Source organism: Corapipo altera, unplaced genomic scaffold (assembly GCF_003945725.1).
Source record: "Corapipo altera isolate COAL_440 unplaced genomic scaffold, ASM394572v1 53, whole genome shotgun sequence".
Lineage (NCBI taxonomy): Eukaryota > Metazoa > Chordata > Aves > Passeriformes > Pipridae > Corapipo > Corapipo altera.
Window position 1 is genome coordinate 8,519,628 of NW_020884900.1, and position 144,179 is coordinate 8,663,806.

Sequence of the window (144,179 nt, forward strand, 5' to 3'; positions counted from 1 at the left end):
AGCTGTACAGATGCTGCGTGTCAAGATACAAATCACTGTACACTTCAGCATCTTAGCATCATTGGCAACACCATTTTTCCTTCAAACAAACATACCTTCTTCTACTGTTCTGCAACTCTGTAGTTAAGCTTTGTGCTCAGTAGACTTGCTTTTGTAAACAGTAGCAAGACACACTATTATTCAGAAAGTCTCATCTAGTTCAGATAAATTAAAAAATTGGCCTCAGGACACTGCACTTTCATGTTGAATGGTGCTCAGTGCCTTTGCAGTTAAGCAATTATGTTCATTATTATGAACAATAATTAAATAATACATTTTAAGTATCATATATACAAGTACTATTGATTGAGATAATGGACTTAACAAAGTTGGTACAGCCTCAGATTTACTATTTCAGATATGTTAAAAACATTCTCTGTTTGTGAATATATCATGTTATTAGCTGATTCACAAACTTCACTGCCACATCATTCATTTTGCCTTTTAACAGCAAAATGGTTACTTAAATGCAGAAGTCAAGAAAACCCAATTCTGCATAGCAAAAATATGACTTTATATATGTATATAAGTATCTACAAAACTTTTAAAGGTAAAATTTACTTTTGAATATGTGTTCCATGAATTGAAAACTGGAACAACATTTTTCCATTTAAAATTATGTTCAAATAAGATTGAGATTTGTTCTTTTTTTGTTGTTTTTCTGTTTTGGTTAGCAAAACTGAAGTCAATTAAAAATAAATATAATAAAAATCCCTTAAATCTGAAAGATTTCCATACTACCTATAAACTCTAATAATAGTTGCATTCTCTTAGGAGGAATAACTGGGAAATTGATTGTATAGTGGCAGCTTAACACTTCGGTTTGCAATATTTCTATGCATCCAAGAGACAGAAATGACTATGCCACTCTATTCCAGGTTGTAGTTAGATTTTGTAGTGAAATATGCCTGTTAAGAGCAAGTCCCAACTCAGCTATGTCATTTTTAGCTCAATACAGAACCGCTCAGGCTAAAATTCTCTTTTCTTGGACTGTTCTTGCAAAGAAAAAGAAAATGGGATGTTTATGTTAAAGCTCTGTGGCTATTATGGGAATGAAATTGAGACAGAAATCCTCTGCTCATGAAACAAGTACACTGTTAACAGTGGATGGGTTTCTTAGTGATTCTCCCCCCCTAAAAAAAGGATCATCAACAACACTGGAAGTCACCCCTTGACTACAGCAGGGTAAAGACTGGTGTCTAGTTCCCAGCTGCAATATTGTTTTGGTAAAATAAAAGCTTTTGCACTACTGTCAGGAAGCAGCAAGGGCAGATGCTCTGACAGGGAATAGGGAGCCAAGGGCAATGCCACAACCAGCAGGGCAGAGTCCTGGCTGTCCTAGTGAGGAAGCAGGGCAGGACCAGAGCTAACAGCTGATATTAGAGATATCAGCTGATATTAGAGATTCAGACCATTAGAGAAGTTTGTGGTGGTGAGGCAGGTCCAAGGTCAAGCTGTCAGTCCATCTGCAGGTCAGATCAGACCCAGTAGGTGTAACTGGGGTCATGATCTCTGAGGATGTCCACAGTGACAAAGTGAGGCCAAGGCCATCAGCCCATGGGTGGAGTTTAGGAGCAATGGGGCCCATGGCCAGGCTGGAGACTGATACTCCCTCTGATCTCACTCAGGCACGGACTGAGGAATCTCCAGAGGCTGTGGGCAGGGGTTGGGGGAGACCCTCACTGAAGCTGTTGAGGGCCTTCAGGGTCTATTAAAGCTGTGAGGGCCCTGACAACTACAGTGTAGAGTATTGTCTATTGGCCCACCAACTCACGCCATGTGGGCCATTCAAAACTCATTAGAGCTGCCAAGAATTTTACCTTGTGATGTTCAAAGAACTTTGTAGAGATGAAACTGTCATCTCAGAGTTGTCATGTTCTCTGAGAAAAGTCTTAAAGCACAATTTCATCATTCCTGTATATTATTTAAATCTAACATACTACTTCTATTCAAACCCAAGTTATTTTGCCAGTGAAAGAGTGGAAAATGCAAATTGCTAACCTGTAGAGATGGATGTATAATTCTGCATATGCCCAGAACTCAAAATTGAAGAAAATCATCCCAGAGGTATCTTCTTAGTAGTTTCACCAAAAAAACCCAAAAAATAAAAATACAGTCTTAACTTTGTCTGAAACTTTTTACTAATTTCATATAGAACAAGCTTCCTGACGGACATATATGGGCACTTATCTGAAGATAATGCTTAGTCTTACTGCAGAAGTGTGTAAATTTTATGCTATTCATAAAGTCTCAGTTTGGACCCATTTTAAGGTTATTCACCAAAGGAAAATAAGAGTATATAAGAGGTTTTCTGCTTAAAGTGAATTTTTAATGCAGTTCATATTGGCTTATTTTGTGTAAATAAATAAGAATTGAGAAATCTAAGGCTAGGTAGAGGTCAGATTTTGTCATTTAGTATCTGTTCCTAAATGGCCTCTCCTTGCAAATAGTACCTCATACAGAATGCACAAAACCAAAAGTTTTAGTCAATTAAGTTTGTTTAAATGGCATTACGGAGGATAAGCCCAAATTGTTTCAAAAAATGTTATTCTGGTGTTCAGAGACCTTGTACTTAGGCAGTCAGCCAGAATCTATCACCATGGATTCACAACAATCAAGACCTTGACAAGTTTTATGTCTAAAGAAAACGAGTTAGTCAATTAATGGTTAAAGACTTCAAAACATCTTTTTGTTAGTATGACACTGATTCAAAAGATAAAAGACCACGCAAATCTTTTCAATAGTTTTCTGTTCTTTTCTCCAGATCTTCTGAGGAGGAGGAATGACCAAAAAAAAAAAAATCCAGCCACAAATCCTGCTAGAATGCATAATAGTTAACTAGTAGCCAATCGTTTAGAGTAACTCTTCCATTAGCAGTTGGTACATTTCCTCTAAAACAGAAAGAAACTTTCAATAGATTTTACAGTTTCAGACTTCAGTCTTTAATTGGATGTGGCCATTTAATTTTGAATGAAATAGTTTTTCTTTTATTGCATTCTGATACATGCCAGCTTTGACAGAGAAAGCAAGCAGCATAATGCTCATATGGCACATTAAGAGCCAAACTCTGTTGTGGCTTTGCACTTCAGAGACCCTAAATTCTGTAAAATTTGTTCATTAAAAGGCTTGACTACAGCAGTCTCAGTGTTAGAGGTAATGCAATAATTGAAGGAGGCACAATTGCTTTTTCCAAAACCTATTTTTGAACTCTATGAAGGGAGAAAATAACAAATTGTCTGCCCCTATTTCTTTTCATATTCTTTAGCTAGCTGCACTTATTGCAGGAGCTCCTCAATGAAATTCTGTGCCCTGGTAATACAGAAAATCTACATCATCACAGAGATTTCGCTCATCATGAAATCTAAGATATCTTTTAGGAATCTATATTTCTTCAGAAAACACATGGTTCTGATTCCTAAAGCTACTCAGAACTCACTGCTCTAAGTGCCATTCAGCACACTCTAAATATTATAGTGAGGCTCATAATGGACATAATGCAAGTACATGCATGCACACTGCCTTGTAGATTTTCTTTGCTTGCAACTTTGACCCTCCTCAGCAGCCATTTGGATGCCTTCTAGAACAGTCAAGGACTTAGGATGTGGCAATTCCTGGGAATCTCTTAAAGCAAATGTCTTCCCAGTACATGCCTCCCCAACTCTGCTGACATGAGCAAGTTCTTTCATGAACATAAATTGTTTGCTGGAGGAAAATTCAGTGGGTTTTTTTAGTGGCCTAAATTTGGGAAATTATCCTTATTAGGATTAGTGTTCAAACAGAAAAATGCTAACACATCACTGGACTCAGTTTTCACTGAAATTCTGCAATCCAATGAAGTTCTCATAAGGAGTTCTTGCTTCCAAAATACCAGTTTTCTTGGTACCCAACAGTTCCAGCTATTTTGATGACCTGGAATAAACAATTTAGATATTCAAATGCACTGACTGCATCTGCAGACTTGCCTTAGCTTTAAGAATATTCTATGTAGAAGTATGAGATAAAAAAAGAAAAGCCAGAGAAATAATATATTCTCTTGTGTGAGTTTCAGTATCAGTCTTGAGAATTCTTTGGCCTAAAGCTGACCAGGATCCTTCCACTGTAGACCAATTTTTTTCTTTTAATTATTATTTTCAGGTTAGTTTGCTTCCTTTAACAGTGAACAGACCTGCAGATAAAGCAATTCTCCAGTGGCAAAATATTGCACAGGTTTTCCTTTCTTCCAGTCAGAGAATCAACTTCTGTCCCTTAATTGCATCCATTTGAAAAATTTTAAACTCATCTTTTTTTTCTGTCCAATTTCAATAATTGTCATACTTGAAGGCACCTGCAGAGAAGACTGATGAACCATCTTCCAGCAACCATCAAATTTCTGAACATATAAATTGTTTATTCAGGGCTCAGACACAAAGATCAAATAGTTTCTTCACTCATACCATGGTAGCAGCTTTATCAGTAAGGTAGACACGTATGCATTACACGGTGCCACCATTTTCAGAAAAACAACCGCAAAGCATCAACCAGGATTCATTAGTTCTATTTAAACAGATTCCTCAAACATGACAGAGTCAAAGGAGTGGTTGAGATCAGCAATGATAAGGTTGAGTGCCTGTGGACCAGAATCAGGGGGAAGACCAACAAGGCCGACATCATCATAGGTGTCTGTTACAGACCGCCCAACCAGGATGACGAAGGGGATGAAATATTCTACAAGCAGCTGGCGGATGTCTCGTAATCATCAGCCCTTGTCCTTGTGGGTGACTTTAACCTGCCGGATATCTGCTGGGAGCTCAATACTGCAGAGAAGAGGCAGTCTAGGAAATTCCTGGAGTGTATAGAGGACAATTTCCTCCATCAACTGGTAAATGAACCTACCAGGGGTAAGGCCCCGCTAGACCTGCTGTTTACAAACAGAGAGGGGCTGACGGGAGATGTAGTGGTTGGAGGCCGCCTGGGAAATAGTGACCATGAAATAATAGAATTTTCAATACTCAGAGATTCTAGGAGAAACAACAATAAAACCTCTACGCTGGATTTCCGGAGGGCAGATTTTGACCTATTCAGAAGTCTAGTCCAGAGCATACCCTGGGAAACAACCCTTAAAAACAAGGGGGTCCAGGAGGGATGGACGTGCTTCAAGCAAGAAGTTTTGAGTGCACAGGAACAGGCCGTACCAGTGTGCCGAAAGGCAAGCCGGCGGGGAAGACAACCAGCTTGGTTAAACTGGGAGATTCTGAAGGAAATCAGGGATAAAAAGAGAACTTACCGACTGTGGAAGAAAGGGCTGGCTACTTACGAAGAATTCAGGAAGACAGCTAGATCATGCAGAAAGAAAATCAGGGATACAAAAGCGCAATTTGAAGTTAAATTAGCCACTTCTGTTAGGGATAACAAAAAGTCCTTCTATAAATACATTAATAACAAAAGGAGGAGCAAAGAAAACCTTCATTCTTTGAGGGACTTGGAGGGAAACATAGTTAATAGAGATGAGGAGAAGGCTGAGGTACTTAACACTTACTTTGCCTCAGTTTTTACCAGTAGGACAGGTGGCCCTCAAGGCAACCGGCCTCTGGAGCTGGTAGACAGAGATAGGAAACCAAATAGCCCCCTTGTATTCCAGGAGGAAATTGTTAGTGACTTACTGAGTCATCTGGATCCTCACAAGTCTATGGGACCAGATGGGATCCATCCTAGGGTAATGAGGGAGCTGGCAGAAGAGCTTGCCAAGCCGCTCTCCATCATCTTCCAACAATCCTGGCTCACTGGGGAGGTCCCATATGACTGGAAGTTGGCAAATATCACCCCAATCCATAAAAAAGGCTGCAAGGCTGACCCTGGTAACTACAGGCCTGTCAGCCTGACCTCGGTGCCTGGCAGAGTTATGGAGCAGATCATCCTGTGTGAAATCACACAGCAGCTACAGGATGGACAAGGGATCAGACCCAGCCAACATGGGTTTAGGAAGGGCAGATCCTGTTTGACCAACCTGATCTCCTTTTACGATCAGGTGACCCACCTGGTGGATGAGGGAAAGGCTGTGGATGTGGTCTATCTGGACTTCAGCAAAGCCTTTGACACTGTCTCCCATAGCATACTCCTGGAAAAGCTGGCAGCCCACGGCTTGGACAGGGGCACTCTGTGCTGGGTCAGGAACTGGCTCAAGGGCCGGGCCCAGAGAGTGCTGGTGAACGGAGCTGCATCCAATTGGCGACCGGTCACCAGTGGTGTTCCCCGGGGGTCAGTGCTGGGCCCAGTCCTTTTTAACATCTTTATCGATGATTTAGATGAGGGGATTGAGTCCATCATCAGCAAATTTGCTGATGACACCAAATTGGAAGGGAGTGTCGACCTGCCGGAAGGCAGGAGGGCCCTGCAGAGGGATCTGGATAGACTGGAGAGATGGGCTGACTCCAATGGAATGAAGTTCAACAAGGCCAAGTGCCGGGTCCTGCACTTTGGCCACAACAACCCCCTGCAGTGCTATAGGCTGGGCACAGAGTGGCTAGAGAGCAGCCAGGCGGAAAGGGACCTGGGGGTGCTGATCGACAGGAGGCTGAACATGAGCCAGCAGTGTGCTCAGGTGGCCAAGAAGGCCAATGGCATCCTGGCCTGCATCAAGAACAGTGTGGCCAGCAGGAGCAGGGAAGTGATCCTTCCCCTGTACTCTGCATTGGTGAGGCCACACCTGGAGTATTGTGTTCAGCTCTGGGCCCCTCAGTTCAGGAAGGATATTGAGGTGCTGGAGCGGGTCCAAAGAAGAGCAACGAGGCTGGTGAAAGGACTAGAGCACAAGTCCTATGAGGAGAGGCTGAGAGAGCTGGGGTTGTTCAGTCTGGAGAAGAGAAGGCTTAGAGGCGACCTCATCACTCTCTTCAACTACCTGAAGGGAGGTTATAGCCAGGTGGGGGTTGGTCTCTTCTCCCAGGCAACCAACAATAGGACAAGGGGACATGGGCTCAAGCTCTGCCAGGGGAGGTTTAGGTTAGATGTTAGGAAGAAATTCTTTACAGAGAGGGTTATCAGGCATTGGAACGGCCTACCCAGAGAGGTGGTGGATTCACCATCCCTGGAGGTTTTTAAAAAGAGATTGGACGTGGCCCTTAGTGCCATGATATAGTAATTGGAGTTGGATCAGGGGTTGGACTTGATGATCTTGGAGGTCTTTTCCAACCCAATCTATACTATGATACTATGATACTAGAGTGCAGACTGGGGACAATTTGTATGGGAACTAAGAAATTACATATCCTTAGTACTTTTGTCGTTGTTAATATGAACAGTGGTTACTAAAGTTCATGGAGATGACTTCAGCTGTTCAGGTTAAAGGTGTCTTTTTCCACAAACCTACTATCAGCCTGGCTGATAGCCTCTGCACCTCATAGTGCTAGCAAGGGATTTTCTACTGTGCATAAATTACACTAAATTAACCATCACTGGCAGGTGGGTGGTAAAATTATATATTTTTACTGAAGCCAGCAGTTGGGATTTTCAAGGGCATTCTTTTTTTTCGTTTCAACAGGAATATCAGTGAAAGAATGTGCACCCTGAAAAATTCTGCCTTTGTATTTTCTTCTTGGCTGGAAACCAAATTGCTGTCAAAAGGTGCAGCTCATCAAGAGAGGGAGCCTTTGTTTTGTTTAATTTCAAAGTTATAAAACATAAAACTGTGAAACTGTGGTAATAAAATTTCAGCCAACTTAAGCAGGGATGCAATATATTACCAAATGTTTTCTGAAGCAATGAAGATTCAAAGTGTGGCTTCCTCTTTTTGCATTTTCTTTTTGTAACAGCAATTAAATTATTCTTTGTGAAAAATAAACTTAGGCATCCATTTATTTTCAAGGATATGTTTTCATTAATTCAGGTCTAGAGCTATTTAGAAAACAGGAGAAAATATTTATCACTGTTTTCATTTGATTAGTTGAAATGTTGCTGGCAAAATCAACATTTTAACATGTAAAACCTTTTCATTAATTTTATGAATGTCAACAGGGACTGGTTCGGCAAAAAGGCAGGGATAGAAGATCTATGCCCAGCAGCCACAATCTACTGGAAAATTAAATTGACTTGGTAAATCTGTCCCCAAACTACCAGATAGAATTAAGTTGCAAGCATTAGAGTTGTCTCCTCTTTCCAAATCCAAAGTATGAGCTTTCCTGAAAGAATCTCATTTGCAGAATGCTTTGCGCATCAACCATTAAAAACAAACAAACAAATGAGAAAAAAGGCCTGGCTTTTCTAAATGTCTCATGTTGGCTGACCAGAAAAGCCAGGTCATGAATAATTTGTAAAAAATTTTGACCATCGTCATTGCTGCAACACATTTGGAAATCTTTGGATATTCTAGGCCTGTATATATGTATACATGTACATGAGTATAGTTCCTCTTGTGGTTCCCACTTCTTCATCTGCCAGCTGAAACATTTTGAGGTGAGAGGGGAGTTTTGCCAAGGGGAAAAGGTTCACAAGTCTACTGTGAAGTTCACATTCACATTTGACCACATTATAACACAGCAGAATTCACATGTAAACTAACTTGAGATGTTTCCATGAAATCCACTGAGAACCAACTTGGGGGGATTTAGAAAAAAAAAAAAGGAGTAGAAAGAACTAAAAAAATTGCATTCTATTGCAATAAGACACCCAACTTAGCTAATTATTTATGCATGCTCTTCAAAGTTAGAAGAACTCATTAAAATTGAGCACATGAACCAAGACTTAATCAACTGTAGTTATCAAATTCAGATACCGGTAAGCCACAAGCTCTGAAGGGTCCCAATTCACTGATAAATGCAATATTTTTGAAATCTGTACAATAAAAATAGCAGTATCATTTAATGCAAAATGTGAAAAAATTATTACAACATAGTCACTCTCACTCCCAAGCTGAGAGTTTGGCCCTGGTCCTCCTCTCACTGAGACTATGAGCATACATCTGATTTACATGGTGTAAGTGTGCCTTTTTGTACACAAAATTTTAGCACATAGCAATCTCTGATGGCTGATTGCCACCCTCCCTCTCTCCTTCATCCTTTATAACTGGGTTTATAATAAAAACGTTGACACAGCCTTAACTATGGTAACATTAGCATTTGCCATTATAATTAACAGATTCTTCTTTTTTCTTTGTGATTTACGTGCATATTTTCTTCCCAGTGCAGTAATCACAGATGGTATAGCTTGTAACATATACTATCCCTAAACAACAACTACATTCTTTTTAGAGTATGTCTCTGATAAATTTTATTTCAATGTAAAAGGTAATAGGCAGAAAATGTAGTTTGCTTACAAGTTTCCTTTATGGTTGTTTGACTGTCACTTTTCTGCAGATTTATGATAATCATTCTTGCAACAAAAACGTTTACTTCACTGTCTAAATAATAAGGTAATTTGTTACAGCTAATTACTCAAGTGCTTCCTTAATCTCAATTAAAAGATTCAGGCTGATTTTCTACATTTCTGCAGCAGTATGTTCCAGAATATCTTGTTAATGTATTCCCAATCACATATTTGTTAAGGAATGCATGGTCCATGCAAAACTGAAATGCTAAAATACATAGCTGCAATCTTAAACAATGATTTATTGTGACATGGGATGTGGGACATTTCCACAGCTTTTGTGATTGCAGTAATGAAGCTGTAAACCAAATAGCATGAAATGAAGCAAGGCCTTACAATTTAATCAGCTCGTAAACAGATCTACTGCATCAAGCAAATGACATTATTATCCATCCGAAGTAAATCATGCTAATCTCAGGAGATAAAATCAACATCATTAATGGTCACATGTCATATTCATCAACACTAAACCATCCCTTTTGACAGATTAATCCTAACTACAGCTCCCACGATGTATGGTAATAGGGCTTGTAGCATACATTTCATTCAGCAGTAAGGCTAACCAGCACTCTTAGTCTGCTATTACAAATAATTTTTTTATTGATTTACATATTTTAAAATGCATTTAAGGTGAGGTACCATTAAAAATCTTGTCACTATCACATATTTCTTCCTCACATTCTCAGCCTGTATTAATAGAAACTAGAAACTAAACATTGTATGCCATATAAATACTTTCTTTAACACACCGTTAGTGGTAATTAAAGATTTCTGCCTATGTTTTTCCCTCAGCTATGAAAATATTCCTTCTTTTTAATAGGGTTTAAAGAACTATTGATACTATTATTCTAATATCTCATTTGTAGTGTAGCAGAGCATAGTGCCCCTGGTCGTGGATCAGGGCTCAATTGAGCCAGGTAGGATCCTGAAGACTATATTATCCATTATCTCATCATTAATGCAGCATCAAAAAACCTCAAAGATGCATTTATGATATTCACTCTTCACTGCAGCTTATCGTGTCCTGCAGACTGGTTGTATATTTCTGCTCTGACTCTGGCTTCTGCGTATTGCCTATTTGTTCCAAACGCAAAATATATTTATTTATCATGGAACTGACCCTGTATGAATGCTTTTGAAAAGTGTCCACTATTCAAAGTGTCACTTTCCCTGAACAGGCACTGAATTATATTGACAGGCACATTATCAAGGGCTGCTGACTGACAGAATGAATGACTGTGGCTACATGCCGCATTGCCAGTCATTGACTGAGTGGGTGCAAAAATTATCTACAACCTTTGGAGATCTAAAGGACTCTGAACTAAGGCTAGAAAAGAAGATATATGCAAGTGATTTACTTGGAGAGCATTTATCAACTTAGTACAAACATCTCAACTATTACTCAAACTACTTCACTAATGCAGTAATTCATTAATGGTTTATTCTCTCTCCTGAAACTATTTTTTACAACATTCCTTTTATGCAATTATTAATGTTATGTTATTTAATATGTGTTTATGTTTCACCAGGGAAATGGTTGGGGTAATAATTTTAAAAGCAACCACTGCCTCCTGCATTTGTTTTTAAGCCAGTGTTGGTTAAGATGCATCTTAGTAAGATTATACAGGCAAGACAAAAACAATACTAGAGATGGCCTGTGGCTGACACATAGTAACCAGTAAGTCTGGTTAAGAGAGAAGGCAGAATGCTTCCTGCCTGTGCTGGAGCTTCAGGAAAACACTAAACTAACCACAAAAGCATTTAATTTACTTGCCAAAATAATTTATTAGCCAGACTCATTTTTGATTGACATAATGGCAGCTTGAAGAAGTAGACCACAAAATTCTACTTTTTGTAAAAATCACATCTATTGACTAGGGAAAAAAGAAGGGTAATAAAATTTTTCAATAAGTGCATTAATTTCAAAACCTCAAAGTACTAATGTCAAATTTACTGGAATCCACTGACCTTTAAGGAGCTTTTAAAGATTTTATGACTTAGATTGTCACATTACTTACCAAGAATACTTAAGAAACTGTTTTTCCTATCTAAGGTTTTTAATGTTGAGATTGTGAAGACTTTCTCTTTTCTGTCACTGTCCTTTTTACTCTCAGTGCTCCCATACTTCAAGCTCAACATAACAAGTTACTTAATCTTTGACAGGCTGCAGACATCTGTGGTGCTCATCAGGGATGGTGGTTAGAGGACTAAAAGAATCACTGATGAGGAAGAACAAAAAACTCCACCTTCCTCATAGGATTTTTGTGCTACTGCATAACATCTTAGTGAGAGCACAGTGTTGTTGAGCTACTACCCCTCCAAAACCATGTCCTAGTACCTCCTAGACATGTCTACTCCTACAAAGGTTTACTAGGTAAAGCCAAGATGAAAGCAAACTGTCTTTTAAGGGGTATGGTTTAGGTGAACAAAAGAAACAAACCAGCTTCTCAAGAAATACAAACAAAACTGGCAACAGGACTTCCTGGTAGTATAAGTGGTATATAAAGTAAAGTTTTGCCAGCACAGCTATGGTGCAATAAATGAAGAATAAAAATAGTCCCTGATATAGCTATCAGACAAAAATTTTCCTGTGTAGACCAAGTCCTAGGAAGAAACATCACTTGAACAAAAATAACTAGTGTCTAAAAATAAAAAGGGTGGATTGCCTCACTTTTATCTGCAAGAAACGGAGGAACAAGACCATACAGTGGGCAAAAGACAGCAGGAATGTCTGCAATAGCTCATTTATGTGCATGTTAAGAGTATGGATTAGGACAACCATTAAAAGGATAAGGACAGTCCCACGGGGCTAATAGATAGCTAAGAGTAAAATCTATTATTTTTATTCCCAATATTTTGTCCTCCCAGTTTAGTAACTGTATGAAAAAACCTTCTTTGAGAATTTTGTATAATATTTAGCAGCAGGACTCACATAGTACCATGTGTAGTACTACAATACCACATCATCTTAAGTTTTTTTAACAGACTTCATTAAAAATACCATTAGCTAATGATACAATTAGAGAGAACTTTTTCATCCATTTGTTTCATCTCTGAAACACAGCTGTAATAGCAAGATGTGCTTGGTTTTTAATAAGTCCTGATAATATTCTATCAGTTTAAAGGGCTACACACTGAACTTACACAGATAACTGGTTTAGTCTAAAAATGATAAAACATGTCAGGACATAAAGATCATTTCATTCCTTGAAAAGAAGCCATGACTTAAAATATTGTGCTTTGGTTGTATGCGCAAGATTCCTATAATCAGTCATCCAAAATAAACTACACTATTTAGGAATTGACTAGAAAGCAAACAAGTTAAAAACCTGTTTTAAAAACCCATTAAAAAAGGTTAGGAACAGAAAACATCTTCATTTTTATGTATATGTTGTTTCCTGGTTTAATTTCAGTGCGATTTAAGTAAATCTATTAAGCAACAACAAAGTTTTCATGCTAGTAACATTGCCAGTTACAAGCTAATACTATTACCTGAAGATATGCACAACTTATTACTTATTATTAGTTGAGAATAAAAGCCAACTAGAAGATGTGGGGTATCTACCAGTGACCGGTAGAGAAGGATGGATTCTCCTGCGTGTAAATGTATGCTGAAGGACATTCAAAGTAACAGAAAATGGAGTTAGCATTTTACTACCATGATGCACTGGTGACAATGTTGGCGGAATATGCAGCACTGGATATGTAGGCCCCAATTTCTCTCCAGTGTTTGAACTCGGCTCAGGTTTGTAATAGGTAGTGAAAAAAATAATCATTACTTGCTCATTAACCAGCATAGAATAAGTTATTGGTTATTACATTGTTTGAAATCTAGAACACTTTTAATAGTCAATGTAAAGGATGCAGGTTGAAGCATTAGTTAGAATATATGAAGAATTTATATTATTATAAAAAAAATCACTAAGAAGCCCTGGGAGTAACATAAGCTAGATATGCAGAGCTCAATATATAATGCCATTAATACATTGAAACATACACCCTTCTCCCAGTGGAATATGCCTCAAACATGTAATTAGTGGCATGGTAGCATTAGTTCAACAAAGATATCAAGGCAAGAGAGACCTTATGAACATCACAGCAAAAAACTCCTGACAGCTGATTTTCCTTTTGGCCATTTGGTATGTAAAGTATAGTAAGTTTATGCACTTATGCAATGAAAAATTGGTTCTTTCTTTATGATCCACATAATTTCTTCAAATCACCTTTTCATAAGTAATCTACACTGCCACTGTTGGGTCACATAGATGAAAACCCTAACTTTGTAGCTGACACCTTCATTTTCATCCCAACTGACGGTAGAGCTTCTAATTTAGAGAGACAGAAGTATGTTATGCACAGTAACAAGAGGAGCAGTACCAGATCAGAACTTAGATCTAAGGAAATGAGAAAACACCTTTTTTATACTTGCTGTATATACAAAATACATGTAGCTCATGAGTGACAAAAGTAGCCTCTCTCATTTTCCCATTTGCAAGCTTAACAGTGATATAAGCATGGACTTCAACACACAGTCTTTCAGGTTTAATCTTCTCACACTGAAAGAGAGAAATCCAGACTGAAGAGTAAAGAAAATACATCCTTTGTTAAACCTGTATTATAAAAACATAAAACAATAAAAAAGTTTATTGCACTCTTGACTTTAAAGTCTCCTTTCAAAGTTTTCTTTCTCCTACAATATAGTCAGAGATAAATCATGCAAGCACAGGGATCCTTTCGGTTAATTTAAGGCTCAGTAAAGATAACACAAGATAGAAATAACTCAGGTTTTTGTAGTGTTATCCAACTTTTGCAATAAGGTGAATTACTTTTGATTTTTTATTTTAGAAAAGGCCTATCTGTGCTCCTTGGTTTTTTTCCTTTTTTTTCCTTCATTCTGAATGCCAGAGGAAAAAAAAAATCAGTTTATTATTGAATCTTCATACACAAAGAAGATTATGAAAGCACATGCATGATGACCCATTTCTGAGCTGTCGACAGTGGAGCTGGAAAACTCTGGAAACACTTTTTTAGTACCGCTTGGATTATAAAAGGGTCTTGAATACACAAACTGATTGGCTTCAATGGATTAGCAATAGCTATCTTAAAAACACTTTTGAGCTTATAGGGACATTCCCTAGCTCTTCATTTTAATGTGAAATTCTACTCTGAAAAACAACCATCAAAGCAATGCCTTTGTCATCAAACAAGTTTTATTTATGTGTGTGATATATGCTCCTCTTAGCAGCTCAGTTAACTTTTGGTTTTATATAATACTCAGAGGGAACTTGAGCGTTCTGGCTCTGCATTCTTAACCGAATCCCAGTGGGAAGATCAGATAGCATCTGGCCTTTATGAATCAACATAGGGTTGCTGCTGGGAAGGAAAGGGTAGTGCTTTGTTCCTGTTTGCTTTTGAACAATCATAGCATACCTAGCGACCAGAATCAGTTCCTCCTGTCTTCCCCTGCAGCAGGTAATGCACTGGCATTGCCTTTTCAGTCTTTCACCCAGTCTAGTGAACTAGGCAAACACAAAAGCCTTGGTTCATTAAGAGACATCTCAACTCTTGGGAGTCCCTGGGAAACACGGTCTGAGCCACCAGTGTTAATTCATCATGAAGTTCCTGGAGTAGTACATCTCCTCCATACCCCTTCCCATCTCCTGCCATGGAGGTGTTCCACTTCTATGGGACCATCTAGCCTATGACCCAACCACAACCAGCTCAGTCTGACTTGCAGATGTTAGTGCATTCAACTTTGTTTGGGATATAAGTCCTTCCCTTGTAAATGGAAAATATTTTGACTAAAAGCTGTCAAATTACAGCAAGTAGTGAAGTCCACAAGGCTTTTTTCAATGTCATTTTGTAGAGGGAAAGAAAAAAGCCTTTAAGGAGAGCATATAAGTCATGGGATTGGGTTTCCAGAGGGCTTTTTGGGATCCTTTTAGACCAAGAGTTTTCTAACATGGTCAGAGCAAGGGCTGTGTGAAACAGTAATTTTGACTGTCATGCTATTTTTCAGTTCCAGCTTTCATCACTTTGTGCCTTTTGGGTCTAGCTTTGCCTCCACTTAAGTGGTTGTCAATGTAGAATAAATCACATGAAGACTACTTAGGGCCATGCTCTTCGCCCAGCCCACATAATAGAGGAAGGAACTAAATCCTCAGAAATAAAGGGATATACTCTCCTACTCAGTATGGCTATTGAAATGCTGGAGAACTAACTGTTACTCTGAAGATGAGAAATAATTGTTTTCTCTAACATGTACTCGATTCAAATTTAAGAGGAATCATAGCCCTCTGCTGCTTTTTTAGAAAATCAGGAAAAAATCTGCAGTGTCTTTTGAGCACAATGCATGAATAGAAGAGAGCAATAAAGAATGTATTGCACAATGCATGAGTAGCTGCAGTACAAATTAATATATTGTGATGGGTTTAGGAGGCAGAGGGGTGTCCAGAGCTGGACCTGGAACAGTCAAGCCAGTGATTCATGGCTTTCAGTAGTGAGGCCAATGATTCTTGAATTCCAGCCTTTGCAACCATGCCTTGCCATTCATTCTTTTTCAGATGCAAAATATTGCAGACATTCTTTCTCTAAGGGAAATATGCTAAAGGAAACTGGGACTAGCTAACAAACTGGAAACTTAAGCACTCCTTTACATTTTAGGACAGGAGATAAATCAATCGGGATCTTGATGTACATTTTTAAAGAAAAAAAAAAGAGTGGCCTGAATCTGACTTACTCTTGCATAGGAAGCTTGTGTAAGTGTGAAGACTCTAGAGAGGAGCTGGCTTCATAGTAGGAAAAGCTTTTTTTGTTACTATTAGCAGCCTGAGGTGTGCTGATCATTTTATTCCTGGTATTTTGCCATCTCTTAACAAGCATTGCCACAAAATGACTCATGAGAAGGGGTTTTTGAATGGAGTTCAGTCATTTTGGCACAGATTGCAACTCTGATCATAGGGAAACCATTTACTTTTCCAATTACGTGGTCAAGGCACAACTGTAAGTACTGCAGAGTTTTCTCTTCCCATGTTAACCTATCAGGACCAGCCAACTAATAAACAGAAGAAAGTGAGTGTTTGGTGAACTTTATAGTCATAAACTGTACACAAAAGTCTTCAGGCCATCAATTTCTCTTCATTATTTGTGTATTGCTCTTGAAGACTCTTCTTGGAATCAGTTTTCAGAAATGTATTTCAACAGCATACTACACATATAAATATTGTAATTCCTCTTTTTTGATAGTTAGCTTTAGAAGCAACTGACCTGTCAGCTCCTACCCTTCATCTGGTGAGGGTTTAAGTCAACTCTCTAGTGGAAAACAATCTGATGTAAAGTTGGGCTAGACCTTTGCTAGACAAATCTTATTAAAACAGAAACCTTAAACAAACGCAAGGCTTTGTCACCTACACACTTGTTCTGCATATCTAATCCACACAATGGTTTGTTGACCATAAACTATTTGCCCCTGTGGGAACCAAGAGTGATCTCCTTCACACTTCTTAACTTCAAAATATTGCTTTCATCCCCTCTTTCCCTCTTCATTCCTCTCTTCCTCTGATCGCAGAAATCCTCTCAGTTACTGTAACTCAACACTGGAAAACATTCCAGCATTTCACAGATCCTCACATCCGTTACTGTTTACAGGACAGTATCGCACAGCCAGGCAGTACTGGGCTGATCCCTGAGTCATTGAAGTCAGAGATTCTGTCACAGACAATAATAAACAAACAAATTTTGTGGGATATTTTGTATTACATCCAGGTGTATTTTTTTGTTAAAGGTATTTTTCACTTAATCTAAATAACAGGACATCAGTATCCAATGGGTATATTCTTTCTAACTTTGCTCAGCATAAAAAGCTTTTTCATTTACTATACTTTTGGTTCAAGTGCACAAAATGAACTGGGGCAATTAAAAACAGGCAAATAATGTACCTGATGATTTACCATATTTTATTTACATTATTATATAGCTATTTGATGTAATATTGTCTGCTCCCGTCACTCTCTGCAATGTGTTTGATGATTCAGGGAATAAATAAAACCCGGGGTTAGCAAATAAATGAGAGCAGAATTGGCAGCACACCAAGTCTGCTTTATTTGACTGAGAGAGAGATGTGTTACATGGCCTGTTTGTTTAAATTACACTGAGAGCTGAGATACACCAGGTGTTGTAGTTCATGGAACAGAGCCCTTAAAATGTTTGCAAAAACCAGATTTCTGTTTACTGGTTTGCCAGAATACAAAACCAGAAGGTTTACACTGAGAAGTTGAAAGAACAGGACTCTGTGCTACCATTTTGCTATTATTTTTATTAATTAAATTTACAGAAATGTCTCATATATACTGACTATCCAATCTCCGTGTGTCTGTCTCTACATTGGAATATGTAGTATACAAAATTATGTAAAACTATTCTAATGACTTATCTTAATGACTCTGAAATACCATAAGACATTCTGAAACATCATAATACAAATCAAGCTGTGCTATCTTTATTCAGCTAAACTCCCCTTAAGTTCAGTATTTGGGAGCTAGGTCTGAGAGATTTAATTTTTTAGAGTTTTTCCCCCCACTACCTCTTCCATCAGAGACAGCCAGATAGAGTGGGTTAAAATCAAGGAGATCCTGAGCCGTTCTTTCAGGATGGGCATGGAAGTAGTGTCACAAAGAGACCTTAGTAATAAACTACACTTAAAAATTGTTCATTTTCCTTAGGATCATACTAAGGATGCATTCAGGTATTCACAGCAGAGGTGGCTGGGCCTCTAGCTTTGTGCTGCCCTCCACAGCATCCTGCAAAGCAAGCAGAGTGGGCACATGAGTGATCCTCACCCACTTCATTGGAAAGTCAGCCAAGGCAGTTCAACCTACCATAGAAGACTGTTAGAAGTAATCCACTCAGTCTTGCAGTGCTGTGGGGCCAATAACCTTTGGCAAGGGAAGAGGTTAAACCAGCAGGAGTTTTGTCTTAAGCTAGGAAAGCAGTTTCTGCAGTGAACATCAGACCACAGCCTGAATCAAGTTCAAAATTTGAACAGAGAGAGAGAGAGGTGGGGGGGGAAGAAAAAATGGGGAAGGGAGGAAGAGGACAAGGAGGACAGGAGGAGAGAGAAGCAGAGAGAGAGAGTACTCATTCCCCCTTTAACTCTATGATCTCTTACCAGCACTCTGAGCAAACCATATCTATCAACAAAATAAAGGCTAATGCATGTGAGGCTTCTTTAAGTCTCACCCAGTCATTTTTTTGTTTTAGAGATTTTCTTCCCCACCTTGAATAGAAAAAGATTACTTTTTAAAAACCAACTGCAGCAGCAGTGACATGAGTTATCTTCCAACAAAAGTATATGGTTTCAGATTCAGTTATCTCTGAGACTGCCTTTTTCTGTATCTTTTAGTGGTTATAACTTACAACTGCCTGGAGTGCTTTTACTGTCCGATTCAAACATCTTGATGGACAAAACATTCCTACTGACTCTCTCTGGAACCCTCTCTCTTGAAGCCTGCCAAAGCCTGAGTTTCAGCATGCACAGAACATACTGCAAGTAAAGTCTGCTTAATCTCACTTTGCATTTAGCAAGAAGATATTGGGATAGTCCCAGAGAAATACTGAGATTTGTGTTGATTTAATGAAGAAGATAATAATGCCATGCTTACATGGAATCATGTACTTCTGTATGGTGGTTAGTGTGGCTGAGTTAGGACAAATAAAGAAAGAAGATCCCTAGGATAAATTCATAATTCCAGCAAAGTTGGAGGTAAAACTCCAACTGACTGTAGTGGGACCAGCATTTTGCCTCTGCTTTTTTGGTTCTGTAGTTTATCCATTAATATATGTGATCAGTTCCCAGTCTGTTGAAGAGACAGAGATTACTGCTGTACAAAAAAATACAAAGAAATACACACTTTCTTCAAAAGTTTCTTGACAAGAAAGCCAAGAATCCCCTCACTTTCCCATTAGTATGAGCACAAATATCAGAACACAGGATGAATTATATGTATAAAAACAAACTGCTTATCTCACTGCTGAAGTTTTTTAAAACCAATTTTAATGGTCTTGTGAGCAAAACAGATTCAATAGGTCTGATCTGCCAATACATTACTCCATTTGTATGTCAGTACAACTCCATTGATTTTTGTGCTATTATGGCTGTGTAAAAATGAAATAACACAGTGTTGAATCAAACCTATTCAAAGACTGATTGATGGTCCTGTTCAGAAATCAGATAAATTAAGAAAAGCAAAATGTGTTGGGAGGAGATGATGTTCCAGATATGCTGTAGTGGGAGGAAGGATCACACACTACAAAAAAAAGGTGGTTTCTATGATAGAACACGTTTCACAGTGGAGAAATGATGTGAAATGTCAGGACAATATATGGTTTGTTTAAAAACCTCATCACTGTCTAAAAATAGCCTCTCACTTATGTTTTTCCTCTTTGAGAACTATACTGATCCCCAATTCTGCATCTCTATTTCTTCACAGAATAAAGTTTGCTAAGTACGGGTTGCAGAGACAGGAAGATTTGTAGCTTTGGGACTTGGGACAAAATCTAATTTTAGTAGGCTCTATGTTTCTGCTTATAGTGGTGAGGCAGAATATCAAATGAGCTGTTTAGCCATGATAACACGTTTGCACTGGTTACAATGTTCATTTTCATAATTCTTTAAATAACCGGCTTTCACCCTAACATGAAAGCAAGCCTTATTCCATTAAGCCCTCAGTTCACCCAAGTTACTAAAAAATGGGACCTCAGTATATTATGAAGTTTAGTTCACATTAGCCAGCTGCTTGGTTAGGGTAATTTAAACCAAAACAAGAGTATTGCTTTTCTCTAAATAGAAGTTGTAGGCCACAATATGTTGTGGGCTTGAACTGTGTTATATCACTTTAGGACATAGGTCTCAAATGTGAGAGAAAAGTGTGTGATAAAATAAGACCAACATTGGTTTTGACCTAGTTTGAACAAAGGTGCAGAAAAATCAATGAGCCTAAATGCTTTGTTAGCCTTTTACTACAACATTACATATTACATGCAAATAATGGCACAAATTTAAAGTTACTATTCACGTCAAGTGATTTCTTTGAATCTATATTTTATATTTTACAGATCTTGAACAGTAACATTTTTCTTTTTAGTGCAAAGTTGCTCAAGGTTCACTGGAGACTCTTTTAAATTGCTGCTTTCAGAGAAATAACAATGTAAAATGACATTATGATGTATAGCACCCTTCTGAAGACTTGAACCAGTGCAGCAGCAAGTCACTAAAACCTCTGGGAATGAAGCAATCTCCAGGGCACTATTGTCCAGTTGTCCTAACTAGATCATTTTTAATTAGTTGCAATTAATTTCACTTGACAGCACACTGAAATATCAAATTAGAAAGCACAGAAAAATACACTGGAATTTGGAAATTATCATTGTTGGATAGCTTCTCTATTACAGAAGAGAACTGGATCTGATTATTACCTTCCTTAATCTATATAATTTTCATTAATTTGTTTCTACAATAAAGATAAGACATGCAAGACATGCAATGATGTTGCTAAAGTAGTGATAGAGCTTTAGCACTTAGCCAGCCGACATGCATCAGGCTAACAAGTAGTCCATAGGCATTTTCTATTGAAGAAATCAGTATCTATCAATTCTAACAGTTGCCTGTGTTATGGCTAAAATGGTTTAGGATTGTGGATACAACAAGGTACAAATTATCTACATTTTTGTCCCATCCTGTCCCAATAGGTTGGTCATTCCTGCAGGGAACTCAAAAGATCCAAGCAGAGGCACAATCCTTATCAGCAGATTTCTAGAGAAACTGAGATTTATCCTTCTGTGGAGATATATTAGAAATCCCACATTTGTCAGTGCTAGAGGAATCCAATCTGAGGAATTTTGCTATCAAGACATGAAACATGGCTACCCAAGAATCCAGGCAATGGTACCCTTGCAGCAGTCAGGTTATCCCTGACTGCCCTGGAATAAGCAACCTGTAGCAAATTCAGCATGGCTTTGGGGTGAGGAACTGCTGGATCTTCTTTCTGATCAGTGCAGTCAGAGCACTAGAGAGTTCACACAGAGGTCTGCTGTATCCTAAGGCTAGAAGAAATGCATACCAGAGAAGTGGCTGTCTTTCCTTCCATGTCCCCTTAGCACCGTCAGTTGGCACCAGATTGCCTTAGAGATACAGATAGAAGTGCTATAGATCATACATATCACAGCACAGATAAGCCACTGAATTAGAATACTGAATTATGCTGTTAAGTGTTTTGATTTTATAGATATTGTCAGGCCATATCTATGACAAATTAAAATGCTACATCATCTAATCTTGACACTATTAGAGGAAAAATATATCTAAGAGGTCAAATGGGGCCAAATTTTCAGTAAAGTTATTTTAATGACAAGATATACCTCTACAATTCAAAGTGCAAACTAAACCTTCTCAAGTGAACTTAATAAGAATGAAAGAAGCTAAATCATCATCCGTAGGAACTGAAATCCTAGACTGACAACACAATAGACAGGGGAAGACACAGTGCTCACTGTTCTGTGTGCCAGTGTCCTTCTATCACAGCCAAAAGGGGAAAAGTCTTCCAAGGAGCTTGTGTGGGCCCGTTCAGTCCTTACTGATTACACTGAACTTGCCTGAAGGAGAATAGGTAGTACCGTGAGGTATTTGTTCCCTTCTCTGCCAGCTCCTCTGCACATGAACTAAAATAACTAACTTGCTTCACAAACCAGTTTCCAGATGACAGCTACTTATATAGTCAAAAGAGTTACCGTCAACAGATGTAGTGTAACTTGGTCTTTGTGCAGTTTCCTCTCTTACAAATACAATATTATTCCATCTCTCTGTGATCATTTTGCAATTTCACATATTTTTACTCATCAGATTTTCACAATTTGGAAATTTGATCATGAAGACAATTGAGTTAGGGGGATTGGGAGCTGCCTGAAATAATAATACATTTCTGAGCATCTTGTGATAACTGGGTCAATCAGACATATTTTTTCAGGAAAATACAGCTGGAGGAGCAGTTACAGTTTCATCTCCGTTTACCAAAAAATGCAAACTAGGAATCTGTGTAATTCTCAGAAAGAAACTTGTACTCCCTCAAGCAAGGTCTCTTTCATTGAATCATGTTTGTATACCAAGAAATTGTTTAGTTAGTCTTACAAAATCAAGTGTCGTGTGTTCACTCATTCTTTTCCCCCGGAGCTGAAGATGGTTGGTTTCCCCCGGAGCCAAGCCCAAACCACCACATCAAGAAACCTACTAATTATCAAATTGTTTCATGTTGGCAAATATGATAGCTAAAAATACAAAAATATTTCTATGAAGATCAAGGTCTTATTATATCCCGCATCTATTCAAAACACTTTACTTTCTCCACTGAAAATGTCTATATTTGTGTTACAAGGCCAAAAAGTTTTGAATGATTGAATAAAAGTTAGGTCATGCACTTTTACATTTTTTTTTCAAAGCAACTTGATCATTCAGTCTTATTTAGAGCCACGAAAGATCAAGTTCATTTTATTGCAGCATCCTGCTTCTCCACCTGCAATCAGAGATCCACTAGGCCAGCTTGCAGTGAGCAGTCTCCTGGGACCTTATGCTAGGAATGGGCCAGACTTAAAAATGATGCAGTAAAAATCAAAAGCACAAGTGAAGCGTCAGTACAAAAGTCCCATAAAAAGCTAGGGTTTGATCTAGAATAAAATTCTGGTATTTTGGTACCGTGTCTAGAGTCCTCATTACCAGACAAATTGATCTTTAATGAGGAAGTAGACAGAATTGGACTGGGCTCCTTTTTACAGCACAACCTATATAATTTCTGCTGTGTCAAAGCGTCAGAAGTGATTTAATTTCTTTCTTTCTTTCTTTTTTTTAATTCTTTCAAGGTCCTTTTTCCTTAGAGGGACAGAATCTTCCTGTGGCTGAGAACCAGTGCAAACTGCCACAGGACTGAGGACTATCTTATACATTCACAGCAAGACAGATGGGAAAAACCCCAACAGAACTATTTCTTTTTAGTAATATACATGTTTTTCTTATCACACACTGAATTGCCCCAAATTACTGATGTTGGTAGAAAAGATAAGTTAACCTGCCTGTACTTCAGCATGCTGGCTAGTGCATGGGTTTATTTTTCTGTATTTTCTTTTTTTTTCTCCTTCTTTTTACTTACTTGGCTTAATTAACAAGATTCAAAATAATAGCATGACCTTTGACACTGTTCCATGATTCACTATATTCAAGAGCATCTATTTTTGTTTGTATAATATCACAGCATAAATGGTGTCATCTTCTAACAGAGTGTGACAGGAGCTTAATTCCTGGTGCCTATGAATCAGGTCAGGAGCTCTGTCGATGACAGTGAGTTAGAGATTTACAGTAGACCAGACAAACTATAAAAACCTATGGTAGGGATTATGAGTTATCAAGATGTGCTGAGCTGGCACATGCTGCTAAGTCTGCGGTCAGCATTATCCAGAGGGAAGCTACAGTGCCACAGCTGCACAGCACTCTATTACTACCAGTTAGCATCAGAGCCAGTATCAGCAATGCGAAGACTTTAAAAAGGTTTGAAGGCAGGAGGATAAAGAAGGGAAATCGGGAGGAAAATGCATGACAAACAGTAACATCTCCAGGACTGCCAACTCGTAAATCCAAAGGTTGCTAGCAAACAAACTGTACGTTCAGCACTTTAACAAAACCACTCAAGGAAATAACATCAACATCAAATTGAAAGCTTTCTATTCCCTTGTTCTGGCAGGAAGCGTGAGGAAAGCAATAACTGCGGGAGGCTGCAGTTTTTCATGCAGTGAATTCTTTGTTCATTGCACATATCATCAACTGATTATTTGCAATGGAGGAATGGGCCAGGTAGGAAAAGGGCTTCCTGTTCTGTCATGCTTTTCCTCAAACTCTAGTAATTCCTTTCTTGATTTTTAATATATATATAAACACATTGCTTATGGCTCTAGCTCAAAATTGACTAGATATCCAAAACAAGAGTCAGTTCAAGAACTGAGATACATTTAACAATGATTTGCCGTGCTTCCAGCAGTTCTCAGCCTTCCTCACGGCAATATGGAGGGCCTTAAAAAGGTCTTATATGTTCAAGTTATTTCACTTTTCATTTAGGTTTCCCTTTTCATTTAGATGTTTTAGAAAATCATGGCCACCATGACAACTTTTAGGTTTCCCTGGTTGATCTCTTCTGCACAGATTTTAGAATAGAATGAGAAATTTCAATGGCCTGTGCAGGAAAGTTGATAACACTGAAAGAGGTACAGAAAGTCAGAAGAACATACTGTTTTTGCCAGATGAAAATATCATACTTCTTTAGAACAGAGAGAGCATTTGCCCTGTCAGCAATCATCATCAGGAACATCCCCCCATCTGCACAAATTCCGTTTTATCTCCATTAAGGTTGGTCCAACTTGCCTTTTAGCCTACCAAGTGATCTGGTTCTACAAGAAAGAAGAGATTAAACCTTCCGGTGTGATAGGAAGGACAGCTGAGTGCCATCTGCACATTAGTAAGTGCACTTATGGTCTCAAATGTTCTCACATACATATCAAATAAATGAGCTGCACAGAATGCCACCCTGTAGAGTTTCCTATAACAAAGAGCCTACTAAAAAAATCCTCCCATAACAGTCTTTAAGATTTATGGGAAGGAAAAGAATTGACTCAGCAAAGATCAACCATACTATTCCTATCAGATACCCAGGCAAGCCAAGAACATCTTGTAATTAATTGTACAAAAAGCAGTTGAAAGATACAACCATTATGCATTTTGGTTTGAAATGAACAAAGTATACATGGCTTCCTGAAATAATTAAATTAACTGCATGCACTTGTGCCTTGCAGCAAAATCCCTTCTTCTTCAATTTCTGAGTTTGATTTCTGTCAGGCTTACCACAAGATTAATAGGAGGCAGCTGTACCAGCTGTACCATTGTAGAAGATGGATTTTTGACTGTATATTCTGATCACCTGCTAAAGGTAACCCATGCCTTATCCTTCTATAGAAAAGTGCTGAAAACTTGATTAATAAACCACTGCCTTTTTTACAGCCACAATGGGTAATTACTATCTTTCTCTCTTAGAAAAAAGGTAACTGATAGGTATCTCCAAATAATGTATGTGAGAATTAAAAAACACCCAACAACTTTGATATATATATATATCTCATAAAAACACTCCCACCTTCTCAGAATCTGCCCATTAAATTTTAATATTATCTGCAAAGCACACAGAGGGTTACCTACCACATGGAAAAGTGGGCTAACTGCACGTCTATAAGCAAGATGCACGCTGACCTGCCAGCAGTGATTTCAGTATCCAGAAATTTATTGGTAGAAGGCAGCCATATAGCAAATGGTTTTATTTATCCCTTTCCAAATTTTTCAACATGTAGGAGCTCCTTGAACTTAAAATAGCTACTAAACTAAAGGCTATGTCAAACGTGGGCACTCGACAAACAGATTTTTTTCCCCCCAGTTTAAACAGTGATGCTACTATGAACATACTGGTCCGTGGCCAAGTCAGCACTTGCACTGAAAAGCAAGGTTAGTGATCACAGATGATCATTACTGGCTATGAACAGATAACAGGTTACTATTTTTAGATTGAGTGATACCATAAGAACTGTAGTACTTTCCTTGAGACAGCCGAAGCAGAAAAAGTTTAGTAAGCCATATTTCTGTTAGAATTTCCTGTTTTCAAGCTCCAAATGAATGTTGGACAGATGTTTTCTCATGCAAAACAAGTCCTCATTCTAGGATACAATGAATCCTGTAATATGAATGTGATTTTTAAAAAATTTAATTAACTGATTGATGTTGGTGACATAGAAGGTATTATACTACATGACAGAAAAGCGGACTAACTCATCAACAGCACAATGAATGTATGACACTTCAGATGCCAAAAATGGCTGTATGTAAATGAAATAAAATGATTTTTCATGAAACAAAAGATTTTTTAAAACCATACTTACCCAAGTCATTGCAGTTGGTATAGCTGAAGGAAGAGATTTTTAAATCCATGTGGCACCGCATGGGTGGGAAAGTGGAAGCAAGTGGATTTTAAGACCAGGCACTTCAAAACCGACTAAGAAATAGCAGTGGACTCAATACAGGAGATGTAAGAATTTAATTTGAAGGCTTTACTATGCCATCCATGCAAATCATATCAGACCCTAAAATTATAATGGACATACTGTTTTTCAGCCTTGGGACATGGGTGTAACTGGATCATGAAGTGCAGGCTTTAAGAGCAGCCACTCAGTTTGGTTTCTGCTCACTGTGCAATGTACAACCTGCACCCCACATCCCCTTCATGCCTTTTGTGCCTGAAGAACCACAGAGGCTATGCAGCACTGATGCATCCTTCTGACCAGAGCACAAACAATAAGAATGATTTTTGTGCAGCTGTTGTGGGCTTGGAATGGTAGATGGATGACAAAGGAGACTGAATTGTAGAAGGAGCAAGGGTATAAAGGTATAACCAAGAGGCTAGCATCATAGGGGCAGAGGAATTTATTCCTACAATTCACATCCTGGGAACTAAGCCTAACATTGGGTCTCATCTCTTCCTCTGTCAGCAGCTGTCTGTGAAACTCTTAGATGAAGTTTGTGTCTAATTCCTTTCTAATGACTAATACAGAGAGAGGTCAGTAGTCCTTCTTTGACAGCCACTTGGCAATTTAAATGCTAGGAGTCTGTACATGGATCTAATAATCTAAGATCCTTTGCAGATAAGCAAGCAGTTATGCTCTAAGTATTGCTTGTTTTAAATCTGGAACAATAAAGTAATATTTTAATAGTTCTGTGTGTCAATCAAGATTTAGGTAACAAGAACCAAACTAGCCACACAGCCTTATTTTGGTTCCTTTCTCTTGTACACCATGAAGCATCCTATTTATTCCATAAAATTACTGAACCACTCACAGCACAGAGCGGATGCTGTGTCCAGGTCAGTGCAGTCAATGAACCTGGTGTGTGACAAGATTCTTCCTTCATGTCTTCCACTAGTTAAATGTGAGAAAAAGCAGCTATGGCTAACACCACTGAATGCCACCGCTAAGAATTGGAACTTATCTTTCTTCAGTCAAAGAATTTTTTTATGATGCTTAACAAGCCACTTTAAGACTTTAGAGTGATGAACATGAAACACTGGCCAGTTCAGACTGTATTTGGTATTGACTGGTTTCACTTTGAACTTTAGATCCTTTTTGTAAAAAGCTAAAGACTGAGGGAAATCAAAGCTGTAGATGTCTCAACATGGACACCTTGGAAAATTCTAAAAAAAAAAATTAAAAAATTAGAAAGGTGAAAAAGATAACTCAGTGACAGTTTTGAAGTAGTCTGTGGCCATACAGTGAATTTTACAGTAAATGTAGAATTGTAAGAGCTAAACAAATATCTTTTTTTATTATATCTTTGGATTCAACAAGAATCCAAAGGAAATATCAGTAAGGACTAACCACAACATTTATGGTTGTTGGGGGAGAAGGTCATTTTAGATGCTCTGTTTCCTGATTTAGAAAAACATCTCCTTGCAAGATCACCCCTAGAGAAGTATACAAAAGTCCTAAGGAGGTAGGAGCTACCAAGGAACCTTCTGTATTCTGTTCTGGCACTTGTTGATTCAAGATCTTAAGTTGGTTTAGTAGTAGTCACTTAATGGTTACACTTGGCCTTGCAAAGATATCACTGTTTGTTGAAGGTATCTGTGTAAGGTGAGAGTGGAATCAAGGTTGACAGTGATAATGTGTGTTACCCACCAAGCTCTGGGATGAAGGCAATTACCAACTTCTCATGGGGCAGATGTTTGGTGATTCTGAGCTGCAGCATCCCAATGAGATATGGCAAGCTCACACAAACAGCAGCTACATCTGGCTGCCAAGATGGGAAAGGTTTGCAGAGAGGAGCAGAGCAGGCTTGGCCTCTGTGTTTTGGGCTCTACAGTAAGGCATTGCTAATCTAACTGCACACCAGCAGAGTTTCTGACCTGCCTGTCAGCCAAAGGGGAAACAGAAACACAGGCAGAAGCCAGTGTAAATAGAGTTGCCAAGAAAGATGGGAGGAGAAATATGAGATCAGCCTACTTTGTACCTGGAAGTGGTATACTTTTATATTTCCCTACAATAGTTCTCTGGCAGGCAGAGACAGTTCAGCAGCTTCCAAACACAAAGACGCCAGACCCTGAGTTCAGAACTCAAGCTGAGGAAACCCAGGTTTAACTAGAACTTAAATGAGAGATGTAAATCACAAATTCAACCAGGCAGAAGTAGCAGCACTTGCAATTTGCCTAAAATTGGCTTTGAAATAAATGTCTTATGGTACTGCACAGACCCACACACCAGTGCTGGTAGAGGTTTTTCTAAGACTGCTGTCCAAACTCTCTTGTGATCATTACAGGTGATCTGTAAAGACATTCCTTTAAAACTGCTAATCTAATTAAATTCACTAATATCTATACCTACTGCTAATGCTTAATGTTTCATAATCATATATCCAATACATATGATATACACAAACAGCAACATAAGGCCTGCCATGTAGTTAGAGAAGTGTCAAAACTTTTTGCTTCAAATAAGTGTGGGAAAAAATGACAATCTGGATTATTTCCTTGTCATCTCATTTGCAGGACGAGTGTTAGGCACACTGTATTTGCTACAATTTGCAGGGCTGTACTTTACTTATAAAGAGACATTTTCCATCTGCCATTCAACAAACATCAATTTCTCGCTCTTTTTTTATAATCTATTTATCAAAAGATACTGTAGAGTCTTATTTTCTTCTCTGTATTGCTATATTCCCTATGCACTGGGATTTTTAAAACAGACTGTGTTTTCTCTTGCAATATGAGATACAAAAAGAAAAAGATATTCACTTTGGCTCATCTGCTATGTCAATCACAACTGCTTGCAAAGGATTGCTTTATGACCACTACTTTAGTGGTTTTGAAAGCTTTATAAAATGTTTATGCTATATAAGCATGCTTTTGGATAGCCTGTCAGTCAATATTCTAGAGCTTTGAAAGGGTTTTAATATAGTACATGCTGATTATATATCTAGAGCTTTACATTATATAATTACAAACAGCTTTGCTTCAAATGGATACAGGCTTCCTTCACCCCAGAAGCACAGCCAACTCCAGTTGGAAATACCAGCAGATAGTTTTCAATTGGAAAGGACATTACAAAACCATTTCAGTCAAAATATGAAATTGCAGCAGGAGAAAGAGTCTCTGTTGAAACCATTTGGAAAATCCAAGTGGGCACAGTGCTACATCTCCAGACTGGAACACACACAGCCTTGTCAAAATACTCAGCTGGTGTAAGTCACTGTCACTCCACTGCTTTCAAAATAACAATGCTGATTCACATCAGATGGTGAATCAGCCAGCTCTTTCTCAGCTTAGGATAATTAGAAGGTTGATACCTCCAGCAGCACAGACATCCCTCTCTACTATTGGGGCACAGGTCCAGGGAGAGGCACAAGGCTCCTCCTTCAGTTTTCCTCCTGATGTCTGTCATGCAAATATTGATTCACTGCTCAATTCATGAAAGTCTGACAAGATCGTAAATTTTGCTGATATGACAGGGTGGTTTAATTGCATCAAGCATTTGGGGTTTTTTGTGTTGCTGTTTTTGTTTGTTTGTTTGTTTTGTTTTGTTTTATTTTTTAATAAGCTACACAAAGAGTAGTGGTACGTTGTCTAAAAAAGTTTAAAATCTCATAGTTGTTGCTTAAGGCTAAAGGTACAACTTCTTCCTCTTCTCTCTAAAGAGGAGGAGGTAGGCAAAAAATTCAATAGTTTTATCAGAGGCAAGCAAAATTTATTATACGAGAAGACCCTGAGAGGCTTGGAATTGTAGATGGTATTGATATATGCCTTCCAGGAGCTTAACTAAAATGTTATTTTGTATCTGCCATAAAACATAAGAAAATATTGATGGCTTTTTTTAAACTTCATGTCAGCAGGGTATAATCAGAAAAGGAGAGGATGAAATAAAACACAGATCTTTCTTCCTTGCTGAAGGGAACTTGCATACCTTTATTTTTAGAGCTGAAATCGAATGTAATGCTTATTTGGTTAACTGGGCTTCAGCTTGTGGTTTAGTTTAAGCATTTTTTGCTTGCTTTAGTCTTACAGGGATTGTCTGTGGGACTGTAATGTCTTTTGAAGGGACAAATTGGTGAGCACAACTATTACTGGGTGACATCAAAGAGCATTAATCTTTTGTTCTATAGCAAGGCCAAGACCACATTAGTGCATTTCACCCAGTCATTATTAAGACTGTAGCCCAAGGGTGTAATAAATGTTTTATGGCATGCAAACCAAGGTAATGGAATGCAAATTCCATAATACATCCATACATTTATTTTCTAATAGAGTAAAGGATGACGTATTTCATCTAAGAAGAGCTCCTGAATGACAGCACAAGTTCAGAAATTCAGAACTGAAGATAAATATAGCCCTTACTTGGTTTGGGACAGCTATTTCTATGAGACAAGACAGAAGAGAAGTCTGCCCTGTTAGAAATTACCTAGTAAAAAAGCTTTAAGAGCAAACATTTTCATCTTGTTCTTTAAGGTAAATCTCTTTCTGGGAAGGTAGATGCGGTTATCTTACATTTTTATTTCTAATTACATTCCCCTCTTTGAATACTAATGGATTATTTTGCTTACGTTTGCCTTAGAAATATATGGGAACATTAATGCATGAGATTTTAAAGGTATCAGGGCAGTCATTTTCCCAGCACAACTTAAGTTATGCTTTATTATATTGTATTGAGAATCTGAGGGATTAAGAATTCTTCCTGAGGTACAACACTTTAAGTAACCTAAATAAAAATATAAATATATGTCAGTGTTCTTGCTACTTTAACCTGTCAAACTACACTGCCAAGGTTCCAGAAGCCACAGTGCGGGTTGACTGGATTAGTGTGTGAAGCCTCTGTAAGCCATTTTATCTGCCCCTAAGAAATGTTTTCATTTCATTCTTACCTTATTTCCTGATGATGCACAGTGGTTTTGATCCCACCTAATAGACAGCTTCATGTTCATTCATTGCTGTGTTTCTCAGATAGAAATATAGTAACTGAAAGAGTAAATTGTATTACAGAGTGTAGCCCAAGTACACACTCAGGACTGATAAGTAAGTTCTAAGACTATAAAAAGCCTCATAACTAACTAAGGAGAACGGACAGGGAGAGGTTCTCCGTGACAGCTGCACACCAAAATCTGGATGTTGCACAGCCAGAATGCATGACAGGAAAACAAATCTGTTTGAATTCTGTTCTTTCAATCCTTATTCTCCAGGGTAATATCTTCCTCATGTCATTCATAAGGCAAAAGGTTTGTCTTTTTGGAGTAAAAGTTAATGACAAAGACATCAAAGTGTTCTAGGCCCCCCTCACAAAATTTTTCACTGAAGCAAGTTGTCTCGATGACCCTGGATCCTCTGCAGGATTCGGTTCCGAGTCACATTCCTGGCTGAAAGCATTTTGAGTCTGATTCAAAACATACAGGAATTATTGGAAAGATTCCCACTGACTCCACTGGTCTTTGGATCAGGCCTTTTATAGAAGTATAATATTTAATATAGCCCTACTTGTGTTTTCTATCTTTGAGTGAAAGTTTATAAAGAGAATAACTCAAAAGGGACAAGTTCATCCCCACTATCACCGGAGTTACCCATAGCTGCACCTTGGAGCCTCACTCTGTATATGGAAGCACTCCCTTTATGTGTCAGTGCTCCTGATAGCTAGGGCATGCAAGCACTACTTCTGTGGTGACTGAGGATTTCCAGGTGAGGGGAAACCTTCTGCCAAAGGGAAAGAGAACATCAGTTTAAACAGATCCTTGAGTAACACTGGTAGGTACTGAGAAAGCACAATTAGTTCCTGCTGCGGTTGGCAGAATCTCACTGAGGTGGTAGTGCCCCTTAGTTAGGCTTCATGGCCCAGAAGTTCTATTAGGGAGCGATGAAAACAAAGGCAGGCAAAACCATACAGAAAATATTCTGAACAAAACAGACCATTGCACTTAATTTCAATAGAACAACAAAAGAAAAACCTGCTGTTCACAAGCACAGTCTGGGGTGTTGCTGAAATACGATTCTTTTAGCACACTAGGCAGTTAGACCTTTACTCTGCAGCAGAGAAGGAAGCCAAAATGAGGAAGAAAAGGCATAAGCTGTGGTATGTATCTCTTACCTCATAGAGACAAATATGCTCCCAGAAGAAGACATGCAGTTGTTCTTAACTTTGGGAAGTGCAAGAAAGAAAGATTTCTTTGCACAGAGATTTAATATACCAGACCCACTAGTTGCCAACTATGATAACAATCTCTGAAATAGCCCAGCATTAATTTGATGTTTCTTTAAAATGTTAATAAATGTTAAAGCCCACCCAGATTATGTCTGTGCCCTATCTCCTAGGGAAAAATCTCAGGCTACAAGATTACCTAGAACACCTGACTGAAGTCCTTGCTTACTGTGCTCCCAGGATTCAGGGACCCTCTTGCAGGCTAGGATTAAAGTATGATGGGTCTTACAGCACTGTACCATGGAACTTTCATCGAGCATCAGGGCTACAGAAAATTTTTATCTGCAGGGTCCTCTATGACTTGGCATGCCTAACTCCTCCTTATATTTCACTCATAAGAATTATAAAATTATGCAGAGTAACAACCTAATATTCTAAGCTTAAAAATATTGATATAGATGCTGTAGTTTATGTAACTGAGCAACTTCTTTGACTTTATTTTCCCTGAGAACAAGATCAGAATCTTCAGGCTTAGACACATTTATCAGTATTAGTAATCTAGGTTTGGCTAGTAAATTAAATAACTTCAGTAACAAAAAAGCTAAAAGCTGTAATGAATAAACCCCTAAAAAATAAAAATCAATATTCACCTGGCATTTAATATCCAAATTGAAAAATTAAAAGAGTCTTTGTCATGATGTAAGCACTCACTACTGCAACATAGGATTTATTGAATATCTGATAAGGAGTGAGAACCTTTGAAGGCAGCTGTTAGAAAGCACTTAAATTTACTGCTCACTTTTGCAAGACTTTTTGAAATAATTGTTGTAAAACATGATGCTCACTTAGCAGTTATAAACCTGTCAACCATATAAATTAACTAAGAGGTGGGATCTCATTGGTATATCAATGAAAACTGTTTGGGTTTATTTACTCTTTTGAACATACTGTTTTGCTTAAAAAATATGAAGCAGATTGAGATAAATTGCATTGCACTAGTTGTTTGGACTTGTGGGGGGAAGCTTGGACAATACTGGAAAAAAGCAAGAAACCCACTTCCAGGTTTTTTTTTTCCCAATGAGAAATTCAAATATGACCAACACAAGAAGTCCCTCAGTTTATTTGTATTTTACCAGGGAATTTCATGTGCAAACACTGACTATATTAATCATTACTTCATCTGCTCATTCCAATGACAGTCAGCATTAACCTCTGCTAAGGGATATGCTAAATTTGCAGTTTTCTAAGTGTCAAAACTAAAATGAAGCTCAATTACCTGTATGCTCCCAGCCCACCCCTTTATTCTGGGAATGAGAGCTCTTTCATTTTCTATTTCCTTATGAATGATTGAGGTGAACCTTTTCAAATTAATGCTTAATTCTTAAGCAGATATTAAAGAGCTTAAAATCAAAATACACAGAAGTTTATGCATTTCTCAAGATGGAAAGAGGTTTATTAACTTCTCTACGTCATTAGTGCAAACAATTCCAGTTTGAGTCTAGATTATTTTCTTTTACTGCTAGTGTGGATTTTAGAAAAAAAGGCAGGATAGTTATGAACAGTCTAGAACACAACTGGCTAAAAGTCACACAAATGTGTGCATATAGGTTAATCTCAAACTGTTACTGCAAAAACTAGGTTAAGGTTTGAAAAATCAGCTGTGAATTCGGGTGTTCCTCTCTGAAGGAAGAGTAACTTGACAGTTTCTGCTTTAAGATTACTCCAGTTAGCTATCTAGAATCATTAATAAATTGCTAATACTCACACCTACTTGGTGTAATTTCAAACCTTTTCCCAATAAAATAAATTGTGAAGATTATCTTACTGTTGCAATTTGGAATAAGATTCCCTCATACTTCTAACACCACCTCCCAAAAATTAATTTAGAAATGTGGATTCTAGGTTAGCTGTATTGCAGCTTCCTTCATGTACCACCACAATTTGCAATTAGGTGCATAGCATTTACTCCTATGAGTGTAGCTGCTGAAAGCAGAGGGGATAACAATCAAAGGTGTTCTGTGTACTGCTTCACTTCATTTTCCTTGCACTCCTCCCAGCAAAATGCAGGAGCCAGCAAGTTGCTGAGAGGTAACGTGAAGGCAGAAAGGTGAAACGACACCATAATAAGGAAAAATACTATTGCTAATGGCAGATCAGTGGGATGTGGTTATTTTTATGGGTTTATTGAAGAAAAATTTAACTTGTATTTACAATGCAATAGTGTAACATGGTGGGGTTTATTGAAACTGGGATCTTAAAAACCATGTACTAGAACTTCCTAGGAAATTGCCATAAAAAAAAAAAAGACAATACTGTTTATAATTTCTCCTTGTATTGATTTGCTCAGTTGTCATCAGCATGAATATGTTATATAACCCCTAAATGCAAATGAATTATTTCGAGTCAGGTTCTTTCTATCAGCCTGAATATACAGTAATGTAAAAATATGGAATGGGAAGGACATGCTTTACAGTTTTCCTTTAAGCTAATTGCTTGCCTGTAAAATGAAGACACCACTGAGTCTGGGCTAAGACCTTTTAAATAGTGGTATATTAAGGAACAGCAAATGATTCAGCACATTTCCTCTATGTTGCTTCATTCCCTATATAAAATAGAGAAGTTCAAGTGACTCCAGACATTTTAAATGCTTTTATTTTGCCAGAAGATCCCTCTCTGCCTTTCTCTTGGCAAATTAGGAACAGGTTGTTGGTTTTTTTTGGTCTCACTCACAGCTTTGGGATATTTTCCTGAAATTTTATCATCATATTCATCTTTTCTGAAAAAGGCTAAATAGAAATTACAGTTACAATTTAACATTTGTCTGGCAGAACAGAGTGATGTGGACAGTAGTGATGCACCTGCTACTTCTGTGACTTCAAGTAATAAAGTGAAGATCTATTTTTCAAGACAATTAATTTCTCTGTACCATCCCAGAGAAGAGCTACCCTTGTATCTCTAAGCAATAACTGAACGATCAGAATTAGGTCTACAACAGAGAAACAAATAAAGAGACAAGGGAAACAGGACTGTAGGACAACACAGATAAATTGTGTTAGCTGTTAGTGATAACTTCCATTTCCGGATTTATGATACCAGTATATGATTACAATAAATCATCAATTGTCCAGTACAGTGAGGGCTGACGAAAAGAAGAAACAATTTTGAGATAAGTAAGTCAATGTGTGGTTACAAATGCTAACTGACCAGTAATCCTGTAGTCATTCACCAATTTAGCTGAAAGCATCAGATTCCTCAGATCACAAAGTGTGAACCCCACTAATTTGACAATTGTGCAATATTGTTCAATTTATTCCACACTTACACTCCCAAACACTTCAATCTCCAAAAGCCTCTTCTAGTTCTGTGCAATACAGGTGGGTGAGGATGAAGGTGGAGGAAAGTTCTTTTCCAGAGTCATATTATAGCTTGAAGGGGAGGGGGTAAAAGTTTTCCTACTAGAGATAGTGTACGAGACTTCAGAGTGGACTTCTAAATTATTCCACGCTCAACTGATTTGCACCCGACATTCTGTTGAATCCACTGACGTTTGGCTTGAGGCAGAAGAGAACTAACTGATGGAAAATTGTGATGAACTATTCCCAGGCCAAAGTCATAATTTTTAAGATGCCTTTACACACAGCCCTAGAGTAGTTGGATACAGTGACCATAAATGCAGCTGGCAATATTGAAGTTAACATTCTCACAGTTCATGTTGAAATGTAAGAGTCCCTCTATGATGCATTTTTTATTACAAGCTCAACACAAGTAGACCTATCATGGACTTTTTCTTAACTATAAAGACTAGATGTCTGTTTAGGATGACTGTTTAGCAGAAGCTGATAAAAACTCCCAAAGAACAAGCTAGTCCAAATTTACTTTTGGTAGAGATTCAACATTACTTCCAAGGGTTTCACTGCCTTAAAATTTCATGTGCTCTAAAAAAATATAATTTTTGGTGCATATTTCTTTATAGAAGTCCAATAAAAAAACCCCTCACATTTGTCGACATTCCCTCCAGAAGAGGTGTTTCCTTTCAGCTCATAGATTTACAAGTCATCAACGTAAGAATTGGAAGACTGTGACTGTGGCTCAACCACAGGAGAGAGTGTGATTCTGCTGCCCATCACCACTTTTTTTCATAATATATGTATCTCAAAAGAAGGAGCAGGATAGGCAGGCTTCTCCATGATACTGGAATGTTAGTATTCATTCCTTTCCTTTCTAGCCCTAGTGCACTGAGACACTGCACTGACAAATACAGGTCAAATCACAACTGATAGCTCTCTTTGAGCCGCTTCCCTGTGTCTGGAGAAGTTACACCTAGAGAGAATTGGGTCTATGTGTTTATTGGGGACATTCTAAGGAAAATGTGGGCTGTAGGAACCAGTGATTAAAGCTATTAATTTGGCAGCATTTTCCCCTTCTGAATCACAAATAAACCCTAATAAATATGCCCAGTAATAAAACCAGTTCCTGTTAAAAGATGCCACCTTGCACAGCTGAGATCCTGACAAATGTGATGACTGCCAATTGCAGTGTGCTCCTGCAAAAAGTTCTGAGCAAATTCCAGTCTGAGGAATTACACTGCATGTACCTCAGATTCCCCATTAAGTTTTAGCTGAAAAAAATGGCATTTTATATAGTGAACATATAAGGGTTAGCTAGCTCACAAGGGACTGCATTTTGTCATTACTATGAGAAATGATTCACTCATATACCCTTACACCTGGAAACAACTGCTCATGGAAGGACTTTTATCCGTACACACATCAAAAAGTTAAGGAGTCATATCCCAGTGGAGTCAGCTGACGGCTCAGGTCCTACCTTGCAAATGATTTTCCAGAATTTCTAGATTATACTGGGTATACAAGAAATTAAATAGGCAATTAGCACTTTAATCATTCCTGAACACAGCGAGACTGTTCAGTCACTGTAGAGGAACAGAGTGACTAAGCACTGAGAGAGCAACAGCAATGAGAAGAGTGTTCGCATGGTTTGAAACTGTTGCCAGTGGAACAACAGTTTCAAACATCTCTGTTTTCCGGACTGATTCTAACGCCTGCTTTCCATTAATACCCACACACAGAAAACAAGAGGAAGCAAAAATGACACAGGTTTTTTTACTAGCATAACAACAGTTTAATCTTAGCATGCAACTGTCATGGAAATTGGTGTCTCCTCAACCTCTAGAAACTTTCAGACCTGCAGACTTTACCCATTGCTCCATCTGAATTGACAGTTTGCATCCCTGGTCTTTCTCATACCATGGTCCCAAGAGCTCTGTCCATAACTTCACTTTTAAACTTACTCTTGACTTTCTGGAAAAACCCACTTTGATATATGGTATTAGATTCGCTTATGAGTTCAGGACTAGCAGCATATAGACTTTGTATTTTTCTTCCAGACAGGGATTAAATCCATTTTATAAAGGGCGACTAAGTTCACTAAGTGGAGTAGCCTTCATTTGGGCAGAATATTTTAAGTTCTCACTAGAGAGGATCCAATTTCCTTAGAAGAGGCTGATCAGAAGAAGCTGGAAATAACCTACTCAGCCATAATTCTGATGCAATAATGGCTCTGCAAGACAAGGCCATGTGGTTAGAAAAATCTGAATACTGCTAATCTCTCTCATTTTTTTCAAGTGTGTGCTTGTTGTTTTCTTAGTTTGCAGTGAGCAAAAAGCATCTTTTGGCTTCAAGCTATAAGTACATTTCAGTGACTGGTCAAATTAGCTATGGTATCCTTTCATTTTAGAAAGGGGTTTTGAAAGGCTCAACTTTAACCCTTAAAACCTGAAAGATATATTCAGGCAAGAGTCACTGTCCAGTTTATAGGTTTTTGGTTGGTTCGTTGGTTGTTTTTATCAGAACAAACCTATAGAATTGATTTCCTTCTAAGCATAGTCTAAGTTCTCTAGCCCATGCAAAAGCATTTTTCCCCTATAGAGAAAACATGAATTGTAAAAAAGGATATAGTTATCTTTACATGCCACCATAACTTATCACATTGCTTGCAAACAAGAGTAAAGGATAATTGAAAAATGTGTATGTAATCATAAATAGGAACTTATTTCTTCAGGTGGTTGGTAGATATGAGAAGCTTTATTATTTCAGTAAGCTATTGTATGTCTAATAACACAAGTTCTTGTAAATTTATATTTCAGATTCAGCATTTCTAAATTTTGCAGCATCAGTGACCCATAATCACCAATTGTCCTCCAACTTCACTCTTCAGACGTCTTTATGTCATGACTGTTCTCAAGCGATAAATATTTATAGCCAGCTGCAGATGTTTTATAATTTGAAAAAGAAAGATTTGCAAATAAGGAGAAACTGAAAAAAAAAATAATATTAATAAACTGCACTAGAAGAGACTATTATAAATACTATATGGCTCAGATCCAAGAGAAGAGCAGGACATCAATTTGTAATGGGCAAATAATTCATAACAAGTAACATATTCAATACATTTCATCTCCTATTTGTATTCTAGCAACTAGCGCACCAGCAGATAGTGATTTTCTCTAATTTACTCGTAATTCAAATTTTCCAACTATGTACTTTCTGCAGAGTTATTGGTCTTCAGTAGTTTATTTCAAAGAATTCCATAGTAAAAAATATTATAAGAACTGGGTTTAGAGCAATTTTGATTTCAAACTTTAGATAATTCTTTTGTCTCCTGACTAGACTGGTATAACTCTTAAGATTCAGTTTTCTGATCAAAATTTTCATCTTTACAGGCTTCTTTACTTTTGAGAAAAATTCCCCATATCTAATTAAACTATTCTGCTAGAAAGTTCATTGTCTTGAGTAACTCTAGAAGGTGCCCAGAAAAGAAGCAAAAAACCACAAGTAAAATGAAAGTGTCTGGAAAAAAAAAGGAATTGATAGTCAACAGAGAGTTACAGAAGTTTTAAAGTACATAATGAAATAGCATTTATCAAGAGCTTCAAGACAGTCAATGCATTCGATAACTTTCTACATTACTCAGTAGAAGAGATGGGGGAGAAAAGACCGATGCTTCCTGCAATGTGTGAGTGAAAAACACATATGCACAGTGAAAAAAAGATTTGTTTTTGTGTTCCTCTCTCTAGTATTATGGACCATTAAGGTTTTTTTCTGCATTGATGTGGCTTGCTTGGGGCAATCAAAAAATAAACAGAAAATCAGAACTATACTGGAAATGCATAGCCAAGAGAAACATCTGGATTTCTATGGAGACTTGAACGTCAAAGAAGATATCTGAGATGGCAACTTTATGTGAACAATGTCCAGCCTTTTCTGAACTCCATTTCAGTAAAAAGAAATCAAAAGTTCTGTCCTGTTCACCTGCCTTATTCACTCACAGAATTATGAGGCAGGATGCCTAGAGTGACCACTTCAGATGTGTGCACTGCCTTGGACACCTCCTGGTAATGCTGACTCTGTAGCTTCTGCAAGGGACAAGATACCATGACTGAGCCTTCGGCCTGTGGCACTTTGGGGAAGGCATCCAAGAGGAGAAGGATAACTTTGTCCACAGTTGCAATGACATTTTGACAGCTATGTATGTGTGTGTTTTCAGACTCCAAACTGTTTAATTGATGCTGCATTCACATACACATTAGTGTGGGAGAATTGTTTGATTTCACAATGAAGAGAGGCAATTTTTAGCTCTTGAAGGGAGCTCTTTCTTTGTGAAGTGGGCTGAGGGGAAGAGCCACAGAGCCATCTTTCAGCAGAGCTCAGGCACTGCTTGAGGAAGTAATGTGTAGTGACAGTAGCCTGGCTCCAGCAGAAAGCATCAGGCAAACATCTCTACACTTACTTACTTGTGCTGCCGCTGAGAGGGAACTCTTTCCAGAATGACACAGCAGTCTACTGAAATCATTTATCTTAAGGGCTGCATAGTTTTAAGCACTGTTGGTCATGTTAAATTTGAGTTCTCCTTTTGATAGGCAACAGAAGAATGTGCATGCCTTCAATAAACACATATCACAAGAAGTCTACACAGAGGATCATGCAAGCTCTGACAGGCCCAGGTGGAGGCTCATGAATACATTGGCTATCAAACCTCAGTCTCAATTACAGTGTGTGTGAAAGATTAGTATCAAAATTCAGACAGCTTTGTCATTTATTAATATGATCTTAGTAAGGGCTTGTTGGCTCAGATCTATTTTTTTATCTGCAGCTCTTTGTTTTTGGTTAATGAATATGCTGTTGAACTCCTGGGTGTCTTTCCAGCAAGAGCAATAGTTTTACTTGAGCTCTCAAGGACTGCAATAGCACCATGAAGCACAGTGAGAAATCTTTCTTTTTAAAAAGATAAATAGGGCAGAACTGCTACTCTTAAATGCCTGTATCAGCACTACCACCTCTAGAGCTTGTCCTAAGGCCCAGTCTTTTGCATTTCCTTCATGTGCTGTGGTCTTAATCTCTGAGACATCTTACTTATAATTCTGGTTTAGACCTCGCAGTACCTCATCAAGTATGTTCAAGTTGTCCCTAACCATTAGGTGTTCTAATGACTCTCAGCTGCATCCTGCAGGTGCTATGAGTCATACAAGCTTATTCAAAAAGTGAACAATTTGTGGGAATTTCCCCAGGAATGTAGTTACATCCACCATGAACACTGTAATACTATTAAATACACTTGAACAGTTTTGGGAAGACTGAAAGTCACAATGAGTAGCTATTCCTCTATAAAAGTTGTCTTACAACAATGCTATCTGTTCAACACTCCATAGACTTTCATACGTATGTTCAGTATAACATGTAACCGTGTTTTCCTAATTTCTTATCCAAACTAACCGTATGGTGCCAAAACAGTAGAGTAAGAGGAAGGTCATTCAGAAAAACGTGAGACAACTCAGGACTATCTTAACTCAGATTTTATGAAAGTAGTAAGTGTGATAGTGAAGAATGAAATTTTGCTTTGTTAGAGTTCTGTAGACAAAACTGATTCTGCTGCCCACAGATAAAGAACAGTATTATTTGTTTTGAACTTGTTGCTGGGAGCAACAACATTCCATACTGTGGCAAAGGAAGAGTGTATGCATGGGAAGAGGTTTTTCCCTTTTCTCTCAGACTATGAAATAGAAGTGGAAATCTAGGGTGTGGGAAGATTTGGGGAACCTAGCAGGAAAACTTGTTTTCTCACTTACCTTTTCACCACTTCCCCAAACAGCCTTTTCCCCATACCAGCTCATTCCGATTTGCGGGGAGCTGATTTTGTAGGGGTTTGTGTTACAGTACAAGTGCAGACAGTGCCAGCCTAGGCTCTAATGCCTGGTGAAGTGTATGTAATCTGCTATCCAACCCACTGCCCATAATCCCAACTCTCCTCAATGATTTTCCTTCATCCAGCCCATTCTTCCAAAGCTATGCAGCAGTAATAGGGTATTTTTATACAAACATGAAGAAAGATGACAAGACAGACTACACATACATTAGTCATGTCAATGATACTTCAGTTGGACTTTAACAACATTTTTTGAGGGAGGCTCCCAAAACACATGGAAGTCTGGGCTGACTATCTTCTGATGTACTGCTTCTGTCCTATGGCTTGATTTTTGTAAGGTGCCTTTGAAGTTAAGGTAAGCTATTCAGAATCTTTTTGACTCAGCATCAAGACCCCTAAACTTTGTAGTTTGTTGTACATCAAGACACACTTTGTCTCAAAGTGAGAATTAATATAATATGATGTCTTTCAAATAAAGTTTCAAGGAACAACGAGAAGAGATAAAGATACTGAATATAGTAGCAATTTATTTTATTGGAGGTAATTTCCCATCACGGAGTATGTAGCATGGTAGTTAGTTTGCATCTGTAGTTAAACCCATACAGCTCATCTCAGTCTGTTAAAACACTGGTTTATCATTTTTATGCCTCTCTTTTTTTTATTTCCCCCCTCTCTCCATTGGATTTACCTCCATCTCCAAATATCATTAAAAATTGACGGACCTAAGTTTTCCCATGCTTACTTGGACGTGTTTCAAATGACTTACGAATAAATTAAGCTCCCCACACACGAAGTCCCATTGCTTAAGAAATCTCAGTGTACTGCTGGAAACAATCCTGGCTGGATGGGAAGATGAAACTGATTATTTAATAGCAGTTTTCCAACTCTCCCAGTTTTTTACCCTGTGGGTACAATGCTTTGAAATGGACAACTTCAGAAGTTTAATGAAATTTCTCCTACTTATATCATGGCTAAATGTAGCTCTACAACAAGAAAGTAGTTTATTGTTCATGAGCAATGCCTTTTGCCTTTAAAGCCTAGTCAAGGTGTTTTTCAAACATGGTTTCAAGAGGCAATGGAAGGTATATGAAAGAATTGGAATAAATTGAAGAATACTACTGTTCCAAAATTGGAGCCAAAGATATATTTTTTCTAGTCCTCATTGAAGCAAAATTCACCATGATATAGATGGCAGGTTTGCTTGGTTAGAGACAAGCTGACTGGCCTATGTGTGGAAATGAACGATCAACAGTTTCAATGTTTAAGGATGTCTTTTCACCACAGAGACAGCTTAGAAAGCAGATTATTATTTGACACACATAAAAAGGAAGGTTTTATGGACAGTTCTGTAAGAACAAACACTCATTATTGAGATAGTTAGTAAATAATAATGATAAGAGCATCAGAGGGGTGACGACCATCAATGAGTAACGAGCTTATGCTCTTTGTGTATTTAATATTAGATTTTCTGTGCTCATCAGAAATTGAGTGTAGCTTTGTTCACTTCATATATCTTCATACTGCAATCAATATAGTGGCACACTTTTCATAGACATCAGACTTTAATATTAATTTGCTCTTATTTATACATCACAGAAAGACACAGAACATCTTCACTTCTATGATAAAGCCTTCATTCAAAATAAAGTATGGTTATATCATCACTAGGGTTAAGAAGATTTTATGTTTACTACTCAAAAGATTAATGGGTCACTCAAGCATTTATATTCTCATACATTTTTATGACAGTGCTATGAAGTAAATTTGATGTATGTTCAGAAGAGAATGATAGGTTTAAATGTCTAACAGCTGCTCTTTCGAATTTCAGCAATGTTTTAAGTGTTGCTACCATTTAGCACTTCCACTGCTCACTGCAATTTACTGTTTGCCTGCATTAGTTATTTGTGTTTGCACAGGAAGACAAAGGGAAAGAATTAGGTGCAGCGTAGAAATATTTTTACTTCCTTTAAGCCACCTGAATCTAATCAATCTTATGGCAAACTCTGCTCAGGAAAAAAACAACGCTTTTCAGAGTGTTTATTGAAAGACTTCTCTGAAAAAGCATCTTAGACTGTGTGTACAAATACACGCCCTTTCCTGGATCTAGTTTGAAGCTTATTCCATGTTTTGAAATGCATTTGATGTCCTCTGTATCGCAAAACCAGTTTTGATAAATAAACAACCTGGAGGACGGCTGATTTCAGCAAAACAGGCCATTGAAATTGCATGGGGTTGGGAGTGGCAGTAGCAGCAGGAAGTTCTGGTCTTTTAGCTCCAATCAACTGAAACAGCTTCAAATGCTGCTGTAGTCTTTTCCTATGCGACGTATACAACACTAAATGTAATGCACTTGGTACACTTCACTTAAGACAAGACTGTTTAACACAGCAGGGAGACATGGTTCTCTAATCACCACCCCCTACTATGAACCAGAGCCAACAGAGGGGTAATTAAGTAAGAAAGATCAGAATGTCACTACAGGCAAGAACAAGCTGTGTCAGAGGACAGGGCAGCCATCCTAGGGACCACACAGATCTGCTTCCACCTGCCTTTGTGACTCCTTACTTCATGTGTCGCACCAGTTTTTTCCTGAGTACCTGTAGACTATAGCAGTCCTCACAGTGAACACAGGAGTGGATGCAGCATAGAGCTGGCTATGCTGTACAAAGTCCTTCTCTAGTCCACTCAATTCTGCATACAGAGACTCAGTTCTATGATGAAGTTACATGTGTGTGACCACACCTTCTCATTTGTCCCCATTTTGAAGAGGGCTCAGTTCACCCTGAGTCAGGGTTTCACAACTGTCTCATTATGTGAATGAGCAGAAGACAACTACACTGAATTCCAAAAGCAGTCAATAAATCTTTCAGAAGCCTAACTTTATTTTAGGAATGATGCCTCAGGCAAGACTTGTGTGGCTTAGAAAGGGAAAATGTTTGAAACATTTGCTAAAGTTCTGTAAACCTGGTTTAGCCAGTTTCTGCTCTGTGTTACACTATTCTGAACAGACTTAAAGCTTAATGGCTCCATCAAGTTGGGAAATAGAAAGAACACTCTGCCACTTATAGGAGACATAGGCTCTTGCTAAGTCTAAGGTTATCATTGCAACACATTTATTTCATAGTCAACTTTCTGACTGCCTGGAGCAATATAACACAGAATTTAGTCAAAGAATGACTCTAACAGAGCTCTAAAATTATGAGGCAGAGGTTCATCACTCATGTTACCATTGCTTTCTGGTAATGCAGAACAGAAAACACAATCCTAGTAAATACTAACTATGCACCTTTCTTGCTTGGCTCTAACCATCCTAATAAGGTTTTCATTATTCCAAGCCACATAACTCAGTGACATCCTCTGGTCTAAGAACAGTCTGCAGAAAAGCAATTGTAGCAATTACCTTTAGTCCCTGGCACCTCACAGCCCCTCCAGTCCCTCAGTACCTTGTGCACCATTAGACATCCACAACAAGAATCCTGTGCCTTCTGCAGAGGTAACCTGTGACTAGATATCATGTCCCAGTGCAAGGCACTTTGCCGTGCGGGTAGTAAAGTGGAAAATCACTTGCTAGCTCCACAGGAAGTCTTATACTTTGGAGAGGCTAGAAAGAATTAGAAAGGAAAGGGGGAAAAAATAAAATCTCAGAGAATATTTTTTATAATATGGGAACTAAAAGAGGGTGGAACAGATAGTTTATCTACCATTGTCTAAGTGATATGCATCTGAGAAGACTCTCAGTCCAATGACATTAGAAGCTATCCAAAAATCTATGAAATTTCAAGAACAAAAGGAGAAAATGTCTTGTGAGCTTTTAGATGTTTCAGAGTAGTGAGGTCAGCTGACTCAGCCATGCACAGTGAAGTAACTCACAACTACAAAACAGAAGTAACAAAAAAGAGCCGCCCATTGTGATCTGGATGCTGGCTAAGCAATGCTTTGAAATAATCCCCAGAGCACAGAAACACAAAAGAAGAAGCAGAAAAAAGTTTATACATGTCCAGTACAGGCAGATTGACTTAAGACATTTTAAGTAAAGCATACAAAAATCCAATAATTCAAATTATTGGTCACTTCATCTAAACTCATTGTACCTTGTTTCCCTGGGCCTTCTGCTGTACACAGTAAGGCTTATACTAGTTTTCCACTTTTCCCATATACTGATTAATTACTTTAAAGCATTTACTTGCAGTCATGATGAGTCAGCAGAAATACAAACGCCAAAGTTATTTAATATGTGACATTATGTCTAAGGAATAACTCACTGCAATAGAAAAATATGGACAATCAACTTCCTTAAGATGGTAAAAATACTCAAACCAAACCTTTTCCCACAAATATCTTCCAGAAGAGATTAATTTCCATAATGAATTATTAAATAATCATAAGTTAGGTTGACATTAAGTCCCATTAACATGAGAATTTAGAACAAAAAATTCCCAAGTTCATTTTTGAACTATTAAATTTCCAGGGTTAGATTCAGACCTTTTTTTTGACTTAAACCCTTATTATGCAGACAACCTTCCATGAAATTAATTTTTTAAATATATTAGAAACCCTAATCACAAATTCATATTATTATTTCTATTCAGTAAATCAGAAACAGCCTCTCATTATTATAATTATATTGTTTAGCATTATTTTCTTCTATACATAGATTAGTTGCCCAATTTCTCCAAACATGCTTCATTATGACTAATAAAAACGCAGATAAATAAGTGTAGATACACAAATTAGGAATAATATAATGTTATTAATGTTATTTTAATTTATACTCCCAAGAAAACCTAGAAAAAGGTATAAATTTACTTGCTGAAGAAAGTAAATGAAAAGATAATTAAACTCTAATTAAAATTACACTCTGATGTACAGCTGCAAGGATGAGCAATTCTGGCTAGAGCATCATAAACCATGCATGTTAGCATTTGTTTGTACTTATAGCTTGGCATGAATTTATTTAAAAAAATCTCAAGACCTCATTTCAGTGTCCTAAAACATGCATAGTCCCCTCTAAATACGGTGTGTTTAAGTTGCTCAATAGCAGTGGATTAACCACATGCTTAAGATCAAGCCCAAGTGAGTACTTTGCTGAATTCAAGTCAAACTGTGACTTAGTCTAAGGCTTAGTTTGTGCTTCTGTGCTGGGTGGGGGACAGAGATGTGGAACCAGAGTGCCTCATCTTCCATAATTCCAGATTAGGGGTGTGAATTGTGTCAGTCCTTGAATTCCTAGGGCAGAAATGGGAGGATTGAGCTCTAGAAGGTGGACAGACACAGCAAGAGCATGGCTCACCCACTGCTGGACAGACAGCAGAGCTGGGCCAACAAACATGCACTTAAAAGCAGAGGTGGGATCAAGACGTAAAGCACAGCACACTGAGATCAGTGTCAGCACTCTGCATGCAAATACATAGTGCCTGCAACTGATACCATGCCATGCACAGCCGCAATTCCCTGGGTGTTTCTTTGCTAGAGTACATGACAGCTAACCCAGCCTGCCAACTGCCTACGCAAAACAAACACGCAAAGTGAAATGCATATTTGCATATATGTCAGATCAAAAATACGGTGTCATACAATTTTTTTCTGAGCCCTGTAATGAGTCACTGAAGAACCACAAGTAGAGGGTAGGAGTTCTTCAAATGCATCTAGATACACCTCTACCACAATCTCTCTCATCTACTTGACATGAAGCTGAACAACTAGGGATTGCACATCCATGTTCACTTTCACGTCTTCAGACACCACAGATGGTCCTTATATCCTACAGCATCCTAGAAAACTAGCCTAGACCAAATAGCTCTGCTGAGGATCTTCTCTCTCCCTTCACTACCCCGCAAACATTGGTTTTGTGGTACCATGTTTCATAGTACCCCAATATTTTTGCCAAAGAAAATTGACAGATCAGGTAAGAGATAGTGCATACTTGTCTCTGTAAGCTCAGGGAAGGAGGAAGTGAGCAAACATATACTCTTCTCCACTTTGTGGGGTTGGAAAGGTATTTCCAAAACATGAAATGAAATTCACTAGTTTCTACATCCAACACAAGCTCTTGATGACTCTAAGTAGCTGGAGTGAATCATCTAAGCTGTAAGGAAGCTGTAACTATGTTCTGAATTGCTCTGAAGTTTGTGCCACGTTTTGCAACTGCAAAGTGAAAACAAAGTGGATCTAAAACCCTGCAAGTCAGAACGATTTAGTTTTACATTTGCTTTGCTAGGCTGATATGATGCAAAGATACCAAGCAGCCTAGAATTACTCACTAATTTTTACATGCTTCTGAATAGTTTTTATAGAATTAGAAACCAAAGAAATTTATTCTAGTTACAATGAGTTCTTTGTTGTCAGCAACTATTTATATGCTTATGTTTTTGCCACTATCTACACAAAACATTTTCAATCATAAGAAGAGGCAGCATTAATTTTGACCTTTGGTTTTCTACTTCTCACACCTCACTGATTATCCTGCCTTTAGACTAGCAGGACCATACTCTCACAATTTTTCACTTTGGAAAAGGTCTTTCTTTGTAGCTTATGGAATAAACGTCATATGACAAAATACAAAACACTCCAAACTTGAGGCTTCAGCTTTCATGCTGTGGTCAGCATTAAACACTGGATTTTACAGCTAGAAAATTTACAAACAAAGAGACATCTCTGTCTTAAATTAATTTTTATGAAGAAGGAAAATCTATGTTATAAGTCCTTTCTAAAAGGCCTCACAGGAAAGAAATAATCATGGAGACCTTTAGAAAAAGCATTTTAAAAGACTTACTGTACTTCCATTGAAATTAATGATGCAAAAACCTGTTGACCTCAGGAACATGACTTCAAAGCCTGTAAATAAAACGTAACTGTAGGAAGCTACACAACATGATTTATGCCATTTTTCCCTTAATCTAATGGAATTAAATCTGTCCACACTGTGTTTTAAGGAAAACTCTTCTGCAGTTGGTTCTTCCCAAGAATTATGTATTATTTTATTCCCAAAAAGTATTTATTATTTTTTATATTTTGTTTAATTTCTACTCCTCTCAACAGCCAAAAGGGTCTAAGGTCTGCCCAAACATTTATTTATTTCAGTCAATAAAGAATTCAGCATCCACAACGTCTGCTTTATCCTCTCCTCCTGGTTAAGGTTATTCTGATTTGCAAAGCTAGTTTTAAGATTAAAACATCAGAAAGTTGTTCTGAGCACACATGCTGTGAAATACTTATAACAAAAGGCACTGGCACAGCTAACGCACAGGACATGGAGCAGATTCATCAAGTGCATAAGGAGAATGTCCATGGTGGGAAAGGGCTGCCCAAGAGGTGATGATGCTCTTTGGCCCTTTGGAGACTCAGGGGCACAGTCTGGCCCTTGCTTTCCACACCATGGACCATTGTTTTGCTGAGTTCGGTCCAACAGTAGATCTGGCTGTAAAAGAAAAACTCAAGCAGTCCCAGTGTAGACTCCCATGTCTGGGAGGGGAAAGAGCAAGGCAGGCTGCACTCAGAAAAGCTGTGCTTCAACAGGAGGGTTGGGGGGCAACATCAGCAGCTGTCAAGGCCCTTGCACAACCCTACATTCACAGGAGGGGACAGTGGATCAGAGCACTTTGAAAGCCATGACTTTCCTGACCTGTCTCTCTTGGGAAGCAGATGGAGCTTGGGCCATAAACCTCTATTTTAGTTCTCATTCCTGACAGCTGAAAACATTTTCTCTTAGTTGCCTTAAAGAAAAGCAAAAAGAAAGGAAAGTAGAGAAAAAGTTTTCTAGAATTATTTGTTAATATTTTTTGGCAGCTGTGCATGTACTACTCTCTTGCTGTGACCATAATCGAAGCCTAATGTTGCTCCCAAGGAATGCTGTGGCAGTATTCCCACCGACTGCACTGCAAGCAGATTTAGGGCTTTTGTTTGGTCAAAGCTGTTCCAGATGGAGGCCAAAGGATTCCCACACGGCATTCCAGTTATAAAGAATGACTCTACCCTTCTCTTCCAAAAGGAGTTTTCTGGCTCCAGGTACAGTAGACCTGTTGGGACCAACAGCAGAAATAATCCACTACCATTGTACAGGATGACCCCGCGGGAGAAAAGGGTAATGCCACATTTTATTAGCTGCATGCCTGTCTAATCAATGTTAAGGTGGTTATATTTGGTGTAATTCAGTTTAACGTTGCATATATTGAAAGGGTTTCTGCTGGTCACAGTAATGTAGCTGTTCCTAGGATAGAAATACAATTAAAGTACACCAGTGGGACAGATTTTGAAGGATGTGAACACATAAATCCCAGTACCAGTGTACCTACCCACATGAAACCATACCAGGAGTGTAATGCAGGCAAAATGTAAGCTACCCCAAAATGAAATCTGACAATAACAAAAGGGAAAATTCTTTAGTTCTCTTGGGACCACTGATGATAAAAAATTGGTTGGAAACTTATATTTGCATATCACTTCATAAAGTACCAATATTTTCTGTCATTATTAGTGACCTATTAGCCTAGCAGTAATTTTTGTGACCAACTGAAGTGGGCCTAGTTGTCAGAAGTCAGATATGAAGAAACAGCAAGCTCTTTGGTATTTTCAATTTCAAAAATCACTGGTCACTTCTGAAAATTTAGGTTGCTATCATCATTACATATTACTTTGAAACAAAACTCTCCATCCCTTGAATTTGTTAGTAATTCACTGCTGATCTATGGCTCCAATTTTGTCATCAAACTGATGTTTGTTCATGCAAGTAGGACTTCTGAGCAAAGACTGCAAAGTTAGGCCAGTAGAAAAATAAGCACTACCACCCAAGTTACCACAATACCCAGTTTGAAATTTTGATCCAAAGCATTTGATTTAACAATACCATAAAGTGTTGCCAAGCTCGCAATTCAGAGGAGAAGATTCACCAAATCATGCATAGCAGTTTTTCAAATCCGTACTTATTCAGAGACTTCCAGGATAAGAAATTAAACTCTGTCCTCCCTTATGTTATGTGGCTGAGCCTGTGCAGGCCAAAAGCCAAACACCCTGATTAGTGTTCTAGTGAGAAACACTCCAACACCAGTGAAGAATACATTGACATGAGGCACCTGCATGCTTAGATGGAAGATTTCTTAACAGACATGGGTGCTATTACACGACACTGATACCTTTGGTACACAATGCAATTACCATCTTAAGAACTTGTTTCATAAATCAAGGTATTCTGGTCTTTCTGATCAGTTTAGCCTTAGAAACCAGACAGATCTCAAACACATACGGACATCCAAACACCGTTAATATTTTCTAAGAAAAATTATGCTAAAATGTAACCCTTTGGTTAAATTCCATTAAGGCATGCATTCAGGAACAAGGGCACATACCAAGGAAATTATTTAGGCATTCCTGTAACACATCTAAGACATGGGAATTGAATCAAAAATCTGAGAAAAACAGGAGTTCTGACCAATAATGTGGAAAGGAAAACAAAACAATTACTTTAAAAACTTTACTTTTTTTTTAACAACCATATATGTACTTGTTTGCAGAGGTGTTTCATTGGCTCAGTTATATTATAAGACTAGAAAACACATACAAGCTTTCAAAAGCTGACAGATAGCAGGGGTTGGGGCTGGGGAGCAACTCTTTTTTTATATATATATATTATTATTCACTGCAATAGGCTTGTTTGCTTGTTTCTTAGTATCTTGGGAGCAGTGATTAAAAACAAACCCAAGAACATTTTCTCATAAGGTTCTGTAGCAAATAGTCTTCCTTTGACTTTACCTGACACCAAAATGAGTTTTGAGTAAAGCTGGTCTCCAAGTGACACACCAGTGAACCAGGCTTTGCTACCAAGAAGTAGAAATAACTATAATGCCTTATGGGATTCCCAATCCCGTCCAACAGTTTTGCCTTTCAATTTGATGAAAGATAGGCAAGGAGCATAAAAAGCACACATAAGGTATGTGATGCTTTGTGTTCAGCGAGGCAAATTTGTATGACATTTTCTCCCTTCTGTTTTCTCAGTGAGTGAGTGAAAGCTTGTGCATGTTTGTCAGACTGGCCCTCCATTAAATGTCTCTTCATGGAAATAAGGGGATATTTATGCACAGTGACTAATGAATGGATGCATTCCAGCATCTGCTATTGTGTACTTCCTGTAAAGTCATTTATTATTCTATCTAACAAACACAGTGTTCTTGGGTTGATGCTTAAGATTAATGAGGCATTTACTCCTATTCAAGAAACAAGTTCAGAAGACACATTTTCTCCCATTCAGCTGTGCTGATAGTTTAATTAATGCCATTAATACATATAAGTCACCAAGAGCTGTTTTATGGTAACACTGAGGAAAGTTGGCAAAGCAAGGAAATTTCAGAGGTAAAGCTACAACGTAACACTTCCCTTTGTTTTCAGGTAGTACAGGATTCTCCAGACAGCGGGTGATCTTACAGGCTACATGAGTAACAGAATCCCAAGATGTAATGAGCTGAGGTAATGACAGAGTATCAGTCCTAACCCTCTGCTTGTGTGGGCTTAGTCAAATCCTTAATGTGATTTCATTAGAAAATTTCTTTTTATGTAGATGCATGTAATATTTTTCATCTGTAGTATTAGAAACAGAAAAAGGAAGAACTGTCCTCTTGTTGAAATGTAGGAGTTGATACAGTAGACCATAACTGATGCTATGGACTCGTTTAAAGATATATGAGGGAAACTTTTCAAAATGTGTATTGTTTCACTGATGTGACAGGAGGACTGTAATGACTCTTTCAGTACTCCTAGGGGTTTTCTGCTCAAGTTTCTGCGTGGTGCCTTTTCTGTTAGAGATGCCTAATTGCCAGGTCCACTCAGGCCAGCACAGAAAGCTTGGTGTGAACCAGAGTGTCACCGGGTTCACATTTCAGCAACAGAACTGGAAAGCAAGGAGTGAGCATGGGAATATACAAGTGTAGGGGAGGGTGTAGGAACTACAAATACAATGAAAAGGTGGCACTTAACAGTGCTTCACAATCCTGGTCCCAGAAGAAAACAACACATCAAAATAAAGGAACAGCACTCAGGCACCAAAACATAGGCCTCCTCACTCTGAAGTCTTGTCTAGAGCTAACTTTTCAACCACAGACTTATGACTGGGTTAATCTTCTCCCTGCTGTAACCCAAAGTGACCGTCTAATGATCTCCACAGATGCATAAAATATGCACAAGATGTGAAACACCTTGAAGAAATGGTTCTTACTGAAATTGGACAGTGGTCCAAGGACCAAATCCACTAGTGATCCAGAGAAGTAAATACAACAACATACAGCCATATTACAGCTATAGACAGCTGCTTGTCTGTAAGAGACAGAGCTCTGATTTAATTTGAGCCTCCTAATTACAATTTTTCTTTCCTCACTTTCAATTATCTCAAAGACTAGTAACAGAAAGAGAAACTAACAAAACAACAACAACATTACCCCAAACCAAACAGGCTTTCAACATTATTTTAAGTCTCCAAAGAAGAGAAATAAGCAAATCAAAGCAAAACTGGAACTGTTCATGAGGAGCAGTGGATATCAATGTGGTCAGGCTGCTGGCAGTGCTGTGCAGTGCTTTGTCACCATACAGCTTTGCTGCTAAAAGCCACCCCCAGTCTGCAGTGGACAACTCCAGGCACAGGGGTGGATGTAAAGTTTGGTATAGTGTCTGCTAGAACAAGGAATTCCTGCACAGTTGTATAAACAAAAGCCCATTACCTACTCTCAGTGTTACTGCAATTCCTCAAGTAAACTAGCAAAGTTCAGCAGGAGGAGCAAGAGGCCTTGAGAAATACATTTAGGTCTTCAGGAAAGATTTCTAAAACCTGTCCTTCAACAAAATAGTTTTGCTTATACTGAAAATTCAGTGATTAACAACACAAGACTATATGAATATATTTGTTATTCATAAAAACACCTTCTCTCCCCAGCATTCCCAGCCAGAAGATCTAAATGGCCATAATATTGTAATAAACATCTGAACCTGAAACAGTGATGGTGCCAACAGGTGTAAGGACATGCTATGGACAACTAAGGAGTAAGACCTGCTAGACAGGTGTCAGACATACAGATATCACCCATCCCTTACTGTGGGAGTAATATAGATAGAATTACATCTTCTACCCACAGAATAAAATACAGCGCATAATCTAATTCTCAGCGTCGTTAAAGACAACAAACTTATTCTTTCAATTTTCTTCTTCAGATTGTTTGCAAGAAGTTTGATCAACAGCCTCAAAAAATTTACTTCTTTTTCCTGCAAGGGTTTCCTAGTGCTTAGCGTGCAGCTGTTAGCATTGGATTTCAAGACACACTGTACTAAACTGTATTAGGCATGTGAAAGGACTTTCATTCCTCATTAGCTGTGCATAAGAAAGGATTGTAACTTTTAAAAAGAACTAAGCAGCTTTGTAAAAAACTCGAATTTCCCTCTAACAAAAATCATACTTGTTAAAACTTTTTTTTATTCCCAGCTGAACTATGCTTCAACTCAAAGCAAATAAAGTCATCAGTTGACTCCATTCTATTAGAGGACAGCATTTAGAGAGAAGAATGAAAAAAAAGAGAGAAAAAGAGTCCAATAGGTCCTTGAACAGTGGTCCCTTGTCTGTCACATCAAGACATGGCTTATACTTCACACACTATTGACCATGAAAAGCAATCTTGCGACTTTTGAAGCCCCATCACAAAAAAAGAAAAAGAGTGCAAGAGAAAACTTTTCTTGAAATGTCGAGGATGGGGGGCTGACTGCTCTCATCTCCTATGATTAATGACTTGTGGCCTTATTGTGTAGAGGCTGCTAATTAGCTTCAGACTGATTAAGGCTGCAGAATGCAAAATTCAGCTTGATAAACCTGGACAGTCTCCATTCCCCACCCCAAACAACCCTGGTGCAGAAACTCTGGCATCTAGTTTCATGGTAAAAACATTCTCATGGAACTGATGTAATCCCAAGCAACTCTGGGCTTCACCTAGCTAGAAACTTGAACTGCAGTGTTTTTCTGTATAATAACGATTTTTCAGTCCTCTCTTAGTTCCCTGTTTTTATCTAAAAACTTGCTTGACCCTTCGAGTAAACAGACATCACATCTTATTCAAGACCATTTAAAATGTAGTTAAAAAGCAAAACAAAATAGCAGGTGGATACTTTTAATCCTACATTATCCACTTATTAACAAATGAGAGCTAGTTAATTATGCCTCTTAAAAGTTGCACATAGCCTTCTTGGATGCTCTTTACAGATGCATTTAAAAAGAGAGAAGAAAAGTGGCAATTCCTAAATTGTTATTGCCTAACATTCTGACCACCTGCTTTACTGGAATACATGTTGAACCTTTAATTTGGTAATAATTGTTTGCCATAGGTATAGAGATGGAAGTCTAGTGCAGAGGGAACTTCACCCTGTTCTTTCCTGACCCCCTCTCCTTCTCTCCTCCCAGTCTCAGATTAAATCTGCTTGTTAAATTGATCTTCACATGGTAAAGCATTACATTCCTCTAACACAGGAAGGCTGCGAATACTTATGCCAGATTTTTAACACTAACCTCATCAAACTGATGCACTGCAACATAAGGCCGATTAGCATAATAACTGATTACTCGTCCTCTGGGCATCAGCAACTAAAATTAAAAACTTTAGCAGCTCATATAACAAGTAATATGGGTTTAGTTTTTGAGATACCTTCAGTTTCAAGAGAGAAGGAAAAAAAAATTGTTTCCAAGCTGATTCCAGAGAGGGAAAGTTTCTCAGTTTTGTTGGGATGGATTGAAGTGCTGATAATTTCCTCTCTACTGAATAAAACCTAGATAAATATCTGTGCACAAATGATAAAAAAAAATAATTCCACTATGATAACCTGGTTAATTTATTTCAAACATATAAAGTCTGAACGGCTTCAACACATCAGCTGCTTGAATTCAAGAGGCTTCCTTTCATGCTCTGGATTTCCCAGAGCATCCTTCAGTTGTGCCACCCATTACTCACTTGCGTTGCTCTACACCCACAAGGCACCTGTTGCACCAGGTACTGCATGTTGGGAAGTCAAAATACAGTCATGATGCAAAACAGTAAGTTCGGTATTGCAAAAACACATCCCCAAGAGTAACTGTAGCAGGCCCTACCAATGGGAGAGTTCGTAGGGGCAGTGCTATATTTATGATGAAAGGCAACAGATGGTCATTGGAAATAGTAACTTAAGGTAACATGAGATGACGGCGATAGGCAACGCAAAGAGAAGGACATCATCCACAGCCTCTTTCAAGTCCCCAGCAAGAAGCCTAAGTATATGCCCATCTTGAAACAGGCGAGCAATCCCTTTGAAGCCAGAAATAACCAGATTTTTAAGTACTTTTGTGTCTATGCATTTATTTTCACTGTAATTATACAGCATATGTACTATGTACTGTAAACACTAACAGACCAATCTCAGTATTCCTGTAAGGTACAACAGTACCTCCAGCATCAGTGTTTCACTCAAGACCTGGGATTTAACTTATTGTTTATAAGCATTTTTCTATGCCTTACCCTGTTTCTTTTTTGCCTTGTTTTGCTTTCAGCAAGGCTCTTTGTAGTGTCATAACTCACAATCTTTCTAGTCAGACTTTGTTTATAAAACCTCTATTGTTTCAGAACAATGGAGTTGTGACCTGTTCGAAGGCAGAATTGCAATCAGGGCCCTCTCCGTACTTTCTCAGGGTGCACTTTGTGACAAAGTGAATAGACTATGCAACCCTATTGATGTCAGCCAGGAGGGAAAAAATAGGTTCCCTCAATAAATCTCAACATAAATCTTCTTGCCCTATCTCACCATCTGTATGAATTCACCCAAAGCACAAAAATATTAGGCAGAACAAGTATCCCCAAGCCTAAAAGACTGAAATACTGCTTCCTGACCAAAATGGATTTCTTTCATGCTTATGGCAGTTTTGGGGAATTCACAGGCATAGAAAGCAACAGGTGGAAACACAGCTTGGGCCAAGAAAAAGTGAATGAGATTGACCCTAACATCATGAATATGCTACACTCTTCTGTGTTGCTATAAGTTTCCTCAGGGACAGGTTTGTGCCTTCTGATGCTTTCTTACCACCCATGACTTTGGTTTTCTAATTTTGCTACCAATGCTACAGAACAATTATCCACATAACACAAGCATTAGCAGTAAAAAAGCCACATCTTTTTTCCTTGTTTGAAAATGGTGCATTCTGTAGTTCTGGTTTTGAAGGTCATTTAAGGGTTGCTTAGAACAGGTTGAGGATGACTATGTCCCTTTAGAGATATAATTCTAGTCACTTGTCAGTGGTACTCACTCTCATTTAGCTTTACCATGGGTTTTATACATATGCTAAGAACATAAAATAAGACAGTCAAAGAACTCGCTGCAGAAAAGAGAAGCAAATGGAAGGGTTTTCCCTAACTTTACTGGAAAAAGCCCTCAGATAACACCTAGATGTATTCTAGGCATTTAAAACAACATGTGCAGTCAATATAAATTTTCATTATCATTCATGAAAGAAGAAAACAAAAAAGCCAGAGAAACACCAAAACAAGCAAACAAATAGAGTCTCCAACTTAATTGCTTAAGCTTTTGTGGGAAAACTGAAAGCACTTCAGAGCAGTGCTACCTTTTTGTCCAGTGTCAATACAGCTTCTAACACAGCAGGGTTCCAGTTTTTGACCAAGTCTTTCAAACAGTGCTGCATTGAGCAACAACAGCATAAAGCCAGCTTAAGCCAAGTTATTTCTAAATTTGAATTATTATTTATATTTTTCAGCATTCAATCAATTTTGAGAGCAATCAAATTCTTCTATAATGTCTTCCATCTGAGCAGAGCATATCAAAGTGCTTTGCAACAAATTACTGGTTAAAATGTGGAAAAAAAAAAAACTTGTTATAATGGAAGGCAAAGGATCCCATCTCAGCCATGCCCTGCTAGAGGGCAAATACTACTGTAAATGCATCAGAACAAAAAGTACAACAATAACTGATTTTATAAAATTACAGTTGTGCTGAATCAATGCAAACACTCACCTTAGATGTCCTCAACAGAAAAGATGGATAGTGATCAACCAAAGTTCCTTATGTGTGAGACACATGCAGGGGACCAGCCTAGGAGTGAAGAAAGGCAGAGGAATCCACTACAGTTCCTCCAGGACTTGTCCATCCAGCAACTTTCATAAGGAATTAGTTTATTTCTCTGTGTTGAAAATACAAAGAAAAAAAATGAAGAAGCTAGAAAGAGCTTGACTATGACATCCCTCCCCTCACCCCCTCCAGACAGACAAACCTTTCACAACATCCACAATCTATTCATTAGTAGCACTAAAGTTATTTAGCAACTCTCAGAAGAATGTGTAAAAATTTAATTATATGTATTTTAAAATCCTACTTTTAGTAAAGATAGAATAACTATGCTTTGCTCTGGCATAAAGCATTTTACAAGGTACCATAAAGCAACCTTACCATGCACAGATAATGCCTTTGCTCCTCAGTATTAAGCAAAACACTTTGTTAATCCACCTCACTACTTTTACAGTCTCATGATTGGTTTAACAGCTGAGTATCACCACCAAATCAATTCAGGTGTCCTCATTAACACCTTCATTCACTGTGCCTATGGGGTGTTTGCTGATAGCCTGGGCACTGAAGGGATGGTAATAACACCTAGCTGCCGTTGCTCCCATCAGCAGAGGACCTGTGGAAGGCTGTAAGGACAACTGGAGTTCAGGGAATGCTGCAGTACCATAGGAAAGGGTAGGGTGGTCAGAGGTACAGCTGGCCAAGCACTCCCATTTCTACCAAGATACTGGGTGCAAAGTTAATTGTGGTAACTAAGAAGTGAGAATGTTTATATCTACATGAGAGTCTGTGTGTCCCAAGCACAGCACATCACCCCAGACGTCAGAAGTAGCAACATAAGAGATCAGAGTGTAGAGGTGCTAGAGGAGGCATGAAAGAAGAGAACTAGAGAACAGACTTGAGGATGTGAAGACCTGTGAAGACAAGTCAAAAAAATACATTCAGGTTATGCATCTGTTTAACAAATGAAGATATCTGAAAATAGATTGTCTGAATACTGTGAAATAAGTCTAATTACTGGCAATTTATAAGATTGTAGTGGGGTCAACCAGATTAGCATCAGGATAATTACAGGTCCAACAGTGAGATCATCATAATTTACAGACACTTTTGAGGCAATAATGATAGAATGGTTTGGGTTGGAAATTACTTTAAAGGTCTTCTAATTCTAAATCCTCTGCTGTGGACATAGACACCTTCCGCTAGACCAGGGCCCCATCCAACCTTGAACACTTCCAGGGAAGAGGCATTCTCTGGGAAACCTGTTTCAGATACTATGTTTTGTTAGACCAATGAGATGTAAGGGCAGCAAGTTTTTGAGCATACAATTCTTGTTTGATGGCATAAGGGATATAAAAATCAGTAACATGGGCAAGCTTGGCCTCTTGGTATTTTGATTATGATGCATAAAACTTTGGAGAAATAAATTTCTTATTGCACAGTATCAACTAGCTCTCCCAGGCTAGGTCATAACTGATTGAGGGACACCTAGAGCTTCTATTTCCACTTAGCAACTAGGAAATTATTTTCAGCAAATTATTGTGTACTACAAAGCAACCCAAACCAAAACCACTGTGTATTTTAGATGCTGTATAAAAATTAGTGTCCTGGGATGTGTGTGGGAAATAAACAGTACTTAAAGTTGGTAATTAAGATTATTAATAATAGCAAAAAAAAAAATCCATTCTCCAAGCAAGACACCATAATGCTTAACAATTGATTGTAATTTCCTGTAATAAATACTTATGAATTAATTTATAAAGTAATGTAGCTTTATATATTTATTCTCTTTCCTAAGAGATATTTGTGTTGGTGTTATGTCAACAATTTAATACATTAAAATAATTTATAATTATTTATTATTACTTTCAACACCTCTTAACAAACAGCAGTTGTTTCACATAAATACCAAAGCAATCTTCAGAGCACATCTGTGTCCCCAGCAAGCACTCAGGCTGGCTTGTGAGTCCTTTTACCATCTGTGAGCCTGCATGATGAAACTGCATCAGCCAGCTGAATGTCCCAGAGAGCAGAATGAGCAGGCCTGCAGGGAGGACCTTGCCCTAGCCTGGGATTTACCAGCATCCAGTCTGTGTGTCTCTAGGGCCAAACATTTCCACTGGGAAGAGATTCAGTCACTTCTCAAAGAGAAAATCATCTCTCCAGACCAGACACTGAGTTAGCAGCTCTGAATAATCTCTCCCACCTCTATACAATTTCCTACCTTTCTTGAAGTCTGTCTATATACTGCTTCTACTGCTTCATCTTCTAGGACAGAATTCCTCTTCATCCATTACCTTTGCTGCAAATTACCTAGGACTGCAAATATTCATGACAGCTTTTTCTATTCGGCTGTTTGATTCATCTGTGAAGGTTATTGGGCCCTACATTAACCTCTTTTGGACCACACGGATGTATATCTCCTGCTGCACTTGCATTCCTGATGTGGAACGTCTCTCAGCAAGAGTGGCAGCAATAACCAGGGCAGTGCCCTCTGTGGAGCTCCAGGAATGTGACTGCAGGCAGTTCCTGCAGAACCAAGGGACACAAATCTCCTGCCTGCTGCCTGCTCAAAGCTAATGGTGAGGGCAGCTGTTATCCATTCCATTGCACATGCTGCAGGAAAGATGTTGTCCCGTATAGGAAATGCGAACCTGCAATTCCTGGCTGTAGGATCAATGTGACAATGTGATCAGCACCATCCTGCCTAGTGCCTAGAACTGAATCAGGACTGGACCAGTGTTGTCCCTCTAGAGATAAAAGATCACATCTTTTACAGCACTAGTAGGAGTGGTGGTGAGGCATGTGGTAAATTGACCACATCAAAACTCTGTCTTTATAAAGCTGTCACACCTGGATCCCCACTGCTGTCTCCAGAGTCACCTCAGAAGGCCCAGACTGCACCTGTGCTGCACAATGGTCTGCATGTCCTTGCCTCTGCCACTGTTATGATGGGCTGACAATGCCTTTGCAGTACTGTTTTATCTGATTCATCTCCCAGCTGTTCATCCTCCTGATTTATGCCATCAGCACCAAAGCCTGATTAGCAAACAGAACAGAAGGAGAAGGATTCACGCTGTCCTTCTAAGGTTTATGAGTGCTGGCATGCCTTTTTTATTCCTCTGAACTTGAAATCCTGAGCACATCCACTGCCTTCCTCTTTGTCAGGCTCCTCCATGGTGTTCGGTAGCAGCTAGTTGTCCTCTAATTTAAAGGGAATTATGGATCTGACTCAGAAGATTCAGTAGATAGAGTATAGGTTGTTGTGGGTCAAGGAGTAGACCTTTCTTCAGCCCAAGGCACAAAAATAAAATGAAAACTTTTAACTGACCTGTTCTTAATTCCCAACAAAAGACAAAAAAGTCCCAGGATGGCAGTAGCTAGGCCTCTTCACTTCATGAAGTGTCACAAGAGTTGGATATTATCCCAGTGCTTCTGCTGCTGTTTTAAAAAGGTAGGTCTTGATATAATCATCCAGACATCATGAAGAGTTGCAACATTTGCCACCTCAAGGTGTCTCTGGAGGTGCTGCAATGCAGTTATTGCAAAAGGGAGGAAGCAAACCCCAAGGAGCTCAGACCCGGGGCACTTTTTTATAAATGTATGGATGCTATTCTGCTCGCACCTTTGCTGTAAATGTGAAGCTCTACAGGATGAGGTTAAGAGCTGGGCTATGTGGCTGACTCATCTAGCAGACACACAGCTCTTCTGGGCTTTGCTGAGACAGAAACACAAGGAATAAAGGGATTAGATTGTATTGTAGGTTGAGAGCCAGTTTTGGTGGAGTTTTAATCTCCAAGAGAATCATTGCCAAAGTCACTTCTTAATGTAGGAGTTCGAGAGACAGGCTCTGTCTTAGGACCCAAGGCTAACCTATTTGATGTCACTCTACAAGCAGAGCAGGTGCTGGGTTTGCAATGTATATTTGATGTCTAGTGTTGAAAAGTGAGTTGATTGAAATGCTGTCAGGCTGCATTTTGAATGATTGCACTACTAATGTCACCTACAGGAAACTTGATGGACATTCTGCCATACATAGAATACAGTAGGCTGGAAATCATCATTTGCAAATCATCACCTTTGAAAGTACAACAACCAATTCAGCTGGAAAAAAAAAAAAGAATTGGAAACATGTTGAAGAAACATTAACCTGAGGAAGTGAGCAAATCAGAAACACCAAATATTTAGGTTCATGGATTTCTCATTAAGGAAATTTTCAGCCTACTGTATTTCTTTTGGGGTGTTGAATTTCAAACCCTGTATTTTGTTTGATAATGTAATTCTACCTCAGGAAATCTAATCAGGTTGTCTTCTAAGTTTTTACTGGTATACATCAGTATGGCACTTTGGGGTTCTGTTCATTTATGACAGTAGTTTTACAAAATCTGTCACTATATACAAATGTGAAAAAATGAGTAGTAGAACACAGGCATATTTTTGAAAGGATATGGGATTTATCTAAATAATTGTCATTGAGATTAAACAAGAACTTAGTGTTTAAATTTAATAGTTGATCATATAAATCAGTTTTGACCTCTATTTCTTTGCCATGACATGAACCTAGGTTAGAGTTTATAAAAGTTCATGTCACAGGATAGAGGTAAGGAAGATTTCCTTATTTCTAGTGTCTACTATCATCCACAAAAGTAGAATTCTCCAATTAATTTTATATCAATATGGAGATTAATTTTAGCAATGTGGTAAAACCATTGGCTAATAAGTGCTCACAGAACCAACATTCCAGAAAGAGGAAGAGGTAGGTCCAAGGAAATATCAGTATTTCACCACAGTCATCTACTATTGTCAGCTTATGTTAGCTAGTCAGCAATAATGCTGAAGCATTTCTTCAAGTACTCTCCCACCAGATTTTCTGAGAAATTTGGTATGAATTTACTGTGAGTGAATTCTTCTAAAAAAAAAAACAACCAGAAACAGAAAAACCCAACAGAAACTAGGATACAGGCTAGATGTTCAACTGTTTCATTTAGAAATACTGTGGGATTTTTTTTCACATACCAGTGTATTTATATATATCCCCAAAGAAATTATGGTCTCCTTGAGCATTACAGAACACAACATGTCATCTAGAAGAACATTTAAAATTCTATATAAATTTGGCCCTGTATCAAGGAAACTGTATTCCTTCCACTAAGAAATGGGGACAGGAGATCATTTTGAATCTGCACAAAGTCAGGCAGCAAGTTAGAGACTTCTGTGCCTTCAGGAAACAAAAAGATTACATGTCGAAGCAGGAACTGATTATACAATTGAAAAACCAAGTAGAAGCAGTAATGTACTTCTTCCCTAGCCCCTTGAAAACCCACTGCTCATGGTACCATGTGTAGCAGTGAGATGTTCAAGCAAGACCCTGTTTTTCTTGAGCAGGGAACATGTACAGGGCCATGGAGAGGCCAGACCTTGACTAAAGGCAGGTTGGCTGGGAGCTCTCCTGCTGCACTGCACACACGAATGCTAAAAGGGGCCACTTTTAGCAGAAAGAGCAGGGCTTTTCCAAGGAGAGAACAAACTGGGAAATGAGGGTAACCTGAGTGAAGCCCCACATTGCCTGAACAGGACTGGACTGGTGGGCTGTGATGAGGTCCATTGACAGTCCCAGACAAAGGGAGATAGTCAAGGGCAGGATACTTCCAGGGAGCCCAATCAAGAGAAAAGACTGAAAATGGGTTTGTGACGCAGGTCTAAGTTACAACCAGGATGCAGAACAGGAGACAAAGTTACCTTGCAGAGCAGGTCTGGAGTCCAGCCGAGAAAGCCAGTCATAAGCCAGAGCAGTGGATGGATGGCACTGGAACACTTATAACTTGGCTTAGGGGACAGCTAGGTGCCCAAGGCTGAGCTGGCCTGGACCCACAGGCAAGAGTTGGGAGTGGGGGTCTCAGGTGAGACTTACCAGAGTTATTTAGACCAATCAGGGTGCTCATACAACCCAAACTATACTTTGGAAGGAGATGAGAGTCTAAAGCCCTGTTTAAGCAAGAAATACAACAGCTTTACCTTTCAATAAAAATATACACCTGCACTTACACTGAAAGGCTGGCTTCTGCCCAACAAAAGATTAGGTGTTTCTTCACCTGATATAACCTCTCACATAGGTATGCGTTGGGGCAAAAAAAGTTCTGCCCAGAGAGTGATGGGCAGCCTTTCCTCTTACTTGTCTGCAAATTTAATGCAGTTTAAATGAAGACAAGTTTAAATATATAAATACTTACATAAGAAATAGACGCCCCAAAAAAGTACCTAGGTTTAAATTTTTTTTTATTCCTCTCTCTAAATTGAGCTTAAGTTATTAACTCCCATTTAAAATTGGGTAAAAGTCTTAAATGAGTAAATGGTAGGCTTCTTAGTCTGAATGTCAGTTTAAACATAAACAAAATTTATGACTTCTAAGGGAATCTTTCAATATTTAGAAATTAGCTGGCTGCCTGATTACCGAGAATTTGTATGCACATTCTTTTCTTTCACTGATCTGTTCTTTCAACATCAGGAATGGTAACTCTCTGGGAACTGTTTACCCAAGATCAGCGTGGTTCAAGTGTTACTTAGGATCTCAGTTAGCATTTCTTGGGTTTAAAGTGTTTAGTCCTCAGGGGGAAGTGAAAATGACAGCAGGAAGAACCTGAGGTACTAAGTCCTGCTGAAGCTGGCACTTGATGACAGGAGAGGAATGAACACACCAGGCACTACATTTTATGATAGAACAAACAGGGAAGTTTGTATTAGATTGTATCAACTTCTGTTGTGCCTTGAGCACATCTGAAAGAAAAAAACCAAACTGATGAAAGTTATAGGGTACAAAAGCAAGAAGAGTGCCTGGAGAATGGGAAGTTGGGAATATGTGTAAAATGGAAAAAAAAAAAGACCTGTCACTCCTCTCATGAGAACTATTTTAAGTGATGGCTTTGCAGTTAAGATGAGAAAGAGCTTATTCCTTCCTTCCTCATCCCCAGTCCCACCAGAGGGAGACGTGCCCAGGGAATGGCTTTGGCATCTGATAATCTTAGCCTCATGTCAGAAAGATGAATATTTTCTCAAAAGTAAAATATGCAGCGTTGAAGAGTAGGGTGTGTGGAGGTAGCATGCGAAGCCATCTTTGATTAGCCTAGGATATTAGAGGAGTATCCACCAACTGAAGCAGTGATGCCTCATAAGAAATGCTAGGAGCCATGGATCCCTGTTTACAGAAAGCTGACATCAGGTTGTTTCAGAGATGTGAGCCCTGTGTGGGCAAACTGATTGATCCGTGAGTACGAGTACGCCAACTCTGAGTACTCATGCAGAGTTTGGACACACAGTCACTGGCAAACATCTTGCTGACCCTACTGTGGGTAACCTACTTCCAAACCTATATAGATGTTCCATCCAGTCAAGGTCCATCCCTTCTGGACAGTGTTACTGAGCACAGAGAGTGAACCTTTATTTCCTGCTGCCATCACTTGCCATCGATCAAAGCTATAGCAGGGTGATGACCCACTGCAGAACAGAAAGGCTGTAATACATTCTTCCAGAAAGACAAATGCTTTCTGAGGCCTACATATAGCCATAGCTGTAACATAGCCATCCATCCATCCATCTGTCCCTGCACTTAGAAACAGGTTGGCTTAGTAAGGATTCAAAGAGCAAAAGGCAGTTTGCTCTCCCTTTCAGATGCACTACTCTTTTCCTCAGTAGGTCAAAGTCCTCTCCCTAAGCTGCAGTCATTCTTAGGAAATGCTACCAGGGAAGAGCAATGCCTGCCTCTCCTGTGATACTTTCCCAATATAATTGTAAATCTGCAACACTCTGAGCAGGCCACGAATTCCGCAGGCCAAACTGTAAACACTGCAGAAATTTGAGGTCCTTGACATTTCACTGAAAGCAAAGCCGTGAGACTGAGGAAAACAAGCTAAAGGCTAAGTTAAGATATGTCTACCAGCTCCTAAGAAGGATCAGTTCAAATAAGGAGCTGCAGTCACAATTTCCTGCTTGATTGTCACTTTCCTCCAGTGAAGAAATAGTCTGCTACTGGCCCTTGTCAGGAACAAATTACTTTCCCTTCACTGCCAACTCAGCTCCACGTGCCCTGCACAGAAGAGAAGCAGCACTGCAAAAAGGCAGTTTTCCCCAGAGGTTATGAACTACACAGGCTGGTAATCTGTACAGATCATTTTAAAGGGGTAACTTACCCTGGATTTACTGAGAGCAGTAAAAAGGAGTAAGTGGGAGCTTTGTTCTAAATGAATTGAAAAAAATTTGCCATGCAACATTTTGCATAAGAATTCTCATCAATGAAGATTTTTAATCCCCTAAGAGCAAGCTTTAGGGAGGGCTAAGACAAAATCTAAACAATAAAAGAAATGTGGTGAAAGTATATTGGTATTTTAGCTTATATTCTTGGATGGAGCTGATCTGTACAAAAAAAGAGTATTTTTAAATTAAAATTAATTACAAAGGAAAACGTTTTGAGACATACTACTTTCAGACTTACAATTTGTTTGCTTTTAGTGTGGGCAAGATACAATGAGCAAAACACAGGCATTCTACTCAGGCTTTCCTCACCTCATCCTTTTCAAAAATGTTATGTATGTGAGAAACAAGGAAAATCATCAACAAATGGGGTCCCAAGTGCAGGGTACTCACACCGAAGGACCATCTGGAGTGTATTCTATGGCACAGTCTAGGAGTCCTTATTCAGCAGTTATCATCAATGGTAGCTTCATCGAGAAAGGTATGCCTGTCAGAGTTCAGGATTCTAAGCTGAAGAAACTGTTTTAAAATACTGAGAATAAAATCACTAAAGCAATGATGTAAGCTTTAAATTCATTCCACTATCAAAAAGATTTTCCTCTTCAAGTGTAGATTGCTTATTTTCTCAATTAGCAGGCATACTTTGGTGCTTTGCTTTTCTTTACCAGTATTTGTTCAGTCTAAATGAAAGTTTATAACTCTATTGTATCTATCACACTTTACTAAGTCCAGATTTGGATAACTCTTGCCTGTTTACTGAAGTTTCTGGATTTGTTCTCTCCTAGGCAGAGAGTAACTCGATCTATGCATCCTGTTGATTCTTTCAATGTCTAAAATTAGCACTGTGAACACATGCTTCCTCTACCTGGTGGCATGCTCCCCAACAGAACTGGGGGCAGGCACTCGGACACAAAGGCCTGACTGTTGCTTTTTTCACAGGAGAAAACAGAGATTTTTAACTTCACATACAAGGAAGAGATCCTACCCTGCTCTCACATTCAGTATATGTGACAAGTATCATTTTGTTCAGCTAAATGCTAAAAATGATAACATGGTTGCTGAGCACAAGTGGTGGCATCCATCCTAACATATGACTAGCAGTACCCATGGCTCTGACAAGTCCAGGCATGGTAAAAATTATGTGACGGTCACAGGACTGCACAGTTGGAAAGGTTAAAGAGAATCCCCCAGTCTCTCATTCCTCTCCTCCTTCACTCTCTTCCGTTCTCGCATGGATCTCTTGGGACACTCCTGCTAGAAAAACGTTTGTCAGAAAGCGGAAGGCAACCCAATGGGAAACATTAGTGAGCCTGCGTTTACTTTATTTAGAAATGACACCCCATCCCTGTCCCCTGGGGCAAAACTTCTTTTCTAGACATGACCTCAGAGATGTGCTACATGTACCCTGCACAATTTATCACCATGCTGCCTATAATTAGGTTTGTTAACATACAGCCTAGTGAGTCTTGTTGACTGGGAACTTAATCAAGTTACTATTGAGTTCTTGTATGCATTGCTTCGGGTGACTGTTTTACTTGTAGAATTATAGCTGTGACCAACGTGAGGAAATTAGCTCTGGACACAAGTTTTTTACTTTTTTTCCCCCTACATGTGAAAATATTTAGCAAACAGTGACAATGATGGAAAACAGTAGGAAACAAAATGTTCTACATTAGTATAAAACATGAAAAATGCAGCAAGGACCCTCAGTGGTACAACATGTGTTATGCTGGCTGGCAGTCCATTAGGCTTGATAGACATTTCACTTACCTAAGTCAAATATAACAGTCTAGTATTCATTAATATAAGAAGGGGGTTGTGGAATCAAGCCTACCATCTGGTTAGAACGACAGAATAATCTACAACTCATGATTAGGTCTAAGGAGTGGAATTTCACTTTAATCTTTTTCATTGCTCGAAATTTCCATCTGCGCAGTACGGCACATCATTTTTCTTCAAGACAAATGTGCTGTTTTTCATGTTCCAAAATTAGATCAGAAGAAAACGATTAATCATGTCATGGCCTGGGAAAGGAAACAAAGCCCTGATATTTCTCTCTCTCTTTCTCTCTCTCTCTCTCCCTCCCTCCCTCTCTTCACCTCCCGCTCCCCCCCCAGCCCCTCCCAGCTCTGGGTCTTTGCAAGGTCCTTTCTTTCTCTGCCTCAATTTTCCACACAACTTCTGAGGTTCACACTGTGGTGGGCTAGAAACATTCAGGAAACAGGAATCTGAAATAAAGACGTGGCTTAGATTTGCATGGTTGTTTTTATTTTCCCCTCGCCTCTCTCCCACTCCCAGTTTGCCACTTCATCTTTTCCTCCTCCTCTCCCTCTCTCTCTCCCTCTCCACCCCCTACCATGTGCCCCCTGGCACAGGACGACAGATGGTGACCTGTTTGCATGTGACACCGTAACTGAATCTAAACTCAAGGAAACAAGTCACCGGGCTGCAAATTAGTGAGACCACACAACTGTCAGGTGGCAGTCCCCTTTGACAGTTGTAGGCCATTATAGGAACATTGATGTTTTCGCAGTGTGACAAAAAGGAATCCTTTTTGCAGCAGACCTGTCTGTCAGCTGGCTCTCAAGTCATAACAAATCCCTGGCACTCAGCTGAGGCTGAACATTCGCAGCGTCAGGAGGATGATAAATGACCTGCAGGGCTTTGAAGTGCCTTGGCAGTTCAGATGGGTCCGCAGTGCTGACAGAGAAATATACACAACAGCGTAACCAATAATGAGAACATTAAACATTCCTGCTTTGTGACAGGCTGACAGAAAAACCCAGCCTCACATCAATCATCTGTGGAGATATAACCTTGACAATTAGCCCCCTCTCTGATACTCAGAGTAACCTTTTTTTTTTCCCCTTCCCCACCTCCTTTTTTTTTTTTTCTTTTGCCTGGTTTATCTTCCATGATCTTTTTTTTCTGGTATGGCAAAGAGGGAAAAAACAGTAGAAAAAAAAAAGCCAACATCAAAAAAGATCTTTTCCTTTTCCTCCATGCAAAAATAAAATATGCCAGGACAAAGTTTATTTGATGGACTTCCACCTATTTCCCTTTAGGAGAAAGGAATATATTTTTGCCCTATCTACCAAAGCATCTGTCACTACAAATACTCCTAGCAGAATTTTGTTTACATTTTATGTTTATTTTATTCCTTAGGTTTTTTTCCTTTCCCCAACTCTTACATTCATATCAGTAGACTGTTGTCAAGCATCATTTCCACTTGTAAGAGTGAGATGATTAAGCATACGACTGTCCCCTTGTTACTGTATTCCAGGATCATTCAATAAAACAGATAGTATCTCGGCTTCTTCCCATAACCTTGTGTTTTCTTTTTTTTTTTTTATGTGCCTGTGCACTGGTTTGCCATTTTTTAAATCCTTTTATAGAGCAAAAATAATCTTCAGAGGACAAATGAAAGGTGCAGCTAATCTTCCTGAAAACTAAACACTTTTAGTACCCCTCTGGAATCATTCTCATTGAAGAACACAGATGCATCCTGATTGTGAGGACACTCTCTCTGCTCACAGCGAATTTCTCTTGCTTTTCCCAGTGTGGGATCAGCAGAAATTCCTCCTGATACACATGACTGACTTCTTGCCATGACTCTCCTTACGGCAGAGGCACTCAAGCAGTGGGGTCAACGGGAGTGGCCTGCGTTCTGTGAGAGGTGAATTAGGCTTCTGGCCACTTTCTGCACTCCATGCTGGTGGCTTGGAGTACTAAGTCACTAATTCAACCCCACACAGAGGTTTCAAAGGAGCCTAAGAACCCTTGTGAAATAGCCTCAATCATAACTGAGGTTCAAAATGGAGTTTGTTGCAGAGGTTTTAATCTGGAGGAATATCAATAATGCAAAAACCCCAAAACCTTCTGTCATTGAAATTAGCAGCAAATCCTCTAAGGTGTACAGGTCTCTGGCTCTCTGTTCCCAAAGGAATTTCTGTTTTGCTTAAGCAACGACAAACATGCACTCTTGCTCTCATGGAGTACAGCGCAGCTCAAATACTTTGATGTGAAGTTTGGGTAGTGAAAAAACCAAGCACTTATAAATTTAAAAAAGCTGTATTTCTAATCCTGAAGTAAAGTCTGTCTACAAGGCCCATTTTCCTATGTATACTTTAAGGTCCCTGTGCAATGCTGGTGTAGTGAAAAGAAGATGAAAAGAAGTACAACACCTAAGGCCTTCAACCTTCAATACAGTTATAGAAGAGGCAGCTATAGACCCAGATGACGCTACTGAAATAATATATTCCAGAGTCTGTCAGCTGAGTCTTGCTGCTGTCAAAGTATGTCCTGTGCACGTGGCAACAGCTGTTGACTTTACTATTAGAAGAGGTCATCATGAAGGAAAAAAGGAAGGTTTTAGAAAGATGATCAACAGTATGTGGCAAAACCTGTTTAGCAATTGCCTGACCTCATTTGTACTCTGATCATGTTATTCTGATAAAAAGACAAACCATGCAGTGCCTGTTTCATAATACAGCAATGGAAGATTGTCCTCTGCAGAACTGTGAGGAGCCATTTCACTCTCAGGCGAGTACTTTTAACAGACCAGGCTGACAATGGAAATAGAAAACTTCTCTTTGCCTCCATTATATCTGCCTAGTGGCTATTGATCAACTGTCTTACAGCACACTGAAAACATACTGTGTACCACATTGCATAGCCTACCTGGAGGGTCTTGAGTCAGACTTGTGGTTGCTATATTCTGCTCAGACTTTGGAAAGCCCAGATGTGGTGGTGCTTGCCCATTGTGGGCTGAGGCTCCAGCAGAGCCAGGTAGAGAAGCACTACAAGTGTCCTCTCTTCCCTCTAGGTCGAGACTGGTTTCTGGTGACAGAGACATCATTCAATCTTTGGTTTCTCTAATGAGAGAAGGAAAAGTTAATTCATACAACTGATTTTCCAAAGACTGATTCCTTAGCTCTTTAAAAATACTGACCTGCTTCTTTTGAGCCTTACTGCCAGAAGACCTTTTCTTATCATGACCAGCTGGTACAAAGGAAAGGGCATACTCAGCCTGAAAACTGTATCTGTGGGATCTCTCATGTGCTTGATTTCAGTCTTGTTTCACACACCTTCACAGAAATGGCCACACCCCATTTTTTAAATTGCAGCGTACATCAGTTCTAGGCCTGCCAGACAGGCTAGATAACGCCTCCACTCTGCAGATTAGGAACACAGTGTGTGGGAGCCAGATATTCCTGAGACACAGAGCTCCATTCTCCTCACAGTCAGTCTCTGGCCAAAGCGGGTATGATTTTCAACCCATGATCACTGAGGGCTCAAAAAGTATATCTTCCCTCTGTCCTAACCCATTCCTGCATGATGCTTTATGGCCTATCCTACAGTATCATCAGTAACTCTGTTTGGGTGGTAACCACTGATGACTGAATCTATAAAGGATCTTTGTAAGATGAATGTGCAGAGTAAGTGAACACTTTTCTCCCAACAACTTTCTTCCCTTCCACCTGCCTACCTGCAGAAGAGGACAGGCTGCATCCTTGACCACTGCCAAGGACCAGGCAAAGAGCTTCGTGTCTTTCACAACTAACATTACAGAGTTTATCTTGTAGAAGATCATGGCTATAGGAGTTGATGGATGCATTCAGATTTCACCCCAACAGGTCTGTCAGTGGAAAGGGGTGAAAGGCCTGCACCATTTGCTGAGAAGATGGCAGAGGTAGAATGTGACTATCCACACATTTTCTCCTAATTACGGTGGAGGGCTGAGCAAGCACCTGGTGTGCCCAAAGATTTGAGAGGCTCCAAAACTGGACTGAGGCATAAACCACCAGTCATCACAAAGGCTAAGGAAAGGAAGAGTCTGGAGAAGCTATTTGGCTCCTCTGCCAGTTCAGGCAGCCATCATTTGTATTGTCTATTTGATGAAATTTTTAAGAGCCAAACTGTGCTGGAATTATCAGATCTCCTAATCAAATCTCTTGGGCCATCATTCTTACTCTGACACTGTATTTGGCTCACAGCCATGAGTTAATCACCATTCCCTGCCTCAGTTTCCTCACAAACAGAAATGAATGCATTCAAATTACACTCACCTGAAAGGCATGCTGTAAAATTTAATTAAGCCATGAAAAGCACACTGCAATTGTGAGATGAAAAGGTGCCATTAAAGGCTTCTAGTATTATATTTCACTTAGACTCTCAGAAATATTTGGATGGAGTTAAAGAGAGAAAATAAAAGGCAAATAAATCATAAACATTGCAACATAAATGCTGCCCACCCCTTCTTATCTGTAACTCACAAGGCATACAGATTACATCTAAATAATCCTTTGTATGAAAAACTGTCCATACATTTGCACGCAAGATGTAAGGACAATGCTGGGTTTATATGAAAGGGAATATACATGTTTCCTTGCACACCCTCAGTGAAGTTAAAAGGGTTAATAAAATATAAGTTGAGATCAAAGAAATCTGAGGTGACATTTTGGCCTTGAGGCCTTCACTTGGCTGTGGGAAAACAGAATGAGGCTGCTCTGCAACCTACAAGCTGAAGTACAATTAATGGTGTTTTCAGACTGTATGTTTTTTTCTAGCTTAAATCTGTAAGCATATGCAGTGAAAGCACCATGAATTTAGTTTTTCCAGTGCAGAATTACTAACTGTTAAAGATGGAGACAGCATGAGAAAATTCAAAGTTATGTCATTAGAAGATTATACCTGCCCAGATCAGAACCAGATAAAATATTAGAATTATAATTATTAAATGCACTCAGAAGGGAAGGGTTTGGTGTGTGTGTGCAGCTGCAGTGTCATGCACACATCCCGAGGACAACTGGAGACAGTTGGCCTTTCATCTTTTGACTCAAGACCTCCCCAGGACCTATGCATTACAGCACAGAGAACCACACACTCTATCAAACGTCGTTATTTACATAACACATGGCAGGGAGTAGTTATGGAATAAATCAATACTTCGTGATATTTGTTACAAGCCACATGGCAGCTGAGCATTTCTAAAGCCTTACCCAAGGTCTGGCTTGAAGGGAGCTTATTACAGCTATATTAAAATTGCCTAATGAGCGAGGTTACCAGAAAATTGCACTGAGCCTCTTTTTTTTTTCCCACTGGACTGTAGCCTAGTGAAGGCAGGTCTTTCATTTACAGATGAGCTCCTGATCTGATCCTCTTCAATGCAGACTCTACTCTGTGTAAAAGACAAGGTGATCTCCTTTGCCCACTGCCTCCTCACTGATTCCTAAGCATAGCTGTGACTTCAGATGTAGACAATTGTCCTAGATTGAGTGACATAACTCTTAAAAAAACCATAATTGTTCACTCCTGAGACTCTGCCTGTGCAGACCTCTGCAGTGTGGCTACAATGGGAGAGTGATACTGTCTTCCAAAAGGTCCTTAGGCTATGAGGATTTATGTGAAAGAGGAACTTCCAGAGCGCGATGAAGGTGTAGTACATGAAAAGCCTGAACACCTAGCTCACACACACACAGGCTAGATTCCTGAAGTTTGATTATGTGAATGCTGAATATCCCATACAAAAAGCTTCGGGCCTTATGACAAGCTCTTGTACAAACAGCACCATTTTTGTTTAAATACTATCTAACCATCACTTTCCTCTGGTCTTGGAAACTAGATTTTGGCTAAAAAACACAATCAGGAAACCCAGCTAACCTCTCCAGGTTTGTTCTGCCAAAGCATATTCATCATTAAAATCTCCAGTTTGGTGAAGAGTGCGTTTTAAAACACTAACACTGCTTAAAATATAATGTTATCAGTTCCAAACACCAGAACAGCACAACAGCCCATAAGCTGCAAAGTCACTGGGGCAAACTCATACTTTTTCTCTTTGCTTTTGCTCAGCATCTAGCACCTGGTTCACAATTAGGCCTAATAAAGTATCTAAAACAGAAGTGGTAGTAATTGAAAAATACAATCCCCTGTAGTGGAGATACAGCTATTAAATAATACTGTAAAAATCACTAAATAAAAAGTTCCTCTTTAAATGTAAGAGACAACTTGTGTAAAAAGAAAAACAGTAAACAAATTATCTCATTATGTTCTTTCCTCTGTAGTAAGAATACAGGCAATCACAAAAGGTAAAGAAGAACAAGCAACACAGAGATGTGCAAGCCCAGTAAGGAATCTCCACTGAAGTCAAACAAGCACAGGAAAAATAATCTGCAAGAATCACAAGGCTGTATGAAGCAGTAAAAAAGAGATTGAATAAGGAACTTGCTATACTCTTACTAAACTGCCAAACAGCTAAATTTAAAAAAAAAAATCATCTATGTATGATACATTAGACATTAGTAAATCATTTAATGGAAAGTCACCTGAAATACTCAACTACGTTTGTTTAGATGCTAGCATAAAACTGGGTCTAAAAACTTTAAAAATTCAGGCTTTTCTTTGTTCTACTGCTCAGAGTTCATACATTAGTCATCTGCTGCCTCAGCTACATCAACACATCTCTTTTTTTCTTGGTTTCATGGCTTTCTTACTCCATTTTTTTGAAATGGCCATTTCAAGTATTTTTTCGGTTTTCATGCTTTTCTTTCTCAGCTACTTGGTTTCCACTTATAAATCAAATTCAAAACACTATTTTAGAGCACTAAAAAACATTGCCCTTGAACCTCTTTCTTTTTACTACTTCTTTCACTATTTCTGCTCCTTAAAAGAACTATCAGGTTTGTCTGGACTATCTCAGTCTTCTTTCCCTACTGTAGCCTTTATTTTTTCACCTATGACATGAAGCATGTTTATGACAGCTTTAAATTCATTTTTCCTAGAGGTTTCGCATAGAAAACTTAGGTGTTCCATTGCACAACCATATCCTCATGCCCTATTTCTGCTGTTTCACACTTCTGAGATATCTGTAGACTAATTCTTTCAGAGCAAAGAAAGCATTAATTGACATAAGCAATTTCTATTGAGTAGCCTTACGTACCTCCACAGAGTGATATACACTAACCATGCACAAACCCCACCAAGAACAAATGATTTGAGGGAACTGCCCCTCGGGAAATTTGCAAAGACTGTCTTAAACCATTTTTTTAATATTTCAGTAATATTTTAAAACCATTTATCAGGTCATATAAAAAGTTGATATAGCAAATATTTGCAGAAGATGCTAACTTCGGAAGTGTTGCAAACATAAGCAAAGACAAAGAAATAACAGAGAGGACCTGAGGAAGCTTAGAAATAAGAGCAGGAACTAACAGAATGAAATTCATCCGGGAAACATGCAAAGGTACAGTACATCTGGGGGAAATATTTCAAAATTAAATACCAAAAGTAATCCGATCTTGTGGTTGAAGGTGTAAACTGATTGCCACAGCTGAAATAATCCTCTCAACCTTCCTGCTCAGCAACATATAACTGGCAAGGTACCTTGCAAAGGGTTTTGAAAGATCAGGCAAAAGTTATTTTTGGAGGCAGGATGCTTGACTCTTACAGAAAATTCTCTGCAACATCTATATTCAGAGAAATACCCAAGTTCATTGAGAACACATTCCCACTTTTGGGTAAACAAAATATCTACTTACTGCCCCTTTCATGCCCAACAGTTACCTCCATCCCCCCATTTATATGCTTACTGACAATTCAGCACAGACCTATGACACAGTGGTAGTGGTACTAACAGAACAAGTTGAAAAGAACAGGGGAAAGGGATGCCAGACTAGTTACAGGGTGAATTATCTGGGCTCTTAGTATTTCCAGCCTCTGAGAAAGTGCCTCAGCTACTTTTCACTCTCAGAGGCCACAGGGACTGCTACACCAGACAAGCAGTAATATTGTCAGAAACACAGATCCAGATACTCAGTTGATGTCAGTCAGGGCTTTTCTGCTGACTTCAAAGTGAATAGCAAATTTAATGTACGTTTGGAGTGAAATAGGATATTGAAATTCTTCAGTGCTGCTTAGTTTTCCATCCTCAGGCTCACCACAATCAGGAACTAGAAAAGAGATGAGGCTTTGTACAGCATTGATAAAACCACAGCAAATATATCACAAAGCTTTGGCCCTTGAATGCCATTAACTCATAGAGAAGCTGGAAGGAGTTGAATGGAAATCAATAACAATGAAGGATCTCAAACAGATGGACTTTGAAGAAAGTCAGTATCTTCTTTTGTTACACATAAAAGACAAGGAATGTCATTAAAATAAATAAATTCATTACAGCCTTATAGCAAATCAGTTTCTCTCTGTCTCTGCTTTGGAACAGAGCTTCTCCTTAGGAATTAACTTTCTACTACAGCTCTAAATAAACAGCACATATATCCTCACACATTCCCTGCCCTGTTCTTCGTAGATAAACAATCTGAACAGGCATGAAATTAGAGACTGAGATGAGTCATTGGTTTCACCACTCATTCAGATCTGTTCATTGTCTAACCCCCCCATGTGTTCAGTTGATTTAATTTATTATGAAATTCCAGAGGTGTGAATGGCTGGACAATAGTTTAAGGAGTCTTTGCAGCAGGATAACCTCTCATTACTGAAGTGTATTATGGTTCCACATGGGCCAAGAACAGGATTTCACAGAAACTAAATTGAGATTGAATATCCTTCTAGAAAGATTTGTTGTAGCATAAAGAACAAATCATACACCTTTTCACAAGAATTTTTGACTCAAGTTTACAGTTTGTGTCAAGCTAAGTTGACAGCCTTTGCTTCTGTTTGATCAGTGTGAAACTATCCTCCTGCAGTGCAGTTATCCTTAAAAAGTCGTACTGAAACATATAAAATGTCCAGCTCCTGATCTCATGGAAATTAGTTTTTGAGGGTATCTCTGATAGCAAATGGAAGAAAAAAAAAAAAGAAAAGACAAAATTTATTAATAATTTCACTATAACTGTGGTCAGTTTTTTACACTGGAGTAGTTTAAAAAGTCCAAGGAGAATACGTTAATGCAACTAAAAACATTTAATGAAGAAACTATTAACATGCAGGTACCAGGGAGGTAAGGATGATACTTGGACCTTAAGTGATCTGTGGCCTGTTTCTCACTGTGCAATGTACTTCCTATGCAAACCCAAATGGCTTTAGAAGTACCTTCATTCCAGGTCCATAAAGTTAGTATTTTCTCAGCCACTTCTATTCATGCTTCAAGCTATGTACATCTACAGTGTATTTCACAATAGGGGACAGATTTGAAACAGAGGAAAGTTGGTGTCTCCAAAGCAGGTAATACTATTACAGGCAAGTGGTACCATCACATTTCATCAGGCACGTATGTCTACAAAATCTTCTCCAACCAGAAGAGGGAGATCTATGGTTTGAGATCTCTGGACCAACAATTCATATTAATCACTTTGGGTGGGCTTAACTTGCACTTAATCATCCAAACCTGTACTGAGGTTCTGGGTAGCACCATTATGCACAGTCAGATATCTTTGGCTTTCCATGATGTAGGTTTTCCAGCTGTCACAAACCTCCACCCTCCACAAGCTCTTTATAGTACATAAGGCTGGGCCTGAAGATGGAATTGAGTCGTGATATAATGAAGTGTGGTGCCTGATACTATCAGGGCTTTTAATATTAGTCTCATTGCTGCAGGGTTTGAGCACTTCCAGCTGAAGTTGGGTGCTGGCATCATCCAACTGTCTGATAGAGAGACCTGCAGGCAAAGTTGTGGTTATAAAACTTGAGATGAGCAGATCTTCTATCTGTATAATGAGCTAATTAAAAATTAATTTAAACATAGTCTGTATAAAGTGCTGAAGCATATGATGTGGGGTATAATCCTATGCTGGATTTGACAACTCACAGCTGCTATTGCATATTCAGTGTTTTTGAACAGAATGATATGTTCCTTCTGCCAGACTCCAATGAGAATTTTCCCTCACTGAGGACTTCAGGATCTGACTCCAGGATGCAGATTGAATGGTTAGTCCACGTGATGATGTGCAGAGATAAGAGCTCAGATTTAGAGGTGGTTTGACTGTGTTTGCACAACCACGATGTTTCTTATACCAATCAGTGTTCTAGAAAGCAGGCATGGATATATCCACTGTCCTTCCCACCATTCTTGGTTCCAGACCTCCTCATGCTGCACCAGCTTGTGTGTTTCAGCACTTTCAGTGTTGACGTACCCATAAATAGGAGGAAAATATCTGTATTGGCAATAAGCACAAAATGTTTTTGCCTGTAAGGCACATAGGCCCCTGGGAACTATGTGGAAAGCTGAAAGGCAAGCTCTGATTGCTTTCCTCTGCCAGTGAATCTCAGTTGAGACACAGATATATGAGGTGTTGAGAAGTGGGGAAGCAGAAGTCAGGGTGGTAGGAGTGCACTCAGGAAGCCATGAAAGCTGGAAGAGCTCCTACAATTCTTGCTCTCTTCTTGGACAGCTATCTACCACAAGCCATAACTGAGCCCTGCCCCAAATCAGGTGCTAGTTACTATACTGCAGAGACACTGGAATTCGTGGATACTTCAATCTCTGCTCCTAGTAGCCAGGCCAAACCTATGATATTATGGTACGGCTTCCAAAATCAACTAGAGGAAGAGTTGTTCCTTTGCTTGTTTAACAATGGTATTGAAATAGCCTAGAATGAGCAAATACTGTAATGGACTTAAAAGAAAATCTGTTTCAGTTTGAATGAGGACAACTGAATGGTTGCCTTGGCTTGAAGACTGAAATTCATATAACATGAGTCCAGCTATATGAAGCAAGATAGGAAAAAAAGGATCGCTTCTGAATATAATTATTCAATGTGATGATTTTTGAATCTGAAAGCAATGACTATCACTGACAGTTCACTAAACATTGGTATGTTGGGAGTTTGTTTACTGTGTTAGTAAATAAAAAACTTTCTTTCTTGCCTAATAAGCATGTTAATTAATCATAAGGAGATATATCCTAGAAACACAATTAGGTAAGAATTATGCATGGCCACACTTACTTATGTGGTATTGCCAGGTAAAGAATCACTATGAGTCTTGATAGGAATAACCTCAAACAGTCTGAGCAAAACAAAACAGCAATTACGAAATAACTCCTTACTTACTAGAAAAAAGTCTTCCATATTTGGGAAGTTTTCTCAAACAGCAAGAATACATTTGGTCTTTACACACCACCTTTATCCTGCCAGTGTTGTCAAAGCAAAAAAGGCTCAGGGGTGCCACGACTCTTTCTGAGTTGCAGTGGAGGAGCCCAGGGATGGTGATTCTCTTGGAAAAAGAAAGAGAACCATGAACAACAGGTAGCCTATCTGACCAAGACACACAATATTTAATTTGAAAAAGAGCCTTCTATTATTCCCTTAAAAACTCAGTATTAAATAATTAGCATAGAATAAATGCATTGTTTTACTAGCCAGCTACTGCGTATTGCTTATTAGATTCTCAAGGGAGTTCACAAGAGGTAACTTCCCATAAAAGGGTGCATCTGTATGTTTCATCAGTAGTACTGTGACCAAGCTACCTTTGTTTTGTGCTACAAAGTATCTACAATGATTTTTCATAAAATTTCAAACTAATATAAAAACAGGGGTTTTTTATTTTTCCAGCATACTTACGTATATATCCAAAATGAAGACCATAATCATTAATTACAGCCCTCTGCCCCAAAAGGACACTCCATAGAAGGGCCAGAGTTCATCTGCACAAGAGATGGGATTTCTTGTGGGTTTTTCAAGACTTCTTTACGAAGCAAGAAGTAACACTGAAAACTAAGTAGTAGTTTACTAAGAAGTAACACTAAGTTACACTGAAAACCTTAGAATCTTTTGTTCTATGCTCATAGTGCATCTTTGTTTGCTTTATTGTAAAGTGGAATGACATGTATATGATATTAGAGAGATGACCATAGTACAAGAACATATACAGAGCAGAATATATAAGAAGAGATTGCATAAAACATTCCTTCCTCACATACACATGCCAAAGGTTTGGTAGTCCTGACAATGAGCTTAACATTTATCAGATGAGACCCAGTTGAGGTGTTCCCTGTTGGAACTGGTCTAATTTTTAATGATTGCCTGTTACAAAAGGATGAGAAGCAATACATTAACTGTTGAGCACAGTTAAAAAACTAAATCTCTTCATCATAAGAAGTAATAATCTCATGTCCATATCTCACACTTCAGACCTCTCTTTTGCATGTTTCCCTTATCACATGTATTGACTGGTACTTTGTACAACCCATTCTTTAGTCATTTCTCCATAAAAATAAGATTTAAAGGATGACAAAATACACAACATGCCTATTCCTTCCTGACAATTTTATACACAGAGAAATTTTAGTCAAAAAAATTTGAATACCTGAATTCTCTGTTTGAATTTTTACACAATTATGGTTAAGGATGTATTTGTTTTGCATGGCAAGGTTTTGGCAGTGGGGGAGGCTTCTGGGAGAAGCTGCTAGAAGCTTCCCCTGTGTCTGACAAAGCCAATACCAGCTGGCTCCAGGATGGACCCACTGCTGCCCACTAGCAAACATGGTAATGCTTCTAGGACAGCGTAGTTAAGAAGGGGGAAAACAACCCTGTACAACAACAACTGGGACGGGAGTCAGTCAGGGTCCCCCCACCACAAAAAAATTCACCAAGAGATGTCTGGAGTTCTCTTGCAGTCCAAACTGTTCAACATGTAGGCTTATTACAACAGTTTGCCACAAGGACTAAGCAGAGCAAGATTCCATAGCAGTTAACTCACACTCGAGAACAACTTTGAAAATCCACAGTTCAATTACCATAAACAGAGTTTCCCCCAATCTTTTTTTTTTGTGCTTCATCTGAAAGGGAACATTAAAATTATTTTACAGCAGATTTCTTTTTACACTGTGGTTAGATACTTGGAGAGCAGTCGAATCTTGTGAAGGGTCCATGCAGCAATGACAAGAGGTCTGAGGTAGAACTTGATCAAAGACTTTGACTGTTACATGTTTCTCAGGCTCCCCTTCCATAGCCTATTTTCAAATTAAAATCCTACCTAGAAACACTTCTTCAGCTTATCTTTTCAGAAAATCCTTCTATGTGACAAATCTAAAGCACACAACTGCCAAGAATAGTCTTTTAGTTTCCACTTGCAGCAGCACCATTCTGGCATACTGGGAATGTAAAACAACAGAAGTATTTACAGGGAAGACTTTAATCGCTTCAATGGATTGGGGTTTTTTTATTTTGCATGTTTCTATACACATTAAGGATGTCTAAATGTTTCTTTTTTCTTCTCACTTGCTGAAGAAACCATCTAACAAACTGGGGCCAAAATGGAAAGGGTATAGATGCAGCTACAGTAAAGATGTGATTTCATGGTCAGCTTCATCTAGTTGAACTTTGAAGTACTACTGAAAGGGACAAACCTTCCTTTCCATGACCTCACCTGTCTGTCCTCCACGCTTTGTGTCACCACATGTAGTTGCAGGCCTCAGCAGTCAGCCAGATCCAGTCCCCAGTGCAGCTGCACAGCTGGATGTGTGCTGCTGCTGACACAACACAAGGACAGGGACACACACCCTTTCACTACCTTTATGAAGTTTAGAAGGAGATTAGCCATGGCTGATACAAAACTACACCCAAGCATCACCCCTTTGTGGTGAAGAAAGGAAACAACAGATTCCCATGTTATTTGCCACACAACAACAAATCCAATTACTGATAAATAATTAGCATTTGGGATACCTGCATTTATGATATCATGGTCATTGATAATACAAAGGGAAAGAGCTGTCAGAGAAATGTTTGTTTCAAGAGGTCAGACAACAAATGGAAAAATTAAACCAAATTGAATGAAATTGTAATAGAAGTTCTATGGACAAGGAACTGTGAGTCTTGAACATTCATTTTTAATTAATTTCATCTTCATCTCAGAGACTACTACTTCCAAAACTATATTTAATATTGGTGTCATGCTAATTAGCATTACATGAAAAGCTGGCTTAGGAGGCAGATCTAAACCAAATGGTAGAATGGAAAAGGCAATATGCTAGTGGCTTCAGCAGAATTTGGATGAAGCCTTTAACGTTTTATTCTTCTGTTATCCATCCCCCAATGTCTGCTAAATACACAAGGAAGAGAGCAGAAAACCTTTAAGAGTTGTAAAAAGACAAGTCTAGGAGACTACAGAATGAGTAGTGCAAAGTCAACTTTTTTTTTTCAGAAACAGACATTCTCACTATTGAGGAAAGAGAGTAATCTAAACCCATACCAGAAGAATTAAATAGTATGAGAAAAAGTGGCAGTTTCCTCTACTGCAGTTAGCACTGGCCATTATCAGTTCCATGATACCAGATTAGATAGATCACCACTCTGATCCTGAGTGACGACTTCCATCCAGCTCACTGCCCTTCACCTCATCACCAGTGGCACAGTGCCACAGTCTTTGATTCTGCAAGACATCGGGTTACAGACACCAGAGCTCTGTTCTGCAGTAGGATATACAACAGCAGTTCCCACGGCCATCACGAGGATCTGCATGGATACCTATTGCCAGGAAGGGTGGGGTGAGAGCACTTGGAATGCAACTACTGAAAGTTCAAGTCAACAGGTTTGGAAACTTGGCAAAGACAACGCAGACAAATAACTCAAGGTTTGCAGGGTACCTCCGTGACTAGTATAAATCAGATGAGTCCTGCTGAGTTCAAGAGAACCTGCCAATGACGACAGATGAGCACCCACTCCTTTGCAATGCGCCTCTGAATCCTGGTATCTGAACTGCTTGGATCTCATCCAGCTTTCTAGTGTTTCCTCTAGACCAAGAAGAAAACCATGCAAAACATTCTGTCTGCCATTCTTAACACGATGAAAAATAAAATCACATTTGATCATGGAAGTTGATCCTCCATTTTTGCACATTAGCAAAGATAGGAAGAGGAGATGTAAAAAAAAAAATAAGGAACTTCCTCTCCTTCTTTCAAATCCCCACCCTCTAAGTGCTTTCCTGCTGCTGACAGAAATGAAAGTCAGGCCTGGATGAATCCAGCAGAGATACCCAGAGGCACCAGGGCAGTGCTGGGCCCCTCCCAATGCCACACGGCAGTTCAAAGCCTTGAAAGGCTGTAGAACTCCCACCGTGCTGCAGTTCAGCTCCCCACCCAAAGAGCCATATACCTAGCAGTGTACTCTCTGATTCTCAGTGTTGTCTCCACTAGGGCAGTAGGTCCTTTTCTTCTCTGCCTTCTACCAGTATAGTCACCTACTGCCCTCATGGTGCACAAACGACGACCAGCACCTCTGCTCCTCCTGCTCATTGAACCTCCAGCCACAGGTCAGTGCCAGCCAAAGCTCTTTATTTGCTGAGCTTTACAGACTACTTCTGCCCCAGCTCCCTTTCCATTTGCTTGCTTTGACAGCTGCCTTTCTGCATAAAAAGGTTGTCATAAGGATTTTTTTAGACAATGGAGCCTGTAGTAAATGGGAGCCTTCACAATATCAGAGAGATCAGACATCGTGCCTTGAGATGCGATGTCAGTCCATGGATGCTGTACACACACAGGTCAGCTGCACAGTGTATGCACTGCTGTGCCCTGTGTTGAAGATAGCAAAACTGCTTTCCTGTATAGGCACAGTAGCTTTTTTCCTAGCAGTCACTACCACCTGTGACAAAAAAGCACCCAGCTGATGTGAAATAGTGGAGAAAGCTTTTCTGTAAGCTTTTCGTGTGAAGCATAAGACTTTTGTGGGCAGTTAGGACATTTGGCAACTGCCTCACTAGCTGATGGGATTTGGAGATGTCTCCATGTTCACACTGCAACAGATTGCTCAGTTTTGGACCTCGCAATCTGCAGGCCTACTGATCAAAATAAGTGTGAAATAAAGAGGTAAAATACAAATCAAACAAATAAGTCAAAAGCAAATCAAACCTTTTCAAAACTTTAAAGTGTTTCATCCAAGTTTAAGTTCACTCCTTAGCAGAGTAAGGACTCAGCTAAGGAGTTGTTGATTTAGCCACTATTTTGACAAGAGCAAATGATGGCTCCTAACTGCAAGACCCGGTTCTATTAATATCATCTTCCAAAATAACTGAAATTGTCAAGCATCTGGTCCAGCCTGTTACAGAAAGGCCAGCAGGGCCCAAACTCTGGATAGAGATTTGAATTTTACTGTATTTCAGGGTTGATGATGAGAGGGTTCAAATATGGTGTTCTAGGCTTCTCTGGTATATCTTCAGTAAAACAAACACACTTCTATAACCCCATCATTTTCCCAAGATGGTGTTGTGGTGTGTGCTGTAGGGCTGGAAGGAGAAAGGAGCAGAGGAGGAGAAAGAAGGTCTTCATTCTTCCCTATTGCCCTTCTTCCTGTTTTCATGTCTGTTTATTCAGAAGATTGTCTTTCCACAAGCAAACAACTAGAGACAAGCTCACTCCAAATGTATGTTCTCTCATGTTTCAAGCACTTGCTCTGTTCTTGCTGAATGTTTAGTTACAGCATGAAAAATGGATATGTGGAATGAAGACATTTCCCCTTTGACTAGCACATTTGCAGAAGGTATGTCAAGGATCTGAGGCAAGGGGTATGGGCAAGCTTTCAAGAAAGTTTTTTCCCCCCTTCTCCTTTGCTTGCTTATTGGAAGAGCAATAAATATCAAGCAGACAGACCCTTCTCACAGTTACAAAGCCTACCTGTAACTGAGCTGGATAATTAGCAGCCTTGAAGATGATATATGACTTTCATTACCCTTTGGGACTTGAGACTAAATGAGGACAGAGCTAATTGCCGTGCAAAGCAGTTTGGCATGAATGAGAAAAATGCAGGCGCTGTCTCCTGCCAAAAAAGGGCCCTATTGCTGCTCTGATCTCATGGCTGGTTTTTGCCGCAGGAGTTCACTTGGTGTCCATAAATCATGGTCTGCTTACAGCTGAAACTGCACTGAGTCATCAACATGCAATAAGCTGAGTGACAGATTCCAGCCTGACTACATTAGAACTTCAGACTTAGTTCTCCCCCCCCAACACTACCCGTACTTAACAGAAAATTAAACCCAGACTACACAGACATGAAGGCTGTGAGAAACACAAGGCTTGTTTACTTGACAATAGTTTTTTAAGACTAATGTTTCCAGGAAATAACATCATCCATTTTGAAAGGGTAGAGGGCCACAAGTACTGAATTTATAAAATGACCCACTGCTATAGCATTTGGTTTGTCCTTCCTCATGTAATTGTTGATTAAAATGTATTACCCTCCTTTAATGACCTAAAGTGGCACTTTGTCATCTCAGTTCTTATGGAGATAGATTTAGTCAGCTAACTGAGAAAATGTTTTGCTGCTCGTTCAAATTATGCCAGAAGAACCTGAAATTTGATTGCAAACCTGCTTCCAAAGTGACCTGGAGTATATTAACACCCATATTGTACCCTTAAGAAGTGTGGGCTTCTGGGGAATCTAAACCATGAGTGCAAAAGAGAGCCCTTGAAGATACTCTTTCCTCTCCCAGTTCTGTTTTACAGAAGATATTTTGCTTTTCCCTAAAGGTACCTTAGGTCTATTTTTTTTAAAATGGAAGAGATTGTGCTGAATTTGCAATATGGTATCCTGTCAGATCGTAATCAATTAGCCCACATCAGCTCAGTATAAGGCAGATACCAATTTAACTCACAGAGCTAAGCCTTCTGATTTTCTCTAAGGGCAGTCACATAATTCATTCTTTGTAGTGCCAAATTATATTTGACATTTAATTTAAAACTCAAAGTACCATAATGCAAAATCTCACTAAAAATAATGGTGATAAAGCAGAGGAACATTTCATTTGACAGTGAGGATTTTTTCAGCTTATTTATGCACCCAAACTTTCCCCCTCACCCACCTTTCAAAGCCCCAAGCTCAGGAGTGCTGGTTATCCAGGCTATCACTTTCAAGTGATTTTTGCCTCTACAGGTGCTTCCATCCAGTAAAGGGAGACTTGAAGGTGAAGCAAACAAGCTGGCTACTGGTCACTTTTTAGTGGGTGAGCTCTCCTCTCCTCCTCTCGTTGACACATAAGCTCAACAACTTTTCACATATTCTTGCTGCTGTAGCTGGTAGAAAGAAATGTTTCAATAAAGCGGCTGGGCTAATCGGAATGGCTGTGTGTGGACTGGGGAAGGGGAAGTCAGCCTGAAAAACTGAGTTTCTTACTTTTAGAAGACCCAACAAGAAAAAATAAAGTTTACTGGCTTCCTTCACCATTCTCTGCCACGCAGTAACTCCGTTCACAGAGACCTGGCATAATGGAAGTCTGTTGGTTCATGAAGCATGCCTAGACTCTGAGAATGCTAGTTCATGCACAGATGATAAGAAAAACCTGAGGTTCCTCTCCTTTCTTGAAATGTGCAACACACTGTGAATCCATAGGGAGTTCTAGCCATGGGCTCAGTCAGCACTTCCAGTAACAGTCAAACTCTAATAAAAATACTACTTGGAAAAACCATGCAGCTGTCTCTGTCAAGGTGAGTGGTTTGTAGGGACTGACTATTTCTGCTGCTAGTGTGGAAGATGCTAAGCAGCCAGTGATCTGCCTGGCTAATCCAGAGCAGCTCTGTGAGAAGCGAAAGTAATGGATAACAGCAGGCTCTGCATTGCTGAGACAATACCATATAGCAATGAGTAGGTTGGTAGTGCAATCCTCCTGAGAGTGACTCAACTTTTGTCCTGTCAAAAAACAGCTACTACTTTGCAATAAAAAGAAGCAAATGTCTAATGTTCTCATCTTTTATGTGCCAGATTAGCTCTAGGGGAAAAAAAAATCATCACTGGTCCAACATGCTTCACAACATAAGATGGATGACTTGAATTCTGGGATTTTAGGTATTACTGTGGATTTCAATCCCTTATTGAGATGAATACAGTCCAGGGCTAAACTCTGATAATTTTAGAGTGACCTGTAGGCCTCTGGTTAGGCATTCTTGCTTTATTTCACGTTTGCATCTAGGTGCATGCATATGCTACCGGGAGTCAAGCTCAAAACCCTGCCCATGTGAACGGAACCATTTCTTTAAGTACTTGCTATATGCTCTACATTTATGCTATGGAATATACAAGTTATGACCTGGGGTATGAAATGTGGACAGGAAAAAAAGTTGCTGTGTACCAGAGTGAGAAAGTACATTACCAGCATACTTGGAAATGAAAGAAACTGTATTTGATGTTGATACAGTGTGTCTGTGTGACAGCTTTAAATTAGTGAAACAACTGTCAGGGCATAACATTGCTGTAAGATTTTCCTACATTCCATCAAATTCCATTGTGGAATACGAAAGCACAAACCCAAAAACTTTTGGAAAAGCAATGCTTCAGCATTATATAACACAGAGAGCTCCTTTCTATGGGATGTATCCTGTAATTCAGCTCTTCCAGACTTCCTGAACTGAGACTGTATTAAGACCTTTATTTTCAATAGCAAGGATTTTGGTTTTTAATTGTATAGGCAAGAATACCTTTCACAAGTCTAGCTAATTGCTTTCTTAATCTTTTATAATATACTCCGGCAAAGAGGTCCACAGTTTATTAATAATTTTTATGTGAAAAAGCGCTTCCATTTGTTTAAGCACTATTAACAATTTGAAGAAACAGAGATTAAGTATTCCCTATTAATTTTTCATACAATTTAAGATGGTATCAAGAGGAATTTTGCAGCCTTCACACCTGTATTTCTAAGTCCATTTTGCTTCACCTCTTCTCATATGGAAATCTTTCCAGAAACTTGCTCACTGCTTGCACCTTTTCTAAATCTTGTATATAGGGTCTTTTTGAGTTCAGGGTAAGGTATACCTTTTAAGATGTTAACCTGTTATAGATTCGTATCATTCACTTCGTATTCAGTATTGTCCCAGAACTTTTTGCAGTTGTGTAGCTACACCTATAACTGTTCACCAACTTAATAGCGATATTTTGGCACACAAAAGTACAAGTGCACAAAATCTTTATAATATTTACACCAACTAAAGATTATGCACCAAGTTCTTGAATAAATTCAGCTTGACAAATATTTTTTTTCAGAATAGTTTGAATGTTTTCAGAAAGGAAATTAAGAAAGTGTTCATGCAATTGTATTACTGTAAGTAAGCTGGATTAGCTAATGGCCATTTAAGTAGCCTATTTATATCACTAAGTTTTTACTATTGCGGAGACAGAAGCTTTAAAAACAAAGAATACTTTAAAATTGTAGTAAAAAGTGCACAGACAGTAAATACCTAGATTGGAAATCTGACATCTTGTACTATGAAGCATCTTCAAATGGAAGTGAAGGGATAAGGGAATTGACTGAGATTTCAGACCTTCTGTTACTTAAGTTGGTTCCAAATTTTGAGAACTTAAACAATTTCACTGGAAAATAAATGCATAAATAAGAATCTAACTTAAATTTATCTTTTGTGAAGGTCTTAATCTCTTTTCATACATAGGATTTAGCATTTTGCTTTACAAGTAGTCTATCAAATATGGAGAACTGAGTTCAGAGTCCTTGCATTCAATAAGGAGCTGCTTTTTAATTACACTGTGTAAAAATATTAGTGATAAAATCCCCTTATAAATACAAACAGAAAACTAAATCATAGGGTAGGAAGCCATAAGGAGTGGAATGCAGAGAGGATAGAAAGAGTGGATACAAATGATCTTATGACACACATTCTAATTTCTGGAAAAAATTCTACTTCAATTTACAGCAATGTAAAGAAGGCCCAGAAATCAGCTTGTTTCCTCCTCATTTAAAATACTGACAGACAAATAGATTAGGGGTTTTTTGAATCCCTTATCATACGGGATTTTATAATTAATAGCACAGACATATTTGTTACCATTCTTAATCATGGATATTTGTGCAAAAATTTCAGCCAGCTCTATTCTGCTCCAATTTAAACTCATTTAAATTCTTGCTAGCTCCATTGTGGAATAACTCCCCACACAATTTAAACCTGCGTTTGACCACAATTCTGGGTCCTTACCTTGAGAAGCATTTTTGAAAGCACAAATAGCAATCACTTAGAACAATTTGAATTCCCTGCCTAGTGTCCGTCCATCCAATCTGAGGAGCTGTGGTACCTTATGTTTCTTGTCACTGACCAAAATATTTCTGAAATTCCAATTTAATTAGCAGTGCAATATTCCAAGTACTGTAAGAAGCTAAATCCTGATTTTCAAATGGGATAAGCAGGGGTTGCTGCTGCTCCACATGCAATAAAAATAAATTCTCTAGACAAAACCAGTAAAGTTTAGATTGACAGATAACAAAAGATGAAAAATAAAGGCCTTTTTTTTTTCTCACTTTATAGTTTAGGAAACAAAAGCTGAGAGAGAAGAAATGTTTTTCCCAAGATTGCCAAGACTAGGCAAAACAAGGACAAAATTTGAATCCAGATTTCTTCAGACTCATTATGGATCCTGTATCACAGGACCATTTTGCTCAGTAAATGAACGGTAATCACAGCCTGACCAGCAGCCTACTGAATTCAATGGGAAGAGCTCTTGCTATTTCCAAAGGGGATTTTGATCAGAGTTCATTGGTTTACTCAAGGAACAGGCAAAAGAACCCTGCAGCTAGAATAAAGCTGAAGAGGTGCCACGGCAGACTTCTTTTTTAAGGCATCTCTAATTCATTGGCCATGAATAATATAATATTCATGGAGTCCCATCTGGTGTTCAGTTTTGTGTATAAAAATACTTTGCATTGTTGGTCCAATAATTCCAACTAAAACTGGTAAAGTGATACACAGGTCCTTGAAAAGAGTAGAGGGATAAAACAAAATAACAAATCGAATAAAGGAGAAAAAATAAGCTTGCTTTAGTCTGTAAGGAATACAATTGATGCCTTTTAACCTTACACATAAGTTCCACACCATTGCTTTTTAAAATCAGCTGAAAATCATTTAAAATCAAATTGATTTTGGCTTTTACATTCAGATGCACTTCAGCTTTTCATTTACTGGCCTATACAAGTAATGTCTTCAGCCAACCTGTGTTTAGAATGGGTTGAAAATCTGCTTGTATGCTCACATGCTCCTGGAATTTTCTCATTTCCATTTCACTCAGACCCAATCACAATCAGATTAACTTGCTGGGGAATATGTCAAGAGGCTGATTTCATGGGTGTTTTAGCAAAGAAATGGTTCCTAATGTAGTGAAACATTTTTTGCTTATAAAACGCTGTCTATTGCCCATTTTGTGTCAATAAATGGGAAGACAGAGAATCAGAACTATTCATATTTATTCTGAAGAGCTCTTTTCTCCATCACATGTAGACCCATAATCAATCACAAAAGAACTGTAAAATCACAGGAAAATATTTTCTAGTTTATATCTGCTTCCTTCCACTAAAAAATCTGGACTATCTGTAGCCTTCCATGAATGGAGTGATAGAGTAGGCTCCTGAACTGGACAGTCTTCTGTTCACCTGCTGCCATCCAAGTGTGGATCATTTGGATTGGACAACTGCTATCTGAACTGACATTTAGTCATCCAGTCTGAGAGAAAGTATGCTGAAATGATGCAACATAACACACTATCAAGGCTGTAATAGGACATAGAACACCTGCCATTGACTTGGCTACAAAGGATAAAATGCTCTGAATTGCTTTGTTTTCAACATTCTCTTCCCCATACTCCTCACATGTCCATCTTTACTTAATCTGTCACTGATGCTTTAAGGAGAGAGGAATGGCATGGTTGGAGAACAGGAAAATGTGAAGCAGATGCCCAAGTTCTATTACTGACTGTTGGTGACTGGATAAGCTGTTTATAGCATTTCATCAAACTCATTGATCTAGATGGCTTAGTTTTAGGTTTCCAAACTGAGAAGATGTACACTGTCTGCTTTCCACTGTGAGTCAGTACTTCAACACTTATCTTCAAAAAAGAGTTTGAGTCTGCAATCAACATGTTAAATATGCCTCAAGCTCTGCATCTAAAAACTCAACACTTACAATTAAATGGTATCATTAAAATATTGACTGTAAACTCACAGTAACTCAATTTACTTGCCTGTAAATGAGAAATTAAAAATGCATCACGAGAAGAGATGCTGTGAGTTCAATCAAAGCTTTAAAGACCTGTGCAAATCTCAAATACGAAGTCAAAAATCCATGTGAAAATATTACATTGCAGAGATGATGAATGGGAATGGAGTGGGAGGTTATATAACCTGATAATATCAAGGATCTGAAAGAACTTAAACTATTTAACTATTCAGCAGTGAAAAGAAGTCAAGGAGGATCACTGCAGACAAGGACTGGAGAGGCAATATAGAAACTGACTTTTGCAGGCTGACATTCCGCTTCAAAGAGTATTAGCAATAGAGAGTGGTTACAAAACTATAAGTCTTTAAGAACATGTCTGATTTAATAAATATTTACTAAATTGTATAAGAATTGCCTGGCATCAAGCTATAAATATTAAATTGCAATGTAAATGTTAAAAGAATGATGCTTTTTCAAATAATCAATTTAAGATTATAAGAATTTTTGGATTAAACATAAAAAATAATAATAAAAAATCCCTGAAAGTCAGACAAAAATCCTGACAGTTAGATTCCAAAAGAACAATCCACTCAGAGCTCCTTTCATGTGCCAAAAACTATTATTTATATTGTTTATGCACTTTCATCATGACAGCCCTAACACTGAGCAGAGTAGATAGACTCTAACAGTTACCACATTAGAGAAAAAAAGCTCTCAAAAGGTAATAAAGTGAAGTGACGCTACATTTTTGGATCTTGGGAGATGTAAGGCCATTCTGATATTCTGTTTATATTGATTATTTTATACTGTTTAATGAATTCCCGCACTCTCTCTACAAAAAAGGGTTGGCTCAATGAATAGAGCCTGCATTTAAAGGAACCATCCTATTAAAACTGGTTTTGTTTGTGCCTGGAGAATCAGAACTATTCCAGACAGTTTGTTTCATATTTCACTTGAAAGCTCCCGTTCCATTAGTATGACATTGTTTCTGAGACAAAGCTTAACCAGAGTGTCTTTCCCCTTTAAAAGGTAATGACACCATCTAAGCAAAAATAACAGTGGGGGGAAAAAAAGACCCCCATTATAGCAAACTGTGGTATTAATGAAATTCTGTTTGTATTAAAATTTTCTTTCAACCCCAGTCTTCCAGTTCAGGGGGATAGTGTCAACCTGTCAAACTTTTAATCAAGAGCAGTTCATTGATGCTTCCATTATGTCAAAAAACCTCACCTAGGTGACTTCAAGGGGATACAGCAGGTCTGACTTTCTCAACATCCAAGGCTATGAATTTTTCATTTCTCCCCCCCCGACTTTTAATTTCTAGCATATGTATGTGGATACACACAGTGTATTTTTTATTGCATGAAATCTATAAATAGTGTACATTCAATAAAGCTGTAAACTCAAGAGAATAAAAAACATAAATAAAAGAAAGAATAATTTCTTAATTTTTAGGTTGGTAAAAAGGATCTATTTAGAGGACTGAAATGTATGCATTCAGAAAGTCTCTTAAATGACAGCTACTGCAGCCAAAATTTCACAACACAGCATCATGATTCACAATCTAGAATCTCCCTAGAAATTATTTCACTGAGGTGTTTTATTTGCAGACATGCTGATATTGAGGATATAATTCAGCCTGCTAAAGAATCCTTACTTAATTGTATAGAAGTCAAATTTGGGGCCAGCTCCCAACTTTCTGCTGTAGCTGCTTTCCGGCAATCAGCAAGACTGAAGTGTACAAAAAGTCAGTTTAATGAAGTACCTGTACCATCATGCTCTGTTGGCAGAATGCTTGATTTGAAAAACAAAAATAAAAAACTCCACATGGCATCTTTACAATGCCTTCCTCTGCAGCTTATCACTTACTAACCTGCCACAAGTGAAGTTATAAGGGAAATGTGACTAGGAAAAACTCTCCCTGATTCCAGGGAACCAAAATGATTTCTGAAGGGTGTTAAGAAGATGATGGTAACTGATAACAGCCTTAAGACAGTTCTGATTTCCATCTCAGTACTGGCATGGTACATAGCTGACCCTGTGTGAAAGACAGAAACTTTTCATGCTGTGTGCTGCAGACAGAAGACAATTTCCAAGGAAATGTAAAGTCCTGCTAGGTTCTCAATTCAGTCCTGCAAAAGTTTGACTGAACTTCTGTAATAGACCTTCTGCTTCTCCAGTTTATACCATAATCAGGAACAAAGCCATATTTTTGCATTCACAGTAATATTCATTATTTAGTAGAAGTACAGTGGAAGTACAGAGAGATGAGTTTTGACTAAAAATACTTTGTTACTTCATGATCAGGAAGTGAAGTCAGGAAAAATTATGATAACCTGAAGGTATGGTTAAAGCAGCCTCCAGATCTTGGGTTTTCAAATAAGTTTGCAATGGCATATTAATGGGGAGTGTACTACATAATCCATCTAAATAATTTACTCTTCACTCTTCCGCCAAAGGAAAAATTCTCATCCAAACAGTTTGGTGGGGTTTGTTGGGTTTTTTTAAACGTATCATGTATAATTACAAGATGACTATATGGGTCATTTATAAAGCCAAACTACAAGACCAGAACTCTCGTAATGTGAAATGACCAGCTAATTACAAGACTGGTTTAAATTATGTTCCTAGGTATTACTTGTTCTTTCCAAAATGGGCTGGATATCTGTACTATTTATTCAGCCCCAAAGACCAATTTCATTCTTGCAAACATATTGCACATTTAAAATGTAGCAAGGTTTAAATCATCCAAGCTTATTGTTTTAACTTCCAGCATTTCATTATTCTACTTAATGGTTTGCACATTGTTTTACACAAGTACGACATAATGTTATTGCATGATGTCAAAAAAAAAAAAAAAGAAAAGTCTCTGTCCCATTTGCTTCCAAAAGAGATGAGAAGTGATGGGACAGGAGACCTAAAGCACAGAGATGTTTTGCCTACAGACAGGAAAAGCTGAAGGTTGTTCAACATATGCTTAATTGGGAAGACACATGTTCGGAGTATTAGCAGCATATATACATCTGAATTAGTCCGCCCTTCAAGATCGGATTGGCAGAAATATAAAGAGATATAAAGAAACTGAGCCAGCCCAATCTTTCTCTCACTGTAGTCAACTGGAACGTTGACAGCTTTGACTGGGCCAAGAGAAGGCACTAATTTAGGCCCTGTGGCTTCTGCACTGGAGCGAGGTTTATAGCTGGGGATCACAGCTTTGAGAGACCCATTGAGGAGGGGTAAGGTACTAAAGGTGCCAGGTGGTCCCTTAAAATGTAGAGGAATCACAGAATATGCTGAGTTGGAATGGACCCATAAGGATCATCAAGTTCAACCCTTAGTCCTGCACAGAACTCCCCAAGATCACACCATGTGCCTGAAAGTACCATCCAGCTCTGGCAGGTTTGGTGCTGTGACCACTTCCCTGGGGAGCCTGTTCCAGTACCCAACCGCCGTCCGGGTGAAGAACCCTGCAGGCTCTGACACCGCTTCCTTCTCTCCCTGAGGAATCTCAGGTGGCAGCACCTGAAGGTCAAGAACCACATCAGAGTGGTTTATTTCACGATCTCTAGGACTGCAGGTGCCACTGGCTAGAGAGATGGATGTTCTTTTGTGTGCAATACAAAAACTGCTTTTTCACAAAAATATTTTTACCAACTATTTCCACAAAGCATATCCAGTGAAGCACTGTATCTGCAAAGCTGTTTAAGGATGGGTACTTCCCAAGTGCCCTCAGTTGCTCCTGTTCTACTTGCCTTGACCTGTTGCATCATGTTATGAGATATCAAACTTCCATCATGTTCCATTTTAGAAGTGATTACACTTCATTGGTGGGCAAAGTTGCTGCTTGCTGTGTGTTTGTGAGGTTTGATTAATTAGTGCTTATGAAGTGCTTTGAAATTCTTGTATGAATGATGTTACAGAAACACTGAATATTGCTGGTGCTATACAGGCAGGTACACGACTAAAGATTTGATGTTGTAAGGTGTGGCTGGGCTTTACCCTCTCTTTGGGAAAATGTTCTGGTTTCCTCTGAATTCCCTCTGGCAAGCTAGTTCAGCCTTTCAACCAAACCAAACCAAAACACGTCAATCGTCCTAGGGTAGAGAAAAATAATAAAAAAAAGATTAGATGAAGGGTATTTCTGAGAACTCATTGCCTGTCTAGGATATTGCACCTCTTGGTGGTCTGATAAACTTCAAGGGCACCTTGGTGATTAAGTTTATTCTCAGACTAACTGCATTTTCTTCAACTTTTTTTTTTTTTAATCAACTAGAGGTCTTTTAATTGCTTTCTCCTCTGTGTGTTTTACATAGACACCTGACTGCCTGTTAAAGCATCTTCCTTAAGCATCTTTATCTGTGATATCTTCTCTTTGGCTGGAGAGACCCACCTATCCCCCTCCCCGATCTCTCCTGCCCAAAGGGAGCTGTTACATGTTGTATCCCTTTTCATCATTTCTGACTATGAACCCGACAGCTCCCATCTGCTCTGGGAAACACAGCTCCCCACAGGTGATCCATTCTCGGCCAAGGCAGGAAGCTGTAGGGCTCAGCCCACAGCCAGCCTTAGAAGACCCAAGCAGAACATAATTAGTGCACAGGCTTACCTGTTTAAAGATTTGTCCAACTCGCTCACTGCTGCTATACTTGGCTGTGGCCATTACCACACTGTTGTAGCCCTTCAAGAACGTGTTGCTTCATAAAGCAAAGGCCAGGATTCCTGCCCGACACACAGGTGCCTGGTGCCATTTGAGAGCTCGTCAGGCATCCAGGACATCTGCACAGGAATAGCAGAGATGACGCAGGACCTAAAGTCGACTGACACTCCACCAGGGTAGCAAACGGATGCCAGGCAGGCTAATCTGCAGTAGCTAAAACACCACCAAATGACAATGATGAAGCCACCAAGTTCTCTCTGTACTGTTCATTTTCCCTGTTTTCTATTACTATTGAGGGCACTCAAAAGAATCAGCCATATTGATCCTCTGTGTTGATCACACACTTCACATACTTTTTGTCTTGGTTACATTAGCCTAACAGACTATGATTCCTGGTGCTATCTTTGATTCGAGTCACAGTAAGGTGTCTTGAGTTTCATTTTTCTTGTTTATTCTTCTCATTTCACATCCTGTATCCAGTAACAATTTTTTTGTTGTTACTTTTCATAATAATGACTAATTTCATACATACCTTCCTGCATAGAGTAATCTCTGGGGTTTTGGTCCTTTGCACTTGCTTAGTTTCCTTAGAAGTATCTATTTAAACCATGGGAACATTTAGCATTTAAGAGGTTCAAAATAACCAGGCCAAACACCCTTCCTATCCACCTAACACTGCCATCAGTTTCCTGGCTGCTGTCAAGGCTGAAGGCATCTTCCTATTGTGTTCTGTATTTTCAGAAACATAAATCTTATGCAGAAGTTTTTAAAGTTAGCAAATTTTTCAAATGCTTAAATGAAGAGTATCAGGAGCCAGTGAATGAGTTATCACACATTTCAAAACCTGTACCTTCAGTTTTCTGATCACTGTTCTTGCCTGTGCGTCTTCCAAAAACTGGGATATTAATCCACTGTGCCATTAAGTTTCTTTCATTAGGAATTGACAAGTCTGTTCTGACCTTTTCCTAGGGCTGGGTTGGAATTCCATGAGGCGTTTCTTGTCAATCACTATATTCTTTGTACAGCTTGCACTGTTCCATATATGCTTTCAACTGGGTATTCATGCCTGGCCTGTAGATACATTTCCTGGCTCATCTCAGGCATGTCTCTATCTCCAGGTGTGAAATATGTATCCACTGCATGATCTCAGCTCTTAAATCTCCTGGGATTACTGTTCAGCTCCATTTAAAACAAAATCCATGCAGTTCTTCATTCACTTCCTGGGGGTGGGCACAACATTCTGTGGCACTTACTGCTTTCTCTCTGGCTGACCATGGGTTGCACATTGCTTTCCTGTCTGTCACGCACCATGCTGTTGTCAGACTGCCTTGAATGAATGCATTTAAAAAGCGGAATCAGTAGTAGATTTTCACCTCTTTGTTTCCCCTTCCTGCATAAACCACAACTTCATCAGTAAACAGTGCAGTCTGCCTCTTTACATCAGAGCTGTTTCTACATACCTTTCTCAGACACCTCCATGCTGGTGCTTTAGGTGCACATATGCTTTAGGGACTTGTGTTACACTTTCAATTTTCTTCTGTCAATGGTTTTTCTTTCTAATATTTGAGTATTCTCACAAGATTCCATATCACTTTCAACAGTTAAGAGAAGTCCAATGCCATAGATCCACTGTTGAGTTCACTCTCAGTTTGCCTTCATTCAGCCTCATATTTTGTCTCCAGCACCCATCCAGAAAAGTTATCACAGGTAAACATCATGCTTATTCTTGCCTATTATTTTACATTTCTTTCCTGCAATAAAGATGTCCTCAGTTACAATGTTGGCAGCTAGAGGCACAGTATCCAGTTAACATCAAATATCTTGATACGCATTTGTACCCATCAATACCTGCTAGAAGGCGTGGCAAAGGTTGTCAGGCAGCTGAATAGCTCTTCCTCTTCAGCATGCAACTGTTATTGATTCCCTGATTTCCTTCTTAATTATTTAACCACCTACTCCATCATGACAGGATATATCCACATAGAAAATAATCCACGTAAAAAAGGACACAGATGGGAGTGGACAGAATGGAGGTGTACACCTGGCCCAAGCCAAGTAATTACTCCTATTTTGCCAATTAAAATCACATTGCCATTTTTGCTGGTTTAACAGTAAGTATCTATTTTACATTCAGCTCTTTGTTTCAGAGCAGATGTGTTCATTCTTACTTTTTAAACTATGTCACCTTTCCTTCAATGTGGGCTTAGGTTAATAAACTGTACATCAAGCACTGCCTAAAAGCTGGCTTCGCAGGATGATAACTGATGAGGGAATTGCTTTTAATTACTGTACAAGTGAGTAGATAAAAATCACAGTCCTAATAATCAACTCCAGAAACTGACAGCAGTGAAGTCTCACATTTCAAATGTGGATTATTTTTTTCTTTCAGCGCTCAGCTACAGAAGGCAAATGTTAGTGGTTGGATCATCTTCTGTAAGCAAGCCAAAGTTATGTGTAACATTTTTGGATGCTGATAGGACACAGTTCTGGCAGAACAGAAATAAGGGTAACATTAAAGATTAGAGCAAGCTTGGAAAGGAACTTCCCAGACTTTCAGAAGAACAATAATCTTACCTACATCTGCTGCTAGAACTTTTAAAGTCCAAGGACAGAAAAAGCAAACAACTTGCTTGCATAGCTATCAAGAGTCAGAAAGAGCATGAGGCTTCCCAGATTGCCTTCAAAACCAGCAGCATTTGGCCCATTACTATCCACACCAGGCTAATGTATTTTTAATAGTTCACCTCCTAAAGAGATACTGCAGGCCATGAGATGCAAATTAGCCAGCCAGAATTGAGCGAGTTTGTGCTATGAGAAATTTCAGGGGAGAATGAAATAAATGAAAGTAGGATTACAAACTAGGTTTGGTGCTCCAGTGAGAAGAGAAAAATGTGCTCACAAAGCCCAGTAAAACTTTCCTTTTCTGGTTTATTAGGTGTTTGCAAAAAAGTCTCAATTGCAAAGCACAACATGTTCTTTTTCTGAAGACTCATCTACAGCACGGAGGCTCCGATAAATCAGCTGCTTTCTTTTTCAGCCAACTACACAGTGTATGGGAAGCTGAAGTTTGTATTACAGCTATGTTAGAACATTAGATATTGCCTGAAAGCTGCCATGTGAACTCCATTTTGAATGTATTTCAACGAAGGTTTTTACAATAGGAAAAATAAACACTTAGCAGCTCAGGAAACCAGGATCTAAAATACTGTAGACATGAATTTGTTTATTTGTTGCTTTCCTGTTATAGATCAGCCTGTCAAAATACCTCCTTCATGTAAATATTTAGGATCTACAACAGAACAATTCTAATAGAAAAAAATAAAGGAAAGAGGAAAAGGAGGGTGCAGAGCTTATTTAAAAAAATACATGGATGTGGCTCTCTTCAGATCTATCAAGTGTATTCTTTGATGAAAAGGAAAACCATTCTGATTGTAAAGGTGTTGCACCTAGTGAATGGCCCTTGGTTCCTTGAAACCACATGTTCTATAGGTTCTAAAGTTACCATATTCCTTTTTGACTTTTTTTTTTTAATGGAGAAATAATGTTAGCTCTCAAAAGTCCACATGAGAAACTGAAAATCCAGCATTTGAGAACTAGAGAAGTTCAGAATAGTAGTCATCTGGAAGTCTCCTCTTTTCATGTCGGTAAAGTATAATGTTACTTCACGCCATTTGGCTGCAAATGTAAATTACACCTTTTTTCAGTTGTTAGGACAGGACAGAAAACCACATAATTCTAATGAGTCATAAATGTTTCACCATTTTTTTCTTCATTTAATTCATATGGTGCCAACACCTGTAAAAACAATCAGCATCATAGCTGTGTGCTCTACTTAAATTCGCTTTAGGGTATGCTTGAGTAAAAGCTTTTATATCTCATTTCTCTACATTATTAACAACATGATGCCCTGAATCATTCCATAATTTAAGTACGCTCATTTCATTCTCAGCCATTTTATTAGGACTAGAAAAGATGCTCAAGAGTATGACAGTCTTAAAACAGACACACACACATACCCATTCCTGACTCTTACTGTAACAAAATATCTATAACCAAGATCTTCACATTATTTTTTATGTGCTTTGGCAGTTTTGCACCTTGAATTACGAATCTAAACTGTTAGTACAAGAGCCATACTACAAAGCTTTCTCCCAAAAGGCTTTGCAGCCATTGCTTGAAGGTGAGTTTATTTCATGAGAGCGACATCTGCACTGATCCGAATTTTAAGTTATTGCCAAAGGAAAGTACATCTTGCTTAGAAATGGGAAAAGAGTAGCAGTTGAAAGCCTAGTTCTGGAGTCACTAGATGGTGCCAGAGAGGAATACACAATGGTAACTGCAGTCCTGCTTCAGTTACAGCTGGGTAATGGGGTGGTTAAGTCAAACAACAGCAAAGTGCACAAGCTAAAGGGCAGAATTTTCAAGAATAGTAGGGGTGAGACTTAAAAACACATTTCAGTGTCTGAAGAAATAAGGTAGTGACTGAAGGATACAGAGAAAAGCCTAAATCGTATTGACTTGCAGTGGACATCAGGCCTCTGACCACCTTGGGAACCCTTGGTAACTCCACCTGGCATCTACACAGCCCTAAATTACTTCAAACTGAACATTCTGCAAAGGGCTTTTACCTAAAATTTTATAACATAAGTGAAGGAGATCCTAGGTTCTCCCTACATTTCAATGGGATTGTGGCTCAAACTTCCTCTATAAAATTCCCCATCTAAACCCATGCAGCATAATAAATTTAGATGAGTGAGCATGAGGCATTAAGCTTGAAAGTATAGCGACTATGGTATTTCCCAAAGAGATCCTTTCCCAAAATGTACATTCCAATGTTAAACAGCATATTACAAGTAACCATCCAGGGCCAATTTACAATCAGAAAGCAGGTCAGAGCTGATAGGCGCTTCAAGTAAAATGCTTGCTGTTGAGATTCATTGCAATAACTCACTTATAATCAGAGGTGGGGACACACTCCTAGTAGCTTAAACTAGCTAGGCCTAATCCTGAGAGCAGTGCAGGTTTTAGCAGGGTCTTGGGCAAGGACTCAGACTGCCACAGCTCAGCAACTTAAGTCAACCAAGCTATTCATTTTAAAGATTCTGAACTGCAGCTTTCTCTCTGCACTGAGATGCAGGATCTTACCTGCATCCATGAGGATGTGAAGGCTTAGTCAACCACTCCTTTCCGTGCCTACAGAATTTCAAAATTGACTTTGAGGTAGTTCAAAATAAGTGGTCTGCTAGTAATTTCAAATACAGTTATTTCATTTTTACACAGAGCATCACACACACACACCAACAAAAAAAAAAAAAAATCAGCACTCTGCCCTCATGGGTGGATCCCTTAATGGATAAGAACCTATGCCCATGACTAATGCCCTTACTGGCAGTTTGCACAAAATATACCAAGAAGCACTAGTCAGAGGCTAAGCCTTCTTTTTCTCTTTGTTTCTCTTCAGACTTCTTCTTAAAAGGTCTTCCTCACAGAAAAGGAACTCCAGGGAAGCAGGGGAAAGCATGAAAACTAATCCTATACACAGAACACCTATGTGCATCTGTTAATTTACAACAGCATGCACCAGACCCAGTGTCATTCAGTGCCAGATGGGAACACACAGTAATGTGACTACATCTCACCCAAACCTTTCTCTACATATTTCAATGCTCTCCATTTACTGGGACCAAAAAAATCAACTGCTTCTTCCAATTCCATCTTTTTCTTACTTTCTTCCTCTTCATCTGCCAAATTTCGCTTTGAAATCTTCATGTTTATAGGAAAGATGTTGCCCTTGCAGAATCTATTCAAAAGGCTACTCTGCATAGCAGGGCAGTGCTTGCTTTAGGTTGTTTAATTCTCAGTAGCTTACTCAGCTGAAAGTCTGTCTGATTTGAATTGCTGCTAGGATGTTTAGAAAATATGAAAGAAATATATTTTAAAATTATTCTCCATGTTCTTGAAGACATCCAGACTTCCTGACCAATATGGTACCCACGAGATGCAGCTTTTTCCATGGTGCCATACATGCATTCTTAGCTTTGAAATGGAACAAGAAGAAAATATTTATACTGGCTGTAACTTAATTTAATTAAATGAATTAATTAAAATATAAAAGCTCTCTCAGTCTAGGAGGTCATTAAGCAAAGAACAGAAAAGAATGAGCTTTACTTTTCTTTCTCAATAAAACTGATCTGTTATTGAAATGCTCAACTGAAAATCAGATTTTTTACTTATGGGAATACTCATTTGCCTGACTGTGAGCTGCAAATCTTTCATAGTTTCAGTTCTTCCACTGTGAAGGCAGCTTCTGTGCTAGGAACTTTAGGAGGACAGTCTTGAAATGTTATTAATGAGAACTGAGTGTATACTTCATATTTGATGTAGGTGCACTCTGCCTCCTAATGGAAGTTGCATGTGTTTTTCCCCCCAAGTATGCACCGGTATGTAATGACCCATCATCAGGCAGTGACTGATGACAATTGATCATATGGCCATCTACAGCAGCAAGAAATTAGAGTAATCTCTCAAGAGAATAATCAGAGAACAATTTTCCAGGGTCATTACTAGCAAAGAAGCTTGCTGAAGAAGAAAACACTCTTCACTCTGGATTTTCTTCTCTCCTCTGGATTTCATTTTATACACAAGGTTTACATTTGTTTTTAGAAAATTTTATGAGGCAGACTGAAATGTTAAGGGGATTAAGGAATGGGAGACAGTCTTTCACCTCCAAGTCATCAGTTCAAATCCGGCTTAGGTTAGTAATGAACAAGAAGTATTTACCCTTGCTGTTCACTGTCTGTGCAAAATGGATTGGTGGTTCTGGCTCAATTCCTAGCAATAAATGTGCATGCCACAACTGGCAACTCTGTTGCCATTCTCAGTAGACAGTGCCAAGAATTAAATGAAGCTTGGGAAGCACAGTTACCTCTCCCCCACTACAGGGGCCAGGGTGGAGGCACACTGGCAAGAGAAGCCTCTGTTGCTGCCTGAGCAGGACTGTGCCACAGTCAAGCACAAAGACATGAGTATTGTGGACTGTCAAACTAGTACCTTTTTCAGGAACTGAATTTACTAATTTTCTTTAAACTAATTTTTAAAAAATCAGATGCTATCTACTGTGGGGCAGATTAGTGACTCGGACAAGGCCATGTTTTTCCCTATGCTAAACTATAGATTATGCTGCCATTACAAAGAGATTGAAATTCTGTAAACGCAATGGGTTGCCACTACATAAGGCTTCCCTGTCAGGGGCAGTGCCCTAGGACAGAAGAGAAAAAGTCAGGACCAGCAGTCACATGAGAGATAATTTCTCAGTCTAGAAGACTTTGGCTCGTTGAGACCAGAAGCCACTAGACCAGGAAGTTTGTTTTCCCTTAAATGATAAACCTAGAGTAATTCCACTTAAATAAATGGAGTCAACCATCCATACAGAACAGCCTAAAAGGAAGCAGAGCACACTCCATTCTTTATCTGGTCAATACTGGAAAGAAAAAGTGACTAACACAAGCTAAAAAATGCCACCACACTGCTGTGCTAAGGGCATCAGAACCCTCAATAGGAAGGGTACCGAAAATCCCTGCGCGTGAGCACAGCAAGAAAAGAATGCAACTGAGGCCTTAAGTTTTGGAGTGATTTTTCCATTGAACAGTGCTGAATGAAAAATGCATGAATTTTATTCTAAAAATAGCAAGATGGGTCAAGAGAATAATGATCTTACTCTACACAGCTAGATGAATTTATGGTGATGCCATCTTTTGTATTTCATAGGATATTCACTATGGATCCTACAATTTCCATGGGCTTGAACACTTTATTTATCCATATTTTATTACCACTGTAAACATAATTATCACAGCATCTTCATGCTGAAAGTGATTGATAGATTTTGCTACTTTCTTATCAAGATGCTCATGTTCATTGTATTCAGCCGTCACACCAGCGCAGAGACTGATGACTGTGCTGGCCTATTAATAAAAGTCTATTACAGTGCATTGATGCTACTTCTCTCAAACAATATTAATGCAAACCCTGAGGCAAGAGGCATATTTTTAACTTGCAACAATACAGTGAGGCCTATTTCATTACAATTACTAATCTTTTTACATTTTACTCAGACTGGCCATTCTCAGCCATAAAGAACAATCATGAAGTCATCTCACTTCTTATTCCCCATTATTTTAAAGAGATGTTGTTCACCCAGCCCAACATTATAAAAGCAATTGGTGATTTTCAGTGACTGTACTTGAGACTGATGAAATTGAGACAATACAAAGTGCAGACAATTTTATGAAATGTCAAGTAGTTACCTTTCAAAAATAAAAGAATCACAAGTTGACAACTCAGAAATTGAAGGACTCCAGAACAATCAGTGATTGTGAAGATCTGATGTTAGAGCTCAACTGGTAGCAGGCAATGAATGAAATGTACTTCCCCAAATAATATGAGATAGAAAAGCAAAACAGTAAAAAATACCAACCCTGAACATGCTCAATGTGCTAAATGTCAAAATTGGTTTTTTTCTTGTTATCAAGCAGGACACTGTATTTTTCTATAAATACTCCTCTAGGATGAACTTGTTGCCTTCTGTCACTGGAGTTTTGGCTTAAGATATTCAAACTGAACTGTGTTGATCCTGCTAAATAAGCCAAATTGTTAACAGTTAAGATACTTTCAACACTTCCTGCAAGTGAGGAAAGCAATAAATGGATAAAACCACTCAACATTTTCTTTTAAGTAGAACTTGAATAAGTCACTAGATCTAGAGCTTCCATAGTGACTTATTGGTATTTTAAGTAGACAAACCTGGAAAACAATGAATCTTCTCACTCTGTCCAACAAAATGCTTACAAAGTGTTTAAGCATTGGAACAATACCATTTAGTTTTCTTTGGTGAAGATACTTATCTCGCAGCAGTTAAGCACATGCTTAACTGTTTCACTGTGAGCCAATAACCTTATAAAAACCTACAACGTCTTTATATGAAATAACATCAGTTCTTCTGTTTGCAAAACACACGCATTTTCCAGAAAATCTAGGTTCAGCAATCACAATCTGAATTACCATGCCTAGATCCTCAGCCTACACAAACTGCTGGTGCTCCACTGACTTTAACTGAGCCTACAACCCATTGAAGATGCAGCCTGAGGACCCCAAATAGTGCTGTTAGTCCAAATGGCTCTCAAAGGCTCAAGACTTGGAGGTCAGTCAGAGAGGTTGTGCTGGATTTAGTGATAATGGCTTAAGAGGTTACTTCTCCCAGCTGTCTGCAGCAGTCTCCCACCAGAAGCTGAAACAGAGCCATCAGAAAGCAACATGGTCCAGCCCTCATCCATAGAGCTCTGAGCCAGCACGTTAATTTTTACTGCCAGTGGTCTGAAAACTGTAATAGTTGATAAACTGGCACTTGCTTATATCTGCTGCCTCCACTAGTAGGGTGGAAGACTGGGGCAAAGTGGCAGGGTAAACACTAAGGGCAGTAACCCCTTCCTCCACCCCAACAAAATTGATAGCACTTGTTTGCCAGAGCCCTAATCTGTTCAGAGTGGAACAATTTGTTGAAAGAAGCAACTCCATTTAACTTTGTTTGGGGGGGAAATGGAGAGCAAGAATTTTCTACATTTCATGAGGCAGTGAATGGCAAAGAATTAGTATATATATTGTACCCCTTGTAATTTTAATTCACATTGCCCCCTCTCAGTGAATAAATCTTGTTAAACCTTATCCTCTCAGAGACCATCTGGATGAAAACTATTCAGGAAACGTCACCATTGGTACAAGAACTTAAATCTCACCATAAATCTCAGCATGTCAAAGCCAAGCATGCATGCCTTAAAGAAACTCTGCAGCTGTGACTCACTCAGAGTTGCAGACGTGCAAATGGTGCCTCGCAAGAAACAGAATGCTACATTTCAGTAACTCTTAAAAACAAATGAAAGTAAACTCAGGGATTTTCTCATTTTGAGATAGATTTGACCTATTTTTAATATAAAAGAAACAAAATAGTTTAATAAACACTACATAAAATTTACTACCCTATTAGAACTGTACTGGTTCAAATGATCTCTACCCTTGTCCTTATCTTTCTCTGATTACTTTTCCCTCTCTTCCAAAATACATGTGCTAATGTGGCAACCTATGCTGAAAATCGGAAATCATGATTACTTTGCTCTGTAATCTGATTGCCTGTATAGTTAGACACCTGCCTTCTTGGCAAATTTCTTTATGGTAACAGGGTATGAGCAGGTTGGCCTTTTAAATGCCAGATACAGTCAAAACAGCTTCAATCGAAGCTCAGTGAGAACACTACTCTTATCCAACAGCTCATATTCTCCTCTCTCTCCATCCCAAACCTAGTATAAGTGTTTTTATGGAAAACATAATGCAAAATTTACATGGCGATCCATCCAGTAAATGAAAAAATAGAAAAGTAACTCACAAAATTAATCTAGGCTCAATGCTTTAACAAAAACATTTTGGGGGATGAATGTAGGCTTGGTGAAACAAAAGGTTCTGCAAACTTGCTTCATTTTCACTCGTTTCCATAAAGGGAAAAAAACCCCAAAATATTTGAAAAGGACTGAAATTATTCACTTTTGGTAATTTTAAAAAACTATTTCTGAAAAAATTTAAAAGGAGTTTCTTCAGAAACATTTTTCAAGTAAGGAAAAAACTTATTAAACATAGATAAATCCCAAGCAAAGCATTTAATTTTCATTTAAGCAAAATATTTTACTTGACTGTAATTGAAATGTTTTTAGTTTTCTCAATTCTGAAAAAATTTACACAATAAAAGTAGCTTAGGAGCCTAGGAATAGCTTGATTAGACATGCTAGATGGAAACAAGTTTCATTGGTCAAAGCAATAGGATATTTCTGATACATATCAACATTCTGCAACTGATGAGTCAAGCTTTCTTTAAAAGCTGTGAAGGTTTCCTGATGAGTCAGTAAAGTAAGCTAACGGTTGAACTCAATGATATTGAAGGTCTTTTCCAACCTAAATGATTCTATGATTCTAAGCTCAGTGGACTTTATTCTTTAATTCAGTACAAGTGATCCTGGTTTATTTTGCAAGGTAGTCCAGTTCTATGAAGCTGCACATCATCACTGTAAAGCATCTCAGATACCATCACAACAGCAGACATGCTGCTGGTTCTTGCTTGACTACCCACAAAAAAACCAAACAAAAAAAGGAGATCAATTATCATTAGAGGGTAAAAGGGGCTATCAAGACATGCAAAGACTGCCCTGGTGGCTCCCTGGAAAGTCCATTCTTTCCACACAAGTGCAGAGATGTTTACTACTGAGAATTATCAACCTCAAGTTGAATGAATCAGCAGTGCTCTGGCAGCCAGGAGGGCCAACCGTGTCCTGGGGGGCATCAGGCAAAGCATCACCAGCTGGTCGAGGGAGGGGCTTGTCCTGCTTTGCTCTGCATTGGAATGGCCTCACCTTGAATATTGTGGCAGTTTTGGGCACTGAAACGTAAGAAAAATATTATGATCTTAGAGAGCATCCAAAGGAGGGCAACAAAGATGGTGAAGGGCCTTGAGGAGCAGCTCAGGTCACTTGGTCTGTTCAGCCTGGAGAAGAGGAGGCTGAGGGGAGACCTCATTGCAGTTACAACTTCCTCGTGAGGGCAAGAGGAGGGGCAGGCACTGATCTCTTCTCTGTGGTGACCAATAACAGGGCCAAGGGAATGACCTGAAATTGTGTCAGGGGAGGTTTAGGTCGGATATTAGAAAAAGGTTCTTCACCCAGGGGGTGGTTGGGCACTGGAACAGGCTCTCCAGGGAAGTGGTCACAGCCCCAAGGCTCACAGAGTTCAAGATGCATTTGGATGATACTCCCAGGCATGTAACTTGTGTAGGGCTAAGGGCTGGACTCAGTGATCCTTGTGGGTCCCTTCCAATTCAGCATATGCTGTGATTCTGTGAAAAGCAATGCTGTCTGGGCCTCAGGAAGTGGGCTTCAGCATACGGGTGTCTAAGAACAGTAGAATGAACCAGTTGTATCGCCCATAAAGGAAAAATTTGCTAGCTCAGAATGCAAGATGCTTGGCAATGCTTTGCTGACATGCGAGGTGTATTGTTTCTTCTTTTTAAAGCTTTATCCCATGCTGGGCTCTAATTCTGTACACATGACTTTCTAAACCAAACTAGGGAGCTAAATTAGGAAGGGGTACTGTTTTTCTCCACCTGCATGGTCAATGGATGAAGACACATGGGCTGAATTACCCTCTGGAGGTGCATATCATTTTCCAGCATCAATAGGGAAGCCTTGGGTGATTAGGTACTAACTTAGGTGCCACAGTAATATGTTTGAAGTCAGGTGGCTCAAACCCAGGAGCAATTGTGCTTCTTCGCCTGTCCAAAACTGACGCATGCTGCTGCTACACATTGCAAAACAAATTCCAAATACTAGTAGTTTTCATGGAAGTGATAACAGCTAGTATAAAAGTTAGTGCTTTGAATCTAAACATAGGTTACTATTACTATTACAGGAGTCCAGCCTGTTTCATATGTTCTTTAACTCCACTTCTTCAGCTATGCAGTGCTGCGTAACTGAACATACTGTGTAAGATTATTCCCACTTTTCATGGAAGCTTCATCCAGAGCTAGCCACTACTGGAAGCAGGACAGCAAATTTGCAAGGCCAACTTGCTGTTCTGGTACAGTAAATCAGTTGTTCTTATGGCAAGTAGCATATAGGTGGGTTTTTTTAAATGCATAGTGCAAGGAAAGGATGACTCAAGCTGAGTTTCACAGGTGAAGTTCAGATGAGTTCAGATCTATTCAATCCCTCTCAGAGTTTCCATATGCTTGACTGAAGTCCAAACATTTTATCGTCATCTCCAAACAAAAACTTCCAAAGAAGAAGCAGAGGAGGGAATTGTGAACTCTGCTTTCCAGCACTAAGGACTTGAGCACTTTTTTTTTTATAATCTGTCATTTGTACTTTTTCATACTAAAGGTGACAGTCTAATTCACATATGACCAACACCCATAAATCATGTTGGGGGGGAGGAAATATTCATAAATCCATATCAAACAGCACCCAAATTATGACAAATGACATGGCAGTCATAAAATTGCACAAGCACAACTCACCAAGTCATTAATTTCATGGCCGTGGAAAATAAACAGACACATTTTTTTCACAGCCCTAATAAATTTTAAAAAACTCAAAGAATGGTCCATCTGCTTCGAATAATTTTTAATTTCCTATTCTGTCTCGTTCCCATTAGCTATTCCACTGAGATATTTGCTAAATTCTTTCATTTGCCTCCTCCCATCTGTATTCAATTACTCTATTCCCAAATAGAGTTAGTTTTTCTTTCTCCTAAGTGCAGTACAAAATATCCCCACCTGTACCTTAAAGCAAATGTTATGTGTGTTTTATTATCTGTTAGACTCTATGAGTCATTCTAACTCGATTGCCTGTGCTGAAAGACTTGGAGGGCAATCTGATTTTGATGTTTTCTGGCTTTGGTGAAAAACACCTGCCTGATTCTCATAGCTAATCTATTAACTTGGTAAATGCCTCAACAGATGTTCTAGAATCAGCTAGGGATCAGGGTCTGTCCTCGTGACAGCGTCCGCTTGTAAGCTTGAAATATTTAAATGTTCAGAGATCAGAGGCCAATGATGTGTTTTGGGTACAAGCTTTCACTAAATCATATTTTTTCAGTCAGTCCCTGGAGTGCATTCCACATACAATAAGTGGCTGGAGCGTTCTGACTGAGCAGGCCAACAATACAGGCCTCCTTGAACTTTGAAGGGACATGAATTTCAAGGCAGCGTTGGCTTCTTTTATTGAAAAATGGAACAAATTTTAGGCTGTGCCGAAGCTGTTCCCTTTTAAGCTACGTCTTTTTTTCCAGTTCCTTTCCTTGCTTCCTAATGAAACCCATTAAGAAAGTATAAGTCTTGGCTTTGAGACCTGCCTTTCCAAGGATAACTTAATGTCTCCAAGGAAATTGTTCTAAGCTGTCATCTTCTGTTTGGGTCAGCACTGCTCTGCATGATTCACTTACTGTGTGCCTGATCCTCCACTGTGTTACATTGGTTTTAATCCAGGGTTGCTTCACTGACTCTAAGTCATTCCACTCTGTAATAGACCCCAAGGCTGTACATAGAATGGCTGGAATCACCAGAGCAGAGCAACCCCTTGAGAAGGCTTTACTCCTCCCACAGGAAGGGTGGGGCAGATGCATGACATCAGTGTCAAGCTCACGTGAACTCCCATTTTGCAGGTTAAGGCACTTTTCTATCCAGCTAGAATGACCAGAACAACACAAATGAGAAAAGAAAGGCTCACAGAACAGAAAAACCCATAGCCACTGCTGGCCCCACTCTGCTATAAGAAATGGCCTCTTGACAATCAAAGCTGGACCTGAGAGGCTAAAAAGGTTTATTACTTTAATGAGCTTTTATATCACCTCGGTTTTAGTAAGAAATGCTCAAACTTGTGATGACACATCCCAAACATTTCCAATTGAAATGGTTGCGAGCTTCACTGAAAAAATTCTCAATGAGATCAAATAAAAGGCAGAATAAGTAGAAAACAGGAGACCTTCCTCTGACTTTCACTCATCATTTGACCCTGTCACTTCACTTATCCTTTGTTTACCTCTACTTCATCTGCTAAATGGCTTTCATTAATGCAAACTTGCTTTGTTGTTGTGAACATTAATTAATGTTTGTAAAGTGTTCTGAGATCAACACAGTATTATTACCAATGTATTCAAAATCTCATCTCTGCTTCTATTTGCTCTTGGAGGCTTGACAAGAAGGCTTTCACTATTCCACATCTTCAACAATCCTCAGAAGCAGCTCTGCTGTTAGAGCTCTCATATGAGTGATCAGCAGATGGAGTTGGAGGAGTGAGAAGGGAAATGACTGATTCATATTCTTATTGCTGTTACACAGGCTGCTTTCTAGAAAGCAGAAAATATGAAGGGAGGGTTGCTAACAAATACTTAATCATTTAAAGGAAGACATTGAAAGTACAGAGAACTGCTTATGTGTTGTCTGAAATTACCACATTTTTCAGAAGCACCCTTTTGGGAAAGCCATCAGGTTGTCCCTGAAGCCTGATCAGAGCTGGAGAAAGGTTCTGAAGGTGGGATGAAGAAGAAAACGCCACTAGAAACAGTGTTTCCATCTGAAGATCTATGTCAAGAAGACTTCATTAAGGAGGAAGAAGATATTTTCTACCTGTAAACAAAGGTGGAAGAATTTGCCATGCTTAACTTACCTTCTCAAAACAGTTTATTCCTTTAGACTGTATTTCTGCTAAAATCAAATCTACTTCTCCGCTATCACTGAGAGATTTAAGAAAAAAATTGAACTGGTTACTGGAAAGATACAATAACAAAGTTTGATTTTTCAGGTATAATCTCTGCAAAATTTTCTTTATAAATTAGGCAGATATCATAAAATCACAGAATATGCTGAGTTGGAAGGAATTCATCAAGATCATCAAGTCCAGCCCCTTGTCCTGCACAGGATACCCCTAGAATCACATCTTGTACCTGAGAGCATTATCCAAACACTTCTTGAACTCAGACAGGCTTGGTGCTGTGAACACTTCCCTGTGGAGCCTGTTCCAGTGCCCAGCCACCCTCTGGGTGAGAATCCTTTTCCTGATATCCAAACTCCCCTGACACAACTTCAGGCCGTTTCTTGAGTCCTGTCACTGGTCACAGGAGTGAAGAGATCAGTGCCTGGCCCTCTTCCTCCCAAGGGAGTTGTAACTGCAATGAGGTCTCCCCTCAGTCTCCTCTTCTCCAGGCTGAACAGACCAAGTGCCTGCAGCTGCCCCTCACACAGCTTCCCCTCCAGACCCTTCACCATCCTTGTGGCCCTCCTTTGGATGCTAAAAGCTTAGTATATTTTTTATATTGCAGTGCCCAAAACTCCACACAGGACTTGAGATGAGACCACACCATCTCAGAGTAGAATGGGACAATCCCCTCCATCGACCAGCTGACAATGCTGTGCTGAATGCATCCCAGATATGTATACTTGCTCTTCACTTCTTGTCTAATTTTACATTTTTGAAGTGGTATCACCAGAGGTAGATGTGGTATGATCAGTGCTTGTGGCAAATATAAGCTTTTTCTTATAGCCTTTGCAACCTGGAGGTGATCTCCAGCCTCAAGCAAGGTTGCATGCTTGATTAAGATTTTGGTTTGGGATCCTCTCTAATCTAGAACAATTTAAAACCTTTTGTCTGTATTCTACACATCTTTTCTTCACTAAATATTAACACAAGGAAAAGAATTTATATTTTTCATTGCATATACATGCAGATCCACTGAAATGAGTTGTGTTGCATTTGTAGATCTTTTGGTACAAAAAGACATACATAAGTTATAAACTTAATTCAATATGATGTTGTTATAACTGTTCACAGCAGAGGGTGCTAAGATTAAAGAGTTAACATCTGGGGCAATGGGAGCAGATTTGCAGCAAGCAGAGATGAAGGGTTGTTGATTAGTGGAGCAATAAAGGCATTGGTTGATTCTTCAGAAATGATACCTCTGCTGGTTTTTTTTTTTCCCTGAAATTCAGGTTTTTCAATAAGAAAGGAGGTACAACATCCAGCGCAGAAAAATTATGTGTGGTTTCTTGTATCAATAATTTTACTCAGAAATTGAATTTAACATACACACTAATAAAAACAAATCAGATCCAACAAACAAGCAGACTGTGAACATTCTCTTTTTCCCCCCAGAAGTCTTAAATCAATCTCAGGAAGATACATTTATCTCATGCCAAAAACAATCTTAAGTAAGCAAAAGTGGAAAATTCAGAAATACTTCTGCCAGTAAAACTTGCTGTTACTTCAATGAAAATGAGGTATCTGACTGATAGCTTAGCTTCTATTGTGTCTCAGTGAAAACACATCCTTGAATTTAGAGCTGTGTAATGACATTATTACACTAAACTCATTATTTGAAAATAGAAAAACAGCTCCAAAAATATCCTGCTACCAGACACATGTTTGGCTTCATCTCTTCAGTGATGACTGAACATGTCATTAAGTCCCCCCTCCCTATAGCTACCTAGCCATTGGTTTTCACAGACTGCTAAGCTTGCTTGTGGGGCAGAGTGAACAAAAAGAAGGGAAGAAGCAAAAGCTCTGAAGTATATGCCCAAGGGCTTGGAAAGATCACAAGTTTGAAAAGGGATGACCAAGTCTTTGACTAGTGACTCACACTGAACTCAGAACAGGAGGAAGTGAAAATTTTTACCATTTGATGCAGTGTCTTCTATCAGTAGTTCTCAATCTTCCTCCACAAGGGAAGCCTTTCTCACTTCTCTGCTCCTTCACTCACACCTCCACAGAAAGCAAGCTTCTCTCCCATTAAGCCCACGAGCAGCAATTGGGTTCTCTCTTTCAAACATCTTGGAAGCTGTCATCCTCAGCATCAGCTCTCTGACCTACAAGACCTGAACAGAAACTGGACAAAGGTTAGAGAAGGAACTTTGTAACTGGAGTCACAGCAATGAACTTAACTAATTTTAAGATGGAGCTGGAGAAGTTGATCTATGACAGCAGATGTGATGTCTATTACAGATCCACATTCCTGTGTGAAATAACAAGAATGCTTTTTAACTTATAACAGTGAAAGGCTAAGAACTAGGAGGCCAAAATACTTCTCCCTACTTACCATGGATGTGTCCCTCCAGGTCACGACCCCACCACACAGGACCAGCCGTGCAGGTAAAACTTTTACATGCAGTCCTCACGCTGGGACTTTTCACCAACTGTAAGTTCAAAGTGAGCATTGAACAAACAATTGATAATAGTAGTTCCTTTTATTAAATTAAAAACAACAAGAACAACAACAAAACAACACCAAAAACCACAACCAAAAACAACCAACAGAAAACAAACCAAAACCCATAAACCCCTTAGCCTTACAAAAATCAGCAATCCAGGGTCATTTTCTGCTTTCTAGTTTTGACATCAGAGGAACTCCTGATTTACATCAGAATGAGAAGTCACACTTGGGGAGAGAACAGATGGTTCAACAGTCCTGCTTAAAAGCACAGGATACTTGCATGGCAGAAAGACAGGAGGGAGATGGGAATGCTAAAAGACAGCCTTGCAGAAGAAAGCCCACATACACTGTGGCTGGCAATTTGTTGGCTTTGACCATCAAAGCAACTGAGGCGGCTCCCCACAGACACATACTTGTTCCAGTAGGAGGCTGAACAGGCATTGGGCTGATCAGCGTTCTGAGGGATCTGGACTTCACCACTTTGGTGTAACCTAAGGCCTTTGTGCCTAAATCCCAGTTTCCCTTCTTGTGGCAAGAGAGGAGGAATCTGGTTACTGATGATAAGCCAAAAAGAAAAGCACAGCAATACTCAGTAGAGCATATACACAACAAGTCCTCAAGGTGGAATTCTGTTATGATGGGCATCATAATACCAAAATTCATTTAGCCACCTTTCAATTATATGTTCTTTTTTCTTCTTTCCCCTCCAAGTCACCACTGTAGTCACTGAAGAGTGAAGAGAAGTAGTAAATAAAATGCAATGAAAGCTGGTTTACATCTCTTTTCATCCCCTCTATGCAGCTCCCTCAACCTTAAAATTTAGAGGAATAAAGAGCAGGTTTTCTGTGCAGACAATGAAAAGTATATGCATTAAATGTCAATTCTATAGGAAACAAGTGACTGAAAGAAACCCATAAAAGGAAGTGCAACACAATCTTCCACTCTCTACCTCAACAAATCCAATTAAACTTGCCAAGACACACACACATGCCGTCAATCATTCCAGATCCTATCCACCCTAGCAATATTTCAGCAGCATTTCACTCTTTTGCTTTCCAGGACTATACACACTCCACACAGCATGCACTCATTGTTCTCCATGCTCCTTCCTTGCCCCTCTTAATCAGTCACAACAAGCCACATTCATTTCTTTCCTTCACCTTACGCTGCACCAAACCAGCTGGTTAGCTGGCACAGCAGAGTTTCTTTTGTGCTCCATTGATGGTTTGGGGCTTGATTGGTTATTCGGGTTTTTTTGATGTTGTTTGTTTCTTTGGGGGGTTGTTTGTTTGTTTAATCAGTAAAATGCAGGATACAAAATATGGTTGTTTATATACAAAAGGACACCCTTTTCCAGTGTTCCCATGTCCTGAACTGCTCCAGTACTGAGTGGATTCCAAGCATGAAGGTGTGTTCCTCCTGTGATTTCCTATTCCATACCTAGGACATTTTTCTTTTTTTTTCTGAAAAAAGAGCCTAATGTCAGCCTAAAGAGCTGAAGCTCTTTAGCTAAAGCAGCCTCATGTCCGTACAAGACAGCTGGAGTGCACAAATGAAACAGCACAAAAATACAATGGTGACCACTCTATGTGCTGGCAAAGCCACCAGACAATAGAGACCAGTTATGCAACTTCATATATTTGGCTCTGAAGAGATATGACTAGATCATAATGCTCAGCCTTTACTCTTCCTCAAATCTAAACAGAAACAGAGAAAAGTTAAAACCTTTCTTTTGCAAGGAAGATTCTTAGTTTTCTGGAATCATAGCCTTCCACCTGCTGAGCTCTAATTTCTGGGTCTAAAAATGCTCTTCACCTTCTATTTTCAAACATGTTCCTACAAAGTGTCTCTCTATATGACCACTCTAATCCCCAATGAAATTTCAATGTGTCACTGCACACAGTGTGAATTCTAAGATTATAAATCTTCTAATATTATCAGTTAAAAAATTTAGAGATAAAGACTCATGGTTTAAATGCAACTATTACACAGAATGAATTTAAAAATTGACTTTGCAGCTTCAGTTTCATCTAAATATTAGGGAGTGTTGAGTTGCCAATAGCAGGAGTGAGTTCATCTGGATAGCATGAGTTTATCTCCATCAGGGTGAGAACTGACAAGCACGTTCCCTTGGAGGATCTTGTTCTGCTTCCTCATGCAGAGGCCTAGCACACAGCCCTCTGGGGTCCACGGGAAAACCTGCTGGATCATGCCTTGAAAGTGCAGGCAAGGCCAACTACATGTAAGGAAGCACTACAGCTTCCTCTGACAACAGACTCCCTGCTAATCATTTGAGAGTGAGCTGAGATTAAAGGATCTGCATAAATAGACAGCCTTGTTATTCAGACAGTTTGCTACCTCTTTTCAGCAGTCATGCTGGAGATCTACACTTTGGAGAACTCCAAACCCTCATCTAAAAGGGAGTTTCTCCAGTTTAGAGCTCCTTTGAAGCAATGCTTCCCAAAAGCAGGGAAGGGAGCTTTGTAAACCTGAATCCAGGGTAAAAAAGGAAAAACCTCATTCTGCAAAGTTACAGCTTTAATATAGTCCTCAAAGTTTTGAAAACAAGCATCCCTGAAGGTGCTGTCCAGAAACTGTTTCTTCCCAGATTCTCTTAGCATTTCCCACCTTTTAACTCTTTGAGAAACCTTCTTTCACAAGAGAGAAATCCAGACTTTGAGGCGATAGAGGAAGAAAAGGGGAAAAAGAGGAAATAATTGCTCCCCTAAGCAATTATCTATCATGTAAATAATTAGTGTTTACTCACATTTGTAACAAGGTTATCTGCCAAACACAAACACTGCTTGCTGCAATAGCAAGGAAGAACCAAAGCCAAAGGGAACTTCTGAATGACTCACAATCAGAATTGGCCACAGAACACCTGGAAAATATTGACTGCAACATGACCTTTTCTCTATATTTGGTGAGCAATGTGTGATTTCCACATAAATTGGAAAATTACTTTATGACTGAAAAGAAGTCACAGTTGTGCAGGAGTGCAGTCTGAGTGCCAACTACTCTCTGGTAATGTGAACTCAGCTGACTTGGGGATTGCCTGGAGGCCTCCAGGACAGTGGCAAACATGGCATCAAATGACTCCAGCACAGCCTTTTCAGAGAAAGAGGTTTGACACAGAATGATGCTGTGAGTCACACTGTAGATGGTTTTATGTGCAGTGTTTGTGGGCAACCAGTGCAAAAAAAGAGCTGAAGAGCATTTTAAAAATGTAGCTGGCAAGGTGCTGACATGTGATCCTAATAAAAAAATTAGTTTTTTCTCAGCCATGTTTTTGGTAAGGGGTCACTTGCTGCAAAGTGTGGAATTTCTTTAGAGTGCTGCATCTTGTGCACTGTTCTTGGGAACACAGTGGGTAATTCTCCAAGGGTATGATTAATTAAAATAGCTAACACATGTTTATCTGCATATTTATCTGATAGTAGAAACCACGTGTACACACACAGCAATTCTGACCTTAATTTACAACCAGGCCACTTGCTTTCTGCTGTAGTAGTGATGTTAAGAGCAAAAATCACAGCTGAAAGGAGTAATGCTCCCTCTGCTTATCCTGGAAGGGAAAGTGAGTACTGAAATACTCAACAGGACAGATTTGGCCTTGCATTCTAATATTCGTTATAATGCCTCCTCATGAAATGTGGAGAGAGTAAGGCAACCAAAAATGGGTGCCTAAAGCCAGCACCCTGAACAGGGAGCCAACAGGGAGTTCAGAGGAGACTGAACTCTTCTAACTTCTCATTCCTCTTTGCAATTTACAAATATGTCTTGATAGGTTGCATTTAAAAAACTTACAGTCTTGAATATGAAGCTTGGAATTACAATCCCACTTTTCAATACTGAGGAAGACCTGTGATCTTTTCTAACACACTCTGGAAGAGCATGTGCTCTATTTTAATCCATTAGCCTAGGATTTAGGTCCTGCACATTGACTTGTCTTCTGAGAGAGCCTTCTGATGTTAGCCCAGTGAATGGGCACTGTGAGGTTGGGTGGGTTTGATGATGAAAGCAAGGCCCCAGATGGGTCAGCACTATCAAGCAGCTTTTTTGGTCATTTAACTATATTAACATCAATGGATTTTATGTGTCACTTCAGTGCTGGGTGACAGCCAAATGGGTTTTTGAGAATCTAAACAGTTTGTCATTTAGACCACTTGGTGGAATTGCCTTGTCCTCCTGTCATTTCATCTTCCCTAGTGAGCCTCAGAAGCTACTATCCTTTCCATGCCTCTGTTACTTCTGTGCACTTACCTTTTAACCAGTTGGCCTCCACTGCAGGTGCCATTTTGAAGCTTTGATCTCAATTGGCACCACTACTAAGTAGACACTTCATGTGCTCCTTGGTCAAAAAAAGAGGAGGATCCTCCCACAGACTGATTCAGATTGTTTTGCCTGCTCTATCACACCACTCACTACCTGAAAACCCATCCTCATTTGTACCATTTACAGTAGTCACATTATGAGCAACACCTCCATGTCTTATGGGGAAGCACATAGCTGCCCGTTACTGCTAACAGCCTTTGTGAGAATGGGGCAATGTATTCCTTACCCAATTATTTAATCAAATTGAAAATTATTGTCAACACAGCACATGGACAAGTTGCCTTTTATCAAATTAACAAAACTCCACAATGAAAGAATCATTTTCTCCCTTCCATTTTCTGAAACTGTTTTTACGTATTAGGTGCAGTTAGCAGAGTGTGCTTCCTGGTAAATCATGATCTAGGATTCAATATTCGAAGAAGATAATAATTTCAGGCTTGAACTTAACTCTGTATTTTCCCTGCAGGAGTGTACAAGGACATGGAACGGGATTGGAATAATTCATTCAAAAGATGGCATCAGATGGAGTCTGTGTCTGACCTCTGCATTAGGTAGGTATTCATATCAAATTCAGATTCAGAGCTGTCTCTGGTTGGCTCCCTTTCCACAGGTCAACTGATTTTTCAAGAAAGCGTTCTGGAAAAGATTAGTTAATCTTTTAGAGTAATTTAAATTAAAGTGTGTTGCTACTATCATTTTATGAAAGACATCTAGAGGGAAGGTCTCCAAATGAGGGACATATCCGTCAGCCAAAAGGCTGATATGACTAGGTATGAGTCTCTAGCACAATGCCTTTCTGTCACATTCACAATTTAACAGTTTGTTTTTACTTAAAAACAGACAACTCTCCCAGCCACTCCACACCAGTCCAAACACTGAATTATTTGAAAAGACCTAGGCTGGGATGACACCTGCATCCTGAATGTATCATTTATATGTAGCATATAAAAATATGTATTTCTTAGAGACACATTTAATGTTAGTTATATTTAAAAGCACACACACACACAGTTTCCTGTGACAAAAGATAGTAAAGTTAAGGACCAGTAAAGGAAGAACACAAACTAGGAAACAGAAACAAAGACTCACCAAGCAACTCAGTGCAACAGTAAAGCAGCCAACAGCACTGTAGTCACGTCTTCACGCTAAATTCATGCTGAGCACTCAGGACATTTGTTCCAACATTTCCATGCAGATCTCCTGGATAGACAGCACTAATATTCTTCCATTAGTAAGACAAACAAATCCACATTATGGAAAAATCTTTGCCTCTGAACTCTTCCTGAAAATGCCTATTGACAAGGACGAGGCTGTGCTAGCAAACCTCCTGTGGAGCTCTGAAAGGCTCCTTGCAAAGGGCTACGGGATTGCCTTGATGAAAAGGAGGAGATGTTATGATCTTATTTATTCCTCCTAAGAACAAGCTCTCACGGATGAGATTTGAAGGCCAATGGCCATTGAACAACCCACACTTCACATTTAGGTGCAGTTTACATGCCAATAGAGGTGAGGGGCTGAATCAGGAACAGCATAGCTGAGAGTTGGCACAGCCCCTGCACCCACACAGTGGGTGCAAATTGCAGTGGGTGCTCTGTTCCACTAGATCAGCTCTATGAGTGGTTTCTGGCTTACAGGGGGGAAGGGATTTCTGCTGTGATGTGAAAGCACATCTGCATAATAGCTTGTTGTATGGTTAGTGTTTTAAGTATTAATCATCTTACTAGTGTGATGTTAAGTATAAGTGGTAGAGGCTAGACAAGATTGAGGTCTTGTCAAATCTCTAAAAGGCAGGACTGATGCCTATGGATTTTTTGATTTTTAGCTTTTTGTAGGTTTTAGAAATAGCTGTATTATATCCCTTACCCTCAGCATAGTAATTTACACATTTACTTAACACTATTACCCCATTCCTTATCACTCCCTCAAAATTCCATTAGCATGTTTAGACTTCTCTCCAGGTAGGCCTACATTCTGTTTAAGAACAGGCACCCTGGTCTGGACAACAAGACATCACGCAGGCAAGGTAACCTTCAAGCCCAGAACTTTGGAGGAACTCCAAGGACTGAACGTGCTGTGATGAGGAGGAGGATGAGGAAGAGGGGGTCTCCGGGCCCCCTGCCCCAATTTTCAGAGGGGTGTGCCAGAGGGAGGTGCTGGGGGGCAGATAGATCTGGGATTGGATGGGTTAAAACCTTAAATTGTGGAACCGTCTGGACAGGAGAGACGCATCAATATGTATTCCTGTGGGCCTCAGGCCTGGAATTAAAGGACCTACTCTCTTTATCTTATCTTATACACTAAGTTGGCTCGGAGTCCTGTTTTCTGCAATCTCTTAAGGCAACAGTTTGGAGATCCCTTTGGAGGATGCAGAGACTTTTATGGGCAAGTAGAGAATAAGTTCAACTCTTTACTTGTTCAGGTTGTGTCTAGGCAATCAAACTAGATTGATTTGAGTGAGCTTTTCTTCTCCCCCTAAATAATTCACCTTTTTGATCATAAAATATCAATAAAACAAAATTTTAAATCATGCTAATAAGACAAAAACCTTGGGATCTATCTGCATTTTATATTTCAGATGGCCTCAACTCCACAAGCTCTAGATACCAAGCCAGCTTGGTAGTAGTCATTTGTTTCAGCAGTTATGCAAAGCCGTTCAGACCGTCACGTGCTGGGATTTATCACAGAGATAAAGGTTTAAGGCTCTCCTGAATTAAAAATCCCCCAAGTCTCACTTTCTAAAACAGTATTGTGTTCCCAGGCTGTAAAAATAACGGGTTTTACTGCTGAGTGAATCAGCCTTTCAGATTTGTAATTTATGATAACAGCAGCAAGAAAAGTCAAGCTGTGTGTGAAGTCAAATTTAGGTCTGAAACAAAGGGTGCCCCAAAGAATAGAGGGTCAGCTAAAACATACACTGGATGCCTACGGAGAGACAGAGCGATGTTTTGATCAAGACAAAGGAGCAAGACTTGGGGGAAATGGGTTCCAATTCCAGCACATTTCCTACAGGATACTGAAAAAATTACCTCCCTTCTTTCTGTCTTCATTTCCCCAGTTGTGTCATAGGATGGCTGTGAAAGGATCATTTGGGAAGACATTAAGGTCCTGAAATTATGGACAACATACGAAGAGCAACATACTGTTCTTTCAACAGTTGCAGATGAGCCCAACTCCAGATGCTTCTCACACACAAACTGCTTTTCACAAGCGAGATATTTTAAACATGATCATCATAGATCAGGAGTGTTAATTAAACCTACTGAAGACATTGACAATTTTGTCTGAGTTAAAACATGCTGGAGTCTGACCCTGTCTCTTGGACCCAGTGAACAAGTCTCAGACTTTTCATATTCGCAGTTTCCTCACATATATGCCAATGTGAGCTGCTAATTTAGTTAATGCTTCACACACTATATGTAATCAGAAATATTTTAGCTGATAAAGTTACAAATTCCAAATGAAGCTACAAATTTCAGGTATAAAATGTGACTTTTACGACTTTCCAAGATACTTAGATGCTTATATTTGGTTTACAATTTTCTTCTTCCGATGAATCCCTTTATGAAGCACAGCCTGAGTGAAACCTCTCTTGATGCTGATTTTTTTACTTGTGTGAGATAAATAAATGATTGGTTTACCAACTCATAACCACATCTGTGCAGTTTTGTGGGTGAGGGCTATGAAAAATGTGCTTAATAGTAAAATTCGATGCAATTAAAGTCTTTTCAACAGTTTCCTAGCAAAGAGGGCGAGAGGACAGAGAAAAAAGGGTGTTCAAAATCCAGCCAATCCCTGCCACACACAATTTGGTTGTCTGTCCTGAAAGACCTGTTAATAAGGACTGTTCCTGAGTTGCAAGTGAAAACAGTGCATGAGAAAGTCAAAACCATCACACTTAAGTACCTCAGTCTTGAGGTACTCAGGCAGAATGCTCCAAAAGAGAGGAAACCAAAGATGACCATCACACTTCCTAAATATTTAGATCAAGTATATTAAAAGAGATGAGGGACCCTGTAACATCACACTTTTCTTAGTTAGGGAAGAAATGCTGCAATTTTTTTTAAAAAAATGTATTTTTACTTCTCTGCTAAGAGCAAGGAGAATACCTGAAGGCTTTGAAAGAACTAACAAATTGGTGCTGATATAAAGTGTATTTCATATTATTTGTTTGTTCTCTTAAGAGCAAACCACACACGTCTTCATCCTGGGACCAGACTCAAACAGTGCTTAGGCAAATATTTTCTTCCAGAAGTCACTGCAGACATACACAATGCTCAGTTCTTGGGATATGATTATATCCTTGCAATAGTCTTCAACAAAGCACTGAAAAAATTATCTGCCAACTCCTTTAGGACTTCTACATAATGTAAAGTAGTATAATACATTCTTATCTAAAGTTGAAAAACTAAGAGAAAAAAATGCATCATGTGAAAACACAAACATGCCTTTCTGTTGCAAAGGTACAATCATTATGACATATGGGTAACATGGGTAGGTCTGAACCATTAATTTGAAAAGGGACTTAAAATGCAGCAGGTGCTATAAAAGGTAAAATTTCTACAGCAACACTGACTCTTGACTGTGACATGTCCTGTATATTTTTAGCCAGACAACAGAGAACAGAAATTCCATCTGAACATACTTTTGTAGAAGAAGGAACTTTGATATTTCCCAAATTATGAAAAAGTTACATTTTTCATCCTTAACATTGCTTTATAAAGATAGGAATGGAGAAAGAAAAGGGTGCTGCCAGAAGCCAGTGAAAGGGTTAATTGTTTTGAACATCATGTGTGTTATGTGGTCAGATACTACCAATTCATCCCCAGCATGAATTATGTCACCAAGTTTGTGACCTAAACATGTGTAGTTGCTAAGCAATATCCAGTCACAAGGTCTCCTGTAATCCATACCATTTGCTATTTTACTAGAGATGTGCCATGGTCAGTTTGATAACATGATACCTACGTTCCCACACTGGGCAATAAAACTTGTATTTGCCAGTAAGGCTGGCAAGTTCAGGTCTTGGAAAATAAATTGTTAGTATCTTTCCTCTAAAAGACAAAGAAAAAAAAAAGAAAAGAAACAAGTTAGTGTATTCTGTCACAACAGGTCTTAGTATCTTTTCTTCTTCTCCTTGGCCTAAGTCCACCCAGCATTGATGGCATGCACCTGGCCCTTCGTTACACATGACAGCTTTTCATGCTGTAATGAACACTGTTTTTGAAGGAGGAGGGCATGAAAAAAATCTGATCTTCCTTCTTTCAAAGAAAGGTTTGGAAACTTAATCAAAATCCTAGGGCTGAGCAGACCATGCAGAGAGGCTCCTTGCATATGTATAAATTCTTGGATTTATTCTTGGCTTTAAGCAACCAGTCCTGTTTGACATATACCTCAGCAGCCAAAATTCTATGTTCTGGTGCAGAATGGAGTGATCATCCAAAACAGAAATGGGTCATGTCTGGGGAAAAGAGCAGAAAAGCATGGTTTCTTGAGAGACTCAAGAACACCCAGATCACCTCTGCAAGCTTGCAGGCTGACAGGACACTTGAGCAAGTAAAAAAATGTAGCAAAATATCTGTTAAAACACCAGGTCTTGATGGGTTTTGTCATGGAACTTGACCCCTTTTCTTCTTTGCTCCTTGTCTCAGGAATATTTGAAACACGGTCTGCCCACAGCCCATTGCTGTAATGCGTAGGGACAGAAGTAAGGCTGTGCTGAGTTCAGACCAAGGCCTGTCCTAGCTCCTTAGGCAGTTCTTTGACAAGAGACAATAGCACATGCTTTAGGAAGAGCATAATCACAACACCAATAATATTTTCTCAGCCTCCCTCATACTTTCTTTCAAAGGATTTACAAGCCAGAGGGGTGCTTTGTCTTGCACAGCCTTGCAGACAGTTCTTCTATGAGTCTCTCTTTTGGTCATGTAGGGGCAGCCAGTCCAGAGGGAGACACAACATCCCGCAGCAGCGAGACCTACAGCGTAACTACACCCATGAGAAGGGAGGAGGAAAGGAAGGCAAGCTGTTACCTTAAACGAGGACTGAGAAATCATCAAATCCATCTGTCTCTATCACTGCCCGACTGCTGCTAGAATTTGAAGGACTACATTCCTGCAGGGAGTTAGATCTCTGTATACAGCAGGAAGAAACTCCCTCCCAGTCTCCCTAGGAAGAAGCAGCAAGGGTGGGAATAGACAAAAAAATCCCTCCAGCAACCTATTATGATCTAGCCACCTCAAAAACAAAAGCAGGCTTCCTTTATATCCATGGTGACAAGAGGTATCGAGAAGTGCAGGTTAACTTGAAGATAGCACTTACTAAAGGTTGAAATCAACTACTCCTGAGGTATCTCATTGAGGAGGTGCACATGGGTAGTTCTAAATGGTGCAAAGGGGCATGAGGGACAGAAAGGAGAATGTGGGCACAAAAGCTTGTGGAAAGCAGATATAGCACTAGACAGAGTTGTATGGAGGCTGCTGTCCTGCTATGCTAAAGCAAAACAAGCTCGTCTTTCAAAGGCATGTAGTTCATTCAGTACAAATGTTAAAAATCTCAAACAGAAACCACACTGAGGCTAAGATTTCCACCGTGCCCCTTTCTTAATTACCCTTAATTGCTGTTGCCATAGCAAAATTCAAGTAGGAACTCTGGCTACCTGTGCCCTGAGCAGCTCTCAGGAACCCAGTGGGGCTATTTAAAATGTGATTTGGAGATGACAAATGCCCAAATGATGAAGTGACACATGGCATAGGGACAACCGTTTGAAGCATCAATTGAAAACATTTCTCTCTTAGGGCCTGGTTCTGCAACTCTAACGTTGAATCACATGATCAGTAAGAGTCTATTCACAGAAGAGTCACCCACTGAGATTAATGCCTGTGCAGGAACCTGAGCTGGCTGAATGCCATTTTCGAGGACTTTAGAAATTGTTTGTGATGCACTGCAAAAGCTAACACTTAAAGATAATCTTACTGTCGTTTCTACAGGCAGCATGTCAAGTCCTGCCCTTAAACATCTAGTCTATGTGGAGTTCAAATTAATGCAAACTGCAGGTGATCTATCGCTTCCTAACATACTTTCCAAAGAATTAGGTTCAGTCCACGTAATACCTACAAAGAATGAGCTTGTTTCATACTTTACAGATCTACTCTTCCTCCTAAAATGAACAAACTACTTTTGTAATACTTGTATCAAATGGTAATGCCCAGTCTCAGACTGCACACCAACAGCGTTTATTTTCATTTCTTTGGGACGTAGTCTGACAAGAGTGGTGGATTTGATAAACACCTTCAGAACATGTTATGGAGTCACTCCTCGTGATCTAAAATGTGAAAACCAAGCATCAGTCAACATAAAATAAATGGGATATAGCATAAAGCAGAATAATGAGTCTAGCACATATGGTATTGTGAGAAATGATTTTCTGCGACAGCCGAGCATGACAATGAACAGAAGACAAATGAATTTCCTGTGCTACATCCATGCAGGTTGCTGGTCCTGTAAAGACTTATATAGAAAAAAACTGCCACGATCACCTGGAATTACCTAATCTGACTGGCATTATATGTGACAGATAAAACATCTGTGTAAAGAAAATAAAATGAACTTATCCATGACTCAGATACTGACCAAAACCAGATCAAATAGTGGGAAACATTCTTCAAAACAATTTAAATAAGTCTTGCAAAAAGGTCTCAGTTTATGATAATGCAGAGACATCTCAGCACACTGTCTGTTCTACTGATGGGCATTCCACAGTTTATTTAAATGTTCTAGTTGTGTGATCTGCAGAAAAAAGATTGGTGGGTGATTCTAAACTAAAACTCTGAAAGAAAAATACAGGAAATAGGAATAATTCAGAATAGTATCTGTCAACAGAAAAAAAAATTGTTGATTTTCAAGAGGAAAGGTACTTTAAACATCATTGTAATGTTCTCTTTGTCAGAGAACAAAGTTTCTATCAATGGATTTTAAAATGCTGCTCTAAATATGAAAAGAAATTGTCCTCTAGAAAACTGAACATTATTGATTTCAATATCTAGTGGTTGTAAACAGCAGAAAAATAGCAGGTATACACATAGGAGAAAATCTGAATTTCGAGTGAGATGAGATGCTCAGTGAGATTCCACTGACACATTCACTGTTGTCAGTAAAACTTCCCAGACTAACCCAGTACTCATGAATTTTCTCATGAAAAAGTATACAGATTATCCCCTTCTCTATAAGAATTTGTTGCCTATGTCTTAAAATGGTACACAAGGTTGGTGACAGAAGAGGAGAAATTTTTAAGCTATGCATACAGACAGGAGATTTAGAGGGAGAGGAAGAGAGAATGGGCTGGCTGGAAAGCCTAGAGAGTCTAGATGGAGGATTGCTTTGGTCATACGGGTGACATAGTGGATGATGGGAAGGTGCTCCAATTAGGGTGTAGGTGTGACAGCATCAAGGTGATAAGAGGAAAATGACTTTACCAGAAAGCTTGAAATGAACTGGAAGGGAGAAACCAGTCAGTCAGAACAATGCTCGTTATACAGGTTTCACAGGCACAAGAGCTCTATTTCAAGCTGGATACAGCAGGCACAGCATCCAGGCAGTTGAAACACAACTTCTGTAGGAGGCTGCATGGGAAGGCAAGGGTCCACATAGCCACAGGTTGCCTGAACCCCCTCCAACTGCAAGCCCAGGAGTCTGCTGAGGTAACCACAAACCACAGTTCTGCCTACTGTGGAATCATAGTTTGGGAAATAGCATGATTGCAGTGACAGTCGGACATCTGCTGCAGTCGCCTCAAAAATCAGCTCTGAGCGATTTAATCAGAATCTGCTAACATGGAACTGGCAGCCCCCTTCTTGTTAAAAATATCAAAACTAATAATGCCATCCTCTTACCTTAGGACACATTCTGAAGCTTTTACTTTTGGTGAGCTAGTACCTTCAGCAGGACTACTAGGCACAATTTTTAACCAGAACCTCCTTCAGGCAGCAGGCCTCCCCTTTCACCCACAAACATGGAACAGCCCCACAGAAATACAGACCAAACACCTCTAACTCTGGATCACTGGCTTCTCATGAAATGCAGCTGTTCCAGGGGTTCCTCACTGTGTTAGGACACAAGGACCTTTTTAAAGGCTCATCACCTTACCACCTAATGGGAGATTTCCAAAAGGCAACCCCACCTGGCATAACTCCCTGTGGTTTCTTTGGACTACTTAAACTCATTTCCAGAAATAACCTCAGCTAGAGCTGGCAAGATGCAGCTACATCAGCTTATAAGAGAGTAAACCTAAAACTGCAGTGGCTATGCAAAAATTTCCCAGGGATATGGCATTGCATTTTTCAACACAAGTTTTACATGCCACCTATAATAAAGAAAAGAGACCAGTCTCTAGAGAGGGCAATATAAAAGAGGAGTATCATAAACAATCATAAAGATGCTTTGATCCCCTCTGGAAAAATTTTTCTCTCTCCACTGACTGTATGAGGAGTCTGTATTGGCTAGGCAACAAAAGCACAGCAGTAGACTCTCTCCTCATAGAGAGGTATCTGAAGAATCATCATGAGAATTTTCACAGAGGGCGGTCTCAAGAGGCAGATCAAAATCTGAACAATAATTATGCTTAACTTTCTCCACTCATTTCCCTGAAACTTTCTAAAAGCAAAAGAAAGTAGACAAATGAGTTTGTACATTGAACTACTTCTGTAAATAACATGCAGAGAGAGAAGGGAACCTGGACTAAATTATTAGGAACAATGAAAATTCTTTTTGGGTAAATATGAAAGGAAAATGTATGCTGTGTTCCACTCGGGAGGATCTGTTTCATGTCACGCATGGCATGAGTTTGCCAGGGCACTGCTTTACTTTTGTAACAAAATAGCTTTGTGAATATCCTGGTCTCCAAAGGCAGACATGAGGAGGAACTAGGAATCCTTCAGTTCAGAGTTTAACCCATCTGATCAAACCCATACACTTCGCTTCAGCAGGAGAAAAGTGTTGTCACTGCGTTGTCTCAGACCCTGTACATCCACCCAAATCTTCCTTCTGTTTCATCTTTCCCTGTATTTTTAGTCCAGACAGATCATTCTGTTGTACTTGAAGATTCACACACTCTCATGGAACTGTTTTATTTCACCCCTCGCTCAGCAAGCCGTGCAACAAAAGCCAGAGAAGAAGAGTGAGCTCTGTGTACTGTCAGTGCTACATACTTCTGACTATTATTTCCGCTTGATGGCTTTGGTTTTATCCAAAGATTATTCAGTTTGGGAATAATAGGAGATTTACATGCTTGCACACAGGTCAAATTACAGTCAGAATACACATGTGTTGCAATTTCTTCACCTGCAGATTATTCCTGGTGACTGTTATTTTAAAGCTTCTCTAACTGGCAATGGCAGAAATTACTGTTTGAATCCTTCTGTTCACAGATGGATACTGATGTCCTCCTGGTGTTCCAGCAGGATATTGCTTTGATATTGAATGATAAATTGTTTCAAATAATATCAGATTAGCTTTTCTAAAGAGCAGTTCTTCAACTGGCTGAATAGATCACTCAAACTTGAACTTACTGGAAATTTTTTCCAAGTAGTTATTTCTTAAACCAAGAGTGTTACCATGTTATTTTAAGTTTTATGCCATCTCAAGCAAATTAACATCAATTATAATGCCTTCTCTCTGACCACAGGAACAAATGCAAATGTTTTATCATTATTCCTGGTATTCCTAAAGGTTTCAGTAATCATTTGGAGATATTAAAAACGAAATAAACAGAGAGCTATGCCGATTTTTGCTCCACTAAAAAAAAAAAAGGCAAAATAAAACCAATGTGAACTTCACCACCTGTCCTGTAACAAAGCAGGGAAAGAAGTGACAGTTTTACAGCTTCTGAGGAGTTACTGTGACTGACTGAAATACAGCTGTGAATTCTGGATGTAAATAATGAGAAGACAATGTAGGAAAAAAACACTGCCTTATTGATCGAGTTATTCATTTTTAATGATGACGTACACACAGGCAGGCTAGGGAAGCTTACTGGCACCTAATTTAATTTTCAAGTTTGTCTAAGTTCCCTAGAACCACATAGTACTATCCAGACAATCATGAAAATAGGCAAAGAATTCTCCATCACTTTTTGGGTCTTTGGAATTAAATATCTCCTTAAAAATATTCACAGTTGTGTTCAAGCTTAGTGCCCACAACACCAACAAAACTCTCTATCTTGGGTTACACAGGTTAAAAATTACTCATTAAAAATTAAATGAGTAGAGCGGTCTTTTCCACCTCCCTAACATGTAGCAATAGGTGTCTGGGAGGAGAGAAAATTGGTGATAATCCCAAAACGCAGTTCCTAAATGCACTTACCAGAAGCATCAGGATACCAGGCACTCCAGCTCCATCAGCTGTACACCAGCAGGGAGCAATCCCTCAGCTCACTCAGGATCTTGCCACTTTTTCCTTCCTGAGCAAAGTATTTTGGTCACAGCATAAAGGTAGGCCTAATCTCTGGAACCCTTCCCTCAGCTATTAATCCCTTATAACGCTTCCTAGGGATGCAGGACACATACCAAGGAATGTCTTTGGAACAGGAGCTTTAAGGCAGAGGCCTATTCAGTGACCATAATAGATCAGATGGCTTTTTTGTTTGCTTGATTTTAACAAAGGAGAGCTCCATCATAAATCTTCACTTCAAATTTGATTGCTTTATAATATATCATACTGTGATGCAACTGGCATCTGCACTTGGCTCTTATTAGGTGACACCATATGGTACAATTAGAAGTGGAGACAGAGAGTGCCATTTGAATAAGTTAAACTTCATTCATCTATGATTAAACCATCCTCATTCATCTGCATGCATTCCAGATCCTAGTTTAACTTCTAAAGAGATTCCCATTCACTGTAGCATATATATTTTGTATTTCTGAAACTCTAAATCACTATGCTGAACGTCTATTATAATTTCTGTAAGTTGTTTATTTGCTTTCTTACTAAGATGGTTTCACAGTCTGTCTCAGGGTTATCTAGTTTGGGAAGCTGTGTGCAGTTTCCAATACCTCACATTCTCAAAGCAAGCAAGAGTTCTTCTACGCCTTGCTTGCCTCCCACAATCTACACAATTGAACTGAACTTTGCCTTGTGGCACCCATGTTCTAGTTATGGCACAAAATAAATCTACAGGTTATCAATAAAGGATTTTTAATTGGCAAGACTGTTTTATTTATTCATGGGAAGATAAGTGAGTCCTAGAATGCCTTCTTTCGCAGAAGGTTAGGGGGTTACACACAATTCACAAATCTTTCTTGATAATCCTTTAGTTGAACCAGAAATTATATTATGCTTTTGTTCTTTCATGCCTAAAACTGACCAAGTGGGTAGTGATTTATTAAGCTAGAATCTTGAGTCTCCTGCCACACAACCCATTTAGTCACAGTAATGGCTATGAAACAGATTATGCATGCTAAGATAGGCTATAATTTGTGTTAAAAAAACTTGTCTGTTTTAATCACCAAATTTAATTGCAAAGCCCTATAGAAGGTTATGAAGTAAAAAGGAACAAAGCAGCTAAACTTTAGGTTGTAATGTTATGTGTTAAATGTACACACAGAGTAGGAGATAAAATAAAGAGTCTGGAATACTTCCAAAAGATAAAAATCAAATGGTTTCACACAATTAAATGTAGGATTCTTCCATTCTACAGTTTTGAGTCTCTGTTTACAAATAATGAGAGGTAAAGGTAATCATATGCTTTTGTACACTTCCTCAGTGAAAGGCTGAAAGTGGAGAGAAGATGCTTTTCTTCAGTCTGGGTTTCACACAAAGTACCATGCATTTTTAGATGCTGATTAAGCACATCTTGCATTTCAATTTTAGTATCACTGATTTCAACTTATATTCAAGGGTACATGCATTACAAATTAATTTAAGTTGGTGTTTAAAAACTGTTGGTTTTGTTTTTTTCAGAGAATGCACAAGAAAAGAAATAAAAAGAAAAGTCTTCACCATTTTCAAATAAATGTAGTTTCTCCAGCTACTCCAAATTATTTGGAATATACCAATTCATTAAAACTCTCTTAAGTGATATACCTAGAAAAGATTGAGGCAACTCTAATGTTACTTTTCATAGGTTAAAAATCCAATCTTTTGCTTTGAAACAATGGATAATAGAAGATATTATCTATTATGACCATTGCAGTAAACTGCACCAGCTACTTATTATAGAGATGAAAAAGGAGACAGGAAGAGGCACTTCTGGAAGTTTCTCCAACATAAAGTATACTTCGACCTCAAATATCACACTAGATTTATGGTTTTCTTTTCCTGTGTGAATGTGCAGTTAGGATGAGGGAACATTAATGGGGAGGAAACAAATGGGAATGCAGAAAGACAGAGAGTGCAAGAACCAACTAGATCAAAGTGGGAGATACAAGGGACAAGCACGGCTGAGACACAGATGGTGAGGAGAAAGGTCAGTGAGATCAGAGCTAGCAGAGGCTGGCACTGGACAGAAACAGGCTCAGAGGTACAGCCCCAGCCAGAAGCTACGTCCTCGTGTCCAGGGGATGCTTGCCAGGCTGATTTGGGGCATTTTAAGCGTGAAGAGCACACTTACTTCCTACCACTGAAATTTATTAAGTTTCATCAAATAATTTCAATAGCCAGAATAAAGACTTTCCATCCAAGTTTAATCTTGCATAACATTTGCTTGTTCAAGAGAATGAGTGAACTAGGTTTAAGTCTCAGTCATACACATATCAGGCCAGCAGGTCAGTTGGGAATCTCTTTGATTTGCAACTTTGCACTTACAATATGTGCCTAAGAAAAGGGAGATATGGTGAATTTCTGCTCATGACCACAAGCTCCTTTTGTGATAAACCCAAGCAAACTGCTTCGATTACCTCCATTTCAGCTTGTTCTGTAAAGCAATTACAGCAATATTTGCTCTGTCTGAAGGTATTGTGAAGGTATGCTGGAGTTCACTACACAAATTTTGATCCCTGGACTGCAGCTGTTACTTGTTGAAATAATTATTATGCAGCAATTGATTCAGATCTAGAAAGCTTCTGAAAGAAAACTGAGAGACTGGTGAGCCATTTTAGTCACCTTTGAAGCATTTGTGAGGGATAGATGCAGATCTATTCTAAAGATCTATTCTATCTGGAGAGAGATGAAGGAAAGGAGGAGTTAGCAGATGAGGCAGCTGTGATCACAACCCCACACAAAGCACCGACTGATATTATTTGTGGATGACAAAGCCACACAGGACAATACACACAAAGAGTCAGGCTTGAGCACAGGCAGATACACCTGCACCTTCTTAACAGCCACACACCTAAAATACTGACATTCTTTTCCTATTTCATCTCCACATACCCTCAACCAGTATATCATTTCAATATATTTTATAGTAGCTACTTTCTAGAAATTGCCCTGCATTCTTTCCAATACGTTATTTCAAAGCCAGCACTCTAAAGTGCAGAGATTGCTGGATTGGATTAAAGGTTTATGACAAGATTTACTCTGAATTTTAGACCCAGTAATCTTGTTTCTTTTAATGATTGATGAGAGATCACTATTGAAACCCTAAAGTGAGTCAGCAGTGCGTGGAGCACAGATGAAGTGTTGCAAGTACAGAAAAACACAGACCAGAAAAATGGTCTTGAGTCTTCCCATTAAAATATATCCCCTTGCACCTGGAGTGGAGAGGCACAAAGACACCACTTGAGGCTCTTCATAAAGTATTTCTATCACAAGAATTGCAACAATGAAAACATGCTGTTATTAAGAGAGATCAATAAAGAAGTAAGTTATGTTTAGTGAAATTAATGCATTAAGTCTCTAGGGTGCCTACTATCTAAAGAAGTCTCCATTGCAATAGCACTAATATTACCAACCATCTTCAGCTGCCCACACTGCGAGGGAAATTCCTGCAATGAAATAGCACCAGTGTGGAAAAGTTCACGATAAAGATAATGTTGTATTATCCACAGGCTCAATGCTGACAGAAGTCTGACCCATGTATGCAACTGACAGGTCTATTCAGGGGGGAGTTGTGTCAGAAACTCCAAGACATGGTACTGTATTATAAATAACAGGTTTTTTCCCAGCACTTACAGGCTTGCAAATATGATGTCAACATGACTACATAAAAAACAGCTGCTCTTCACAGGAACAATGAAGCCTATAAGCAAGAGGTATGCCTTTACTAGCCATTAGCTTTTACTTTTCACTTTGTTTCTGTCAATTTTCTTACAGAAACCGTATCACATATGGGGCAAAAAATCCCCATGTATAGACAACATGAATGTCAGTGAACAAACAGCTCTTCAAGTTATTTAGACAATATTTAATATAATAAAATATTGCAGAAATGAGAATCCATCTTTAAGCATAAAAATGCAGGCTAATTTTTCTTTTACAGGCAATTATTCTGCCATTTTTATGAAGGCCACTTTCAGCTGGTCAAAATGGTTTTTTGATGCTGAAAAGGACATAATTTGTACCATACAAGTTTTTCCCTGACAACCTCTTGCATGGCAGGTCAACCAAAGACAAACTGTTTATTTCAAGCTCTACCCATACTCGACTGATGAATGCTGGTCTCATAGAATCTTCTGGAGGAAAAATACTCATTTCTCTAAACAGATAAGGCACCCACACAAGTTAGTGTGAGGCCAACTTGCCACAGAAATAGCTCCATGGAAGTTGATGCTATTTAAAGAGACTACTGAAGTGAGAAAATGGGACGTGCTTTTTGACCGGTTGTTAGGAATCGCTCTAGACATTTTACAGAAGTGTGCTTGCAAATGATGTTACCCTTAAAATCTATTTACTGCTGTCTTAAGACAGTATCAAAACATCTTTTAAAAGAAAGACGAAGGTCCTGACAGAATGGTTAGAGAATCCCAGGCAAATACATGACAGAAAATGATGACTGAATGCTGACTGGGATGAATGGGCTTGCATGAGCAGAGACAGCAAATTTAAAGGTGCTCAAGCAATCCTAAGCACCAGCAAAGTCTGGATCCTAAAGTCTGCATCTGATTGGTCCTGTCATTTTCTAGGTGTCTGTCAGAGCTGGAAAGTCTACATTCATTTACACCCTTGCTACTGTTTTGGTAACACAGGTTCAGAAAGGGGTTCAATGCATAAGGAAAGAGAATCACGCCAACATAAACTGTCAGATACTGGGAGATGGGCTTTATAGTTCTGCCTTGGCAAAAATGAGATTTCACCTTGCTACAATGCTCCCAGACTGCAAAGGCAAAAACAAATTTTCAGCGACTTGGAACTTGTGCTTTGAATGATCAAAAAGAACTTTCTCAGATGCTTTCAGCAGAAGCAACTAAGGGGGCACATGAAAGACATTATTTGGGGACACTTGACTAATTGTCCAAGACAGAACACACTCACTGGAGAGCCCTTTGGTCTCTGATAGCCAGCACATATGAACAGCAGAGACAACATGAATGGTGCTGACCAATTCTGACACATGAAGAGTTCCCAAAGTCAAAGGTTACTTGTTTCCCTAATCATTAACTGTTTAGACAATGCTGGTTTATCCAAAGGCATGGGAGGAGCAGGGAAAACCCAGACTACAAAATATAAGAAAATTGAGTAGTAAAATCAAACAAACAAAAAAAAAACCTCAATGCCTATCTAAAAAAACCTCAACCAACCAACCAAAACCAAACAAAAAAAAACCACACACCAAAAAAAAACAACCAATCAACCAGCCAACAAAACCCCACCCAAAACAAATCCCAAAGCACCTGAAAATATTACAGGGAAATGTAAGCCCATTGACATTGCAGGTTATGAACCTAAGAGTTCCCTCAGCTAAAGCTAGCTTGGCTCTGGAAGCACATGTTGTGCAGCACTTCCCATCTAGCAATGGAAACAGGACAAAGCATCATCTTTGCACTCACAACTGTTCACCTACAGCCTGGGTAGCCTGGACATAGCTTAGACTTATTTGCATGTATAAATTACCCAAAAAATATTTATGGTAGCGAAATTTATAATGAAGCATAGACAAGGTCACCTGTACTATCCCTGACCCTAGGGTATTTTCTTTGCAACCAACACACAAGTTGTCTTTTCAAATCTCCACAGTGGCCAGGAAGCCTTTCACATACCTGGCTTCCTACTCTAGTGTGCATAATAGGGTAGGTTCTCTGCCTTGGCTGTGAACCTTGTGAACCTTTGGCATACCTTGGCAGAGGGTTAAGCATCTGGGAAGCCTAAAATCTTCCACCAGAGTGCTTAAAAGACATATAGCCTTAAGTTCACATATGGCTTTTTGTGGTGTGCAGCCCCAGGCATGCAATTTTTTGACTTCCTATATCTCTACAGAACCCTGGCCAGACCCTGCCTCAGGCTTCTATGCCACAGGAGCAGCATAACTGTGACAGAAGTAAGAGTCATCTTAGCTGATACACACTCAGTGCACTCTGGCATACTTCAGAGAGGGTACAAATGGTACATTTTCACCTCAGGTCTACTTATCCAAGTGCCAAAAGCATACGATAAAACAGCATTAGATGTCATAGCACCTTTAAGACTTAGGCAAAAAGGTGTAAGGCAACAACCATTGATACTGTGCAAGAGTACTTCACACAGTTTCAGGACAGGGAAGGATACCTCTGTACATATCACATTTGTGCTCAGAGTTCAGCTCATTTCACTCTTTTGGCCTTATTCATTAAGATCCAACCAAAGTGACAAACTAAGATCAGCTCAGAGGATAACAGCACACTGAAACAGATAAGCAGGCTGAATGTTTTAAAAGCCAGTTATTCGGGATATCCTAAACCATTTAGCATCATTTTAAGAAACATTTATTCGGGTATGCCACTCCACAGAAAATACAGAGAAAGGGAAGGTGGTAAATATTACTTTGTTTTGGGTAGCATTTTTCAAGCATTTCATTTAAATACTTTTTAGCACTCAATAATAAAACAATGCATTTAAAATGTTGTTTATCAGAAATTAAATAAATCTAAATATAGATCATACAGTTTCTCTTGTGGGTCTTTTCAGCTAGGGAGGCGTTTGGTGGGGGGCTTTTTGTTGTTTTTTTTGGTTTTGGTAGGTTGGTTTTTATTTTGTTGGTGGTTTTGGTTTTTTTGGGGGGTGGGGAGTGCTACAACAGCAAAGGGAAAGATAAAGTGAGAAAAAAGAAAAATGCTGGGAATTTAGCTACAGTACAGATGGAACAGAAAGAACAAGTCTCTTTGCACCTCAGGCAAAGGTTTAGTATCAGCCCTTTTCACACAAGCCTGTTTACTCTGGTGTACTTTTTAGGAAAGAATCCTTCTAAAGGCAAAACATGCCAGACCTGTCTCACAGGTCTTCAGAGGTGAGTGAATAGCCAGGTGGGTCCACTGACCTGGGAAAGGAGCTTGAGGATTGCCTGAATTTGCAAGGATATTGCCCTGCCCACCAGTGGTCAGCAGACTTTGCTTCCCCTCTTCTTTTCCTTTGTTTTATTTTACTGCTACATTTCCATTTTTTATTGCACTTGCAGAGGAACAAGGAAGACAGAACACTGCAAATATTCTCATTTTTACCTAGCTACGATTATCCCTGGATGACTCCTGCTGTCTTCTCCTCCCAAGACAGATGCTGGAATTAATACTGAAACTTTTCAAAATTAAAGTTTCTTTGTATTAGCTACCTTCAAAAGGCCTCAACAAGAACTCTTTACTCTAACTCAAGCTTTGATGTGCTATAGATTGCTACATTTGAATTACACATTCCCCAGTAATACTGTGCTATTGTTTAGGTGAACAATTATGTGCAGATTCATCCCAGTGCAGACTCAATCGTGTACAGACAGCTAACCCTGAATAGGTCTCTGCAAGCATAATTATCTACTCTGATTAGGATATGGATTTTATACTACCATTTTTGAAGTTCTGAAAAAGCAAACTGAAGATTTTAAAGATAAAGGTAATTGAGTAAGAAAAGAATGATCACTATACCTTTCAACACCCTCTATATAAAAGAGGCATCATCCCAATGTACAAAAGGAGTTTAATTGTACAGTTATTAGACATCACTAAATTTTCAGCCAAATGCTTTTAAGTGCAAAAATATAAGAAGGTTTTATTATGAAGGGAATGCCCTACAGAAATCTGTGAAAGGACCTGGAGATTCCAGAACATACCCAGAACTACAGATAAAAATATCTATAACATTACTGAACTGTTTGCCTTTACTGATACTATTTGGTACCCTGCTACCAGGTTATTGTCTTTTGGGCCTCTTATCCTGATAATACAACACAATTCTTAACAGTTACTCAGTGATGCAACCAATGTTGCATCTGGCTAAACTTTACCAGCATAAGGTGTAATCTGGGGTGAAAGCAAGTGGTGTCAGACAGAGACTCCACTGCAAAGACCAAAGTGGAATTTCTGTGGGAGAAAAAACATCAAGAATGTAAGGGGGTCAGTTCTGCAGAATGACTTTATAATCTCCAATTTATATCACGAGGCATAAGTTTATTAGTGTGTGTAAAGACTTCAGGATGATTTAAAATTAAAGATTACTAAGAAGTAAATGGAACAGAGCTAGCATGTCTCTGGTATGAATTCCTAGAGTGGTTCAAGATGATCCACCTTGCAAAAAGGCAGTCTTTCCAACAAGTATAAATAAAGCAAGAGTTGCTAGGGATACACTAACCCCAGGAACTAAAAATCAGCAACACAAGGAAGAATATCAATTTACTGTATTTTTAAGTGCAACAATAACAGTAAAAATATAAATAATTATCATTATAATAACATATAAATGACATATAATAATATAACATATAACTATATAAACATATAAATAACATATAATGTAAAAATAACATAGAACAATATAAAGCAATGTAACAATAATAGAACATACATTTATTAGTTTGTTTTCTAGTGGTGCAGAAGTTGCATCCAAGCTGACGTCCTGACAGAAAATAAACAAACCAAAAAATACCCTCCAAACACAGTAAAATAAATGTTATATTTCTGTTGCCTATAACAATTATTTCCATGCTATCTGTTTTAAAATTGTATTTGGATTCAACACTGCTTAACAGTTGGGCATGGGAAGCAATCTTAAAGCAGAAATCTTATAGAATTCAACACGAGATAGTCATCTTCAGGAAAAGTGAGTATCAAAGGTATTTAGTTTTACAGTATTTGTAAGTGCAGTTCTACTGTCCAAACTCAGTGTTGACAGTGGAGGATACCAAAGATGTAGAAAATGGCTGCTGCTTCTACTTTTTTTTTTTTAATGCAGAATCAATGTAAGAGAGAAATGAGGCTGGAGTATTAAAGGGGAGCTTGTAAATGAGATGTTTACCACCTGAAATCTCTATCCCTCTCACATTTTCCAACACCACAGGGGAATGCAAGGCCTGAAGCAGTGAGATGCTGAGTGGATTCAGCTTCTGCAAATACTAGAAGGAATGAAGGATGCTCACTCTTCAGTAAGAGGAGTTCAAAACCTAATGGGATCTAACCCCCACTGTGCATGTGGTATTCCTGAGCTGTGGCTGGCTGCACATGTGCCCTGAACAGTGTTCTCGTCCCAGCAGTAACAAATGTCAGATGTGAGGCTGGATTATAAAGCTTCAAAATACAGCATGCTATGTTGCCCTCCAGAATGTTAGCCACATCTTTGGTTTTTATTCACATGACTGCACAAGTCACAGTCAAATTTGGCTTCTACTTGTATGTCTGAGTCCATGAAGAATTTTTTATTAGAAGGCCTGCACACATGCTGGATCTCTACATAAAGTCCATACTAACTGTTTCTGACATGGAGTCACTGCAAGTTGTTGTAGAAAGTCAAGGAGCTGATTCTGCTTCCAATTAGAAACATCCAAACCCACTGTCTCTAGAGCATCACTTCATCCTAAGCTTTATTTATGAGAGCACATGTCGACTGGTGAGCAAAGTGTTTAATTTTGTATGGTAAGCAGATCAGATTATAAAAGTAGAAAGCATGACAAACTTGCTGAGTGTATGCTTTCTTTATTCAATTCCACTCCTCCAGAAGAATTTCCTCCATACTCCAGCAAAACAAGGACCAACAACAGTATTTAACAGGGAGGGGTGGGGGAGAAGTTTTCCTAGCTGAAGGAGGTATGCCACCTCAAGCAGAGCAAGTGCAATAACAAACTGAAATTATTTCAGAATCCAATTACTTACAGAGAACTTTTTCAGAAGCTGACACTATATTCCCAAAGTGATGAAGAAGAATCCTTACAAGGGTATTTAGGAAGACTGTTCAAATTGCACATGCTTGGAGTTTGTATCCACAGACTTAATTTATTATGGAATTACAGCAATTTGGCATAAAATAACACCCAACACTGTAATTTGTTTTAATATTTACCTTTTCAGAAGCACTGGAGGAATGAAATTAAATGGTTCCAGTTTCCTGATGTTTACAATACACTAAAAAGCACCGAAGTGCTTTTCACTTTCAAAACAAGTGATGCCCATCATTCCTGAGGAATGTGAGTATGCTGTCATGTGACTGTGCTAGTACAGTCTGAAATGAAAATTAAAGTCCAGAATAATCAGAGGCAGAATATTGGGGAATTCTTTCACCCACTGTAGTTTTGACACTTAAAAGAAATTGTTTGGTTACCAAAGGCTTTGGCAATGCCATCTCACTGACAAAAGTCAAATTATCTTATCCAATATTTGACTGGGTAATCGATAATCCTAGCCAGAAAGGGTCTGGATTACTACCCCCACTTTGTTTTTGCTTTTATCTTTACTTCTAAAATTGAAATCCAGGAGCTCTTCAGAGAAGAGGATTTGATTCTGACAGATAAAAGGAACGTGATGTTTCCCTGTCAAGGTTGGTGGATTAAAGACAGGATAACATTAGGAAGCATCTCTGCACATATAGCAACCCACCAAGACAGAAATCTGCATCCTTACATCATTGTCAAGGAAAATTATGGTGACACATCACTGTGAAAAATCAAATATTGATGGAAAATGCATTTCTTGTCTTCAAAATAAAAGTCATCTAAAATCAGAGATGCTTTATCCTGATATCTCAAGGCCCATGTACTCACACTCACATACAGGTACATGTAAAGCATAGGCCTGGTGCACTTAGCCCCAATCTGTCATGTAACAAATTTTACCATACAAATACACATATTTTGGAAAAACAAACAAACAAATGTTTACAACATACCTAACAGGTAAGCAGTCCCTTGCAAGTCAGCATCAGGTGAAAGACATTATCTTCCATCACAAGAATGTTGCATTTTTGTGTAATGACTTACAACGGATTTCAAAGGCTGACATATTTTATATTCCAGATTAGGACCTGCTAAAACTTGCTATGCAAAATGGGGCTCTGATCTCGGAATTACCAATTTGTTTCTTAATACACAGTTGTTCTGACTTCTCCACTAGCATAGCAGGCAGCTAGAAAGCAAGGACAAGGGTGGCTTACATTTATGATCTTACTCTGTTCTTCTATTAGGGGACATTTAATCTTACAGAGAAGAGATGCAAACCACTGTAATTAGTGATGAGTGAAGGGGCAGGGTAGCAACTGTGCTTTCCCAAAGCCCCAGATTCTTTTAACATACTACACTTGGGGCTTCTTTCCTCTTCTTTTTCCTACATTACTTTCTGAAACATCACTTCAAAGGCTGTTGTTTAGCTTATATCATAAACATAATTTTCTCCTGCCCTCAGGACACCATCAATCCAAGGAAAGATACACCAGTGTGCTGTTGTCAGAGACACAGATGGTTGGAATCTGCACAGTGATTTCACTGAATAGTTTTAATGTGAGATAAAGTAACCTACCCCAGAATGAACTACACCTAAATAAGAAAACAAAGAGCAATTCTTTCTGTGCAGGTACAAGTAGCACCTGATATTCGAGAGTAATAATATTAGATCTAAAGAAGCATTTTCCTTCAGTGGATCCATCTGGAACGGGTGCACTCATAAAAAGTATCAATTCAATGCCAGAGCTGCAGAAATCTTACAGAGATGCTGGGTATGAAAAGCTAAGCAGGGTTTTAGAAGGATCACAGAGCTGATAACCACTGTTTGGTCTAGGGAATTTGTTCTGGCAATGACAATAACACACTTTAAAAGGTGCACAGCTGGGTTTAAGTACAAGCTAAAGTCTACAGCATCACAGAGTATTGAACAGAGACACAACATGCATCTTATACCATCTGCCTTTCATGCAGGAGGGCAGCTTTAAACCCCTCCCTCCTCGTACGCACCAGGATCTTTGTCTTTTTTATAACATTATTAACCTAACTAAACAGTTATTTCTCCTAGTTTTGGTAACTCTGAAGTACAAATGAAAGACAGAGGGAGATAGGAAGTATGAGCCAAGAGAGAGATGCAAGTAAGAGCCAGGAGAGATATGCAGAATAAAACCAAGAAGAAGCAGAGAAGAGAGCAGGGGAACCCAAACGATGCACATCCAGTACCTACAGCAATTGCACATGATCACAATTAAACTTCAAAGAAAGAATGTTTGAGAGAGACATTGGTAGGAGAGCTAAATGCTGCCAATATATCTTCAGCACTGGGAAGAATTTAACAGAAAAGTAAAGTCAATGTTACAAGGACACACAAGTATGACCATTATCTCTTTTCCTCAGAGGAGACAAATTAACATAGAAGATGGATTTCCCTGGTAAAGCAAATGCTGTAGTTGTGTTAACTACAGAAAGGATAAAAAGGCAAGTTGCAGAGGGAGAGTGCATGCAAGCACACACCAAGAAGCAGCATCAGATTACATCTGTAGGGCATGGGAGGTGCTAACAGAAGGGACTCTGGAAGGAAACATAAATGACTTTGATAGCTAATCCTTAATTTAGCTCATTGACTTAATGAGAGGAAGAGAAATGACAGAGAAGGGAAAAAACAATAGGATAAAAACGAATGGCTCAAGTCCCTTACAAAGACAGACTATTAACTTAGCAGGAAGCTAAATACCATCCGTGCTGGAGACAGAACTTCACGTCTGTTACTCCTACTTCCAATTATTTTACAAAGCATCTCTTTACATTAGCAGTCCCACAAAAGCACCAGCTGACTTGTCATAGATGTGGTCCAGTCATCTGTTCCATATAAAGTTATATAGTGAACAAAACATCTTTGGCCAAGTGGCATCACAAAGAACAGTAGACCACAAACAACAGTGGAGCTGAATAGGAAACAGAAATATTTATATTGAAAACACAATCTATGTATAAATAATGCACTCTATAAAACATACAATTGTTGTGACTATGTGACAGATGTGACACATACACAAAGAAGGGCCAGATCTTCTACTGTGAAAGTAGTATATTTTATACTCTAATATTTTAATATTTTTACTATCATATTTAGGGAACTCAGCCAGCTAGAGGGGCTCTAGCACCCCACCATACCAGCAGGACACAGTTGGCCAGCTATGGTCAATAAAGGAACACACAGTGCTGTAGCCACACCGACAGAACCACGTGCTGAATTGTAAGCACCACTCTAGTCATGGGATGTTTAAGTGCAAACTTCCGTTTCAGGAACACCAAACTGATTTATGGATGGCAGGGACCACAATACAGCCCTATCCTCCCAGAAGTTGGATGGAAACTTTGATACTTCACATAATTTTAGACCACGTACACATTGCAAGTATCACTACCTTTGACTTGATGCCATTCCTGCTTTTTGAGTGTTTATTATGGTCATTCACTATGTTAAACAGTCCAGACATCAGTTTCCAACACCTTACAAGCACTATTTGAACAGAAGAGCTACAAACTTAGGAGCCAGGTTTATCTGGCCACACAAACCCACATCTCAGACCAAGTCTGAGTCCTATCTACAAAGGCATCCCTAAAAAAAGTGCTTGAAACTCCCTGCTTGAGCAAAGCCACAATGCAAGCAAATCTTTAGAAAGAAGAATAGCAAAAGACAAATACTCCAGCTAGACACACAATAATAACAGGTTTATTTGGAATATCCAATAATTAAAAGCCCATTCATAATCACGGTCCACCATACTTTCCTGACATGGCATTGCCTTATCCTCCAAGTCACTCATTTTAGACCCATATTGGTTGATCGGCTGGTAGGTCTGAAATATCAGTTTGAAACCATCAGATACAGAGTATCTCCACCAACATTACAAATTATCTTTCCTAGTTTGCATAGCATCTTTGTACTAGAATGCTTTCTAGAGAAGAGACATTTTGGGATTGAATGAGAACTGGCATACTGTCATTTTATGAGTAAAAGCTAATACAAATTAACCCCTCCAAACAAATAAAAACAAAACCATCTAAGACCACAAAATAAGACAAAGAAAATCAAAACCAAGTGTTTCTATAACTTCAGAAAGAATATAATTCAGAAAGAAATTACAGCAAACAAACAAATGTGTGAGTAGGATAAGGATACTTTAGCTTTATCACATTTTACATCAGAGCCACTGGACATCTGTGGACAATGTTTCATGTCACATTTTGTAATGCTTTGCACAGAAAATTCAAAGGTCAAACATGCAATATATGGCAGGGTTACGTCTCCATCTCTCATTTTAGCCTCAAATCTGTTAAACCAAACCTTGAAATCCTAATATATTACAGACAAAATTTACAGTAAGCTCAGTATAATTTCAGAAAGATTTGAATAATCACAAATCAACAAGAGAGAATCCTAAAAGCAATGGAGAATAATTATAAAGCTTTCTGCCTGTTTGCATCCTTACCCTGAAACACTCACATTCAATTTCTGTATGAAGTGCATGTCAACGTAGAGGCAACTATATAGCAAATTATTTGATAGTGACAAGAATAATTTCTCCCATGTATACATCGATTTTGGTACAGAAACTCTATATTGGTTGTATACGTGTATATACTAATTGTATACAACAAAATCAGTGTTGGAAGTGAGTAACCAAGTTGCAGCGCATAGAAACTCCTTATCACACTTGTCAAAATTTGCTGGGAGGTGACAATGGTCTATTTACTTTCCAGTTTGCCCTGGGAGCCAGTTATCTCTAAATCAGTAGAGCACTTCTGGCTTCCACAGTTCTTGCTGATTTATAGCTAACACCTTTACACAACATGAAAAGGAATCCAAAACCCAGAGCAAGGCACATGAGACCATTATTTAGGTTTCTATATCAGCACTTGGAGACAGGATGCACAACTTTTACAGCTACTTCTACAAATTGAACTATACTATTTTATGTGCTCACCCCTACACACTACATAAAGTGGGGTCTTACAGGGGAAAAATGACACGTTATAATTGTAAACAGATTGTAATGGCATAATAACAGCACACGAAGGAA

At 39.0% G+C, this 144,179-nt stretch overlaps 1 long non-coding RNA gene across 1 annotated transcript; it reads right to left on the bottom strand.

Annotated features, from left to right (window-relative positions):
- Window positions 1-13,810: 13,810 nt before the first annotated feature.
- On the bottom strand, window positions 13,811-95,146 carry LOC113950137. The gene is made up of 3 exons (XR_003528675.1): window positions 95,057-95,146; window positions 57,898-58,063; window positions 13,811-13,985 (listed from the first exon to the last, which is right to left on the bottom strand). It is a non-coding gene; the product is annotated as an uncharacterized LOC113950137 (long non-coding RNA).
- Window positions 95,147-144,179: the final 49,033 nt, after the last annotated feature.